Here is a 144179-nt window from a genome sequence, read left to right as displayed (position 1 = left end):
TTGTATGTACAGCGCTGTGTAAATTTACAGCGCTTTATAAATAAAGGATAATAATAATAATAATAATAATAATAATAATAATAATAACAATTTATTTATTTCATTTTTATGCTGCCTTTCTCCCCAAAAGGGGCCCAAGGCAGCTCACAGGAAAACTTCTTAAACTTTGTAAAGGCAATGGGATCAAATTACAGTCACCCTTCCTAACTTGCAGATCTGAGATCCATGTCTTTGAATATGCACGGGGGGGGGGGGGGGGGTTTGACCTCTGCTATTTACAATGGCACATGCACCTGGCACACACGCCCAGGACATGTGCATGGGGGGCACCCCATTCAAGCCTATGGGGCTTGAATAAGTGTGAGCCTCCATTTTTGTGGGGGGTCTGGAATGGATCCCCCACAAAAACGGAGAGCCAACTGTACTCTCCAAGCACTGCCTGCAAGATAAGTAAAGTTGAGAGTGTCAAGGTGATTCAGCAGGTTAAATTGATCTAATGAGAGTGGCTCCTGGAGGAGCAGAGATCTGGACTTGAATCTCCAGTCAGCAAGCTCAGTACTGTAGCAACAGCACTATTCCAGCTTGAATGGTTATTATACATTTTTACCTCACTAAATACTATAAAAGGCACCAGATCCCAACTGACCTTGGAAGCTAAGTCATGTCAAGCCTGGTAAGTAATTAGATGGGAGACTGTTAATGAATACCAGATGTTGTAGGCCTTATTTCATAGGAAGGAACTGGCAAAACCACATATTCCTCACTTAAGAAAACCATATTGTTGCCATAAGTCAACAAACAATTTGGAAGCAAATATGCACATGCACACAAATGGAATGAAATGAGACCCTTTTTAATACAGGGTTTGGCTTACTTAAGTAAACCTTCCAAGTACATCTGCTCATTGTTGTAAGCACATATCAATTTAAACATGACTGTGAACTAACACATGAGTGAAAATCCAATTATTAATCCAAACTAGAGTAAACTGATTAATTCACTGGGAACTTGATAAGTCAACTCTTCCATAAGTACAATAAAATGAACTAATCTACTGTAGTTGGAACTAACTTGGTAACTTGTGTAAATTCCACTGAATCTAATAACTGGATTTAGATCATGTTATCCAAATGCATTTAAAAGCAACCAGGTTTATTCCACCAGTAAGGTTCCCCTGTGGCTGTGTATCCTTTATAAATCAGGTCTCAGAAGAAGGATAATGAACAACTAGTATTTTAGCTACATAATTCTGTATGAAGAAATTCATAAAAGCAAATGTACCTTTTCAGGGTTCACTTTAAAGAGCAATAGTAACCAAAGATTTTCTGCAGACATTTGGAAATCAAATTAAATTAATAGATGCCATTATTATAGCCTTTATCCTTGAATGACATCACCTGTATGCCTAGCAGAATAAGTGCCAGTGATGGCTTCTCTGAATGGGTCATCACTGAAAGAAAAGGCATTGGCTTTTTATATGTCTTCTGGAACAATGTATATTCTTAATTTATGGTACAGTCTTGGAAATACAATAGAAGTCATTCCAGCTTTCATTATATAAAGCAAGATTTTAGGAAATGTCATTTTAGATTCTAGCCCCACTCCCACCCTTCTCTAATATTAAAAAAAAATAGCCCAGCCTCCAATTATTCTTCTGAAAGCAAAATCCATTATTTCCTACAATGAAATGTTTTACACTCAATTACTTGATATGCACAGTTTACCTTAAATTTGAGAAGAACAAAAGCAATTTTAAGTAAATTAGATTTCTTATTCCTTTTTTTCCACATTGCTATTACAAATGTCTTCATTGTGACAAGTGAATGAGCTTGTGCTAGTTGCATGAGTATTTTCATTGAACTGCTTGCAATAAGTATAAAGCCATCTATCAAATGCCAACATTCAGAAAATCATAAATAAATAAACAAATCAGGATTTCAAAGATGAAATAGGATTCAATCAATGCTACTAGAACAAATGTTTGAACCTAGAAAAAAATGAAGGCTTTCTCATACTTTTATATATCTCATTTCAGAGAAATGTCCAGACACTGTAAATCTCAATACTCAGCAAGGGGCTGTACCTCAGTGGTACAGCTCATGCTTTGCAGGCAGAAGAGATTAGAGCCAGTTATTGGTTTCAGCTAAAGTAGAACCATTGGCTTAATGGAATTTACACAAGTATTGATTTCCAACTTCCCATTTATTCAATAGTTCTACATTAGTTCAAACTAACAATTGGGTCTCCAGCCCAGCATTTATCACCTCCACTTAAAAAGACTATGTAGCTGGTAATGAGCTAGATATTTTCTTGATATCCTGAAGAACTTCTGCCAGTAACAGGAAACAATATTGAGCAAAATAAAATCATGTGGACAGTATTGAGCTATATGGACAGATTTGAGTAACTATGCTGGGCTGCACTGTCTTGTTCCTTAGGAAACAAATTCAGCCATTTAGACATTTGGAGGGCTGGGAGATCATGGCTATAGGAAGGAAAACAGCCATGTTTTGCAGTGGCTTGGGGCAATGGTTTGTTTGTTTGTTTTAAAAAAGTAGCTCTGGGGTATTTCTGGAGGCATGTGAGATGCAAAAATGGTTTACCAGCCATAGGCCCGGTACAGACTGCCCCAAAATGGCGGTCTGCAGGCCCCCATTTTAACTCCGGATGGACACTGCAGCCGCTAGATCACGTGACATCCCTCTGGAGTTAAAAGAACTTGGGTTTTCCAGGTTCTTTTACCGGCACCCGGGGTTACATCATGAGTGCGGCAATGGGACATTTGTGATGTAACAGATGCGCTGTGACGTGTGGACGCTATGCGTCCATTATGTGAAAATGGCAGCGGCCATGCGGATGGGATGTTGCCATCAGGCCACCATCATGACACACTAGGTTCCGGATCATGTGGTTGCTGCGCGATCCAGAACCCTAGTATTGCCGCCAACACACCCCTTTTGGCCCATCTGTCTCAGGCCATACTTTCCCTTCATCTCTTACAAGTAGGGTTGCCATCCCCAAGGACCTCCAAACCGGGAAAAATATAGGACAAAGTTTTAAAATGTAGGACCTTTTTAAAAAAAATTTACTTGTCAGGAAATTAAAAAAAAAGTCCTACATTTTAAAACCTTGTGCAAGGCCTCGCTGGGGCCTGGGAGACAGCCTCTCCCAAGCCCCAGGGAGGCCTTGGAGGACTCTGCGATCGTGGAGTCGCCTCCAGGGCCTCGCTGGGGGGGGGAATCCCAGGGGCAGGGCCAAACTGGGGCGGGACCCTGCAGACCCGCCCCAAACCGGGAAAGTCCCACCCCCAGGTGAGATATGGCAAGCCTACTTACAAGCCTTCCCTGAAAACCCCTATCACTTCCTGTGCAAAAGATTTCAAAGAAAGTACTTTCTTGTCCCAATCCTGTTTAGCTTCCAAGTGGAGATCAGGTTATGTTCAAACTGATATGGACATATAATAATGAAAAGTTGCTTTGCAAGGAAATTAATTAACATTGGTTAGCTACTGCCACATTCAAGACAATGGTAGAAGTCGCCTGGCAAGTGCTCCAATGGCTAGAAAGAGTCCTTCTCTAAGAGGCTAATACACAATTTGAAATGGGCAAAAAGTCTTACAAAATGCAATATCAGTTAATATTTGCTAGTTTTATTATATTTGCAAACAATGGTTCTTACTCACAGAATCCACCTGAAAAACAACTGATCTCTTGGAGAAAGAGCATTCTGAGCTGAGTAAACAATGGAAGTGATATTATAATGCAATGCCATTTTTTAATCCTTACCAAGAATTAGAGAGACAAAGCTATGCAGAGCTCTTTCCCCTTTGCATATTTTTCACCCATCTTGTGTGTATCAGAATAGACATAGGTTTTGTTTTTTGTTATACATAGGCTTGCCATATCCCGCCTGTGGGCGGGACTTTCCCGGTTTTGGGCGGGTCCGCACGGCCCCACCCCCGGGATTTCCCCCGCCCCCGGGCTTTGTTGCAAAGTGTGCAACAGCGGTGGCGGGGGAAAGAGAGAGAGGCCTCTGTAGGCCTCTCTCCTTTGGCGGGGGACTTCACTCCCCTCTTTGGCTCCGCTGGAGCCGAGGGAGGGAAAGAAGCCTCGCCTGCCGAGGCCAGACTTCTTTCCCCGCCTGAGCTCCGCCGGCAAAAACGGAGCCCAGGCGGGGAAAAGAAAGCCTCCCTGAGGGGAGGATTCCTTCTCCGCCTGGGCTCCGTCCTTGGTGAGAATGGAGCCCAAGCGGAGAAGGAATCCTCCCCTCAGAGAGGCTCTTTTTCAAATGTAGGACCCAAAAAAAAAAAAGGTCCTACATTTGAAAATTTTGTCCTACATTTGTCCCGGTTTGGAGGTCCGGACTAATGGCAACCCTAGTTATACAGTGTGCCCATGCCATAAGTGGGCACACTAAACATGGCTTTCAGCTTACGCTGAAGCCGTGCGACAAAAAATAGAATAATGAACGTTCTGCGAGCATTATATCAACGTCCTTTGACTCCAGCTGGTGAGTACTGGAAGAAATGCCCATCTCTTGGATTGGAAAAAATTTCTTTATGACCTGCTAGCCTTTCTAATTTGGAAGATGAGTGGTTTATGAAGGAATCACACTGTTACAGACACAAAACGAGTGGACATTAGGCTATAATGATAATTAAAGACTGAGTGCCAGACAACAATTCAATTAAAGCTTTTAATTTTTTAAAGTGACCATCAAAGACAGTAACAAATTCATCTAAACATTGCTAACTAATGCTGGCAGTGGAACAGAAAACCATCACTATTTATGCCCAGGCAGATGCAATCAAATAAATAAATAAATAAATAAATAACAATAATGCAACCAAACTGGCCAATACCTTGGTCTGTCAATCTCTGAAAGGCACAGTGGCATCACGGTTGGTAAGAAAGTTCAAGCAATAAAAACTAAACTGGTATGATTGTTTAAACCACTTTCATTCAGTGTCTGTGTTTTGTTTAGAAAAAACAAAGGGGAGACCCTGAGCGTTTAAATCCTGTTATTTCCTGAAAGTAATAAGATATTCTGGATAGGCTTAAGCATCAGAAAATATGACAAACATGGATGGATTAGATACACTGTCAGTCATACTATCATACAGGTCAAACCCTCCATTGGTTTTTGGTGGTCAACCATCAGTCCTTGACTTCCAGCACAAAAATTCCCAGTGAGAACCTGAGTGAGGTACATGTATTTTCTACCATTTCTGCCTGGTGTGGAATACGTGTCTTGTGAAGAATAGCTTGAATTTGTGGCAAAATAGGTCCCTTTTTCAATTGCTGTAGCATACTTTCCAGCATAACTGCAATTAAATCCAGTATGGTTAATTGGGATCAATGTGGAAGCAGGAGTTCCATGGAATAGAATCTTTTCATTGTTTTTGTGGCCATTCTTTTTATCTAGCTCTTGTTTTTTTTTAACTTGGTAGCATTGCCAGAGCAAAGGATTCTGCACCCTTTCAATCTTTTCTATTTTGTAGTTACGGCAACCTTGCTGGAACTTTCTTTCAACATCCTTATATTCTTGTGTTGTGGGTGTCAGCAAAACCAATGTGATATGACTTCCTTTCATATCTTCCCATTGCTTTGGGAGTGCTACTTTATCTTCTGCTTTTGCAACATGCCAAAGAGAAATTCTTGAACCTTGGGCATATGTATAAATAAATGTTAATAATAATAATAATAATAATGATAACTTATCTATACTTGAAATGGAAGTTGTTTATAAATGCCCCATGCTATATATGATACTATTCACACAGTTTACAATTACACCAGCGGAAGCTTTCTACTTTATTTGATGCAAAGGTAGAGAACTCCAATCTGGAGGGACTACAGCAAGGGAGTTTGTCAAAGGGACCTCCCCTCCAGGGCCAGATCAGACCACCCCACATCCTTGTTATTTACCTTTTAAAATATACAAAATCATCCACACAGTAACCAAATGAATGTCATCACATTTAGCTTTGTACTTGAGAAGCATATTCTTAGAATGTTGCTATCAAATATTGTGCTGTAAGGTCTGCAGTGGAACAAAACAATGTTACTGAAGGCAAATAAATAAGTGGCCTTATATAATAGGTCACAATAAAAAGAGGGAACAAGTTAAATAATAGATTGTGTTAAAACCTATGTATGCTCACTCATATTAACATTACCTGCAGGGATCTCTGAAAGCTGTCTCTTCCAAACACAATAACTGGAGACTAAAATGATTACAGAAAGCAGCAGATCAAAAATCTTACCTACAGGAACTGTCAATCTTCCAGTCAGCATATGTTACCAATATCTGAGATGTTTGTTTACCAATATAATACATCCATGTGTGTTGACAGACTTCCCAGAAAAGCTCAAGGGAGTGTCTAGAAAAGAGGTCAACACAATATTTTGATATTGGTTTTCATTAAATCCTTGTAAAGTTGTTTTGGATGATAACAGAGAGAAAAGGTCTGATTTCCCACTGATCTCTGGTGGGGCCAGAAGCCAAAATCTTTTTCATGCATTATACCAGTGTATTATGTTGGTGCTACAGCCAATGTGACATAGTGGTTTGAGTGCTGGATTATGACTCTGGAGATCAGGGTTCCGTTTCCTGACCTAGGAAATCCATTGGGGGATCTTGGGCTACTCACACTTGCAGCACCAGAAAATCCCCTGATACGTTCACCTTAAGACCACCATCAGTCTAAACAACTTGAAGGCACCCAACAACAACAAATATGTTAGTGCAGCAGATTATGGCAGGTCATGGGTGCATGGCTGAGAAGGGAATAAAGCCAGTGGAGAAATAGGTTTTCCTGAGCCTTCACCTGCTGGTGCTACACAACACTAAAAAGGGTAAAATTGATCATGTAGTGCACCAACCTTATTTATTTATTTGCCTCAGATGCTGCTGCAAATAACCACACATAACAACAAGTTTGGAAGGAAGGCCACAACTTTATTAGCAAGCAATTGGTAAGGGTTGGCACCAAGCATGAGGTCAGGATCTGCGAAATCAAACAACCCCGCGTTTGTCTGATTATCCAAAAACCTGGCACCCACCAGGCGCTTGGGGTGACCTAGGGGCTAAGGAACACAACTTGACCGCAAAACATGCCATGTGTTCACATATTCACTAAGTCCCTAGTCACTGGGAGGTGCTCCCGCTTTATGGCCCCCGCAATGGCCATATGCCTGCCCTATTCGCCCCCGGGTACCTATTGACTCCCAACCAGAGCTCCATAGCCCTGGTACCACACCGTGCAGATCCTGGCCTATGCTGCCGCCCCAAGTTGTGACAAAAAACCCACAAAACAGCGGTGGGTGGGCGGGGGAAGCTGCTCCTGTCTTCCTCCCTTCCTAGCTTGGCTCCGCACCGTGCGAAGCCAAGCGCCGACTGGGGAACGGGGCCTGCAGCACGGCCTTATATAGGCCTAAGCCCCGCCCCCCACAACGTGTGCTGCGGAACTCCTCCAATGGGCTGCCCTGGAGGACCGGAAGCTCTGCACCACAGAGCCCGACTCCCAGAGCGTCGCAGGGCGGAAGGACCACCCCTTCCGCCCCGCGCACCAATAGGGAGCTGGGGCAAGCCCCAGTGCATACTGGGGCTTGTAGTTTTTGCTGCCTCTAGCGGCAAAACGGTCTGCCCGGCTAGCGGGCAACTGTTTTTTATTACACTTATATTTAGCTTTTCCCCCCAAATGGAATCCAACGTGGCTTACAACAGTTAAAAAAACAATAACAGCTAAAACTTTGATCACATAAGTTGAAATAGAATTAGATAACAGTATTATTCAAAGCATGGTTAAAAGCAATTAAAACACTGAAAACATATTTACAATACAATTTCATTTAAGATTAAAGATTTTTAAAATATACCACACCACACTGTATACACACTACAACTCCATAATTAAAATTCAAAGGCCTGCCAAAATAAGAATGTCTTGCCACAATTTTAATGCTCTCTTTCCTTTCTAAGAACATATCATTCAAATGCCCAGAATTAAACATCCAGTACCTCAAGAGAGGGCAAATTGTAGCCCCTAGAATAGGTGTTGTTTGTGGAAACCAACCTGTCCTTTCAAAACCCTGTCAAAAATGAGGTCAACACAGATAATGCCACTTGCTTTGGAACCGAGTTTCATATTGGCCAGCTGCAATGTTTTTCCCCAAAGTACATTCTTGACATTAAGCAGGCCAGTGAGTAAAAATCTGACAACTTCAGAATTCAGTAGTCTCTCCACACACTATGTTGGGAATTGCCTCTGACAGAACGGCAGCCCATGAGCTCACAATCCAACTGCTTGTCCAAGCTCTGCAACTGTGGCATGATTACAGCAACACCAAAAAGAAGGCAATTTTTGATTTCAAATGACATTTTGGGATCACTCCATCCTATGCTAACATTGTAATCAGCAGTCTTATTGTCGCTTCAGCTGGAGTATACATATGTCTCCCCAAGATGCTGTGCCTCTCACGCAGTCCCCTATGATCAAACTTGCAGCAGACAGTGCAATTATATACTGAGAGCAAGAAATGCAATCATATGTTTGAGCCACTGATTAAAAAGTGGGTATTGTTTTTCCAGAAAGGCATCAGCTGCACTGCATCAGAGTGGATATGGCTGCTTGCCTTTGAAAGGGTCTGATTCAGTTAAATGTAGACATCTTTCTGGAATACTAACTAAGGAAATGAAGCAGAACAGATTTATAGCTCATGTTGCCTTACAGCCAACAACAAAGATATGTACAAACTGTAGGGGATAGTAAAATTGAATGAAAACAGAATCAAAGGACATTCACTTTAAGAAAACATTGAAATGGATGTGCTATTAATGTGTTTTGATTTTCCCCCCCTTTCTGTTTCTGATTTTTGGATTGTCGGTAAGCTTTTTCGGTACCTGCACTTTTCTCACAGCATTGCTTACTCAAGACCTTTCACTGAAAATGTCACTCTCTGCCTAGCTATCCTGGAGCTAGTGCCAATGTCTGAGAAAAGGCACCGATTCCTGCCTTTGTCATTTGTGGTATTGCCTGGAACAGGTTGCTTCATCTTACTGCATGACAGGACTTGCCAGCAGTCTAATTCAGGGAGTGTGGCCAGGTTTTCAAAACAGCAATAAGGGACAGTAAATTTTCATGCTGTGCTGTATTGACCATAACAAAGTAACTATTAACAAGTTTATGTTCTATCTAAATACCAAATGAAAAGTTAACCTGGGTTTTTTGGGCTATGTGGCCATGTTCTAGAAGAGTTTATCCCTGATGTTTCACCAGCATCTGTGGCTGGCATCTTCAGAGAATGCTGTCCTGGAAGAGAGTGGGTATGTATATACTGTGTGATCCTGGGTAGGGAGGAGTGATTTCCATGTTAATCCTGGGCATAAAATGCTATTTGAAAACACTGAAATTCTGGACCATGCCAACAACTATCAGGTCAGAATGCACAGGGAAGCCATCGAAATCCACAAACACTTGGATAACTTCAACAGAAAAGAAGAAACCCTTTAAAGTGAACAAAGTTTTGCTACCAGTCCTGCAAAACAGCAAAATCGGGAATCAGCAAATGCAAATGAGAAACCACCCAGGGTCAGGGGCTTCCCCACATATAATAATATTTATTTATTTATATCCCACCTCTCCTTGTATTGGATCTACTAATTAAGCAGATGCTAATACTCTTTGCATATACTCCCACCCTGAGACCTGACATCATCAACAGAACAATACACAAATTAACATGGAAATTACTCCCCCTACCCAGGGTCACACAGTGTGTGTGTGTGTGTGTGTGTGTGTGTGTGTGTGTGTGTGTGTGTATCCCCACTCTCTTCCAGGACAACATTCTCTGAAGATGCCAGCCACAGTTGCTGGCAAAACATCAGGAATAAACTCTTCTACAACATGGCCACATAGCCCCAAAACCCCACAAAAAACAATGTCAATACTTTCACATTTCCAAATAGTGAGTGTTGTAGTAAATTAGCTGGGGTTAATTAAAAATTAATTAGTGATGGAGTGACCTACCGTCTCTAGTCCCAGCTTCTGCCAACCAAGCAGTTTGATAGCATATAGAATGTAAGTAGATATATAGGTACAGCTTTGGTGGGAAGGTAACAGTGTTCTGTGCATCATGTTGGCCATATGAACATGGATTCTCTGACAATGCTGGCTCTCTTGGTTTAGTAAAGGAGATGAGCACCACCTTCTACAGTCGGACACAACTGGACAATCATGTCAAAGGAAAACTTTTTACCTTTATCTTTTTAATTAAATATAATCTAATACTTCAGATTCTATAAATCCAATTTGCATTTTCTTTATGCCCATTGGCAAAGTGACTTTACTTATCTACCAGCATTATACCTGTAGAATATCAGCCAGCTGAAATATTTTGAGTGATAAGGAATTTTTAAAGAAAAAGTCCATATAGAAAAAATGATAGAGCTCCACAATCAACTAACCAGTTTGCCTTCCATTTTATCAGTAAAATTCTTCTCTTTCATTCCAATTTGGATGCCATCATTGGTTGAATCAGAAATTGATGTAGTCAGAAAAGCATCTGGTCATACTGTTCTTGATCATTTTCAGTTTGTATAAATTTGATGATGAAGCCTCAATTGATCTGAATTTGTCCAAATTGCATCAAATTGGGCTCATGAGTCTGGATCCAAATCAGGATGATTTGAAAAATCAGGATGACAGGACAACTCAAAATTAAAAAAACTTATGTGTTAACTACATTCGGTATTTCATGCTTAGACCAAAGGTATCCTAGTTTGAGGCAACAGCAGTGCCTTTTGTGAGCATTTCCAGAACAATATAGCAGAATGTGGTACTATTTTCATTCTTCCAAGCAAACTATTTAAGGTATATTTTCAAACAGATCTGATTGAAATTCTCTGCTGGGGAATATATAACCATGTTCTTGTCATGAAGAAGGAAAAATGCACCAGGCTAGCAAACTCCTGCAGAGAGATAACAATAGGCATGAGAAGGAAGCTGGTTTGACTCCAAACATTTCTGGCTGTGAGATAATATCTGAAATGCTTCCACCTTTCAAGTTTTCAAAGATTCTTTGTAACTAATGGCTAACCTTATATCTTATATTCTAATATAAAAGAATTGCAATAGTGCACATGCACACATGCACACAGTTACTCCATAGTGTAATATTCATATTTGCCATATGACAAAGTTTACAGCCACAGATACTTTGGCACCACTGAATATATTTCCCCCTTTTAATTTCTTCTCTCTCATGGATTCTGATTCCTTCCATTTGCTTTCTCTCCAAATAATCTCAATTTATTTTCTTCATTTTTGTTTTTTTCCCCTCCTACACTAGCCCTCATTAGAGCCTCTTTAGGTTTAGTCTTCTGCCTCCTCCTTCTTCCCCTACTGAGATTCACCCTTTCTCTTTTTCTGTAATCTTGTTTGTTCTCCTATTATCTCAGTGTTCATGGATTTCAGCTCTACATTTCCATTTCTGAAATACCCATTCACTTCCATTATTTTTGTTTTTTTGTTTCACTAACATTTTGTCCTGGATATTCTGCCAATGTCACAAATTTAACTAAAGACAGAGCATATAATTTTTCCATATTGACCTTTATCCTAGCTATATGTCCACATTCATAAATTACATGATGCAGACATTTCTGTTCTCTCCCTCCCTCCCTCCCTCCCTCCCTCCCCCCTCTCTCTCTCTCACACACACACATAATTTGATAGACATATATAACCCATGTTAAGGTTAAGGTGAGAAACAATCTCAATATTTTCATACCAGTTCTGCTGCTGGTATCTTCTTTTCACCCTTGTGGCTTACTTTCCTATTACACCATCCTTTGGTAACTAGTGTTAATTTACAGATATGTGGGACTTTTGAGCAAGAGGCCCCATTCTGTGAGCGTGCCTGCCTCTTCCTTGCCATTGTCACTATTGCCCCATTAACTTGGTCTGTCTTTTCCTTTCCTAAGTATTCTCAGAGACAGAGCATAAGGTCATCTTTTCACTCTTAGAATTACCCACATGCTTGGAAAGAGAGAAGGTTGGAAGCAACTACAAAAGTCACTTCACCTGCATCTTGCTGAGATTGTAATCTAGTGTCTTTGATGGTGTATTACTCAATGATGATAACTTTGAAGGATATTTTTGCATTTGTTCATCAATTACTGTCTCACTGGCTATCTAGTACTATTTCTTGGGTTTGTACTTTTCCTTTTCTTTTTGGTATATAAGTCATAGCTAAGGATGCATCTACACTGTAGAAACAATGCAGTTTGACACCACTTTTTAATTTCCCTGATGGCTTTATCCTACAGAATCATAGGATTTTATTACTATTATTATTATTTGTGAGGCACCGGCACTTTTTGGCAGAGCAAGATAAAGATCTTGTAAAACTACAGATTCCAGGATTCCACAGGATGGGGCCACAGCACTTAAATTGGTGTCAAATTGCGTTATTTCTATAGTGTAGATGCACCTTGAAACAAGTGAAGGAAACTAAAATTAAGATGGCAGTTTTGTGCCCTGCATCCTGAAGATGGAGCACAATACCGCACTGGTGCAGTTCTGTGCCTGTTCAACCCCCAGAAGGCAACCAAGACCATATCTAGAGCACTTCCCATAGTCATTACTGGTTGATACCAGGGACAGAGGGAGACATTCTGCATGTAGAGGATCAACATCTGCACCTGCATCTGCTGGTTTTTCTGGATCTGCTGGAGATCCAGAAAGGGAACAACAGCTTTCTTTTCCTAGCTGCAATTTGACATCTAAGTGCTGTATGGATCCCTCCTACACTCCTGGCTGGAAAATGGCCATGGTGGTGCACTACTAAAACTTGAAAGCTGGGGAGCAGTGGACCTTCTGAATCTCCAGGTCCTCCAGAAGTATTTTACTATTGGGAGAAAGGTAGGTGTGACAAAAGTCCCTTGTGTCCAACTTACCCTCAGCAATCCCTTTAGTCATAGTGAACCATAAATGAATAAAAAAAATGAATAAATAATTTATGCAAGAATGTAATGAATATCTTTCTCTGCAATATCTGAAAAAGGACATCTGCATGCATGAACCCAGGTTGTATCTGTGCATCTCACTAACAAGATTCCTGGTCTTCTATACAGATCCAGGCTGATTACATTTTGTGTTACTATTTTGTACATTTAAGCCATGAAAATGTAAATAATGTGTTCCGGAAACAGATAAAATGAGATCTAAAATAAGCTTTGAGCATTAAGAACATGTGTGTTACTGGCCTAGCGACAGCCAATACTAAGCAGAACTCCTGCATTTCTATCAATGTTGAGATAGGAGCAGATTTGATCACTAATAAACTCTCCCAGAGGATATAATGGCTGATACAGTCAAGGTGACAGGCATCCAAAGACTCCAGATAGATCAATTGTTTCTCCTAACTGAAATGTATATTGTTGTATATGTATGGCGGGTTATAGACCGCCCATTTGGGGCGGTCTGGACCCACCCCTTTCCCCGGAGTATCGGGGCCTCAGCGGCTAGAACGGCAGCCGCTGAGGCCCCAATCCGCCGCTTTTCAGGCTGCGGGGAAGCAGCAAAACGCCGCTTCCCCGCAGCCTGAAAAGGGGTGTCCCTGGGGCTTCAAGCCCCAAGGACACCCTGCAGCGGCGGGGAGAAGAGAAAGGGGCCGCTTGGCCCCTTTCTCTTTTAGTCCGCTGGGCGCAGCCGTCTGAAGGCTGCGCCCAGCGGACTAAACCAGGAAGGAGCTCCGAAACGGAGCTCCTTCCTGCTCCGTGTTCAGGGCGCACTAAGCGCCCTGGTGCAGAGCAAGGACGTCACGTCTGCGCCGCCCCGTCTAGAGGCGGTGCGGCCGTGACGTCCTCACGGCGGCGGCCGTATGGAAGGGCCGCCGCCGTTTAGTGCGTGACGAGCACGCACTAGGGTTAGGGCAGTGCGGAAGCACCGCCCTTTTGTAACCCTAGTGCGTGCTCTTCATGCACTAAAGTGCCGGTCTGTAACTGGCCAATGACTGCATATAATAAATTACCTAAAAGATTACCAAAGGTCCTACTCATATTCTTGTACAAACAACCTGAGGTTGTAAGACTTAAGAATGTTTAGAGTGTTTTTAACTCTGCCTGTCTGGATTTCACCACCATGGTGAGTTGAACACAAAGGTGGCCAGAAGGTGATATTGGGAACCCTAGACCGAATCACGATTGGCTAATAAATGGCAAAGGACCCTCAGCCCCACAGTCTAAAAAGATAGGGCGGTGAATCACTCCTTTTTCAATACAAATTCTATGTAGTTGTAAAAAGGCATTGTCATGGGCTTCCTAAGAGAAACGACAATGGAATACTTTAATGATGGAAAAAAGATTTGCCATTACTGATGCATTAGCAACAAATTTTGACAGAACACACCCTCTGTCCTTGAAAAAAATGGAAGTAAAAGAATAAATGTTAAAATAATTGTAATTTTAGACCTGAATGTAGATAAACAGGTTCTACATTAGAGACTGTTATCTCATTCTTTGAAAGTGATAGATAGCTTTGTAATTTTTCTTTCCAAACTAACTAGCTAAAAGGAGATAATTTCTTTAAAAAGCATTATGCATTGGGATTTTTTTTTAAAAAAGCCACCTCTTATTAAGTCCTGTGCTTTCGACAAAAAGGCTACATTAATTCTCTAATTTGGTAAAATTAAGAGTTAGCTGAGGCAGGCTTTTAAACTGTGCTCATACATTTGTTAGCCTAATGGATAGTTAAATATTTTCCACTATTACGGTATAAAATCTTTGGCATAAACAAAGACTTTTACAGGTATGAAAAGGGACCTTCCACTGAAAGAACTATATGTTTATTCTTGTCAAACATTAAGCAATATTTTTTAAATAGGATTTTTAAGACTGGGACTATATCCATACTGGATGTAGCCCCAGTCTATTTTTTTTTTTAAAAAGAATGATTTTTAATGATGCTTTCTTTGATCCTTGCTCTAGAAAAAAATCAACCCATCCTGTAAACTATTGAAGATGTAGTCAGCTCCCATAAGCCTTTTCCTCCCTGTGCAGGAGTGAAGAAAAAAAATCCCAGCTTGTTTTCTTCAGAAACTACAGCAGTAATATATATATATATATATATGGGAAAAAGTTTGTGCAAAATGGTGTGTGTGTGTAAAAAGAAAATCCACATTTTTTTCAGAAAAAGTCTCCAAAGGCACCCCCCCAAAACAAACAAACAAACAAAAAATAACTCAAAAACCTGGTGGAGGTACAAAACTTTGTCTCTAGGGGGAAGGAACAAAAAGCAATTGTGGTCCTGAAAGCACATTTCTTACTCTTATGCACAGTTTTGCTGACAACTCTTAAGCCACAACTGGGGAAAGTGGAAAAATAGGATTTTGCCTTTTGTCCTCACCTGCAAGTTGCAACATGCCTGCACTCTGTTAGGTGTGCTGGAGACTTATGCACATTTCCCTGAAAACTGATACAAGAACACTTTGCATGGTGATCAGGGCTCCAATATGAATGGAGCGTGCGTGCGCGCGCACACACACACATATAAGCATGCTTTCAGATTTTTAGATGAATGTGCAGAGGGACAATTTTAGTAGTGGCACTGTGTGTGGGTCCATGGTGGCACTTCCCACTTCCTTTCCATGATGTAAATTAAAGTGCTAGTTACAACTAGCATAGCTCCATTGAACCAATGGGATTTACACAAGTGTTGACTTTTCTTTCAGCAGTTGACTCAGTGGATAAAGTCTGGTGGGAGTAGCAATTGATTCTAAGGTTTATCTGTGGAGGACATGACTGAGAAGAACTAATGGAAACTACAAAGACAGCTGCTCCTGCTGAATATTTTAACATTGCCTCCCGTACATCTTTGAAGCTCTCATTAATTACCATCTAGCGTGACCAGCCCAAGTAAATTTTCTTTTGATTCCTCATATCTTTTGATTGTTTCCTGCAAACATTTTGTGTAGTTGCTTTTTAGCATTTAGATCTAAAACCCTCTCATGTTACTGGGTGCCATTTCCTTCTTGTAGATGAATTTCAAAGGCATTAATAGTAACATGAACTAAAATTCCTTGGAGGGAGGCAGAAATGCAATAGATGCATTGTAATGGCTTGTAATATTCATACACAATGGTCAAGGCCCCACTATCATGTGCAAACATTACAAACCAGGAGAAAAGTCTCTGGAAAACAGCTATTTTTTCCCCTCCTATGCAGACCAAGAAAACTCATAATTCTTATTTGTATGTTCACAAATGAGATAACAAATGTATGAGCACAGTTAAAAAGCCTGCCTCAGCTAACTCTTAATTTTTACTGCACTAAAATGATTTGGATCCAGATTTAGTCATACTTAGAATTGGGCTTTTGTACTCGGGTGATTTAGGTTGGTTCTGTATATTGACTTCAGTGTGCCTAAACACATGAGGGATGACCCTTGAGGGTACTGCCAGTCTTCTATGGGAAGTTTTTTTTGAATGAATGAATGAATGAATGAAAGAAAGAAAGAAAGAAAGAAAGAGGAGGGTTTCTGTACATGTTGAACAAATATTTTGATATTATGCATGACACTTTGATAGGATTCCTCCATCAGTACAGTGGACCCTTGTTATATGCTGGGGTTTGGTTCCAAGATCCCCCGTGGATAACAAAATCCGTGGATGCTCAAGTCCCATTAAATATGACATAGCAAAATGGTGTCCCTTATAAATATTGGAAAAATCAAGGTTTGATATTTGAAATTTATACTTTTTTTGAACATTTTCAAACTGTGGATGCTTGAATCCGTGTATAAAAAATCTGTGTATAAGAAAGGCTGACTGTATATGTGATTTTAAAAAAAACACCTTTATTCCTTTCTTTTACAGAAATTAACTTATTGCTCACTGTTGAAAAACAAATAATAGCATTCAAAATTTGACCAAAAGATGACCAAAAAGCTACTGGAAAAAAAAGTTTAATTTATTTTACAGCTTGTACAAATAACAAAGAATTAAACAGCAACTCCTGTACACAAAATAATCTTAAACAGCATCAGACAAGATGATCCAGACAGAATACATCTCAACAGTGCACACAAATGGGAGCTGGGTATGCTCAATACCAGTAGTACTCTTCAGGAAGGCTGCTACAAACTTGCTTCCTCTAGTATATACAATTAAAACAATTGTGCTTTTTTGCCTTTCCAGGACAACAGTGCTATATTGTAAAGGAAAAGGAGGGAAAACAAAACATGAGGAACTGCCCATCCTTCCGCTATCACCTAGAGAGATAATAATTATAAGATTTATTTATATTTCTTGCCTCTCTCCCTGCCAATGTGTGTACCATAGACACAGATGATGACTGGCATCCTGTTAGTGACATACGTATGTGTAAATCCTTTTTTGGATGGGATGGGACACAGAGGGCTATTCACTTGCTCTTCCATTCTATCCAAAATTCTCCCACTGCCCAGCAGCTGCCAAGCCCCAGGGGTCCCTACTGCTGTCACTTATTGCTAAGGAGGGGAGGGAGGCAATTCAGACCATGGAGAAGCAACTGGTCTTAATTCCCAGGGGAAGGAAAAGATGGGGGCACTACATTTGAAAGCACACCTTCATTTCTCTGCTCTGCTCTGTAAGATGAGACGAGCAGTTTCTTCATGGTCCAAATCACCTCCCTCCACCCGTTGCCCTCTCCACCAGTAAGGAAAAGCAGCAGAGGCACCTTCCAGGTGTTGACAGCTGTTGGGTAGTGAGGGGACCCACAGCTGTGCATGTGAAGCTATGCACAGAAGTGATCCAACCTTTTAATTCCAAGATACATAAGTGTCTCTCCCTGCTGAAGTTATGTGTTGCAATCCAATGCCTGGGAAGGTGGAGACCTTCCCAGGTATTGGATTGCAACTCATAACTTCAGTTACAATGGGGTTTGGGGATCATTTTCCATTTCTGTAGCCCCACCCCTTTCACCAAACTCTCACATATGAAGAGACACATGAATGATTAAGAACTCAATAGGTAAGATCCTGAAAGACCCACACAATGAAAAAACCTATATATGCTACTTCCTGTCTGCACAGAGATTGCCTAAGTATTGCAGTTTAAGAACCAAAGAAATCACAAATTTTGTAAGTATGGTGAAGTCCCCAGGCATTGTAACCATATTCTAAGGTCCCCCCAAGGACAGCCTAACTGGAATCCTCAGCTTGGTGAATATTGAATGGGACATTGAAGGTGTAAATGCCCTTAGTTTGCAGTTTGAAAATGAGCCCGAAAATAGTTTCAGGAACAGCACAATTACAGTGGCTGGGATCCAGACCTACTTTATGCTTAGAGCAGATACAACCCCCAAAAAAATCAATGGAGTAAACTGGTCATGATTAATTAAAATCCCATAGATGTCAATTGTGAACTCTAAGCATGACCCAGCCTGGATCCAATCTTTTGTTCTTATTTTTTGTCGAACGAATGTGTGCATGTGGGGGAGGGGAAATGTTGTGAAAAACGAAGATATCCAAAGTTACCCGACTACTTAAATGTAGAGCAGACCTCACAGAAATAAGAGGAGAGAGAATTATCATTAAAGAGAAAAGCAATTATATTATAGATTTATTTTCATTAATCTCAGGAACTCCAGAGTCTCTAAAAATAAAATAATAAAAGCATGAATTATGGAACACTGATTTATAACTTTAAACCCTGACTTTTCCAACTGTTGAGCAATATGGGTTGAACCTGGATATTTGCTAGAGACAATGCTGGGCAATCAATTTGGAAAGCTACTTATGTTATCAACCAGGCAACAATGATAGGGTACAGAATGGAACTATAGTATGGAAAAGAATAACAGTGTGTGTGTGTGTGTGTGTGTATTGATTCTTTAGTGGTGGTTGAGCAGATGTAAAACATTTCACAACATTGATAGGCATATATGTATGCTTGATTCCTTGATTCCACACACTTGACTTTACCATATAGTTGCTATAAACAATTGCCAGAATCCTGTTGTGGCCTTAACATCTTTGGAAGTTGTGTTATGTCTGTGGGAATTAGAATTGAGCAGTTGTGTAACATCCATATGAAGTGGTGGGCTGCTGTTACATTACTACATAGCAGAGCCATCAAAGTACCTGATGCACATCTATGCCCAGTGTGCATCAGTGTGCATTCTGTTGGGACGTAAGGCCCCAACAAGATGCCTGATGTACATCACTGCAAAATGAACACCAGCGGGCAATAAGCATGATGCACATTGCACACTGATATGTTTCACACTGGTACACATCACAGTAATGTGCATCATGCATCAATGTGCATTGCACACTGATCCCAATGAACATTGGGTGTTCTTGTCAATGTCCTATTATGCATCTCAATTAAGAAAAGGGATTTCTTACCACCTCTGCTATGTAGCTAGCTATATATATGTACACCCCCATCAGTCGCGCGGGGCGGAGGGGGTGGTCCTTCCACCCCATGCTGCTCTAGGAGGGCGGAGGATTGCTCTATGGTGGTGACTCCGGTCCTCCAGGGAAGCTCATTGGCTGGGCTGCCTTGAAGGAGGAGCCACCGCTGTCACGTGGTGGCCGGGGCTAGGGTCTATATAAAGACCACGCGGTCTGGCCCCAACGCCATTTGCTGCTCGGCTCTCCCACCCGCCCTCCTTAGAGTTTGTGGTTCAAGTCGCAACTTCGGGGGCAGCAGCATAGGCCATGATCTGGCTGGTGTGGTACCAGGGCTACGGAGCACTGGTTTGGGAGTCATTCAGGACCTGGGGATGATCAGGGCATGCGTTGTGGCCATTGTGGGGGCCACAATGCGGGTGTGTCGCCCAGTGACTAGGAGTTTAGAGAACAAGCGAGCACATGGTTTCATGGCTGCCAGTTGGCGTTCCTTAGCCCCATGGTCATCCTAATGCCTGGCGGTTACCAGGCAAGCTGCTTATCGATCAACCGGGGGGGGGGGGTGTTGTTCGATATTTCCGATCATGACTTTATGCTTTTGGCCAACCCTACCAATTGTTTGCTGTTGCTAATAAAGTTGTGGCCTTTCTTCCAGCTGTAGTTTCATGTGGTTCTTAGCGGCAGCCTCCCAGGCAATGAATCTTATTTAACAAAAAATCACTACAGATTCTGAATGACATTTTTAATGAAATATATAAGAGTTCTGCTATTTAGGAGAAATTGCTGGATTTGAACTTATGTAGCTGGGAGTCTACAACAGCAAGATATTTGACAAACCAGAGGAGACATGGATGCTGCAATTTTGGGCTCTACCTATCATATACAAAGAGAAAACAACTCACTAAGATGGCAGTTTCTATAAAAAGACAGTTGTGACATCTTGATTCATCGATACTGTCATCTTAGATTTTCAGTTAGATCCAAGACTGAAAGACAAGCTCAGCCAGCCTCTATATTAGATTTTAAACAACCACTCCTATCCTTTAAATCTTTCCCATTGTCTTTTAAATGATTCCATTATTCTTAACTAGTTTCTCTCTCCCCCCCCCAGCAGAAATTTTTGTAGTTGTTCACTGCTGTGTTTCCCTGTCCAATGGAGTTACTCCCAGCTAAATCTACATTGAATTGCAGCCAGTTTAAATTACATCAGGAGTGGGACAAGTATGTCCCTCCAGATGTTTTTCAGCTGCAACATCCAGCCTCTCTCCTTAATGGTTTTCCATTCCCTTCTGAGATTAGTTGACGGGAAATGGATTTTTGCAGCCAGAGTATATTGTTTAAAACCTTTTGGGAGGAACACCTCAACCTCCCAGGGGACACTGTCACTAGCTTCAGAATGGCTGCTCTTGAACTTCAAAGAGAGGTTTGAACATGAAACGGTTGAACAAGAAGCCCTCAAGATCCATCAATTTGATCTCCTGTGGCTTGAATAAAGACCCCTCCCACACCAATCTCACATATGTTAATTGGTGGTTCAGTGCAAGGTTGTCAGTTAACTACTGTTTGAGTAACAATGGCTAATAATATATTGATCATCCTCTATATTTCCTGTACTTTGGTTTCCTCTGACTCATTGTATATAATTCTCCTTTCTCCACCCGGTCCATGAAATCTTATGCCACAGTACATTATAGACTAAATAGATGCTCTATTGTTTATGTTAGATGCGACATGAATCTGTGTTATTTTTGCTTCCTTTGGGTAACATCATACTTAGCCATCAGTTCTAAAATCTAACTTTTCCTACTGTACATATGTTGGGAAATTTCCCTGGGATGAATCGTATTGTTAGTCTTGCCTATAGTTTGAATCAATAAAATTTATCTAGGTAACTCAGATACTGAGTTGATATGTTTATTGTAGTTAGAACTAACTATCAGGGATCAAGCCACATTTAAAACAGTATTTTAGCCCTACAGACACGAGGTAATAACATCAGAATTTAATATAAGATCATGGAACATGATAATAAAGGCACTAGTTTGAAGATGTAAATTTTTGACTATTTCATCCTTGCATGCAAGGACAATTAATTGTGGTACTTTTCTCCCTGCTCTGGAAAAAAATGAATATTCCTCCACAGCATTTTCCTCGTTTTTGAATGTCCTCAAATGTGTATTCTGTGCAGAAAAATACATTGGGATTTTGGGCAAAACACCATTTTTTTCTGTACAGGGAACAGGTGTCCCATTCAGAAAGCCCATTTCTGAAAACAAAACAAAACAAAACAAAACTGGGTGGTGGGATAGGGTTGCACAAAGCCCACATGTGTTTTTCCACATAATTCATCTGCAATACTTTGGGCACTGACTACCAGGAGAAAATTATGCAAAATTTTTGCTGCTCTATTATTCTTCCTAATGGAGTTTCCAAATGGTTGGAAAGCAGTTTTTCAATCTGATTATAAATATTCTTGCTACCCTACACTGGTTTCACCTACTTTAAGGTGGCTGTGCATAAATTTGGATGTCTCTCTATTGAGTGTCACTCCATTTTGATTGAATGTTCTAAAATTACCTTGGTCAGAATCCTGTATGGAATAGACATATGAACAAGCATGGTAACTACAGTGCTACACAGTGAATTCTGGTATGACCTTCTGCCCCATCACCCCTTACCTGGAAGTAGCCAGTGTGATTAAAGGGGATCTGTCCCTGTCACTCGGGAAGCAGCTGGCTGCCATTTCCATCCCCTCCTGTGAACAATCGCCAGTATGACAGGCAAAAGCATGGCCCCTGGCACAATTCCTTCTTATGCCAGAGATTACATGCATGGGGCTGTGGATAGGTATATCAGTCAGCTGCTTTCTGAGTAACAGGGGAACAGGCCCCCAATCAATTGCAGTGGCTGTTGCCCGGGAAATAGAGACTGGAGAACTTTAATCTAAGGGCTATGCAGGGATCATGAACATGTAACAGACATGAATGTGGAAGTCTACGTTACATATTTATAATTACAAAAGAGGACTCTGGCCCATGTCTCAAGCAAATAAGTATGTTTGTATAAATATGGTAAAAATCTATATCTGGAAGTCTTCAAACTTTCTTTCTTTCTCTTTCTTTTCTTTGGATCTTTTCTTTTTTTAAAAAAGCCACAACCAGTCCTCTATTCCAGTATATTTAATGATCTACTGACTTTTTATGATGAAATAAGAAGGCTGGTGTATGACCAAAACAAAAAAGTAAAGAGATAATATGGCACTGAGGTGACAAAAGGGGGACATCTAAGGAACCACCAATGGGCCAACTGGTCATTTATTGTTCATGTCCTGCCTATGGACTTCCCAGGGCTGCTGCAGTAAAGAAGATACTGGATTAGATAGACTTTTGCCTAATCTAGCAAGGCTCTTCTTAATTCTCATGAGGGAAGAGTTAACCATATTAATATATAATGAGTGGCTGGACCAAACCAATCTGTGGTTTTTATTTGGTAAGTGCTATGGAGCACCATGGATGTATTTTTGGAAATGGGGAGAGAGAGAGAGAGAGAGAGAGAGAGAGAGAGAGAGAGAGAGAGAAAGGGGTGGTGTGGGACAAATACAATATAGTTGATTCAGACTGAACTAAGATTCTTATTATAAGTTGAGTTAGATGCTGGAGTGGAATTACACTGAGAGGAACTATCCAACTTAGATTAACAACTTGACCAAGCATTGTTTCCTTACTAAAAATAGTCACACTCTGATACAGAAATATAGAACAGGCTTAGAGCTGCTTCAGTCAGCATCAAAACATAGAGACAAGAGAATGTTCTACATGAGAGGAAATAATGCCATTTATCTACTGTCTCATATCCTCCACTTCATGAAGACCTGTTTTGTATTTACTTTTCATTACTACTCTTTCCCCTTCTTTTATTTAGGTAGCAGAAATATGTGAAAACTGAGCAGACACCATATTTTGATTCTTATCCTCCCTTGCAATTCTGAAATCATTTATTAATTGTGCTTTGGCACTTTCCAGATAAGTTTAAGGGTCACACCCATTCTGTTTACTACCCTCTTCAAATGAACTGGCACTTGTCATCATTCTCACAATACATACCCTTCCCAGAGCAAAACTTCAGTCATAGACTTGTTCCACATAATAACAGAAAATGGAAATTTTGGAAAAGAAAAGGTAAATGAACTGAGCAATGCTATTGCCATCAACTACTTATCAGAACATTACAGAACAGGAAAAAAATGACATATTGTCCAGCACTATGAAGAATACAGGTCTTAAAGAGTATCTTGATATTAGGAAAAATTATAGCAACTAAACTAAACAATTTATTCTTTCTTTATTAATGATCTTATCTAGATTATGTCCACATTCCAATTTTTTTTTAAAAAAGAAACACCTGTTTTGTTCTGTTTGAAATATTGAAGGTGAACATAAAAGGAGCAAAGTCAAGTTAAAGAATTTTTGAGTCAAGTAAAATCAAGACACCAAGTCAGCAGAAAACAACATGGACTGAAAACAGTTTCCTCAGCAGCAGAGCAATAAAGTACTAAATATACAGGTTTCCATCATTAAATGGAAAATAAACACACAATAGTTACAAAAAAATCAGCATAATCTTTGGTACCAAATGTAAGGGCACCTGCTTGTTAATGGTAACATCTTCATTTGCCACATGAGCGAAAAACTGTGCCTAAGAAAAGCTTAAAATACCAATCTTCTTGATTAAACTGTAGTGAAGGGGCAAATGATATGGCTCAAATCCAGTTGCCAGTCCCAACCAGAGTCACTCAATGAATCAATGAGATTTACATAAGCATTGATTTGCCACTCATCAATTGATGCAATGGGTCTATTCTAGCTCAGACTAGCAATTCAATTTAGATCTATGTTATTAGCGCCTGTTTGAATTGAATCTTAATCCAAATTACAAGTTACCCCTCATGTTTTTAAATACTTGAACAGCTGACTTTTATTTTGAAGAAAATGTAGCTATAAGGCCCAGAATGATGTTTCCAACCGGGTTTGGAGGACTACATCAACCGCTCATGGAAAATATCTTTCCCAAGTCACAACGTACAACTACTGAAATAAACTGGTGGGAACAGATTCCAGAACAGAACTGGAATCTATTCACAAACTATACTGGAAGACCACAGCTAATTTTTCTTCAAAATAAAGAAAAGGGAGCACTGTAAGATGAACATTTTTTTAAATTAAAAAATATCTGAGATCCTACATCAGGAGATGTATCTGTAGCACATAGCTATGATGCATCTCCTGATGCAACCCCCATCCCATCTTTTCTCTGCTGCCCCTGGTAGTGAGTTTTGATTACGATTGCTGAGGAATTTTGTTAATTAGACATCTCATCCAGCCATACACATTTGTTATAAGTACACATAAACATGCACTACCTTGCTTTAAAGCACATGTTTCATAGTTTCATTATACTCTGTTCATGTTACTCAGTAAGATTAATTAAGCCTAAATGCAAACACCGAAGCTGACAGGGTGATTGTACTATTCCTACTCCTGATAAGGGAGCTCACCCTCTCTAAGAGAAGAAAACTCCCTCCTCTTTCAGGATGTACACACACTAGAGAAATAAAGTGGTTTGATATCAGTTTAACTGTCATGACTCCATCCTGTAAAATCCTGGGGTTTGTAGTTTGCTGAGATATTCAGCCTGGTCTATAAGAGCACTCTGGTGCCTTGTGAAACTACAATTTCTAAGATCCCACAGCACTGAGCGATGGCAATTCAAATGTGTCAAACTGCTTTATTTCTACAGTGTGGATACACCCTGATTCTCAGGGAGCAAGGAGAAAGGAGAGCTAAATGCCTTCCAAATCCACGAGCTTCATCTCATAGCTTCTAGATCTGGTCTTGAGAAGAGAAATGCCGGTGCCAGGAACATCAAGGTCCACTTGGAGCTAAGATGCCAATTTAATGCCTTACAGAACAGGCCCATGGACCATCTCCATTTGAAACTATGCCAGAGTTTCAGGTCAAAGGTTGTGAGGGCACTTTCTTTCCTTATATTTTCTACTTCTGTGTTCTTTCATCTCAATTTGCCACCAATAATTTGTCCCTGAAGTTTGTTTGCTAAGTGATTTATTCTTACTTCAATGTACTTTATCATTTGAACCTACTGTAAAATGAATGGAAATTGAGTGGTTCAGGCAAACCAGATTAATACACACCCTGAGACACATCTGCATTGGTGGAGATCATCAACACCAAAATGGCCATGCAGGGGGCTGCAGCAGAGAAATGGTGGGTTTTGTGGGGAGGGAGTTCATCATGCAGTCAGAACAAATTCTGACCTCTGCAATGGCCAAAAAGTAAGTTGCAATAGTATATGTTGGACTTATGCCTTGGTAACTCACTAACAAGATTCCAGTCATTGTGTTCATTATAACATTCTGATTTGCTCTGACAGAAGCACCAGAAGCAGTCTCTCCCAACTGAACACCCTCTAAACATGTTGGACTACAACTCCCAGCTTTCTGGCCTGCAGGGCTATGACTCAGTGATAATGATGGGAATTGTAGTCCAGCACAGCCAGAGGATGCCAGGTAAGGCAAGGTTGATTTAAAGCATATGGGAGATTCTAAGCCCTGATCTGTTTAGGTTATACTGTTAAAAAACAAACAAACAAACAAACACACACCCCCACACTGCCTCTATTAGATGATGTTTTCCTACACCCCCTTTTATATTTAGCGTGAATATTTACACTTCATCTGTGCCAGCAGTACATATTCCTGGCAGTGGCTATTGCTGGTACAGAGCATTTCCAGGGGCTGCAGAAGAAAAACCTGGCCGTATTTAATGCAGCAGCAGCAAGTCATGGCATGGAGGCAATTTTAGTAGTAATGCATATGCCAAGCTGAACCATAACATTCAATGTAGATCTTAAAATGCATCTGGACTTCTCTTTAAAAAAAAAGATCTTCTAAGACAACGTCTTGATTATCTGAAAGGTTCGCAATGTTCTTTTCAAAATCCCTTAAAAGGTTTTCAGTACTCAACATAGAAAAATGAATGACAATTTTAAAAACAGGAAAAGAGAGGAGGGGAGGTTATAATACAAAGCCAGGCATTCCCCTGACTGAAGGTATTTTGCTGGATCTTTGTGGTGTTCTCTGTTGTTCTGTCAATTCCACCTCGATTTTTCTATGGCCAGAGGCTTGCATTTCCTTAAGGAACAGATCCCAACACCTGGGTTTTTCTTTCTATGTGGCCCGATGTTTCTGGTGGCAAATGAGCAGTAAATTAACTATTTGCTGCTTTAAACAAGCGATGAATGCATCATTGGATCTTGTAAACACTACTGATTTTATACATTCAAGCTTTGTTTTCAGTGAAAGTGGCACTTACTCAAACCATTGCACTCAAGAGATTTAGCACTCACAGATAAAACGTTAGCCAGCAATGGGAACTCTTGTGATGTACTTCCTTGTTCTCCAATGGCTTGTTACAGTGCACTGGGATATATCCACAGCTTGGATCCTCCTGTTTTTCCAAAGAATCTTATCATGAAGCCCATTTCCTTTATTTCTCTTTGTACTCAACTTGTGCTTTATTGCTGAACACATTTTCCCGTGGTCAATTTAAGTGCTCCTCTGTTATGTAACATACTTAAAGTTTTAAACTCTAATGGCATCCTGTGAGGGCTGGCATTAGAAAAGTATCGATATTTTAAGTCATCATAATAATGATATTTGACTGGTTTTCCATTTATATCCTTTGGGAATGGCCAGAATCCATACAGATGAATTTCATCGCAGAACCTTGTGGCAAGTGTGTACATAAGGAGTCCTGTGCTGGGTCGCTTGATGAAAACTTTGTTGGTCAGCCAGTACCTGCAAGATAAGATATAAAACAAAACAAAGAGATGAGCATTTCATAATTTGTGGAATATTTCCCGAATCCACACTGGAAGAAATGTCAGTTTCTCCCAAATGGGATTAACCGGTTGAGAACAAGAGAGTATGCCACTTCTGTTTTGCTACCCCACAGCTCATTGAAAAAGCATGAGACATTGTTTATTTCACTACTTTGCACTCAGTGGAGACAAAAATATAACACAATGGTAAAAAAAATCAGTTGATTTGTTCAGATATTCTTGTTTTTGTTGTTTGAAAAACAAAACTGAATACACAGCAATTGGTTGCAGATTGGGGAAAATATTTATGACTGTTCAGGAAACAATGCCACAGAATTTCTACACTACAGGTCAAATCTTGTGTAGCATTAGCAACAGAAGCTTATCTGGGGGACTAAAATGTGATTTATCTCAAAACATGCCCAGATTTTATCTCAGAGTATATATTTTAAAATGCATTTTGGAATGGTTTTCAAGTTATACTGTAATGTTTAAATGCAAAAAGCTGGTATATAATGAAGCTGCAATCCACACATAAGCCTAGCTTACATCAATCAAGTTGACTTATATTAAAATTCCCAGAAATTAAATCATCAAAATTTAAAAGTGAAGGCACCACCAGCTCAGAGTTAGGAACATACTCTTTGCAGCTCCTTGGTCTGAGTTTGTGCCCATACTCATCCAATCAAAGGGTACTGTTTAATTCATTCATTTATTTGATTATTAATAGTTTATCAAAATATTTGTTTTTTAAAACTATACTATAAATATCTCTTCCATTGTTCCCAAATACAAAAGAGCATGAATATCAACTTGGAATAGCTACATTTTGGACTACAGCTCCCAGAACTGACCAGTCAAAGTAGCAAGTTCAAAAAAGAGTCCCCCTCCAGCGAGGCCATTTTCAGCTGTAGTCCTTTTTAAAATAACAACCAGTACTAATATCACATCACTTCATAGAATCATAGAAGCATAGAGTTGGAAGAGACCACAAGGGCCATCCATTCTAAACCTGTCATGCAGGGACACAAAATCAAAGCACTCCTGACAGATGGTCAACCAGCCTGTGTTTAAAAACCACCAAAGGAGGAGAATCTACCACACTCTGAGGCAGTCTATTCCAAAGTCAAACAGCTATTATTGTCAGGAAGTTCTTCCTAATGTTTAAAAATGCCAGTTTTGAAAAATCAATTTCCTGTCACTGTTTTTAAATTTTTTTATTTTTATTAGGTACATACATTATTGCGAGTCTATACAATAAACCGATAGTGTTCCACAGTCTCAATCCTGTCACTGTTTTGAGAGGGATGAGGAGTAAGTAGTATGATGTTCTGAGGGGGTGTTGATGTTTTTGCAGTCTTTCCATACAGTTTTTAGGTGAAAATCAATAAACAACCTATGAATGTTTGCATTTTTAAAGGCTGTTTTATTTTGGGGGAAGGGGACATTGGCAATGGGACTCTGGGTGCCACACAAGTTGGATCCAAAGGTGACATTTGACTGACAGGCTGCAATTTTTGGGCCTCCTTCTAGAACAGGAATGGATAATTTGGGAGGCTTTGGGAGCCAATGTTTAACTGGAGATCCTGCATGGAACAGGGGGTTGGATGCAATGGTCCATCAGACCTCTTTCAACTCTATGACTCTATGGTTTCCAATCTGGCATCAACCAACTGGCAAGAATGAATTTGAGTCTGGTGTCTCTTTAAAGAAAAGCCTGAACTGGATCTAAAGTAAAGCCTTGGCTGAACGACAGTGTTTGCAGATACCCATTCCTTTCAGACTGCCATTTACCTTATTTGGAAACAGATATGTCTCTCCAAATTTATTTGCTATTTATTTGAGATCACACCTTTTCTTTAATGAATTCAAGGTGGCTTACATGGCCCTTCTCCCCATTTTGAGTTGGATCAGGTGAAAGAGTGGCTGCCCCATTATTATCCAGTGAACTTCTTGACTCTCCCTGATTGTAATTCAGCACCCAAGTTATTGCACCACGTGGCCTCTTTCTAACAAGGCACAATATGTAGCCAGGGAAGGAATTTTTGTAGTTGTTGTGCTACAGCGTGCTTTGAAGTCATTTCCAATTTATGGGGACCCTAAGATGAACCTATCACGAGGTATTCTTGGCAAGATTTGTTCCAGGAGTTGTTTTTGCCTTTCTCTGAGGCTGAGAGAATGTGACTTGCCCAAGGCCACCCAGTTGTTTTTCAAGGCCAAGTAGGGAATTCAAACTATGGTCTCCAGAGTTGTAGTCCACTATGAACCACTATGTTGTACTGGCTCTTGAAGGAATATTACATCAGGAATATAGTCAGGTGAGAAAAGACTTAACTTCCCCATTCAAGGACTAAATTTCTGATCCAAATCCCTGTCTCTTGTTATTATGCCTTGCTCCCATCAGAGATGGGAGACCTTGCTATGGTTTTTTTTATTTTTTTTATTCCCTTCTCTAATTTGGCCCTCTGAGGAGCTTCAACCACAATCCAGTGTTTTAGATGCTGGGACCCAATACTCACAGCCACCCTTTTGCCCATGAAGCTCCCAACCTCTGAAAGCTTCAGTGTATGGAAACACATTTGTGGAACAAACAGCTTCATCAAACAGGATTATCTATTTCACTAATGCCCTGCTACAGCCTTTCACTGCTTTTCAGCAAAATCTCCTTCTGAATATAGCAACAATGCAAATCTCTTTTGCTGTGCTTAGTTTCCGATGTCACTAACCACATGTTGGGCAGGATTTCCCTTCCCCCTCCCAAGTTTGTATTAGTTGTGAGTGGAACTCCTAAAAAGCAAACCTAAAAACGACAGTGACAGAAGAGGGTGGGATGCTTAAAAGAGTATGCAAAACATTTGCTATTTTTAGATGTATTTTCCCTTTCCTTAGGGAAGAACAGAAAGAATCCTGACTGGCAGCAATTCCTTCAGGAGATAATTAAGGGCCACTTTCCGGGTGTATGTTGAATAAATATAAAATGAATATATTCTGCAAACAGATACTGAGCTGAAAGACTTGGTCTCAAAGAACTTTGATTCCTTGGTTTTTCCTTAAGCTTGCTGCTGTTTCATAAATTTCAATCAGAAACTGTTTTGTTGTTGCTGTTAGAAGCAGAAGTATGTAAAACTCATAGAACTGTACATATCTCAGTTCCAGAGTTTATACTTCCCCAAACCAGCTAGTAATGATTTTAGCATCTGTTTATTAGTTTGATTTAAAAGAGATTAATAAAGCTGCAAGAAAAGCAACAATTTGCATTTGCAGCATGAAATGTCTCAGCCTACCAGGAGTGAAGCAAAAGTTTTTTTTTTTCATGGTTCAAAACAACAACAACAACAGCATCCCAAAAAACAAAAACCAGTCCAAATTGTGGCATTTAGTTTTCAGGGAAAGAAGAAGAATAAAGCTGCAGTTCTCCTTCATTATTGTACCCATTTGCTTACAGAAGTGGAGTTGGACATACCATCTGCAGGCTCAGCCAAAGCAATATTAAAACGAATGTTAATAATGGCTACTCCCCTTCCCCCTCCTCCACAGAGAAAGTTTTGACTGAAGAGATTCATCAACCAGAAGAGAGGCTCAGTTTCTGTTTCTATGGGATATCTTCTAGAATCTAGATGCAGTAAGCAGGATTGGCCAAACATACAGCTAGTTGTTTTGGCTAGGCTAATGCCTGGGGCAGACAATTAAAATTGGCTACTCTGATTTTGTTTCCTTGGACCTTTGCCTGGAATTAACATCTGCTGGTATTTTACTTTGGTCTACTGCAAATGCAGATTATCCATGCTTGCATATGCTCAGATAGCCAACCATAGGTTTTTGGTAGGTGCTTGGGAAATGAAAGTCATATCAGTGAGCTCTCCTGGTGTCCTTTGACCCATGCCAGCAATATGGCTATTGCCTGTAGAAAATGTTTCTCCCTTTTTAAACACTTAAAGGAAAGGAATCTCTGGAGTTAAGGCTGTTGTTTCCACAAAGCATCTCCCCATTCATATATTTAAGAAAACCATGCTCAGATGTTAGACCAAACTTCCTTACAGAGTATGGATATATGACTTTTTTATACTACAGTTCCTGAAAATGTGGCCATATTATATCATGGAGAGATATAATACAGTGCGTCCTCGCCTTATGCGGGGGATCCGTTCCGGATCCCTCCGCGTAAGGCGAATTCCGCCTATGCTCGAGCCCCATTGGAAACAATGGGGCTCGTGCGCGGCGGCGTGACAGAGCGGGTGCGCGCGGGATGCAACGGGTGCGCGTGCCCATTCAATTGAATGGGACACGCCGCCCCTTCCGCCCCGTGCACGTGCCGCGGCTTGAGAGCATACGCTCAAGTCTGCGTATGGCGCGGGCGCACTGTAATGAGGTCCCACAGCAATTATCCTGCTTCTGCTAGCACACATGTGGGGATGTAAATCTTTATAAATTTCATTCTCACAGATAAGAATAAATATTTTTACCATTTTCCCTGTCACTGTGAGAAAGTTGTCAAAAAACTGTACAATTTTTGAAGATGATTTGTAGATTGGGACTTACTTTGTGGAAAACTGCATGCTTGGAGGCAGAAAATAGTATTCCTTCAGAGGAAAAAAATCATTTTCTGTGCAGATACATTAATTTCTGTGCACTTCTCTACACAAGGCCATATGCTTTATTGTCTTTTAGCATTTTGCTTCACATCTCTATGACAATAATATAGCCCGAGATGTAAAACAGTTCTTCTGCAACAGATGTTTGGATTCTGACCTCATGTGATGGTCACCACTATCCTGTAATTCAGGGAAAGAGAAAGATGGATGATGTGTGCCCCTCCAGAACTTGTTCCCTCACTATTAGATCTGCTGACTATATACACAATTTTGCAAGGTTCAGGATATTGTAGTAGATCTGCATGCAGAATTACACTACTACACCACTGTGGAATTGCCGAGACTCTCTGTGACCATTCCAGTGCCTGGTGGAGAGGATCACAGAAGCATCTGGCTATGTCCCTGTGGCCAGATATGAAGCAATTCCACCATCTGCTAAGGTCTGCTGGGGTCTCAGAGATCTCAGCAGATGTAATTATTTTGTGACTGGCTATGGAAACATAGCCATATGCTTCTGCAATTCTTCCCCACTCTCCAGAAATGGAATGGCTATAGTGGTTCTATAGTAGGTTGGGGGGGGGGGGGGGACTTGGTCTCTGCAGAAGGAGGATGGGAATACCGACTTCCACAGTGCCCAAAAATAGACAAACATAGGCTTGAGGTTAATTTAAACTGGTGTATGCCACTAATAGGTTGCCAGATCTTGGCTGATGGAAATCCAACATCATTTAGAAAGCCACACAGTTCCCACTCTTGCTAAGATGTATAACAGAAATGGTGAATAGAATAGGCCTCACTGATACACTAGTGGTAGCAATCTGAGCATAGCCAGGAGAACAAGTTGAAGCCTGCAGAGAGGAGTTTAGAAACATTTTTCGGATACATAAGGACTGTTCAATAATAATAATAATAATAATAATAATAATAATAATAATAATAATAATATAAATCTGACTGCCTAGCAGCAAAAGCTGAAAGGACAGGCAGGGACAACTATGTTGAGAAAATTGGTGTTTCCATGCTCTGCAACTGTGTCTTTTCCAAACCACAACACAGATGGATACTTGCTCACAATGTCTACTGGCTGGTTCATATGATCTTCCCTCCACTTGTCTGTGTACTTAATTCACATGTGTATGAATAAATTCAGTCATCTGAGTTGGCCTTTGATGGGGAAATGGACACATAAATAAATCATTTCTGATATTTTGACATTGTGATTGGGGCAAAATGGTTGTGTACTATTTAAATGGAGAGGATCTCAAACTGAATTTCAGTTTCTATAACTAAGGAAACCTTGAAATCCTAGTTAGATTTTACAGTTTTCCAGCATCTCAGAGAGAACCCGAGTGCATCCAAGTACCAAAATGACTCGAGGCATTTAACCTGCAGTTTAGAACTTAAATCCTTTTACAGAGGCTGGATTTGTAATTAATCAGCCAATAACACATTTCAGCCCAGTAAATCCCCGGCTTCCAGTTTCTGCTTAAAACAATTTTAAAACTGACCGACAGGTTTATTTGGCTTCTATGATTTGCTCCTAGATTATATGACTGAACTGGTTAGTGAACAGCATTGCTACTTTGCCAAAAGATCACTCAATGCTGATTACCGGAAGATTGCTTAACCGAAAAAGTAACTGCTTAATTAATAGACTGCAGACAGAAGTTATGTCTCACATGTAAGTCAATTCTGGTAATTCTTGATCATAATGAAAGCCCTTTGCCAACATGGGACTTCATAGAACACACATTCTATAGATTAAATCTTTCTTTCCCAAATAGAGCTGTAAAAAGTATTTGCAGCAGGAAAAGAGGAAGATCATACCATATATAGGTAGAATTATTCAGTCAAAGAAATTATGGCCTTTATTTTGGAAGACCAGTGAAGAGCAACTGATGAATGGAACTCTTGGAGGTGTCTCGTTCATAGGACTGCCATAAATCAAAGTTAATCTACACCAAATAACAACAAGATATTTGCAAAATTTCTCATTATATACCAGCTAGGGTTACACTGACAATCATCATGAGTTTTCTTGACTCCTAAGACAAAGGTCCCTTCATTTTTCATTGGCAATTTCCACAGTTTGTGCAAGAAGTCTCTGTACACATCTCTTCTCTCTTTGCATAAGAGATATACTGGCATTCCATGATATAAATTGGCTGAGATGAATGTTTCAGCCTACCAATGGTTGGGGTCAGCCCTAATTTTGTTAAAGACTGGAGAGACTCAGGGCATTTGAAGACCTATCTTGTCACAGTTTTCTTAAAGATTAAGCAAAATGTGAGAGTACCAGGGATTCCAATGCATAATGCTTATAGTTTCATCATGGAAGAAATGAGAGACATAACTACAGGTATTGAAAAAGAAAACTAAAATGAAAATCTTCCGCAGAAAGCTAGTAGAAAGGAAGAGGCAGCCATCAGAATTTCCTGTCCCTGAATCAACAAGTATTCATCAATCATTATAGGACACACTTGTCATTTTGTCACAATTTGTTAATCTATTTAATGGTTCTCAAGTAGTGCATTATATAATGTAATTGACATCTGTCACTGCACAAGATTCATTTTGTTCAAAACTCATTTTCCCCAGGGAGAAAAATGCACTCACTGTGGTATTTTGTTCCGCAATTCCATTGCCTAAGTGTGTTTGGATTGTGTTAGTTATTCTGCTTTTTTTGATGTTGCCATATTTAATCTTTCAAAATGTTCTGTGTGAGAAAAGTTTTATTTATTTCTGAATGGGTTATCCACAGTGCAATCCTAAGCATGTTTACTCAGAAGTCAGTTCCCGTGGTTGAAGTTTACACTCCATGGGTTCATATTAGAGGACACAGTCCAAACAGCAATGAGACTATTTGCCAACCAGAAATGGCATCCACCATGACCGGTCTTCCCTTCACTAGGTAGTTTTAAAGGTTTAAGTAGTGGGAAGATTAATTCAGTACCCTCAGTGACTATAACCAAGCATATTCTTGCATGTAAAGAGTATTTAAAGCAGGGTTGGTTATAGAGTGTGTGTTAACTCCCTTGTTGAAGCAGCTTCCACTAGCTACATATCCATTTCTAGGCCAAAATGAGAATTCTGGTTAGGATTTATAAAGTCCTATACAACCTATGCCCAGACCATCTAAAAGCTTGTAACACCACATATGCCCCTGTTTGAGTCTTGTGTTCTTTGAGGGAGGTCTTTCTGTCTTTGGTGTTGTATGCCTTCAAATAATTTCTCAAATATGCCGACCCTAAGGTGAACCTAGCATAGTATTTTCTTGGCAAGTTTCTTCAGAGGGGGTTTGCTATTGCCTTCCTCTGAGACTGACAGCATGTGACTTGCCCAAGGTCACCCAATGGATTTACATGTCTGAGCCAGGATTTGAACCCTGGTCCATAGTGTCATAGTCCAACACTCAAACCACTACAGCATGAAACTTTTGCACCTGTGGAGTAATGGAAAAGCAGCACAATTGGGGGGAGGGGGTTACTGACACATTTTCCCTGTCATTGAAAATGGACATACTAACAATGCTTCAAAGAAACAGTAGCAATGATACAGAGATGACATCACGAAGTATTTTCAAAGACATGATTCCTCAACTTTAATTGCAGTTTGAAAGCCTTGTGTGATAATGTCCTAACTGTTGAATGATGAGCCAACACTTAGGGATATCCCGTTGATTCAATGGATATTCTCCAGTCATGACTACCAGCAGAATTCAGGCCAAAGAGCCCTAGGTTTTTTTCCTTGTGAAAATATAGGTACAGACATATCACAGTTAATGAAATAGATGTGTTCAAGGTCATTACTTCTTTAATGGTACCAGAGGCAGAAATAACATGGAAAGAATAGGGGAAATTTCCTATACCACAAAAAGAAGAGCAGTTCACCATGAGTTCAAGCAGATCAGCAGCTTGGAGTGGCTGCTGGCTGCTCTAGCCCCGGTTGCTTCTCATTCAGTGTGGGACCATGGTGACCAGATGCTGCTGTTGCAAGGCTGGCTGCCATCATGGTCCCGAATAGGCCACCAGCAAGAAGTGCTTTGTAAAGTTGAAGGCTTTCATGGCCAGCGTCTATAGTTTTTTGTGGGTTTTTCAGGCTATGTGGCCATGTTCCAGAAAAGTTTCTTCCTGACGTTTTGCCAGCATCTGTGGCTGGCATCTTCAGAGAATGCTTTGCCTGGAAAAAGTTGGGTGTATATATACTGTGTGAGCCTGGGATTGCAGGAATGATTTGCATGTGTATTGTTCTGTGCTGATGGCCGGCCTCAGGCTGGGAGCCTAATGCAAAAGAGGATTAATGTCTGCTAATTGGTGATCATTATCTGCTGGGAAAGCCCCCGACTCTGAGTGGTTTCCCATTTGCATTTGCTGAGTCCTTATTTTGCTATTCCTCAGGACTGGTAGCCAAATTTTGTTCACTTTAAGGGTTTCTTCTTTCCGGTTGAAATTGTCCAGGGGTTTATGGATTTCTATGGCTTCCCTGTGCATCCTGTCATGGTCCAGAACTTCAGTGTTTTCAAACAGTATTTTATGCCCAGGATGGTTTGTGGCATGTTCTGCTACTGCTGATTTTTCTGGTTGGCCCAGTCTGCAGTGCCTCTCGTGTTCCTTGATTCTTGTTTGCACACTGCGTTTGGTGGTCCCTATGTAGACTTGTCCGCAGCTGCATGGTATGCGGTAAACTCCTGCGGCTGTGACAGGGTCTCTCTGGTCCTTGGCTGAGTGAAGCATTTGTTGGATTTTCTTCGTCAGTTTGTAAACCATTTGAAGGTTGTGCTTCCTCACCACTTTACCTATTCTGTCTGTGACACCTTTGATGTATGGTAAAAATACCTTCCCTTTGGGTGGCTGCTTGTCTTCACTTCTCTGGGTTTTCCTGGGCCTGGCAGCCCTTCTGATGTCTGAGCTGGAATAACCATTGGCCTGTAGAGCCCGGTCCAGATGCTTCAGTTCATCTTCCAAGAAGTGGGGTTCACAGATGCGTTTTGCTCAGTCTACCAGTTCTGGACCATGCCAACCACTACCATGTCAGGATGCACAGGGAAGCCATTGAAATCCACAAACACCTGGACAATTTCAACCAGAAAGAAGAAACCCTTAAAGTGAACAAAATTTGGCTACCAGTCCTGAGGAATAGCAAAATAAGGACTCAGCAAATGCAAATGGGAAACCACTCAGAGTCAGGGGCTTTCCCAGCAGTTAATGACCACCAATTAGCAGACATTAATCCTCTTTTGCATTAGGCTCCCAGCCTGAGGCCGGCCATCAGCACAGAACAATACACATGCAAATCACTCCTGCATTCCCAGGCTCACACAGTATATATACACCCAACTTTTTCCAGGCAAAGCATTCTCTGAAGATGCCAGCCACAGATGCTGGCGAAACGTCATGAAGAAACTTTTCTGGAACATGGCCACATAGCACGAAAAATCCACAAAAAACTAAGAAGTGCTTTTTTGTGCTCTTTTTGTGGCTGTTTTTGGGCTGCCTTAAGCAGCCATGTTATGACTTTGGTCTGATCCGGGGGCATGTGTCACCTGAACGCCATGCCCCCGGATCGGCCCAAAGCCAGTGCTTTTGGCCATGTGTTTTGGGCCCACTAGCCTCCAGTTACGACTCACATTTTTTTTTTGGCCAAACTTAAACATAAATGTTTAACATTCTGAGGGCTAGCTCATGAGGCAGGCTTATCTGCTCTCCCCTTTTCTCATTTGCATTTTCATTAAGAGATTCTGGAAGCAGTTTCGTTCTAGGCAACCATACACAGTTACAGTTGGATTGGAGAGACAGAATCCCATTCTTTCCCAGTTCAAGCTTTATTGCATTTTTTTCCTGCAAACATGCTGCTGAAACCTGATACTGGAAGTCACTTTCACCTGGTCTCTTTCACCATCTTCCTAATGCCAATGCTGCTAGAGCCTTTCCATCTAGAGAGATGACAAGAAGAGATGGACCCGGGGGGGGGGGGGGGCTGGTGAGATGAAAAAAGGTTTTGTAAAAAGTTGTTTGTCAGAGGCAAAAATCCAGTGTCTTCCTCCTTTGAGGAGCAAAACACACATGCAACAACAACAACAACTGTCTCACTGCTAATAAATATGTAAACAATTCATCCCTTGCTTCTAATCTTTAAAAGTGCAAGAAACAAACTGGCAGCCATTGTTGCTTTCAGAGTGTTCTGTTCCTTGCTCACATCCTTGTAATGGTAAAGGTCAGATTTCTCACCCTCTCTAACTGCAACAAAGCAATGATCAGGGGTCCCATTTAATGAACCTTCCTTAACTGCTTTTCCTCTGGCCTACACTGGCCATAAACCAGATACAGTCTTGCATATAAATGCCAGCTCAACAGAGGAGCAAAGGAATGAAGGTATGAAAGAAAACAGGCAGGTCTTCTTTGTGATTTATGAAAAAAATATTCAATATAGGAGAATGTGAATGAAAAAGTTTACATCTACCACGAATATATCTTCTACTTGGATATGGGAATCAGGTGAAGCCCTAATTCAACAAGTTATAATCCTATGCATAGTTAGCTGGGAGTAAACCTCATTGAACTCAGTGGAATTTATTTTCCGGTAAATATGCAAAAGGTTTCAGCTGGAAGAAAGGCAGCCAGGACTGTTTATCACCCCTACTTTTATTCATGCGAGTTGATTTATTGTGAGCATAAAGATTGCACCTATCAGGTTCTTAACACCACAGTTAAACTGAATGTGTATGAATTTTGATGTTATGTCTGGGAAGAAGGAAAGGCTCAGCATGTCAAGTAACTTGATATATGTTCTTAAAAAGAAGACCACAACCAGAAAGAAACAATTCTCTCTTGCTTTAAAAAACTGAACATACCTGCTTTATTTCAAATGGATGGCAGTCATGTAGATGGAGTTTATTCTGCACATCCAAAAGATACATATGTGGGTAGCCAACAAAACAACTCAGCATATTCTTGAATGTTAAATTTGACCTATAATTGATGTACACAGATGCCCTGTTTTTAAGTGGCATCTGTGATTAGGTATCAAATTTTAGGTGCAACATTTCAGCACTGACTGTAGTCAAGACTAGGGTAATCTGAAAATTAAATCCTAAAATGTGTTACTAAGGGTCTGAGCAGACAGGTAGCATACGATGGGATGAGTCCCTGGGTTGGCATGGGGACAGGCAGGTGTTCACTTGCCTGTCTCCACATTGACCTGGGAGCCAGGACCACTGCTTACCTTGCCAGTGTGCAGGTACCTCGTTTCTGCATCAGATGGGGTGAATGGGGAGCTCCTCAGATGATATGCATGCTAGCAAGGGAAGGAGCATGTGCGGGATGTTAGCCTGGGTTTGCCACGCTATTTTATCCTGGGGCAAAGGCTCTTTACCTCGGGGTAAGACCAGATCCTCTGGATCTGCATTGGTACCGATGGGATCAGGCTCAATCCTGCCACAGGTTTGGCCTGCATCATCTAAACTAGATGACACCAGGCTGTGGGGAATTCAGGCCATTATTGCCCACATGGACAACCCCCAAATGATTCGCTATCTAATGTAGCTTTTCCCAAACTGTATTCCCTCCAAGTATTCTTGAATCCCATCATCTTCAGCGTGTAAAATCAATGTTGTGCTGATTGAGGATGATGAAAATTAGATTACTTTGTAAAGACATCAGGTTCCAGGGAAGGGGCAGAAAAAACTTAGGAAAAATATTGTTCCCCTCCCCATTTTATATACAGGCAGGCAGGCAAAACAGGCTGGCCTTGGAAGAAATTGTGGAAATAACATGGATTGTGGAATATGTTCTTTTAAAATGATGAAAATGTGTTTATGAAAAAGTATTCACATATTTTCTTCCTCAAAATAATTTCTAAAAATGATGTAGGAGGAGAAAAAATTATGAACTTTACCGCACAGGACCTATGGGACGGCCTCAGGATGGAACAGAAGGGAACGGAACGAGTGGGAGACGGATTTTACCACACACACCAGTCTCTCACTTGTTCCGTTCCCCCTCTCTTCCGTTCTCAAACTGTTCCAGAAGAGGACGATTTTTGAGCACTGTTCTGAACAGTTCTCAAAAATTGTCCCCTCTTTAATGGTTTGAGAACGGAAGAGAGGGGAAACGGAACAAGTGAGGAACTTGTGTGTATGGTAAAATCTGTTTCCCACTTGTTCCGCACTCATTGCTGCTCCTCCCAGTCTGTTCTGAGAACGTACCGAGGAGGAACAGTGAGATAAAGTCCTATGTAAGGCTATGTATAGTATCAGATTGCTGGGTTTAGTTTCTTTTTCTCAGTTCCTTTTGTTAAAAAATGGGAATAAGTATGTTAATCCTGCTTGATAATATGGAAAACTGGTGGAATTTTTCTCCTTTTCTTTTTCAAACTAATGTTGATGGTTTCTTCCCTTTATACTGTTTTTGCCAGCTCCTGAAACTGACCAATGAAGTTCTCATAAAACCTTTTATATGTATTTGTAATAATTGCAATTATAATTGGGGATAATCTCATGATAAAATTTGGGATGTGCAAATGAAAGGGAAAAACTGAGCAAAATTCCCAACACTGTGTTACACTTCTCAATGGGTTTCTGTCGGGAAACCTATTTTTGTATGCAGGCAATAAACAATGGGAAATATGCTTTCCATCCCAAGCCACAGGACTGATGGAGGATTTCGTATACTTTATATTTAGAAACAAACTTGATGCTTGTCTCTTATGCTAATATGGGGATAAAATGCTGTAATTTTAGTGTTTCTACTTCCCCGAATTTTATGATACAGTGCTTAGTTCAAGAAGCACTGAAATAACATTTCTGTGAAGAAAACAAGTTTCCTGTACATAAAATAGCATTTTCTGGGAAAGCAAGTTTATTCCACAGAAAACTGTATTTTCTTCACAGAAAATGGTGGTTTCTGTACAGGAGACTAGGAGGTAAATATTTTTAGCCTCAAGATCATAGTTTGAAGCAAGTTTCTGCATAAAAGCCTACTCTTTTTTTTTTCCTTTTTTTTTTTGAGGGGGAAACAAAATAAATCCCGAACTAAGAATAGCCTGCTAAAGAGTTTTCAGTTATTTTTTTTCAGCAAAGAGAAAACTGTAAAAAAATTCAATTTGCGTATGAGAATGAAATGTATATGATTTATATCCCTAGCCCTAGAAGCAAGTTAACTAAAGAGAGAAGCCAAGGAAAGATATTACATTTTCTGTATTTTCCTTTAAGATCAGTCATCATCGTCGTCATCTGTTCTGAGTCCAAATTATCTTGGTGAGATTTCATATGTAAAATACAAAATGACTGATGGGTACTTGAATTTAATTAGATGGCTGATGTTGAAGTAAAATAGATATTGCTCTCTGCCATTATTGACTAGATTTGTTCTGACTAATCTAGAGCAATGCTTGGCTATAACTCAAGGGCTAGTCTAATACATTAAGATTAGACATGGCATATGAGACAAGGGAGAAACCATGTGCATCATATGTGTGTCAGATCTAAGAAACCTTATGTGTGTTGGAGACAAGAGAAGCATGAAGTGGAGATCCTTCTGTTAGTGTGGGAGATGGACAGAAATTTCAGGTCGATTTTCAGCCTACAAAACCATGGTTTGAAATTCACAACCCACTGAAATCTGATTCTTTTAGCCAAGCATCCTGGTCTTTGGAGGTGGAGTCCAAGTTGCCTGCATCCCACTTTCTAAATATTCTGTTTCAGGCCCTTAGATGGTTAACAATATCCATATTTCTGGTAGAAATCAACATCATTTGTCTACTGTGGGGAGGAGAGTCCAACTGATTGATCATTATTAGCAAAAACTGCCACAGCACTTTTAGTGACATTTACTAAGACAATTTAATGGAATTTACTTCCAAGCAGGCTAGTATGCATAGGATTACATCCTTTCCCCCTCTTTATTTTGGGGGTAGAAATAATTGCGTTCATATAGCTGGCCAGCAGGGGTGAGAAACATGTGGCACTTCGATGTTGTGGAACTGTAATTGCCATCATTCCTCACCGCTGGCTCATGCTGTCTAGGGATGCTGGGAATTGGAGTCCAGAAACATCTGGAGGGCCCAATGACTTCCACCTCTGGTCTGGAAAGAAGCAAGAAAATTTTTCCTTACCTTATAGGGAGAGGAAAGAAGGCATAATCTTTTTAACAGCCACCAAGTCATCCTAAGCATATGAGTTCTTAGAGGTAAATTAGTGTCTGGTTAGCACTTGTATGCATGGTCATCAGGAAAAACCAGAGATCTCTAGGTAAGGTAGGCAAGAATCCTGTCTACAACTCTGGAGTATTACTACCAGTCAGAGTTGACAATACTGGGTGAAGTGGACAACTGATCTGATGTTCACAAATTTCAAATATGTGGCCTTCTTTTTCTTGAATAGAAATATCAGTTAAATATGCTACAAATCTGGTGATAATTTGAACTAAATCTCCTTAATTCAATTGTGGCCTGAAAAGTTTTACCAAGGCAAATGGGACAACATTTTGTTGTAAATCCTGCTTGCTCAGAAATATAAAAAGCCAAGTTAAAAAAAAAAAAGCCTATGGTTGCTCTTGTCTTTTACAATTGGCTGCTACAAGAAGTTTTAGTTATTCAAACTTATGCCAGTGGTTTTAAATCTGGCTGTAACCAGATAACCAAACAATCCATTACACTACACTGCGGTTCAGGTTTGGATGTATAGAAATGTATGGTTGAGCCACAAAAGCCCAGACAGCACTGTAAATCAATGCTTGTTTGTCTCTTGCTATATAATCCCTGATGTAAAGAATGACAAATTGCCAGATTGTAACTTTTCACCCAAAATGTCATCAGTAAATGCTGCAGCTGCAGCCAAACACTAAATTCTGTATTTCTTAACTGTCCTTATTCTTATTTAACATTTTACATGCAAGAGTTGGATTAGATGGCTATTTTATTTACAGTTATATGAGATGAAAATGTGAAATGGGTGATAGTGTATAGGCTGTGTAAAAAACAGTGCAGGTTGATGGCAGTAATGCCAGTGGAGCGATTAATCCTCCTTGGAGTTTAATCTGAATTTTAAAGGAGCTACCAAAGATCCTATGCCCTATCCTATCCCCAAATATTTCCTTTAGAAACTGTAAAGCAGTGGCAGACAACCTGGTGTTTCTCAAGCATTATGGACTCTAAATCCCATTATATCCCTAGCCACCAGGGCCAATGGTCATGGGATATAGGAGCTATAGTCCAAAACACTCAAAGAGTGCTAGTTTGCTTACTCTTTTGTAAATCTTGAATGAACAAATGCCTGGGTTGTACTCAAAGAAACACCTTGGGTGTTCAAGCAGGCCAGAAGATGAGAAAAGGGAAGAGTGATTTGTTCTGCCTCAGTGCTGCAGAGGTCAGTGACTAGGATCACTTCTTCATCAGCGCCTGAGTGTATGGTGCCAGCCACTGCATAAGAAAGCATTCCTCACAGCCTGGAATCATGTACAGTCTTTCTCCTTGCAAATATTCAATACAGTCAGCCCTCCTTATCCACAGATTTTTTATCCACAGATTCAAGCATCCATGGTTTGAAAACATTTAAAAAGTATAAATTCCAAATAGCAAAGCTTGATTTTTTCCATTTTATATAAGGGAAATCATTTTACTATGTTATTGTGTTTAATGGGACTTGAAACATCTACAGATTTTGTTATCCATGGGGGGGGGGGGGCAGAGGCGGGGGTCTGGAACCATACCCCAGCAAATAACAAGGACCCACTGTATATGCACAGACTCTATACACACAAACACCACTCAACAGATGGTCAACAGATGTTGTGTCAGGGTGCAGCTCATCTCTCTCCACAAAGAACATACCTGGTGTTCTTCTGCTTAGAGGGCCCCTGTTCTAAGTAGCATTCTTCACCCCAAAATGTTTGAATTACAGAAGATCTACAGTGGACCTATTAGTAAGCAATTTATAAAATATTCATTTGGCTCAGCTTTTCTCCAGTTGACAATTTTCTCTAAGATCTTCTTTCTCCTCACCTTCCCACTCGGGCCCTCCGTTCTGGTAGTCAAGGGTTCCTGTCTCAGCCCAGGATTTCCTCTGCCCCATCCTGGATTCGCCCCTTTTCACTTGCTGCCCCTCACTCCTGGAACCTTCCTCCCCCACAAGCAAGAGCCATCACTTCTTTAACTAGCTTCAAAATGGAGTTGAAAACGATCCTGTTCAGAGAAGCCTTCCCAGGCATTGCATAATTGTCGCTTACTATCTGATGTTCTTTTGTTGCCTGTTTATCGAACCATTTCCTGTATTGCTATGCATTGTATATGTATTATCCTACTTGAGAGTATGTATTTTCCCTGGATGAAGATTAACCTTCCATTTTGAAGCCAAGCCCTCCCTCCAGTCCATCTGCCTTGGTTCAGGCCTCGGAGGTAGAGAGGAACTGCTGGACCTCTTACCCTTTCCCGCCACCACTCCCTTCTCCTTCTGTGTCATGTCTTTTTAGATTGTAAGCCCGAGGGCAGGAAACCGTCTAACTAAAAAGATTGCATGTACAGCGCTGTGTAAATTTACAGCGCTTCATTAATAAAGGTTAATAATAATAATAATAATAAGATCAAAGATCAACTGAAATGTGTAAGTGACCAGAATGTAAACTTTAGTGCAACTAATACTCTGTGTACATTTATGGTTCTCAAATAAGAACTGTATTCTCCCTTACCCTAACCAGCCCATGCTTTGAGATCTGCTAAGAAGGCCCTTCTCTCTGTCCCATCACTCTCACAGCTACATCTGGTGGGAACACAGGAGACAGCCTTCTTGGTGGCTGCCCCCAGGCTCTGGAACTCTCTTCCCAGAGAATTGAAACTGGTACCCTCTCTATTTGCTTTTTTGTAAAGAAGTAAAGAGTCTCATCTAAACAATGTGCTGGATCTAGCTAATTGTCATACACGTGTGTGTGTGTGTAATGACATGTTTAATCTGTTTTTTTTAAAATTAATCTTGTTTTAACTTTTGTGTCTTGTGAATTTCTAACATTGAGTTTTTAAACTTCTTTTAAACTCGTTTGAGTCACCAACTGGGGAAAAAGCATGATGATGATGATGATGATGATGATGATGATGATGATGATGATGATAGCAGCAAATTCCACAGGGTACAGATACCACTTTTGAAACTTAGGAGACTTTCAAAGGAGATTTGTGACATCGAACAGAGATATTGCACGCTATGAAAAAATCATTAAGCAAAGTAGCTTTTTGGATTCTAGCCTAAATTTATATGCAATCAATTTTTCCAAAGTTATACGTAAATCATAAATTTTTATATTTATTTAAAAAAACTCCTTCTTTTCTGAAATCCTGATTAAAAACAGCATTTCCTGCGCATCATTTGTCATAATCCTCCCGTTGCAGCGAAGACCAAGTACATCTAAATTAAATATATTCATATGATTTCCCAGTTTACCATGGCCATTTTCCTCGTTTTTCAACGTATTACCTCCCCCACTGTTTACTTATATTAGTGGCAGGAATTAATATTGGACTGCAACTTCCAACTGCTCTCATCAGCATACCTCATGGTGCTGAATGCTGGGAGTTGTAGCCCAGGAACATTTGGCCACACAATTCTCACCTCTTACTTATGTATAGGTATGCCTCATTTAAGGAAGCTGATGTATTCCTGGGAATTACTTATTTAACAACAACGACAACAAAATTGGCATGAAAGCTGAAATAACATGGAATGAATAGGAATTGGTTCCTTGTTGTTGTGTACCTTCAGGTTGTTTCCGACTAATGGCAAACCTATCACGGGATTTTCCTGGCAGGATTTGTTCAGAGGAGGTTTGCCATTATCTTGCTCTGAGGCTGAGAGAGTGTGACCTGCTCAAGGTCCCCAGTGGATTTCCATGTCCAAGCTAAGAAGTGAACCCTCGTCTCATAGTCACAGTCCAACACTCAGACCACTACATCACACTTTCTCTCTTACACCTTCTGTGTGTGCCTACCCCACACACAGAAGGAGCATTTCAACCTATTCAGCAACCATTTTATGCAAAATCAAGAATATGCATGTGCAAAAAGAAACAGCTAGGGTAGGTAAGTGTTGCATAAATAAACAAAAACAACCTGAACATTCTAGAAGCCACTTGAAGGTTTCTTCCAAAATGTGTCCATGGATCTTTTTTCTTTCTTTCACCAGCCTCTACTTTTCTTATGATTTTAGTTTTGATGGCCAACCATCAAACTTCCATTGGACGGCATACTTAAAAAAAACAAAAAACATGCTTGGGGGGGCAGTGTGTTAGGCACACCTGTTCTCCCCTTTTTTCTCTGTTTTGTTGTTCATGTATACTCAGTAAGGGATTTTAAAGGAAGGCACACACAGCTACACTTGTAGGATAAGTTGGAGTAGAATCTCTTCTCTTCCAGCTCAAGCTTTGTTTATTGCCCTGTTTACAGCAGACATGCTGCTGCAAACCACTACCAAGCATCTATGTTTCTCAAGCCCCTTTCTGCCAACCTTCTAATACCAATGCTGTTAAGAACTATACAGAGAACGAAGAGGAAGGACTGAGGCAGGTTTTAAAAGCCTTTGTAAAAGGAGCTTCACTGTCAGAGGCTTTATTGACTGAGGTATACCTGAACTACAAACCTTCACAACAGGAGCCCTTGCACCTGCATTTTGCAAAGCATCCATTTGGGTTATCATGTGTCTTCCTTTTGAGAGGGCAAGACTGTCAGATATAAATCTTCATTTATTTCATCCTCACTTGTCAAGAGCTACACATTGCAAACATTTTCTCCCCACTTGGTGAAATTCTAAGAGTTTCTGCACATTTCTCCCCACTTGATTTTTCATAGTTCACATCTTATCTCTCAGATGTGTACACTTGGCTTATCTGACAGCATGTGCACACACTTCCAGGAAAGTGTCTCAGAAATCCCACAACACATTTGTAGCTCACACATCCCAGGCCTTTGGGTCAGGGATGATACATTATCAGTTCTTTCTACAGTCACTGAGTTACTAAGGATTCCTTAGTACTGCACATAAATAGGTGGGAAGAATTCTTAAGTCAACATGTGGGTGTTTGCTGGAGCATTCTCGAGCAGCAAACATAAAATAAGACAAATACTGTAGCTGGTTTATCTAAGGTGAAAAATGCACTATAATAAAGGGAGATAAGAGTCAAAACATTCAATCTTTTAATGACAAGTTCCACTCAGTGAATCAATACTACCTTCTCCTCCTTCCCACTTTGACCTCAGTCAGAGCTAAGTGTTTCTGCTAAATATTTCAGGCACAGCAAGATTCCTGTTTGTAAAGCAGATATTGAATGAAAAGGCCATTAGTATGGCCTTTAAGTTTAATGTCTTTGTTCTCCTGCAGACCAAGGAAGCTTAGTTCCTGCAGTTTTCAAGTGAATGAGAATATGATGGTTTAGAGCAATCCTATGAAGGTTTATTTAGAAGTAAACCCCACAATTTTAATAAAGTTTGTCCACTAATAAACAGATGGTTTGCTAGGAAATAAGTCTCCTCAAAATGAATTAATTTTTTCAGTAATACCTCTTAAAATTACAGTACAAACAAGACAAATATATTGTGCTGAATTCTAAACTGTCATTGGATGACAATGTTTTTATTATTATTTTTAAAACAGATGCCTGTATTATCATCTGAACACTTCATTCTGTTCCTGGAAAATAATGTATTATCAAATCCACGTACAAAAGAATATTAGAATAGTATTAGCTGACAGAAAAGTATTTCAATGTTTAAGATTGCTTCAGATGTCACTTTTTTAAAAAGAATGCATATAAAACTGTCATATTTTATATGAATATGTCATTTCAAAATATTCAGATCAGAGAGTATAACTGTGGTTCCTCACACGTTATTGGGCTGCAGTTCCTTCCAGCAATTCCTTAATCAGCATAGCTCAATGAACTATGCACATCTTTTCTTCATGCCTTAGCACTTTATAGGGCATGCTCTATTCACAAAGAGCACTGACCCATCATTACCTTGCATGGATTGAGAGTGCCCTAAATGAATACAACCAACACTTCTCTGCAGGAAAAGGCCAACAGAGGCAGGCAAGCTTGTCTTCCCTTATTGATCTTCTCAATGAGAAGCTCCTGAAAAACTTCAAAGGATCCTGAGAATTTTCCCTGAACACAGCATGAAAACCACTGTGCTACGTTACATAACTTGTAAACAAGTCCAGAATGCTCAATGTGCAGCATCAAAGCAGCAGTTATAGATGACAAAGCAGATAAAACAATCTGGCCTCTGTCCAATGACCTGTAAGTGAGAACAGAGACACTGTTGCCTATAGGACATTCTCATGAGATGGTTAGCTAGCTTTGGAGAATGACAGTAGAAAAGTTTGGGTCTACTTGTGCACTATTAATAATAATATTATTCAGGTGGGATATGGGATTGGTTTTTTTAACTGTAATTTTTAACTGTACGATGTTTTATTCTTATACTGTTGTAATCCGCTTTGATTCCTCTGCAAAAAAAGCGGAATATATAAAAATTATATTATTATTATTATTATTATTAAAGTGGTCATCAGATTACAACTCTGATATGCTATAATGCAGTACTATGGTTATGCTTATTATGTCCCAAGTAAACATCTAAAATGACTTAAATATTGGGATGCATCTGAGAACAAAAGTACAAATAGGGAGATCAGATGTAGGTGTGTGTTCTTAATCACTAATGCAAAATTATGTCTCAATAGACTTCATATATCTTTCTCAATGGTGCACTGATACCAATTTGTTTCAGCATGGTCATATGCCCCAAACAGAGACATCAGAAGTGGAATAAAAAAATTAAACAATTTACAGATATTATTATCCTAAACTATATTTGGTGGACAACCCCACTGCAGGTAAATGATTCTCCTGCTGTTGTAGGCATAGACCTATCCCTAGTTGTGTCAGTAGGACATAACAACTGACACTTGTTGGCAGCACCTGATTGAACTGGCAACATCAGCCAGACTTTAAGGCCACAGTGAAACATTTAACTGTGAAACAGATGGGCAGGAAAAAGCATCTTGAGGTTGCCTTTTCTGAAGCCGCATTGAGGCCCTGCCAAACCGCACCACCTACTCCCAAGGAGGCTGGAATGTGCATGTCATGATCACATGGCATGGCTTTCAGTTGTGTTGCTGAGTACTTTTTAAAAAAACTCTTCCCCCACCCACACCATCCCTGCACACCTTTGCAGGAGCAAACTGCTGGCGACTATCTCATTGGATGGCCATCCCTGTGAACCTACACACATCCGCATGTGCAGCACTTCACCAGGACAGGGCGTTGGAACAGAGGTGTGCCCATGCAGATGCTGACAAGGTACGATCATGACCCCTCCTTCACCCCATGCCCCTTCTTTGACTGTCTGGTTTGTGTATGTTGTACTGATCTGCTTGAGAGGTGTCATGCTTTCTCTTTGAGGCATGACTATCACCACCGCTTGGGTATGGCAGCTCTGTACCTTTTAAATGCAGTCCTATAATGGGGCATTTACATGCACAATTAGTGTTAGGGTTAGGATTTGTTGTTTTCGTTATCCACCCTCGAGTTCATCTCAACCCATAGCGACCGTGTAGATGAGACATCTCCAAGACTCCATCTGCTCCACTGCTCTGTTCTGGTCCTGCAAATTCATACCCATGACCTCCTTAATAGAGTCCATCCATCTGAATTCCATGTGCAAAATTTTGTACACAAGTTCCAAAATGAAAATTCTTGTCAGTCCAGTATTCTCATTATTGCAGTGACTTGCCCTACGTCACCCAGTAGGTTTCCATGGCCAAACAGGGATTTGATCTCTGATCTTCAGAGCCACAATGCAACACTCAAACTATCATATCACTATGACTCCATTTTAAATACAGTGCTACAACATAATTATTATCCACTGTGTATTTAAGAAAGAAATAAGTTCTCAAGCATTCAGAGGTTCAGCTACTGGCTGAACTATTCAACACTTTCTCAGCTGTTGACAGCAAATCTCATCACACTTGCTAGGAACTCTAAACATAGGGACAGGTAGATTCCTTTGGTTCACATTTTAAAATGAACCAAGTTAACCTGCAACTTCCCAAACTCACATGGGAACCAGAAAATACATATCCTCTACTTAACACACTTCTAAAAAATTGGTGACAGAGTTCTTCAATGAATCCATGCATTATTAGTTCATCCATGCATTAGGAAAAATTAAGTACAAAAATGTACCCATCAGTAAAAGCACATACAACATTGCTTACGAACAGTTTTGTATGTAATACACAAATTTTTATAAGCCAAAACCAGCAAACTGTGACAGTACTACAGACTTGTGTTTCAGTTAGTTTAGGGAGTGGTAATAACTCAGACAGATCTGCTTAGAACCTGTATAGAGAACTTGCAAAAGTGGCCAAATTGGATGGGGAGCAGCTTAAAAATGAACTGTCCCAAGTTCTGACCTGTTATCTTCATTAAGATCCACCACCAGCCATGAGTCATCACTGTATGGACCTGGCTAAAGTGGGTCCTTGGTATCAGTTGTGGTTTGGTTCCAGGACCTCCCATGGATACCAAAATAACTAGATGCTCAAATCCCATTATATACAATGGGGTAGTAAAACAGTGTCCCTTATATAAAATAGCAAAAAGTTTGCTTTTTGGAATTTTTAAAAAATATTTTGAAACAGTGGATGGCTGTATCTGTGGATATAGAGTACTGGCTGTATTTGGAAAATGGTTCACTGGTCCATTCCTTTTGTTTCTTGTCTTTTCACCAGATTATAGTCCATAAGAGTCTTTTCTTTTATGTCACTACTGCTTTGTTTGCTTTGGGGTAGAGAACAGGCATTTGTTATTTAGAAGCACTCTTGAGAGATTTGATCAGGAAAAGTTAAAAAATCAGAGAAGCTGTTGGATTATCCTCTCTTCAGACCTACTGGCATATTAAAATAACTGAGATTTCACGAGTACTTTTTTAAAAGCCATGTTGATGCTTTCTCAATATGACATATACATTGACAGATTTGATACTTTTTGGTTTTGTCTTCTTTCATGAGCATTTAAAAAAGCAGATCTTTGCAATTTTACTCATAAACTCTGCTTTTATGCTCCACATTTTAAAAAGATGATCGCTCTGTTTCAGAAAAAATAAACAGAAAGTTTAGTACCAGATATATATTTTTTTTAGCTTGCAAGATAGTTTAATGCTATTGTTGTTTATGTTGCTTTTCTTCATTTTGAAGGCATGTTTTTGGAGTGTGTATTGTCTTGATTACATTTCTATAGAGATTTGTTATGTGTAAGGATAATATATGGGAGGGAGGGACCAGGACAAACGTCAAACTCTCCAAACAGTTCTGTTAGTCATTACTGTGAGGCAGCTTCTGTATCTTAAAATCTTTGGTGGAAAGGGCATTATCAAACATTATCATCAGCCCGAGACAGACGGGCCGAAAGGGGCATGGTGGCGGCACTAGGGTTAGGGACCGTGCACCAACCACACCTTCCCTAACCCTAGCACAGCATGGCGATGTCCTGATGGCGGCGTCCCGTCCATATGGGCGCCGCCATCTTGATGTATATGAAAACTATTGGTTACCACAGTTCTAAATATATAACATAACACCTGTCAGAAGACAAACCCTGACATTGGAATCACTTGCCTTTACTGCAGGCAGGTGCTTACTAGTCCTGCCATCCTCCCAATCTCCTCCCTGAGCCAAAGGGTTCAACCTGCCTCTTAGAATGGCTGACCTTGTGTAAGCTCCCCATTAAATAGCTGTTCATAGAGGCTTTAATAACGATGAAGGTATCAGATCACAATTGATCTTGGAAGCTAGCTAGTTAATACCTAGAAAGGGGACTGCCAAGAAATATCAGGTGTGGTAGGCTATATTCGAGGATATGGTGGCTTAGTGGTTATGACACCAATTCTGTCGATCATAAGGTTGGAAGGTTGGCAGTTTGAGACCAAGTGCTGCATGATGGGTTGAACTTCCACCACTAGTCCCAGCTTCTGCCAACCTAGCAGCTCAAAAGCATGGAAATGCAAATAGATAAATAGATACCACTTCAGTGGGAAGATAACAGCGTTTGGTGCAGTCATGTTGGCCACATGACTACTGGAGCAGTCCTTGGACAATACTAGCTCTTCAGCTCAGTAATGGAGATAAACACTGCCCCCTACAGTCAGTTATGACTAGACATCCAAGAGAAAATCTTTACCTTTAACCATTAGGCTATATTCAGAGGAAGGCAATGACAAACCATTTATGAGTATTACTCGCCAAAGAAAAGCCTATGTAATTCATGGGGTCACCATAAGTCAACAGGTGACTTGAAGGTACATACACAGAACAACACACATACAATGTTACATAATAAAAGAAGTGCCACACAATGTCAACAAGTCAAATATCAATAAGGTCTAGGCTAAGCTCTTTCTCCTTCCTCAGAACAATATGGAAAATTACTTTCAGATGGCACTTTGAAGTTTTATGCATGATTCAATGCCTTAGCCAGAAGGGTCTTTGTGTCTAAAGGTTGGCTAGTCTTCATTGTCTCCTTACCATCTTAAGCCTTCAGTATTTTCTGTTGTTCTGATGTTCTATTGCATTGATAAATGTATTGTGATGGCTACTCTGAGAATACTAAGGGATCACTTGTAACATACTGAAGAGACTCTGATGGCAGTAGGCATCACTACTTAAATAAATTAAGAGTAGGCCAGAAAAAGGTTTGTAGTAAAATTATTTTGGGGATGCAAGAAGACTATGTGATGATTGTGTGTGTGTGTGAGAGAGAGAGAGAACGCCTCCATCAATTTATTCTAACTTCATGCATACTAATATACTACTTTTCTTTGAGGCTAAGGGTCTTGTGCCTTCTGGGTAATATGAGAGCCAAACTCACTTATCTTTGCTTTGCAGTTCTTATAAAAATAATGAGAGGCAGGTTCTTAACCACTACACCAAAGCATCGTTTCTTATAACAATGGACTCTTCAGTCTGTACCAAAATGCACTGTGCTCTTGCCAGGAATGTAAGCTCATGTTAAAACGAAAACAACAATCTTAGGTAAAACTTAAGTTTTATAAAGAATTTCCACTAACATGTGAAAACTAAAGCAAAACAACTTGGGTTTTAAGGGGGGGGGGGTCTTTGAAGTACTTCAGAATGAGTTGCCTTCTATGTATTTGGGAGGAGGAGCTTATTTTTTAAAAGCATGTCAGCTCCTTTAAGAACATCTGCAGAAGGCAGATATTTTAATCAACCTTCTCCCATATGACTTGTTATGTGTGCCAGAACAGTATGTGTATTTTCTATATTTTTGCAGTACAGCCTGGGGAAAAATGACAACAAATGCTGATACAAGTTGACTGACACTAAACAGGAATGGAGATGGATTGATGAATTTAGATTACAGTTCAAAAACTTATTTTTCAAAGGTCTTAGGAAAATTCTAAACATACATACAGAAAGAAGAAGAGATAAGGAAAGAAAGAGAGAAATGATCTTTTTTTTTTTTTTTTTGCAACACATGTTGGTGAATTTAATGCCAAGTAACAAAACAATTCTCATTTCAAGTCAGTATTTTGATCATTCCCGCCCTCAGCTAATATATCAGTGCTACAGAAAATGTGTATTTATGGTAATTTAAGATTATCGTTCCTCAGCAAAAACTACTTGCCACAGAGACAAAACTGTAACCCCTCTTTCATTTTAATGGTGCTGGACTGCAGTTTTTATTTTGACTCTATCAGTAGTAATCCAGCTTGATCCTCAGAGCCACTGTGCAAGTTAAAATCCCCTCAGAAATGCCTGGGGCTTGAATCATGAAGAAGATACAGGATCACCACCTGACAACCTTGCACACAACTGAAACCAAATCTGTATTTATTCATCAGGATTTGCTCACTGTTATCCCTCCATACTATTTCCTCTCCTTTTCATCTATTTCTGGTGTTTTTCACAGTTCAGATTTAAGGCCAAACTGGACTATTAATTGAATATCTATAAGTAATGTGCACACATTTTTGGTCCTGTAAATAATAGTGAACGGAAAGCCTGATCTTGGCGATTAATTCTGACTTGACTTAGTTGCAGCAAAAATTCTCCTCTCAAAAGCTTCTGATAGCATTTCAGAGTCTAATTAGGACCAGTGAAAATATTAAAAAAAAAAAAGCTATACACTGTTTTAAATCCAGTGTTTTCTAACGCATGAGGCAGTACCCTACAGAACTAGGGGGGTGCAATACTGAAAGGATGAGAGGACATCCTGTGGGCCTCAAGGTACCACTCCTAGTCTGCATCTTCATTTTCTTAAAATAAGTCACTTTTTGTTTGGAAAATGAATGTATTCCAGGGCAAATTACTACATGGGAGACATAAAAGTGTCTCTGAATTTTTTGTCTGTAAAGTTTGATCTCTGGTAGGTATTTCACACATCACTTAATGAGATGGGGGAAAATGCATGTTTGAACTCATTGCTGAGTATGACAAAAGCAAGTGGATCAATTCTCCATACTAATCACTAGTCAAAGTAATTGTTGTCATTGGGCTACACACAGGTGAGATTTGCCATTATTCCCTTTTACCAGTTGAGTTCCAATACATTATGTTAAAAAGTATTTTGGCCTTCATTTTGAAAAGCCACCAGAATGAACTCTAAAAACATCATGAAGGCCTTTAAAGAACTATCACTGGCCCTTTTCAGACATTATGCAATGTTTTTCATTCTTAGCCTGGAATACTGTAAATAACATCTACACACACAATTTTGGCTTAAGTCTGTGTTTGGATCAAGCACCACTCCCTTGAGCAATAGTAAATCCTCCCCCCGCCCCAGCTATCAAGCCTTAGAAGGTGCCACTATGCCTGCTCCTTACCAGTGGAAGAGGAGGGTGTGGGAGAGGAAATTCAGTTGATGTAGGTCCTGTTGGAAAGGGATAGGAGGATGTCCTCTATCTGTGACTACATTCCTATTTTCCTTTCCCCTCTTAGGCAAAAAAGGTGGTCCTTCATCATCTGACTTTTTTCCTTATTCTCTTCTCAATCCACTGTTAAGCAGCAGCAGCCCCTCCAAGGATTTGACAGCTGCAAGGAGATTGGATGGGGTGCAAATGAATAAATAGCCCCTTGTGCCTCATCCCCTCCAAGACTTTTTTGGAGATGAAAACAGATCTACATGAGCACATCAACATTACCTGATTGCTGTAAAGATCTGAAAGACTTGCATCACCTCACCCATTCCTTTGAAAATTAGGGCAAGGGACATGATTTGCATCTTTCTGGAACCACTTGCATTCTGTCCCACTCCCACAGCTGCATTATGCCTGAAGCCATAATACCTCCCACTAAAATATCTGACAAATTGTGTTTATATCAATGAAAGCTCATGCTAAAATAAAAGCCAGTTAGTATTAAAGGTGCTATCACATTTCTTTGTCCCCCCGCCTTCCCTTGCCTTTCCCCTTTTTATGGGCAGTAGTACACATCACCTTCTTAATGTATGATCTCAGTCTAAGCGGCCCAGATGGAGGCTGTGGCAACCAGACACCGCGGCCTCCAGAAAGACGAAAAAGAACCTGCTTCCTAGTGGGTTCTTTTTGTGTTGCCGAAGGGGCACCATCGGTGTGCTTGCGCACCATGATGATACCTTTTGTGTGCAGCACCATTTGGGCACTGCACCTGAGGGGTGTCATAACGGTGTGCCCCGTGTGTACAGGTGCACACCAAGATGGATCCTGGGTGGCGAAGCCAGGGCTAGGAGTGTGTGCCCTAGTTCAGCCCTAGCACACGGTCAGGCCGGCACAAAGTGCCGGCTGTACTGCCTCTAAGTCTTTGTAAAAGTGGCCCCAAGACTGAATATGCAGAACACTGTCTGAAAAGTCCTCTCTGCATGTGATCAGCCTGTTCTCTTAACAAGAGTACTCTAAAATTCTGTGTACCTGTACCAGATTTTTTCAGTGCCAGTACAAAGAAGCATGCAAGTGTCCTCTGCACATGAGATGGTCTTGTGAAGGGTCCTAATTGCCCCTCTTTTAAAGCAGTATTTGATCCTGATAACATTGGGTTTGATTGCCAGGGTGATTTAGATTAAAAGTAGAACTGATGTGGGGAAATTTGTTTTTTGAGGCACTGAAAAGTTGCTGACTGGAACAACACAATAGGTGTGATATAGCTTAAGGCCTGTGGGTTGCTGATAAAGCATATTAAACAGAAACAAACTGCACACTTTCGTTCTACTGCTGCATCTCAACCCACACATATCGCTACTGTGGCAGATTTGAGGTCAGAGCCTGTAAATGGCACAGAATTATGACCCTGAAGCAAATAAAAACACATCAGGGGCCTTTAGGCTTGTTTGAGCTTCCAATCTAAATCACATTGCCAGATGTGAAAGGCTAAAGCTCTTCCATGATTCAGAGTGTCAGTGTTGTAATTCAGCTGCCTTAGAGTGGAGTTAGAGTTGTGAAACTAGCAGTATAAGCACAAGGGCAGTCTCTTTGGAAGCATAAACTGTGTGAGTTACAACTATATTGGGTATGCTTACACAAATAGTACTAGGACCTATTTCAACCTAGGAATTCTTCTGAAAACACTAGGCACTAACCAGTATGTTGTGTGCATGTGATATAGACAGACAGCTTAGAGAAATTACTTCTTTGGATCAGTTCCTAGAACTAGCCATACTAGCCATACTGGTAGGTGGATTTTGGGAGCTGTAGCTCATCCTTTGAGTCTAAATATCTTAAAGGCACCAGATCCTCTCTGAACTTGGAAAATAAGCAGGGTCAGTCCTGGTTAATATTTGGATGAGAGTATTAAGGAATACCAGGTGCTGTATGTTATATTTCAAAGGAAGGAATTGGCAAAATTATTTCTGAGGATTCCTTTCTTAAGAAAATTGTATGAAATTCATGGAATAACTATGGCCTGTTACAGACAGGCCAAAATAAAGCTGCTTCGAGTCACTTTGGAGGTATGGTATTTCAATGATGCATGCGTCCTAAGAGTCCAAAACCCGCACCAAAGCCATGCTCCAGTCCTAAGGACTGGAGTGCAGCTTTGGTGTGGCTTTTGGACTCTTAGGACTCATGCATTATTGAAATATCATACCTCCAAAGTGATTCGAAGCAGCTTTATTTTGGCCTGTCTGTAACAGGCCTATAAGTCTACAGGTGACTTGAAGGCACATACAAGTCCATGCTATGGGCAGGCTTTCAGATTCAGTCAAGTGGCAAGGAATATTTTACACCAGGGATCAATAATCTCAAACTGAAACAATGGGAATTAAGAAGGTCAGCTAGTTGTTTTTCACTGGCATTCTAGTTTTTTAACAGCAAAAGAGTTTAGTCACAGGGGAAATGAGTTATCATGTGAGTTATCACCTGTGTTCTAAAGAAAAACAGCCCTAAGAGGGCTGTTATCAAATACTTTTTTCTGTTGGTCCTAATTTTAGGCTATGAATCAATATCTTTTAGTAATTATAGATGTATATTATTTTTAATACTATGGGCACTATGACAGATAAAATGGGAAGGGCCATTTAGCCCAAAGCCCTGTCTTGCAGGAATATACACCTGCAATACTCCACAAAGAGGGCCATCCAACCTCTTTTAAAAACCTCCAAAGGAGAAGATTTCACCACCCTCCAAAGCAGTCTTGTTTCAATAGTTCTTAATGTCTTGAAGTTCTTCCTAATATTTACACAGAATTTGTTTTTGGGCAGGCGAAGCTGAGAATTGGCATGAAAGCAAAGTGCAACAAAAACGGAAAAATCTGAATTTTCAGTCTCTTTTTTTAAGTTTAAGAGTTTAAGTGCAACCTACATTTTTCCCCTTTCTTATTTTGTACTAGTTTGAAAGACTTTTATGTTTTATTCCCATTCTGAAATTCTCAATTATTACTCATTCTTCCTAATGTGTGCATTTATTTATATGGTTTACTTAACTTATGCATTTTTTGCCATTGGCTAAATCATATTTGTACAGACTTTTTTCAATTGTATTTTTTAGCAATTTAATAAACTACATTCCCAGTTTTGTGCACAATTTAGCTATTGGAAACACCTTTTAAGTCTCGCAAATGTGTAAATGCTAGAGGCAAGGTGCATATTTTCTCACAATAAATCTTGGAATGTGACAAAATCTCACATTTGTCTACACTGTTGAGTTCAATGAACAGTATTTCCATCTGAAGGGGATTTTTTAAAATGAATTTTAAAGGCTTAAAAAACCTCTTTCACCTTTCTATAAGCACATCTACACTGGTCCCCTTTATCTTGAGTATTATGGTCCAGGGTTGCCCTTGGTTGACACAAGTCAAACATGTCCAGATTGGCCATCAAGCAACACTGCATCATTTCCACTGTCACATTCCCCTCAGTGCCAACAGTCAAGCAACTCCTGGTGAGAATCTAGTTCTGTTAAGGTCAGAATGGGTCACCCATGCAATTAACAAAGACAGAGTTGCTCTACCACCTCTTTGTTGATCACATGGCAGAATGCCCCACTCTGACTTCAGCAGACAGTTTCTTGGAAACTTCATTGTAAACTGCAGGTTCTCTTAAACTGGATTAAGAGAAGCAGGGGTTTTGCTGCGAATGTAGCTGTACGTCATCTGGATAGATTACTCAGGGATTGTACAGTGGACCCTTGTTATACTCTGGGGTTTGGTTCCAAGATCCTCCGTGTATAACAAAATCCGTGTATGCTCAAGTCCTATTAAATATAATGACATAGCAAAATGGTGTCCCTTATAAAAAATGAAAAATCAAGGTAAATTTATACTTTTTTGGGACATTTTCAAACCGTGTATGCTTGAATCCGTGTATAAAAAATCCGTGTATAAGAAGGGCTGACTGTATTTCCTTAGTGTGGACAAGCCCTATGTGAGGCTGCTTTTGATGACAGTTGAGAAACTTCATTTAATACAAAACAGGACAGCTGGTTTATTAAATGGGCCTGGCTCATATAAGCATATAGTGTCACTATTTGGCCATCTGCACCAGCTCAAGCTCTTGTTGCACAGTACCATTCCAAGTACTGGTTTTAACCTTTAAATAACTGAACAGACAGGTAAGAGTTATTTGAAAGAGAACACTCTTACATTTATCTCGCCAGATCCTGAGATCATTAACCATGATTTTCATCCAAGTAACCCCCAGTGATGTGAACAGAGTTGTCACAAGGGAGAAGGCCTGCTCAGTAGCGGCAGCCCATTTGTGAAATGCCATCTCCAAAGAAGCTTAACTATTGTGGTGGTTTTGGTGCCAGGTTAAATACTTTGCAGTCACCTAGGCATTTCACAAATCTGTATAGTTCTTTTAGTTCTCTGTGCGTTTCTTCCACTTTTATGAGGTGACTTTATTGTGTAACACAACATTTTCACCCCCATTGCTGAGTTTATCTTGTTCCATTTTATTATAATTTTATATCCTATATTTTTAATGTACTCTGGTTATTGGGGAGTCTAAAAATACAATTAATAAATGAAGAAATATATATCAAGCTGACCTCCTTTCCTTTAATCAATGTAATGCAAAGCATAATTTTAAAAGGCCTATCATATTATATATCCATTACAGATGCTTAGGTTTTAAACAGGCTCAATTAATCAAATATAAAAGCTATTGATTTTACCATTCCACATCCCACTGGTGCCTGGGCACATCTGCCAACCAGAAGAACCACAGTGCATTAAAATAAAAGGCAACCCTTTAAACAAACAAAGGAAGTATCAACTGCTGTAAAAGCAAAGCACTCAAGCATGAGAATCAATAGCATATAGAGCCACCAAGGTGGCATGTGCATAGCCTTATATAAAGCTATATTATTCTGAACCCCAAACTCTATGAAACCGCATGGTAATTTCATGAAGTGTACCCTGTGAATCACATAAACCAACACTTTTTCTCCTGCACTCCACCATATTTGCACACATCAACTCAGATGTAATCACCCACTGTCCTTTCTCAGAACAAGTGCAACTTCGACTTTCTGTGCCATATGGTGAAAAATAGAAAAAAGAACAGCCTTCATGGTGGGATGGGGGAGAACCAGATTGAAGTTCTTTGTACTGCTTCTCTTGTTGTCAATTCTTTGACATGTTGGAAAGCTTTGATATTTTACATGCCAATAAACTGAACAACAGTTTTGAAATTATCTGCCAAGGCAGTAATTGTTTTGGGTTTTTTGGGATGTGTGTGTTCTCTCATGAAGCCAGTTTTCAATTACAGAAATTAATACTAGAAGTCCTTCCATTTTGCCCATTGACCAACTGCATTTACTAAGTACAATACTAATATTTAACCAAAAGTACTGAGGAAGATTGAAATGTTGAAAAAAAGAATGTATGATGAACTGCATAAATAAAAGTTTTCAACTGGTACATGAACCACTCATTTTAAAAAATCTCCTGTCTGGATTACTGTAATGAAATCATAAGTGAAATGACCTTTGAAGTTTTAGCAACTTCATCACAGAGCTACTAGGTTATTAACCAACACTGTTCAATATGGTCATATAATGCCAGTTGGCAACTGTACTAGCTCCATGTTCATTTTTGGGCCCAATTCAATGTGTTACTGATGGTTGTAAAGGCCATAAATAGTTTGGACCCAGGACGCTAGAGCAGAGTTGGGCTAGTTGTAGTCCTCCAATAGTTACTGGATTACAACACCAATGATGTTAGCAGCACAACCCATTGCAAGGGACAATAAAATGGCAATCCAGCATGTGGAGAGCCACAAGTTGTCTACACCTGCTAATGAGGACTGTGTGTTCTCATAAATATTTGTCCCAATGTTAGCTTTCTAGACTCCTATCTGATTGACATAACAAATGAAGCTGAAGGATGGCTGTAGGGGAGGCATTCACAGTTAAGCACCCTATATATGGAACATTCTTCCCAAGGAAGCTTACTAGGCACCCATACTGTTTTTTTTTTGGGGGGGGGGGGCAGAAGAAAAGTTATCTTCAACCAGGTGTTTTTAAATTATTGGCTAAGGCGTAGTCCACACTGGCCAAACGAAGCTTCTAACTGCTTTGAAGGTGGGGTGTTTAGATGATGCACGAGGCAAAAGCAGGTAAAAAGCAAAATGAAGCTGAGCACTGGGGCTAAAAACCAGAGCTAAAAGAACCTGAGATTTCCAAGGCAGAAAACATGCATCATTGCACCAGTATACAGTTGCCCCTTCCTTTACATGGGGGATCCATTCTGGACCCTGCCGCGTAAGGGAAATACCATGTAAACTCAAGCCTCATTAGAAACAATTGGGCTCATTCCTGTGGGGTGCAGGAGAAGCCTTTCTGGTGCGGCTTCCAACGTATGCTGGAAGCCACATATAGCATGCCCGCATATGACACGGGCACACTGTATAAACAGCTCAGTGCCAGTCCAGGACTGCAGAAAAGCAAAACTGCAATTGCCAATAATGCAATGGATATAATGACAATATACAAACCAGGCAGACCAACAGGGGGGCATGGGTGAAAGGGGCATCTATGGGGGGAGTCCATGATTGTGCTTTGCCAATGTATCACTCAGCACACTGATCCACCAATGCACAGTACAGGTGGTGGATCACATGTATAACTGTGTGGCTCATCATACAGGTGGGCATCCAATGGAATGGCATCTGGGGATGAAGAGGTAGGTAACTGGAGATCACAGGGAGTGTGTTTGTGCAATGATGCACATGCATGGTGCAGAGGTGACAAAAATAACTGTGCAAGGTGGTTTCATGCAGCATGGACATGGACAGTCCAAAACAATTATGGGTAGCTGATACAATACAATTTTTTTCAAAATTTCAAAAACAAAAGCTGGTATCCTGTTTGTAAGTTACCATAGCAAAAGTCCAACTAATGATATTGTAACTCATGCTTTGGTTGTTGTGGAGGGAGAAATTCTGGATCAGCTTACTAACAGGATACCAGCCTTTGTTTTTGAAATTTTGAAAAAAAATGTATTGTGTCAGCTATCCTTAATTGTTTTGGTCATAGTATGGCATACATATACAGTCAACCACATCAGTCAATCAAGGCTAAATTAGAGTTGGGGAATTGTTTTCAGCCTGGTGGACAAATTCCAATTTTGGAAGGGTATTAGGAACTACAGAGCACCAACAGGCAGTAGTACGGACTGAGAGTATGTCCCAACCAATGTAGGCAGTACCAAGTGTAAATTTTACCAATGTGTCCCAGGAGACACACTTGTGGGCATGTACAACCTTCTCAGTCTTCAGACAACTGCTCCTCCTCCATACAAAGCCTCCTCAATCTTCAAAACAGAGCTTCTGTTCCATCCACAACTTTTCTATACACAAACAACAGATCTTGTCCAAGTCTGCAAACCAGGTTCAAACGACATTCCTAGACAGACAGGAAATTTCAGCAGCCCAGATTAGGGCCAAGGACTGGTGATTACCTCTCTTGTTTTAGATTAGTATATAAACAGATCTACTGGCTTGAGGAGATTACAATGGTGCAGGAGTCCTCCTCTAGTTTCAGAGAGCAGCTCTGCAGCTCCATGAGATGTTGTGGAGCCCTTATATACACCTGTGAAAAGTTCTGCTATGATTCTGCCACCCTCATTGTACCTGTTGGCTCTGAAATGATGTATTCTAAATGGGATGGGACTTTGGATCTGGATCCAAAACCCTTCTGTTCAGCCCCAGGATTGGGATCTACATCTGTCCACTTCACCACTTTAAGACAAAGGCAAGTATTTTGTGACACAGCTGTGCCTTGTTATTTTACAAAACAAAAAAGAAATTACCCTGGGAATGTAATCATAGCCACAATTTTCCTGACTTTATGCAATGAAACTAGTCACAGCATTTGCTAGGAAGTAGGGGGAGATGATGCTAGTGGCTAGACAAATAAGAACCGGAAATATATTGTCTTATAGAAGAAGAAAAACAGGATACCCTTTATGAGTTGTTTGTAATGTAATGAGCAGGAAGCCTTCAAGGCATCTTCTAAGATTAAAAAACTGAAAACAGGCCCCTCCATTAGAAATAAGCTGTTTAAAGAAATTTTAATGTTTTTCTGGTATTGTTGGGAGTGAGGTAGGAATAAATAACACTTAATATCTTTAAATCCTAAATCTATTTAATATGCCCAAATACCTCTGCTTTCATCTGCAGTGCTTTTCAAAATAGCAACAAGAAGTGACCTCACATCACTTCATAGAATCACTTAATGGCGCTCTGCCAGCGCCCGTGTTTGCTGCACCAGGGAACCACAGTGGACAAACCGCATGATTCCCTGGCACAGCAAAAAGAACCCGCAAAATGCAGGTTCTTTTTGCGGTGCGGTTATGACACCGCAAGGCGCCAATGGTGCATCTGTGGCGTCATAAGCACGCCGCGATGTGCGGACGCTAAGCCATCTGTATAGGGCGCCGCCATTTTGACATGCCCAGTACGTCCTAGGGATGAGGCCTGATGGAACACTGTGTCCTCGGCCAACCCCTAGGATGTACTGGGGGCGTGGCAAAGGCCCATGTAGAACGGGCCAATGTTTAGATAGAATCTCTTTTCCTGTAGATTGAATCCACTGCTCTGTGTCCTAGGAACTGATCACATACAGGGCAAAACATGGTTGAAACGTCATCCAAATGTTCAGGAGGCATCAGGGTTGGATTATGCCTGGCACTTCTAAAGTAAAATTGAGGCTTCTCAATATGGAATCGTCATGGAATCGTTCGCAGGGAAGCCATTTTCTGAAGAACAGGATATCCCGTTATTCAGAAAATGGCTCCTCCTGGCTTCCCTGCGAATGATTCCATAGTGGGAAGCCTCAATTACACTTTAGAAGCACCAGGCATGAACATATCCCTGGCGCTTCCGCAACGTTTGAATGATGTTTCGACCACATTTTGCCCTGTGTGTGATAAGGTCCCTAGTCTCTGAAATAGCAGAAAACAAGATTGTCCCATCCTCATTATGACATCCTTTCAAATTTTTAAACATGGCTATTATGTTACCTCTTAACATTCTCTTCTTCAGGCTAAACATATCCAGCTATCTAAGCCACACTATGGGCATGGTTTCCAGACCTTTTACCATTTTGGTTGCCCTCCTCTGGACACATTCCAGCTTGTCAATATACTTGAACTATGGTGCCTAAAACTGGACACAGTATCCTAGATGTGGTCTGACCAAAGCAGCTGACTGGTACTACATATTAGGAAGAACTTCCTGACAGTAAGACCTGTTCGACAATGAAACACACTGCCTCAGAGTGTGGTCGAGGTTTTTAAACAGAGACTGGATGGCCATCTGTTGAAATGCTTTGATTATGTGTTTCTGCATGATAGGGGGTTGCACTGGATGGCCCTTATGGTCTCTTCCAGCTCTATGATGCCAGCCATCATTTGTAACTGACTGGTGGAAGGAGGATGTTATGGGTCCCAGAAAATAATCCCATTACTGAACAGTGATGGGTGGCTTCAGCAGATCAGTGTTTTTATTCTTCTTAAAAGTAACTTTCTACTTGCTATCATAGGGCATTCACATTTCCTCCCTTTGGCATAAGTATGTCTGGCATTTAGAAGGGAACTAAAAAGATAAAAAGGAAACAACAGAAAATATAGAGGAAAGCAATCACACCTACCCAGGTATTATACCCATAACACCTTGGCTCAGATCCCATATGGACTCTTGTCATGTGCACACATACAGTCTTCTTGTTTACTTTATAAGGGAATATAGCTCTGAGACCATCTGTCTAGACATCTGCGCCACTGCCCACTTCCATGGTTGTCGGGTTGTAGGGAAGCTCTCTCCATATTTGACCTGAAGTATATGATCCCTTGATCATGGCACCTAATATGTCCCTCTGTGAAAAACTATAAAATATTAAGGTATGAAACTACAGATGCAAACAATATGCTGCTTCCATTGAATTTCACTAGGCAACCTACTTTCAAAGAAATAGGATTGCAATGAATTTTAGGTATTTAAATAAACTGCCATTTCATTTTCCTGAAAACTTAACTGCCATCAAATTCAGTACAGTATATGTCTCAAAGGTACATTTGAATCCCGGAAATCAGAATTATGTTACAATTAACCTACATGGCACTGAAATTTTGCTATAAAAAAGTAATTATCTTAATCTCACCTTTCAGTAACTGTTCCAATTGTTCACCATTAATCCTGAATCCTGCAGTGCACTATCATTAGAAACAAAATTCACAAATATGACATTCAGCTGCCCAAAGAAGAGCTCTAATGCACAGGAGAGAGAAAAAAAAACCCTCACCTCGAAAGCTATAAAATACAGGAACCTATAACAAAGCAATAGTTACAAGGAACTACATGAATTTCACCACAGAATAGCATAATGAATAAAAACTATTGATCTTTCTGACACAGAGAGGTTCATAAGTTAAAGCTAAACAAAGAGGTCATTAAGATATACTATTGATATAAAATGCAGCTAATGTATTGGATCAATTTTCTAAATAACATGGCCATATAAAAGTTGAGGTGCAAGTGGATCTCTGATCAGACATAAATTTAACAGAGGACAGAAACTGAATATGCAATATCTTTTTGTAGCTACCAGATTACTGTTTATTAATACTACTAGCCTGTATACAAATATCATGTATTTTTTAAAAAAAATATTCAGAGGTATTTGCACAACAGTGTGGTGATGAAGGTTGAACAGCACAGATTCCTGAAAACTTAACACATTTTATTGCAACTGTAAAAAGGTAATCTATTTTCTTTTCTGACTGAATGACAAAGCAGGGAAGAAAGAAATGAAAACTGCTTATCAACTTCAACTTTTTGAATCCTTTCAGGGTAAAATCAGAGTGACTGTATAACTCTGAAAGTTCATCAGGGAACTAGGAGTGGGGCAATTAGTCCTTCATTTATCTCTTTATTTATATAGAAAGTATATTTTCCTATACTCTTGGGGCTGTACCTGCACTGCAGAAATAATCCACTAACTGCCATGGCTTAATGACACAGAATTCTGGGAATTGTACTTTGTTGTGGCACCAGAGCCCTCTGACAAAAGCGACTAAATGTCTCACAATACTACATTTCCCAGAATTTCATCGCACTGAGCCATGACAGCTCAAGTGGTGTCAATCTGGGTATCTATCCAGACAGTCAATTTCCATCCAACTACTGAGGGTAAAAGAAAACTGTAAGTTATTGTAGAACATACTAACTAAAAAGAGAAATAAATAATGGAAAGATGAAGGACAAGATAACTGGTGGGATGAAGTAAAGAGACATGTGTGCACAAGACCCTTTAAACAGCAGAAAGAAACTAAATTGTAAAGAACAAAGCCAGAGGGTAGAGATCTATAGAAGACAACTGAACAAACACACACATGCAAGAAGGGAGACCAAATCTATATACAACACACTTACAATGGAAGGCAATGGAACATAGCAGAAATGCCCTGTTTGGGTAGAACAGTTTCCCTGAGTTGTTGACTTTGCAAGCAAATTTTCTGAGCAGGTTTGACATCTGGATTGCCAGTTGGAAATCTCAGCTAACCTTCCAACCTGTGCCTGCATGCCAGCTCCTTTATATTTCCAGGAGCCATGACTTTAAACTGTATGTACAGGGGTTCTTTCTTTTCTCATTGCTTTGCTATCAACACTAACATTTTTTTCTTTTGGCTCCACAATGCCAAAATCCTGGATTGTAGCCCTTCTTCCTGACATTAGTTTGTACATACAAATATTATTTCCAGTGAAAGTCTATGCATTTGTTCAAAATGGTTTAGCATAAATACACAAGGAAAGGAAATAGGCTATCCTCCCCCTCCCCATTGTTTTCTTCATTCATTTGTTTAAAGATTAATTCTGTCCAACAATGGAGATCTCTGTTCACATCTCCAGGTTCTACCCTACCTTGAATGCTTGAACAGGGCTTGTGAAAACACTGATGCTACAAAGAATGATGAACAATGTCTTCCATAAATATCTGACCACTTGCTGCCTATCATACCAAGCCTTATGATTCCAGTTAAAAAGATGCTTCACATTAAGGACTAAGAGCAAATTAATTTGTCTAGGTTGAAAAAAAAAGTTTATCGGCACTAACCTACAAAGTAACCATTTGGATACAATTCAACATGGATGCAAATCCATAGTCAACTTCGTATCATATCTTAAAATTCAATCTACAGTCTCTAGACACATATGTAAATTTGAAAAGCTACTGCTACATGCAGTTAATATTAAAAGTCTTACACATAACATTTACAATTTAGTGATAGATTCATTCAATAACAAACAAAATGAGGTTAGGCAAGCCTAGATAAATTATTTGGGCATAGATATACAGGTTGAGTCTCCCTTATTTGGAATTTAAAAACTCAAAAATACTCCAAAAACCAAAACTTTTTTGTGTGTGGCTACTTTCTAGTGTTCAGTGGACATAAACTTTGTTTCATGTACAAAATTATTTAAAATATTGTATAAAATTACCTTCAGGCTATGTGTACATGAAACATACATGCATTTTCTGTTTAGACTTGAATCCTGTCTCCAAGTTATCTCATTAAGTATATACAAATATTCCAAAATCTGGAAAAATCCAAAATCTGAAACACTTCTGGTTCCAAGCACTTCAGATAAGGAAGACTCAGCTTCTATCTAGATGAAATCACCAGAAGATTATGTGGAAATGCCTCCACTGCAAAGGAATCAAATTGCATAGAATCAAAATGATTTATTGTTGGCATTTCACACTTCTTCACCTGAGTCAATTAAACAAAAAGTGTTGACAAATTTATGACAATCTGATAATTATATGCACATATGGTGGGAGTGTCTACATGTGTTTAGTTTTTGCCTCGAACTAGTCATTCTCCAGCTTATTTTTAAGCAATGACAAACATAAACAACGTAATTGTTTTTTGTCTCACTGCAAGAAGGGCAATGGCACAAAACTGGAATTAATATTAGATAATTTGAGAAGGAGACTTTGGACCCTGGAATTAATGGATAAAGGTATCATTTAATGTTAATAAATGAAGATGTACACAAACAGAACCAGGATTATATCACTGTGCTGCATCTGAAGAAGTTAAGTTTATAGCCACAAAAGCTCATGCAAAAACAAAAACAGTCTGAAAAGTGCTGCCACATTTCTTTTTCTTTCTTTTTTCTCTATCATCCTCATTCCTCCTTTTACTGACTGTATGTTTGGTTGCTATTTATAAATCATATTAAGTACAATATCACTATTACATTTCCTCCCAGAATGCATAATACTTTATTTAAGTTGTCTGTAGATATCCTGCATCAGAAGCTAGATGTAATTCTTATAGTAAATTTCAATGATAATTATTGGAGCACCTCATAGAGTGTTCCATTGTGCAATGGAACCCGTAATGCTATGATTAATTTTGCACACCAGGACTCATCATGCTATGACGTCAATTGCACAACAGGACCAAATCCACAACAGTTATGCTGCTGGCTCTGCTTGTGAAAGGAACCCAAAGACATAGCTACATATCTGCTTCCCTTCTGAGAATATGGGTGTTACACATTGTTGCGGTTATATGCTTGTAAGTTGGTTTATAATTATTGAAATCCACTGTGGCATAGCAGTTTGAGTGTGAAGACTATGACTCTGGAGACCAGGGTTCAAATCCCCATCTGGCCAGGAAAACCCACTGGGTGGCCTTGGGCAAGTTATACTCACTCTGTGGCAGAAAAAGGCAACCAAACCTTGCCAAGAAAACCCCATGATAGGTTCACCATAGGGTCTCCATAAGTCAGAAAGAGCCTGAAGCTACACAAGAACAAGAACAACAACAACAACAGCAAAAATACCTAAGAGGATGGTGGCCACTACTAAATTGTCACATTGCATATCTGCTGCCTTCCAAGGAGATGCTTTATTCTTGGGGAATGGAAGGCTAAGAGGGATCAGCAAACTTAATTTGGGAGTCCAAGTGAAGCCTGGGCTGCTGGAGGAGGGCTGGGACTGTCTCACTGATGGGAACAATTTGGGAGGGAAGACAGTTTCAGTCATCCACCTTCTCAAGTAATTGTTCCATGCTTATTATCAATTCAGTATGTTCAAAATAATTGAACTATTTTTGAAAGAAAACAGTAGTAATGCAAAGACTGAAGCAAGTGTAAAATAATCCAGAGGAAATTTTTGCCAGTTCATTCTCTCTCTAAAATAAAAATAAAAATGTTTTCATTGTATACCATTGATACCTTCAACTATATATTCTCTAAAAAGTAGAACAATGAGACCACAAGACCAGTTAGAAGCTTTGCCATTCCTCTGATATAAATAAAAAATGATTCAATAGTGCTTGTGCATGCAGTTTTGAAATAAAGAACTCATATAATAAAATATAACATAAAGTCTGGCTGAAAATCATTTCTTTCTTTTCTCTACAGCAGCTGAGTTCTTCATAAGGTAAAACAGAATGTTTTGGAAAAACACAAAGGGATGCTTAGCTATCAAAGATAAATATTCTCTTTCCTCCAAAACAGTTTAATGGACTCACTTAGGCTGTTAAATATAAAATTGTGCTGTTTATTTGTTCCCTACTCAGATTATATCCATTTGAGTCCAGGTTGCTACTTGAGAAGATGCTGTTAATGATGTGCTTCTGTTGGAGCTTTTTAAAAAAATCTCTTGTAGTCCTTAAAAAAAGAAAGAGAGACTGTGGATGCATTTCTGCGATTAAAAAGCATTATAACAGTCTCTGTTACTCTGCTGACTGAAACATCATTAAAGCCATTTTTAAAGAACCCTCTGCAAATGGGTATTGTATGCAAATGTTCCTGTTTTAAATAAAACACAAGATAGTATGAGGTTTCAGAATGGATCACAGTTTAACTGTTTGCAAATGTGTTTAACTGTTTGCAAATGTTAAAGTAAAGGGAAATTCCAGTATTTTCTAGATAAAATATTTTAATGTAGGTGGATACATCTTGAATTTCAGACCAACACTGTTGCTAAAGAAATACAGTGGAGCCTAGCCTTATGCAGGGGATCCGTTCCAGACCCCCTCCTCCCCGCCAGCATGTTCTAGAACATGGCCACATAGCCCCAAAAACCTACAAAAAACTATGGATGCTGGCCATGAAAGCCTTTGACTTCACATGAGTCAGATTTGCTTTTGATCTGGAACAGAAACGAGGCAGTGGGGTCCCAGAATAGCCAGCTCATTCTTCCTCCTAGCTCATTCTTCCTTTCCATCCTATTAGATAAAGCAACTGTTCTGGGTTGTTGTTTTTTCACAGTGACTGTTCCTGTAACTTAAGGCCAGAGCATTTGTGCCAAAGCTATGTACAAATTGGAAGTGATGGTAGGTGGTCTTAGAGTATACATACATAAGATGCAATCTGCCTCTTCTAGTCTCTCACAAATCAGTCTCATCTCTTTTTCATTGACAACAGAAACTTTGGCGGGTTAGAAACCGCCATTAAAGTACGGACTCAGTCCGTACTAGGGTTAGGAAGGTGCAGTGCTTCCGCACCCCCCTAACCCTAGTATGGACTGAGTCCATACAAAATGGCGGCTCCCCTTCCACAAGGGGGCCGCCATGAGCGACGTCACAACCGCGCCGCCTCTATACGGGGCGGCGCGGACGTGACATCATCGGTCCGTGCCAGGGCGCCTAGGGCGCCCTTTCCGCGGACCAGGAAGGAGCTCCGTTTCGGAGCCCCTTCCTGGTTTGCGGCGGCGCTTTGCTTCGCTGGGCGCAGCCTTCAGATGGCTGCGCCCAGCGAAGCAATGGAGAAAGGGGCCAAGTGGCCCCTTTCTCCTTCTCCCCACCGCCGCGGGGTGTCCTTGGGGCTTGAAGCCCCAGGGACACCCCTTTTCAGGCTGCGGGGAAGCGGCGTTTTGCTGCTTCCCCGCAGCCTGAAAAGCGGCGGATCGGGGCCTCAGCGGCTGCCATTCTGGCAGCTGAGGCCCCGATACACTGGGGAAAGGGGCGGGTGCAGCCCGCCCCAAATGGGCGGTCTATAACCCGCCTATCTTTTCTCAGCTGAAAATGCAGCCACTGGTAACTGGTGTATCTAATGGATAGCATCATTAGGGTCTTTGCACAGCTTCCCCACTTTTCTGTTTTAAAAGACAGGGACTCCATGGGTACATTACATTTCCTTACTCTTTCACTCCTGTTAGCTTGCAGCAATCTTCCCCTTCTTATTTAGATTCTTCTAAATCTGAAGCATCCCTTAATTTACCATAATTTGCTTATTAAACAGTAACGTACAGGCTCCCATTTTCAGGATCTTGCTGTGCTCAATAGCAGCTAAAGCTTGAAACAGCATTGCTTTCTTTGTCAGAACAAGATTACTTCTTCGGTGAATTGCTATGAAGTGCCCTGATCTTCTTCAGTTCACACTGGGTTTGATTCATAATAAAAGAGAATACAACACTGGCCTTGTTCAGGCATTATATTCCAGGCGTAACTCTCAGTCCAGTAAGAAACACACACACACATACACACAACTCACTCTGAGAGAAAAGGTGTAAGAAAGTATCTTGGTTTGATAGCATTTCTTTGGTCATGGTCTCTCTATCCCTGATAGGGCAGTTATGCATACTACTGTACTTTACAGAGGGGAGATCTCTGTTGGAAGGCACTTTAAAGATAAAGAACCATAAAAAGGGAAGACAGGCCTTGATTTCTCCATCAACATCTAGTCCCTGGACAAAAGATCAAATATGCATAATGGATTAACTGGACACAGTCTCCCGTACTATAGGAGGCTGTATCATATTTATACTGAAATGACATTAATCACTTCAAAAGTTCCATCTATTCTATTAAATTAGCATAAAGAATTTTCATACAAATACATGACCTATTTTCTACGGATGTATTTTTTTCTTTGTATGGGAGGTCATCCTAATCTCTGGCCATGGAATTTAACATTCCCATTCTTTCTAGAGATAGCTAAGTGATTGGGGAAATGTCACAACCAAATAAACATAGTCATGATCAATTTCATTTGTTCATGATTCACTGGAAAATACAATGCTTCTTGGCAAAATGGAAGTCAGTAGGTAAAAAGGGAGATCGTACATCAAGTGGATTGGTTCAATCAGAGAAGCCACAGCCATGAGCTTGCAAGATTTCAGGAGGGCAATTGATGATTGGAGCTCTTGGAGGTATCTTATTCATAGGTCATCATAAGATGAAGCAAGCAACAACAACAATAACAACAACAACAACAACAACAACAACAACGGAAACTGGACGTAGTACATAAGAGCCCAAGCACAGACTGGAATACTGGTTCCCTCAAAACATAATTCAACAAGCTTCCACCCTCCTCCTGTGATTATTTCAAATTTAAAGCATCCAAATAGCATGATCGGGGTTCACACCCACACTATTCTCCCATCCATCTCCCGTCAGTAAATTGCAACCAGTGCACTTGTCCCTTCAGTAAAGCATCATGGAGCTGCCATTTGGCAATAACGTAAGATCTTGTTATTGCTAAATGGCTCTATGATACTTTACTGATGGGACAGGTATGCTGGTAAAAAGGTTATGACACAGGAAGGCTGGCAATTATGATTTACTGATGGGAGAAGTATGGGAGAAAAGTGTGGGGTGTGAAGCCCTCGCACTATTTGGATGTTTAATTAGAATTAATCACGAGAGGAGGATAGAAGCCTTCCGGTGTGATAACTTCTACAGTTAAATTCAAATATGCTTTAAAGCTACCATCAACAGACACGGTTTCATCTTCCAAGCCATGAGTGAAGATTGCTACAGTAGTTATTTAGATCAGCTATAAAGATTGCATTTTTATTTAGTGTTTCAATGAATAAGGATACTATAAGAAAAAAAGGTTAGCTTTTTGCTTGTTTTTTTACTACTGTTAAAGAAATCTTCATTCCAAAACAATCAGTTTTCACATAACACCACACATTTTCTTTGAAATTTAACTTTTAAAGAGGATGTATTGTTGTATATACAATCAAAATCCTAGAGTGAAACAAATCCAATATTAGCCCAGTCTCATGAACACCCACTGAAATGAATGGAGCTTACTAGTCACAACAAATTGAAATCCCAGTGAACTCAATGGGTCTATATAAGGCAACACTAACTTTGGATTCAGCCCTATGACAAGGGGAGTATCTATCAAAGTTTCATCTTGCTGGGTCTTTGGATGAATTCATTCCACAAAGCTTTGCCTCTGTTAGGGGAGACATCTGACCTGGCCATACAAAGTTTCCACCTTTTTGTGGGAAGCTCCCACTTAGTCTTGGATTAAGATCCAAGCCGGTGAAAAGAATACTAGGGCTTGTAAAATTTGCTTCTTTTCTGAGCAGATGTTTACCTGGGTAATGAAACTTTCTAATATCACCTATTACAATTATCCACAATCCAAGTGGTATTCAGGACCTCTTTGGCTGTGACTCCCTAGTTCTGGAATGATCTCTCAAGGACTCGATTTGTTTACAGCAATGAATAGAGTTTTTTGTTTGAGACTGTCAATTTCTAATCCTGATGTTAAGCAGAAATATTGTCTGGTGTGTTGAAAGCATTAAATTCTGAAGACACAAACAGCTGCACAATATGCAAAACTCAAGCAGAATTTTTGTCCATCTGTGCAATTGTACAAGGGAAGGGGAAAACCCCTTAGCTGTCTCCCCTTTTCACACAGTTGTTCAAAGTACAGGAGCCCTGAGAGAAAAAGGTGCCAACTCTCTACCTGTAACCTCATTCCCTTTAAAGAAGCAATCAACAAAGCTAGGAAAGTCAATTGCATCTACTCAGAGATGTCAAGTTTCACTGATAAATGTCCAGATGCTAGAGAGCAAAAAAACCTATGTGGTATGACATCCTTTTTCTATGCACAAATAAGATGGTGAAAGTGAAATGTAAAGGACCAAGACAATGTTAAGAAGACACTGCTGTGGAACACTCCAAAATGTTTAAAATTGGATACCTGAATTATACTTCTAATTCTTTAAGGTATTGTGAGAAGATAGCATGATCTGCATGCCCATTGAAAGCTTCCATGAACAACTATTCTCCATTTTTAGATGATTCTTTTTTTCCCCTAGTAAGAGTCTCTAATGTCCACAAGCATGGCTTTGGGACAACACCAATCAATTTTGTACACAAAACACCTCTATAATTGACCGAAATTTGCTCAAATGGAAAAAAAAATGGACAGTAACTCTTGTATTTTCACATTATGGTGGGAAAATAAACAAACAAAAACCTTTCAATATCTTTTGCTCTAGCGCTCAATAATGAAATAAGAGAAATAGGTGAACTGCATTAATCAGATCAGTCGACTCTATAATGGGGTTATAAAGCTGATCTATTTAAGATCAACAAAATTCAAACTTTTAATGGATGAGTAAATATAAAAAATGTAAGTAGTTTAATTTGAAGAAGACATAAATACAAGACTAAATCCAATATCAGTCCTACGTAGAGTAAACCCACTGTAATAAAAGAGGCTTATTACTCACAATCAATGTAAATCACTTTGACTTCAATGGGTTTACTCCATGCAGGACTAACATTGGGTCTACTGTAACTCACTGTCTGTGCATTAAAAGAATATGCTAATGTTATAAAGCATCTTCAGATCATTCAGGAATATCCCACTTAAAAAAACAAGCAAAGCTTGAGATTGTGTATCTTTTGCAAAATTTGCAGATTCTAGAAACTAGTATGCTATAACAACAGTTACTTCAAAAATCGAATAAAGAAAACAGGACATCAATGCAATAAAACAGTAGATAAGGATAATCTCTAGGAAGACTGAATACATCAAAGAAATCAAATGTATATGACAAAGTAACTAGTGTGATTCTCGATGCCAAAACAGAAGAAGTAGGGCAATAGGAGACAGACGTGATTTAACACCTCAAAAAGTAGCAAGGTGCAACACAATCTGAATAGGCACTTTCCCTCTGTCCACATTTTCTAAACATTTTAAAGGATAAAAAAAAAGGTACAAGACGAATGAGGGATAAATAACTCAGAAAAGATAGTGTATAGTATGTTCATACTGCTAAATCAAAATAATCAGGATTTCTGGAAGTTCAGGGAGAGAACACAGGCATCAAAAAGCTTCTGTCAGCACAAAAAGAAGAGTTTTGAAACAACAACAACTGTCTTTGAGGACAGAATTAAAATTTAAATCCAGAGTTAAGCGAAGCATACTTAGTATTAGGTCTAGTTTATACTAGATAGTTTTGCTCTAATTTGGAAAATTTCAAATAATTTCTCATAAAGATTCACATCCTCTCTGTTCACATAGAGAGGAAAGGGTCAGAAAATTAAATCATTCCCAGTTTTTGCCTCTGAATGGTCTAAAAGAGTGGGAAACATTTTCTACCAAACAAGCGTGGCTTTATCAAAAGTATAATCCATTATGACTAGAATGGAATTATCATAAACCTTTTAGAGCTATTCTTTCTGTCAAGTGGAAATTTTAGTTATGAGTTCTATTGTGCCAAGGACAGACCAGTCTTTTCCAGACACTTACCCTCTGACAGCATGAATAAGTCTCAGTGATGGATAGGCAGTTCGCACTTTCAATTTATTCTTAAGGATTAATGCATTAACCCACTCCACATGCTTCTCTCCGCCTTTGACCATGAAAGCAGGGATCCAAAGGACACTGTCATTCAGCATGGATAGTCTATGCACAAATTTTTCTCTGTCACTCTCATTCCGAAAGCCTCCAAATGCTCTTTGTACAACTGATGGGTTCATGGTAATAAAATCTGATTTAGTTCCCACATCGGCAGCAAACTCCACCACAGGAGCTAGATTGCACCTGAAGAGGAAGAGATTAATGGAAAAAATAAAAATAAATATGAAACATTAACTCAGATAAAAAGGTGTGCATGAAATAAAGACTGAAAATGAACTAGCAAGGCTGTTTTAATGTAGGTGAACAAAAATAGCCATGACATCCTCTATGGCTTAGCACTGTGTTGGATATAAGTATTCCGAACAATCTAAAATATATTGGGTGGAATCCAGAAGCATCTTAAATCTAACTGAAATGACCAGCACATCCTACATAAGTGTATACGTACTCTAAAATCAGCTTACATATTCAATGAATGGGCTACTGAAACAAAGCACACTGCTTAGCCACTTCAATGAATGGAACTGATTTCCAAAGAATGATTCATTATGATCAGGTTCTAAGCTAAAAGACAATGTCCTGGTGCACCACTGCACGCACGCACACACAACTGCTATGTGGATAAACATGTAAATATGATGTCATGAGAAAAGTAATCATTCTGTGATTAAAATTTCAAACCTTGGTGCAGCACTGACAGACTGTTTTTTATTTGATCATGGCTAAATATTGTCTAATGATCCATGACGTCTAGATTGCTGCTGCATATTTGGCAGTTCATATTTACTCTGCAATAATAAGAGATTGCCTGGTGGGTCTGCAGTAGCCAGAATTCCTATGCTGTACTTCTATGCATGAGAACTCCTGATAAACATGAAGTGGATGTTTGTCAGGTGAGACGAGTAGTGGCGGCCAGCCATGGTAGAAATGAGAAGTGATGCCAGCAGATAGAGGTATCCCATATGATTTTCTTCACATATTAATTGAATGTGTATACAAAGGGTGTAAACTCACTCCAATTGTTCCCAAGTACCAAGTTTGCTATAAATATCAATGTTTTAATGGCCAAAGTTTGTTTATGTTGCTGTTCAAATCATGTCAATGTCTTTTAAAAGAATGAACTTTAGCCAATACTTGCTTCATCAACCAAAACTAGCTTGAGCAACCAGATAGCCAGCTCTAGAAAATATAGGGTCATACAATCATGTATATGTTTTGATTCTGCATAGAGCTTTGGCAATTTTCATTAGTGTCCATAAAGCTGAAACACAGAACACTTTTATAATGAATTCTATGAAGTCTACCCTCACAAATATACAAATGTCAAATACTCTTTGTGAACATGTCTGCCATGTTACCTCTCCCATGGAAAGTTTCTACAGTCATAGAATACAATCTGTTAATCAAGTATAGTATGGTATTCACAAATAATTTTCAAACCAACTTCTGCCAGATTCACTGTCAACTAGAAATCAATAAAGATCTGTTCATTCATACAAATGATTCTACTCAGATATTAAATTTGCTCGATGTAGCATTACTGTCTAAAGTATGACAAGCACTCAGGACAGGGCTCTTCTAATATTGTCCTCAACATTTTATAACTTATGACCTAGTAGGCACCCATTTCACTTTTTATGTCCTGCTTACTGATAGCTGGCCAAAGTCCATTTTTTATTACACGTATTGGGGCTCTTTGTTTACTTTTGCTTGTACCCTAAAATACAGTGTACAAGCAGTCTTCTGATGCTTTGAGTATTAGATTGTTGCCTTTTAAAAATCTGCATTTCATGTTCTTAAGGATTTTGATGACAGGTCAGCAAATGGCCAAGCCAAATTATAGTGTGAGAATAAAAATATTGTTCCACATTGGCAAACCGTTTCTATTTCTTCTCTAGTACATTTTGATGCCTGGTCTCTGCTTCTCCCATCAGGTTATAATTTTATTTGCAAACAACAATTATGAGAATATGAAACTACTGTAATTTCTGAATTACAGGCACACATACCCACCCACCCCCCCCACCCCAAATTGCTTGGCTGTTCAAAACTGATTCTATTCTGCATCCGTTATAAAATTCCTATGATACACATGGGTAATATTTTCTGAAGATGCTGAGGACCAGCTAAATATAATCAGGAAAGCTATTATTTTCTGTCAGTTTACAAAGATGTAGGCTAATCTTTAAATGTAGATGTAAACCATCTTTAAAACGTTGAAATTCAGCTAGTCTCATAAGTCAACTATTCTCATCACTCCTAGATCTTTTAGTACTTCTCCCAGGAAATCTCTACATAGGTTTCAGAACCTGATAAGGTGTCTTATGAGGGTGCTTTTGTTTCACTCTTTTTTCACATCAGGCAGCTGCTACCCAATGGAGTGCCTGACTGTACAGTACTTCAATCTCAAGTACTAGCAGAGAAATCAATTTTAAAACTGGAGACACCAGATCAGTTCTTAAAAATAAAAATAAGCTGGAAATTGGCCACCAGTTTCAAGAGTTCATTCTCCAGTTCACCCACTCCGAAAATAAAGGCAACTGTTTTACAAGTTTCATTGGTAATAAGAAGGTTTCCAAGAAATGTTAGAGACTTAGCCTTTCTTAAGAGTTCAGAAGCCAGCACAAGGATTTTGGCTGATTTTGTTTTTTCTTGGGAGGAAAAAACAATGCCTTATGTCAAAAAGTCTCCTGAGTTGAGAATAACACTTTTTGGAATTATCATGGCAGGATACTAATATAATGTTCTCCCACAGGATTCTAGGAATTGCTGCTGACAGACCAAATAGCTGTGGAATGCCTGACACAACAGCATGAACAAAATTAAGCTTAAGATCTTTCTTAAGATTAAAAATTTTTCTTAAGATTCAAAGCAAGAACAAATCGAGCTACACAGAGAGCCAGTGTGGTGCAGTGGTTCAAGCATTCATTCTGGAGACCAGGCTTTGAATCCCTGCTCAGCCATGGAAACCCACTAGGTGATCTTGGGCAAGTTACACTCTTTCAGTCTCAGAGGGAGGAACAAACCTTGCCAAGCCAACGTAATGTTAACTTCAGGGTCACCATAAGTCAGAAATGACTTGAAAGCACACAGCGACGACGACAACAAACTACAGTCGGCCCTCCATTTTCACAGGGGATCCATTCTGGAGCTCCCTGTAAAAATGGAGACTCACAGATATTCAAGTTCCTTAGACTTGAAAGGAGCGTGTGCCCACGAGTGCATATGGGTGTGCGCTGTGGGGGCGCTGCCATTGAAAATAATGGAGGTTGCCCCTCCATGAATATTCAAGACTGAGGATCTCACATCTGTGAGAAAGGAGGGGGGCAACTGTAGTTTCTGCAGAAAACTAAAATGTGTTGCCTAAGGTTTTTGTTGTTGATTTTTTTAAAATGTTACATTGTATACTCCTTATTGCATTTTCAAGAAAACAAGCTACTACACACAGTTTCTAAATATGGCATGTACTTTATTAAATCTCACTGTCTGAAAATTTATCAGAAATTCAGTCATCCCTATCCAGTTTTCAACAACTTGGGATGACAATCAAAATGATCTGAATAGAATTAAATGTATTTAAGTAGGAAGATATATCTAACTCCATCTTGAAACTTATTCACTGAGAACAAGACTTACATACTGAGGTAAGCTTGACTATGGACTGTAATCCTATATACAATTATCCAGGAATAACTGCCAAGGAACTCAGGCTGCACCTGCACTGCAGAAATAATGCAGTTTGACTCCACTTTAATTGTGATGGCTCAATCCTATGGAATCCTGGGATTTGTAGTTTGCTCTGGCACCAAATTATTCTATAGCCTTGCACCATGGCAGTTAAAGAGGTGTTAAACTACATTATTTCTGCAGTGCAGATGCAGCCCAAGCCAAATGCATGCACAATAATCCGCAAAAGTCACTTTCTTCTTAGGAACAAACTAGATATAACTTTTTCCATGTCATTAGCTTTTACATGACTTTTTAAATACATTTAGTAGGCACAAGATAAAGGTAAGCCAATTTAGGACTATGGAATAGGGGACTTTAGTCACTTTCCCCCTGCTATGGCTGTGACCAAAAATCCTCCCTTCAAACACAGATGGTTGGAACTTAAATGGCAAAAGTTGAGGTTAAGAATTCATGAGTGAGATTACGAATTAAAGGCCACCTACACATCATCATCAGAATCATTTATTTTATTAATTTATGTCCTGCCTTTTTCCCAATGATGGTACTCAGGATGGCTGGCACCTTATGTTCCAGATCTAGCTCTCCCCTGCCCCAGATCTTTTTTTAACCACATAACTAATTTAACAACAACAACTTTTATGAAGTCTGGTTGCTGACGACATATGTACATAAGGACCTATCTTCACTACTTGTTTTCTTGTCTTGTGAATAATGGGTGTATTATAGGATCATAGAGCTGAAAGTTACTACAATAGTCATCTAATCTAACCACCAGCCAGTGTTTTAGTCTAGCACTTGTGTCACCATACACCAGTTTTAACTGATCCTACAGCCAGGCACTCTCCTTTTGTTAGAACACTTTCACATTCATCCCAACAAGCTCACAGATGGGCAGACTATGACAACATGATAAACCAGTACAGTCTGCCCTCCCCATACGCTGGAGATCCGTTCTGGACCCCCCCCCCCCCCGCGTATGGGGAAAAGAGCATATGATCAAGCCCCATAGGAAATAATGGGGCACGTGCTCATGGCAGTGCACGGGGCATGCAGCGTGAGTATGCGCTGCATTATTTCTGCCTGGGCTTGCCTTCTGCATGAGCTCAAAGCTGCGGAAGGCAAGCCCGCCTATAAGGAGGATCGATTGTAACAGTATATATCTAACACCCAGGAAACTCAGCCATGATTTTTTTACAAAATCCCCCACATGTATTTCTGGAAACAGTTTTGTGTTGTTTTGTGTGAAAAACACACCATTACAGAAAAATAGGGCTTCCTGAAAACATGTGGATTTTTTTTTGTAGGTAGGAGTAATGTATTTGAATAAAAATCCTAATTTTGCACAAAAAAACCAACAAGTTTTACTGGATGTTGTTTATATATGAAAAAACTGACTTTTTACGTACACAAAAACATGACTGTCATGCAAAACTATTTTCACATCAAATAACTATGATTTCCATGCAGAAAATTAGGGTATTTTTGTGCAAAATAGTTTCCCCAAATACTTAACAATATATGAATACCACATGAAAACTGCACAGAAATGTTTGTTTTCTCCTACAGTAGGGATAAAAACTATGTGAATTAATTATCCTCACAAACCAGGACAAAATAGTAAAAAAAACCCACCCATCTTTAATCTGTTTACTACGTAGGTAGGGAACAATGAAACCATAAACCACACCTGCACGATGAAGAATAGCATAAGTATCAGAACTAGGAATTAGCAAAAATTTTGTTTCACCTTTTTAATAAGAAAAATTCTAGGGTTTTTTTTTTTTTTGGGGGGGGGGGGGAGATCAAACATTTAAAATGTCCAAATTTCACACATTTCTTTCTGAATCTGATGGACAGGACTTGAAAAATTTTTTAAACAATGTGGGAGAAATCAAAGCTGACAGATTTATCCATCCTGGCAGATGGCTATAACTGCTTACTTCTGCCTGTAAATCCTAGTGTGTTTGGCCATGTCTCTATGCTGTCTTTAATAGCTGCAGGAGAGGCATGTATATACAACATGATATCCTTCACACTCTATCAAATGGATTTCCCAAGTGCAGGTGGGTGAGAATTTATTCTGGACTGCTTTTGATAAGAATTTGCCAAGATTAGAAAATGTTATTCATAAATACGGTATGATGAAGACAATTTTGGATTTTAAAAATGCAATGTGTTATAAATTGAAACTGACAGATTCATGCATCCTCAGTCAGAATTTCACAGGTGAACTCCAAAATAAAAGTTATTATTTTGCCCCTTTAAGTCATTTCGACTTAAGGCGAATCTATCACAGGGTTTTCTGGGGCACAGAGTGTTTGATTTGCCCAAGGTCACTCAGTGGTTTTTCACGGCTGAGCAGGGAATCAAAAATTAATCTCCAGAGCTGGAGTCCAACACTCAAAATAGGTATTAATTTCAAATAAAAATAAGTAACAATTAATGGCTAAATCTTGTTGATAGTACTGATGAGACTAGACACATTATTAATTCAATAGTATTACCTATGTGCTGATTCACCATTCAACAACTGATCAAACAGGTGTACTGTTTGGGACTAACAACAGGGTGCTAGACAATAATAAGTAATACTAAAGTTATTATCTTTATGAGATTATTTTAATGCAGTGCCTCTCTGAGAAAATAAATGGAGGATGGATGTTTGTTTTGATTATTGTCTACTGGAAGCTTTTCTTTAAACCCTCACCAGCGTATGCTATCATCCAACAAATGCTCTCTCTCTCTCGCAACATGGTCCATTGTTCTTAATGAACTGATATTAGCACATATCTGAAATCATCGTCACACTCCATACTGTGTACTGACTCCAGAAAACAGGTGTGCGGCTATAAATATGCATAACAACAACAGTTATCAGAGATTCATCACATCGCATGGAAGACTGTAGAACAACTGATTCCATCTATACAGAAAGTCACATTAATATCTTTATGGAAGGATCTGAAGTACAATTAGTGAGTGACCTGGAAACAATGACAGCAAACAATTTTGCAATTTAAGCCATGGTATTTCAGAATGGAGCCTGTGTGATTTAGCAGTTTAAGAATGTTGGAGCAGGTGTCCAGGAGACCACGGTTCAAATCCTCTGTTCAGCCATGGAAACCCTCTGGGTGACTTCAGTAACTCCACCTCTTTCATCCTCAAAAGGTCACAATGGAAAGCTTCCTCTGAATAAATCTTGCTAGGAACAGAATTGCTATAAATTGGAGTCAACATGAAGATAACTAACAACAACAAAGTTCAAAATGGGAACTTTCTGCAGATTTTAACAGCATAATTCCTGAAACTATTACCTAGGTATAGTTCATGAGGTGATAAATCAATCTGGGTCTATCAGGCTGTACGGGGGTGGGAGTGGGGGTATAGATGAAATATTCCTCCATGAAATGAAATGAAGGTTACGTGTGAACTATTCTCCTTGACATTTAAGGTACAATCATATGCTCCAAATGTGCTAGTTAGGGAGAAGACTATAACTCAACCACTATGAAGCATGGGGATCTGACATAAGCCCTATTAAGGTGTTGGAAAAAGAACTGTGTGGTAGATATCCTGGCTACTCTCCTTTTCTATATAGCATCCCTGTGCCTGGTCTTACTGCCCTCCTTGTACTGGATGCCAAAGATTTGCAGCAGAAGATGGCAGTACCCACTTAGACTCCCCCTTTACAGCTTACAAACTACAAGGGTTCTGAATTACATGGAAGCCAACATGCCTCCACTGACATGCAATATAGAGGGCAGGTGATCCAGGCAGGGGATGTGACAGCTAAACTGCCTGGTGTTTTTATTGCCAGGCCAGAAAACTGGGGAACAGCACAAATAACTTGTTGTTTCCAAACTCATGTTATGTCTCAATGTATAATCATGGCATATTTATTTATTTATTTAGAGTATGTATACTCCACTCTTCAGCCAAAAGGCTATCAGAGCCACATTACAATCTCTTCTATACCACAGGTAGGAATTGCCCATCCAAATGTTGTTGGAATATAACTTCTAGCACCTCAAGCCATCATAGTTAAAGGCAAAGAATGCTTGGAGCTGTAGTCTAGCAACATCTGGAGGGCTGCATATTTTCCATCTTTGTGCTACACACCAATGGGAAGGGGAGAAGGCTTGTATAGCTTTAACAACACAAAATGGATTATACGTGGCTAACAAGAGCTGCCTATTGTTCCTCTGCCTGAAAAAGAAAAGGAACAAAACTTCTTCAACTTTCAGCTGCTGATGTATTATATGCTGACAAAGAGGAAACTGGAAGTTCTGTTGTGTTCTGAGTAGGAAGTACTGTACAACTTTTTTTTAATCTACAAAGTAATACTTGCATGTGAATTCAGCAGCCAGAACAAAACCACATCCTTTTTCACTGCCAAAAATGAAGAACTGAATTCTTCACCATTGCAGAAGTAATAACATTATTGCAGAAGTAACAACTCTGGAACAAAGAGGTCCAAACTATCATTCTACAGCACTAAGAGCTCTGTGAGTTTTACAAGTCCTGTTGACATCTAAGTTACAATCTTCCTATGGCATTTTATTTTTGTTGGCAGATTTAAGAATGAAAAGAGTTAGGATACAAATGGAAATGTAACATTTTCATGCATCTGTCAACAAGGAATAAATGCAGGAAACTGCATGTTCTAAATTTGAAACAGGAAGTTCAAAATGTAGTCATTTTGAGATACCAAAAAAACTGCTCTGAAAAAGAAAAGTAAAGGATAGATCTGAGTGCTCTTTTTAGTCATCCCTACCTGTTTTTTGTTTGCTTGTTTGTTTGCTTGCTTGTTTGTTTGGTATAACTAACATTGCACTTGAAAATCCATACATATCCAAGCAGGTGATATGTAAGCTAAGGACACAATGCTGCTCATCTGTGCAGAAATACATTTGGGTTAACATGGGGAAGTGATTTTTTACTCTTTTTAACAGTCTTACTTATGGCCCCTTGAGACAGAGTTGCTTTGCTAATATAGCAGCAGCAGCATGTTAGAATTAATTGGCCAAAAAAAGAAAAAAGAAAGAAAAGGAAAAGGAAAAAGGAAAAATTAAGAAAGAACTCACATTCTCAGTTCCTAGTTGCATGAATGATGTTTAAACATAGCTCTCAGACTGCTTCCTTTGGAGAAGGTGCACATCGAGCCAGGAGTTGGTAAGGTCATGAAAAAATAAGCAAAAAGGAATATATGTAAATTTCAGGGGGAAAGAGAAAGCAGGGTAGGTAGTTTCACCCATGTATAAAAAGCTCACCATCAACCTTTCTAGCCTCCTGGGAGTGAAAGCCTCACCTATTCTGGCCTCCAGGCAAGATTAAAAACCTGCCCGGGGCAGTAAGAATTGTTCCACTATGTGAAGAGCAAATTGAACCAGGTCAAAGGAAAGTTTCAGATGGCTGTAATTCATCTCAAAACTCTGTCAAACAGTTGTACTGTCAGGGCAAGTATTTGGGGGCAGATGGCAACGGCTTCCCTGAGGCATAAGCAGGAGGGTTCCAAAATGCAGCAGAGCTGACTTGCCACATAGAGAATTAAGTGAGGAAATACACAGGGCTATCCAAACACTGACAGCAGGAAGAATAAGACTAATATATCCGGAATCTATATTGCTAACTACACTGCTCTTTTCAGATAGTTTAATGCAGCTTTCCCAAGCTTGGCTGAATATGATGAGAGCTATAATCTCACACATCTGGATGGTAGCAGGTTGGGGAAAGCTGGTCAACTGTGGAAAATGTCAGTCCACAAGATTCCATTCCAAACATATGATCATACATTTGTTGCCTTCTATTGTGAATGACTTCTTTTCAATTTTTGTATATAAAGAGCCTTCAGAGACGTGAATGACCTTTTCCATGGCAGATTCAAAAGGTTAGTTTTCCATTTGAATAACAGGAAGCCAAAATAACACTGTGAAAAATAATGGCATTCATCCTTCCAGATCTTTACCAATGCCATTGCTTCTAAATTTCCTGTACTGAATTCTGAAGTAGAATGTGGAGTATGTATACTTTTTTTCCAAGTCAAGGACTCCTGGAAGGTTTTCTGTCTGGTGTCAATGTGCAAACAAGTTCTCACATGCAAGTTCCAGGCAAGCATTCTCTGAAAATGCCAGCCACAGATGCTGGTGAAACGTCAGGAAGAAACTCTTCTAGGACATGGCCACATAGCCCGAAAAAACCACAAAAAACTATGGATGCCGGCCATGAAAGCCTTCAACGTCACACATGCAAGTTAGTTTTTCTATCTGATGCACCATGAAGAGTTTATACAAATAATGGCCTAATATTCCCAAATAGAATTGACCCACTGAATCAATAGGATTTACCAAAGTGCTGGCTCACTATTTAACAATTAATTTGGTGGTTCTTCACTAATTGATAATACCAACAGGATTCAGGCCAGTATCTCCATGAGACATCCAGACTGAGAAACAAATGATATGTGGAACATGGAAAATAGAAACACACAAAAGAGTAAAGGAAATTTGGTTAGAGCTTTTGGATTTGACTGGCAATTTGAGCTGTAGTAGAGCTCTAGGAAACCCCAGATATCATTCATAGTAGGGATGAGAGAGGGATTTTTTTCCCATCTTAGTCAAATTATTAGTTATATTTTTAATTAAAAATGTTCTTCATATTTATGATGGAAACAACATGAGTTTAAAGAAAAAATAAAAGTGGGAGAAACCTCAAATTGACAGCTTTTCCATCCAGGCCCAGTATTTTGAGTGCTCAACTTTTATAAGTCTCAATGTATTCAACCACATTAGTGCTGAATTAAGATTGCCAGCACTTTTTTTTTTAAAAAAAAGGTATTTATTTATCAAACCTAATTTCAAGTGTATTAAGCATGGCTTTCTTCATGCTGGGAACTGCTTACACCCATTGAATTAGGCTGATATAAATGAGAGAAAAATTCATTTCAATTAAGCAATCAATGGAGGAGATGGGCAGGGGAAAAGTGGCAGGGGAACAGCTGAGAAATTGGTCAGGAAAGCAACTAAATTTTGTCATCCCTGCCTGAATCAGGACTGTATGTTTTCTGTTGCCAATTTGAAAGAGACTGAAGAATAAAACAGAGGTATTTTGGCTTGCTGGGGAAGATGAAGCTTTTAAAATACAGTGGGCCCATGGTATCTGCTGGGGTTTGATTCCAGGACCATTGATGCCAAAATCCACTGATGCTCAACTCCTGTTATATTAAATGGTATAGCAAAATTATGTCACCTATATAAAATGGCAAAATCATAGAGTTGGAAGAGACCGCAAGGGCCATCCAGTCCAACCCCCTGCCATGCAGGAAATCCAGATCAAAGCATCCCTGACAGATGGCCATCCAGCCTCCGTTTGAAGACCTCCAAGGAGGGAGACTCCACTACACTCCTAGGAAGTGTGTTCCACTGTCGAACAGCCCTTACTGTCAGGAAATTCCTCCTAATGTTGAGGTGGAATCTCTTTTCCTGCAGCTTACATCCATTGCTCTGGGTCCTAGTCTCTGGAGCAGCAGAAAACAAGCTTGCTCCCTCCTCAATATGACATCCCTTCAAATATTTAAACAGGGCTATCATATCACCTCTTAACCTTCTTTTCTCCAGGCTAAACATACCCAGCTCCCTAAGGCGTTCCTCATAGGGCATGGTTTCTAGACCTTTCACCATTTTAGTCACCCTCCTTTGGACACGCTCCAGTTTCTCAATGTCCTTTTTTAATTGTGGCACCCAGAACTGGACACAATATTCCAGGTGGGGCCTGACCAGAACAGAATATAGTGGCACTATTACTTCCCTTGATCTAGACACTATACTTCTATTGATGCAGCCTAAAATCGCATTGGCCTTGTTAGCTGCCGCATCGCACTGTTGACTCATGTTCAACTTGTGGTCTACTTGGACTCCTAGATCCCTTTCACATGTTGTCTCCTTAAGCCAGGTGTCCTCCATCCTATATCTGTGCATTTCATTTTTTCGTCCTAAGTGCAGTACCTTACATTTCTCCCTGTTGAAGTTCATTCTGTTAGCTGTGGCCCAGCTTTCTAGTCTATTCAGGTCATTTTGAATTTTGATCCTGTCCTCTGGAGTATTAGCTATTCCTCCTAATTTGGTGTCATTCCCCCAATTTTTTCCTCCATTTTGAAATGTATATTTTCTTGAGTATTTTCAAACTATGGATGCTTACTGTATATACTCAGCTATAAGTTGACGTCATATATACGGGGCCAAAATTGTTGTTTTTCATATGACCTATGGATAAGTTGAGGGCCAGACTTAAGGAGGCAGCCCAGCTGGGAACAGGCTCAGGGATGGTATACCCACTTCTTCTCAGCTGAGCTGAGGCAAGCCAACTGGAGACAACCCAACTGGAAAGAGGCTATGGGGGTGATTGATCACCTACCCAGCCTCTTCCCAGCTGGGTTGACTCCTTGGGAGGCAGCCTGACTGGCAATGGGCTGGGGGGATGACTGTACTGGCCCATGTGTAAGCCAACCCAGGTTTTTTTGGGGGGGTGTCAATTTTTTGACCTAAATTTTTCAACTATACAAGAGTATATACGGTAAATCTGTGGATAAAGAATCCATGGATATGGAGGTCCTTTCACACTACCGAAATATAATGCTAGGAAGGTCCCATGGAATCATAGCACTATATTGCCCAGGTAATTATAGCATTATATTGCACTGGACTCTCTTTGCTGCAATGCTGTGGCCTGCAGAAATCAGGATGGCATTCTTACCTCCTGCACTGTAGGACCTGATCCAGATGTAGAGAGCCTGTAAGCCTCCAATGCTCACTGCCCTGCCTTCTCCACATCTGCTCTCCCTCCCTCTCCTCTGGTCCATTCCCCTGAGAAAGCCATGTGGCTCCTTCCCCCAGAAGGCAGCGGGGAAGCTTTGGGAAGGACATGGGGGAGGTGGAGGAAAGTGTGTGTGTGTGTGTGTGAGGCGGGGGATGCTGTGTGTACATGAGAGGAGCACTGCAGTGACAGAATGGGACTCTGGAAGGGGGGTGGATCTCATTTCTTTAGGTTTGCCCATTAAACAGGCAAAATTGAAAGGAAAGTTCTCATGAACTTTTGCACTGCAAATCATATGCAGCAGTGGCAAAAGAGGCCACTAATGGATTTTTCTTGTGGGTAAAAAAGATTTGCTCTTTCTACAATCTTCTATGGTTCTACCACATGATGGTGATGATGCCATGCAGGAGGGGGGAAATCGAACATGCAGTTATCACATTATTCTGCTGCTTTGATGGCCGTGTGCAATAAATGCCATGGTTCCATTTAATGGAATCCTCAGACTGGCAGTGGGAAACCCACTGGGTAACTTTGTGAAAGTCACACTCTCTCAGTGTTAAGAGTTCAGTGTTCAGAGAAAGGCAAAAGAAAATTGTGCCATGAAAAAAAACCATGATAGGTTCCACCTTAGAGTCTTAGAGTGGAAACAACTTGAAGGGACACAACAACAAAGATGTATATTAATTAATTAATTAATATTATAAACAAAAACAGAAAGTACAGTGGAACTTATAAAATTCCTTTCTTCTAGCTTCATGTGTGACATATTTTATAATAATAAATAATAAAAATTTTATTTGTATACCGCCCTTCCAACGATCAGGGCGGTGAACAACATGTTAATAACACAGTACAATTACATCATAAAACACAATAGAAATACAACACAGCATATTAAAATCAAATTAAAACCCTGTCAGCCAGCTACCACTGCCGTCGAAGGGGGAAGACTAGTTGGAGCTTACTTCGGGGAATGCTGATCGAAATAAGAAGGTTTTTAACTCCCTTCTAAACTGAGCCAGGGAGGTAGCCGAGCGGAGCTCTATGGGCAGCGTATTCCAGAGGGCCGGGGCGACGATGGAATACGACCTCCTCATAGTGGAGGCTAATCTGGCCCCTGGGGCCCTCAGTAGTTGCTGCCCAGAAGTTCTGAGGGTGCGGGGCGGAATGTATGGAGAGAGGGGGTCCTTCAGGTATCCTGGGCCCAAGCCATATAGGGCTTTATAGCTTATCACCAACACCTTGTACTGTGCCCGGAAGCGGATGGGCAGCCAATGCAACTCTTTTAGTATAGGTGTAATAGGACTGGCCCTGGAGGTACCAGTAACCAGTCTGGCTGCCATATTCTGTACCATCTGTAGCTTCCGGGTGTGGTATAAGGGTTGCCCCATGTAGAGTGCATTGCAGAAATCCAATCGAGAGGTTACCAGAGCATGTACCACCGTTTCAAGGTCTCTCTGGGCCAGGTATGGGCGCAGCTGGCGAATAAGCCGAAGCTGATAACATGTGCTCTTGACCGTCGCATTCACCTGAGCTGTAAGGTGAAGCGACGAGTCAAGAAGCACCCCCAGACTGCGCACGGAGTCCTTCACAGGAAGCGTGATCCCGTTCAGGACAGGTGGAACCACCGCCATTCCTGGACCAGGGGAACCTATCACAAGTACCTCCGTTTTCTCTGGATTCAGACTGAGTCGGTTTTCCCTCATCCAGCCCATTACTGACTCCAGACAGGCCACGAGAGGAGAGACGCCATCCTCAGTCACTGCATCAGTCGGAGACATAGAGAAGACTATTTGGGTGTCATCAGCGTACTGATAACCCCGCGCCCCATGTCTCCGGATGATCTCTCCCAGTGGTTTCATGTAAATGTTGAAAAGCATGGGAGACAGAATGGCTCCTTGAGGGACCCCAGTTGTGAGGGCCCTCTTATCGGAGCACACATCTCCCAGCTGCACCATCTGGAATCTCCCAGAGAGGTAGGACCGGAACCACTGGAGCGCAGTGCCCCCGATTCCCACCTCTACCAGGCGCTCCAGAAGGATACCATGGTCTATGGTATCGAAAGCCGCTGAGATGTCCAAGAGCACCAACAGGGACACGCTTCCCCTGTCGATGCCCAGACGGAGATCATCGAACAAGGCGACCATGGCCGTCTCAACCCCGTAACCCGCCCGAAAGCCAGTTTGAAATGGGTCCAGATAATCCGTTTCATCCAAGATCGATCGAGGCTGGATTGCAACAGCCCTCTCGATCACCTTCCCCAGGAATGGCAGCAGCGAAACTGGCCGATAATTATTATGTATCAGGGGGTCAAGGGAGGGCTTTTTTAACAAAGGTTTTACAATGGCCAATTTCAAATTGGTTGGAAATTGCCCTTCCCTCAAGGATGTATTAATAATCCGACGTAACAATGAAGTTACTGTCAGTCCCCCCTGCGCCGCCAGCCATGAGGGACAGGGATCGAGAAAGCAAGTTGTCTTCCGAACGCTTCCAAGGATCTTGTCCACATCATCGGTACTGACCATATATTTATTTCCTTAATTTTTTTATTTTAAAAAATACCAAATTCAGTTGTGCAGCCATACCCATTTTCACATCCTCCTGGATCTATTCCCACCATTAAGCCAGAAGAGCAATAGAAAGTCAATAGCTTATTTGGGCCTAGATGAGCAAGAATACTTTACTCAGAATTGCCACTTCTCATTTTATATCAAGTTTCTGAAAGTCTCTGGCTTTTGATGAGGACTTTAAAATTTCTAGCTTTTCTCTTGTATTTAATCAAGAAGGCTGAGTAAGGTTTTGACCCATCTGATCTACTGAATACTAAATATTTGAGCTTAACTATCCAGTCATTTCTAAATGCCTATTGCAAAGCATAGAAAGGACTGACTTAAGTGGGACCATGTCATTTTTAGAAGAAAAGAGACATTCAATTTCATATCTTTTGTATTTCAGACTGCTTCCAAAAAAAAAAATTAACTAGAAACAAGACAGCTTGAGGGTATTTTTTGTACTACATGAGTGCTATATTTAACTTGTCTAGACGAAAAAGAAAAAAGAAAAATTGAAAATGCAGTTTATTTAATAGCATATATTAAATGCATACATTGGTAATTTGAAACTGCTATATGCTTGGATATCTAATGCTATTCATTATCATTGCTCTGGTAATTTATTGCTGGATTGACTGGAATTATACTATTAATATTTCACATGACAACTTTAGCTAATCTGACTGTGGGATGAAGTAGACAGGCATGAAGGAGTGGCCTCTGACCACTCCACCCACGATCATGGCAACCGGAAAGCTGCTCTGAAAGTGGGCCGCCGCTACAGTCTCAAACAGGCCACCAGAAAAGATCAGACTTTTGATACTCCTTTTGCCAGTAGTTTCAGGCAGCCTTAGAGCAGCCTTGGAGCAGCTTCCAGCCTTGTTGGGGACAGTCTTGGAGCAGCTTCCAGCCTTGTTGGGGGCATGCGTCATCTGCAAACGATGCTCTTGAAGCAGCTGGAAGCTACTCCTTTTGGATAGTCTGTTTTAGGCCTTTGACACTGAGAAGAGACACCACAATTGCATTTGCACAATTGATTTCCAAAGATAACTTCTTGAAATGACTCCTGTCTGCATCTCACATCATAAATTCATTCCACAGGATGAACAAGTACATGGAATCCTAGAATCTGGCCGGTCAGTGATAAAAGAGGAACATCTCTTGGGACATTCCATGACCAAACAGAGTAACATGAAAGTAAAGCCTAAGTTATGAGACCAGACAGTAGAGAAACAGGTGGTGGTTCTAACAAAAGGAACCATCTTCAAAAGATTTATACTGATATAAACCTAAGAATCTCTTATGCTTGTGAGCCAACCAGAGAAAAGTCAATGGATTAACAAAACATGTGTCATAGTAATTTCATCTTTTAATTCCAGTACTAGACAGTTATATAGATATGTATATATGGAAAATGTTTACTTTTTATTATCTTACTGCATTTGTTTTAACCTTTTGGTCTCAGTTCAAGGTGTTCATTTTGACCTACGAAGCCCTAAACAGATTGAGGCTAGGATTTCAGAAACACTACCTTTTCTCGTATGAGCACGTCCAGAATTTGAGATAATCAGAGATCCAGCTGTGTACCATGTCAACCTAAGAGGCTACGCTAGTAGGTATATCAGAAAAAGCTTTCTTTACAGCAGCACCACAGTTGTGGAATTCCCTCCTAAGACAAATTTGGCAGTCTCCATCCTTTTAACCTTAGAACAGGTGACAGCCAAAACTGCACTATTCCACTTTGGAGTGTTTATTTATTTTTATTTTTTATTTTATTTTTTAAAAAATGGGTTTAACTTCTTTTTAAAGAACATTTTTAATAATGTTATCATGTAGCACTTTGGGAGCCCTGCTGAACTGAAAGTTGTTTAACAAACATTTCTTTAAAAAAAAATAGAGGTCAAAACATTTATAGAATTTAATTGTGTTACTCCTAACACAATTAGACAGTGAAAACTGCAGCATCAAAATGTCATTTTTACTAGACAGAAAAATTAATGACACATGCTTTTTTGGGGGGTAGAGGAGACGAGATTCATTCTTCTGATTTGAAAAGTTCTGTAACTTTCTTCCATTAAGTAAAGAAATGTCAAACATTAGCACTGAATATTAGTAACAATAGCATTCATGGGGAGGAAGCAATTGAGCCAAACTGTGGCCTGTTACAGACTGCCAAAATAAAGCTGCTTCGGGTCTCTTTGGAGGTATGCTATTTAAATGATGCATGGGTTCTAAGAGTCTGGAGGTTGCGCCAAAGCCACACTCCATTCCTAAGCACTGGAGTGCAGCTTTGGTGCAGCTTCCGGATTCATAAGACCCATGCATCATTTAAACAGCATACCTCCAAAGAGACCCGAAGCAGCTTTATTTTGGCAGTCTGTAACAGGCCTTTGTATAGATAAATGGTATGTATTTTTACAGTAACACTGACCCAAAATAGTATGTAAAACATTTCAATAAAATGCTTGTTTCACACATAAACAATACAGTAGGTCCTCCATATATGCGGACTTGCCATCTGCGGATTTAAGCATCCGCGGACGGCAAGCCCGTGCGGGGGGGGGGGGGCGGCAAAGGAGGAGAAAGGAAGAGACAAGAGGAGGAAGGAAGAATCTGTGGAGGAGGAGGAGGAAGGAGCGGGAAGAAGAGGCTGAAGGAGGCAGGAAGAGGAAAGAAGAGGCGGGAGGAGGAGAAGGAGAGAAGAGGGCAAAGAAGGCAGGAAGAGGCGGGAGGAGTTGGGAGCAGTGACATCCCTGGGGTCCTTCCAAAGGCACTCCCTGGGGCCATGTGGGTGCTGCTCCAGGCCTTGGGAGGTTCTCCAGGCAGGCGGCAAGTGGCCATTTCCATGGCCTATGTGACGCTTCCCTTGCCCCCGCAGCCATTTCCCCACACTGGGGTGGGTGGGACCTCCAGGTGGGACTTCTGAGGATGGGGAAATGGCTGTGCAGGCAGGGGAAGAACCACATAGGCTGTGGAAACGGTCACTTGCCACATGCCCAGAGACCCTCCCAAGGCCTGGAGTGACACACACGTGGCCCCAAGAACTCCAGGAATGTCACTGCTCCCACCTCCTCCCACCTCTTCCTGCCTCCTTCGCCCTCTTCTTTCCTCCTCTTCCTCCTCTGCGACTTCTTCTTTCCTGCTCCTCCCACCTCTTCTTTCCTCTTCCTGCCTCCTTTGCCCTCTTCTTCCCCCCCTCCTCCTCCTCCCACCTGGGCGGGAGGAGGAGCAGGAGGAAGGAGCAGGAGGAAGTGGCAGCGGCGAATGTCATTTGTCGCCAGCCACCTACCAACTCAGGTAAAAGCAGGGAGGGAGGGAGGATGCCTGTGCAATGGGACTTGAGCATCTGCGGATTGTGGTATCCACAGGGGGGGGGGGGGCTGGAACAGATCTCCACAGATACCGAGGGCCCACTGTACTTTGTTCTTTTTGAAAAGCGGTATTACTGTTTGCATTTGGGATTGCAATTGGAGTTGGGATGATGACCTATTATGTGACCACTACCACCAAAGCTATCTGTTCTCTCACCCAAGTCAAGTCACATGTAACTGACAGAATATGAATGAACATGCCATTGAAAGCAATGCTGCGTAGATGTGTGACATGCAGATAGATATCAGAATGTGAATGCTTTTCAGCCACATAGGAGTTTTTTCAGGAGAAAGCAGATACAGATACACATTCAAACGTACGTCCCCACCCACATTATGCATCCACTACTCATTTGCCTTTCCAAAAAACTACAGCAGAATCAGTATAAAAGTTTTACCACCTAATACTGCTGGTTAATGAAACCTCCACTGCAGAACAGCAACAAGGCAATACATTTTTGTAGTGTCAGACTACATGTATGGATTGCCTTGTTTCTCCTTTTTCTCATTTACAAAACAGTCAATGAAATGGTTTCCTATTTGTCCTCAAGTGATGTCCACACATCTAAATCACAAAATCATAGAACTTCAGTGTCAGAAAGAAGCTCAAGGCTAAACTATTCTAGCCCTCTGCTTATGCAGGAATCCATTGCGACAGCACGGGTGGCTATTCAAACTCTGTTTAAAAAACTTCTAAAGTAGTCTGTCTGTTCAACTGTTGAACAGCTCTCACCATCAGGCTCTTTCTCATGTTTAGTTGGTATCTGCTTTCTTGTTGTTTGAATCTTTTTGTTCAGATTCTACCCTCTGGAGCTGAAGAAACCAGCTGGCTCCATCTCTTATTGACAGCCTCTGTGAAGGCTATCAAATCATCTCTCAGTATTCAGTTCACTAGGCTAAGCATTCCCAGATCTCTCAACCATGCTTCCATACTATTTAACAGTATGGTCACCCTCCTTTGGACATAGTCTAGCTTGTTGATATCCTTCTTTAACTGTGTTACTGTGATACAGTACTCCAGGTGAGTTCTAACTAAAGCAGAATTACTTCTCAGGATCTGGACCATATACCTCTGTTGATGCATTTACTTTTTGTTTTGTGCTTTTTTTTTTTTTTTTTTTTTTTTTGGTCTATTAATTAATTCATGTTTATTTGTGGTCTGCTAAGACTCCTAGTTTATTATCAAACATATTGCTGTCAAGCCATGTATCAACCATTCTGTATTTATGCAACTGATTTTTTCCCCCTGTCAAAATGTAAAATCTTATACCTGTCAAAATATATTTTGTTAGTTTGAGGCCAGTTTTCCAACCTGCAGAGATCATCTTAAAATCTGATTCTGTCGTCTGTGTTATTAGTTACCCCACCCAGTTTGATGCCATCTGCAAAGTTGGGGGGCATCCTGTCTTTCATTCATTTATGTAACAACATTGAACAACACTGGGTCCAGGTCTGAAACTTGTGACATGATGAGAAGTCACTGATGATTACTTTTTGGATTTACTCCATCAACCAGTTACAGTGTCACCTAACAACCCAGAATGTCTACCCAATATTTTACAAGATTCTTTACAAAAATATCACAGAGGAATCTTATTGAAAATAGTACTGAAATTAAAATATAGTACATCTACAGCATTTTCCTAATCTCACAACCTTTTATCTCACTCCAAAAAGAAAAGAAAAAACAAAAATCCATGCTGGTTCTTTGTAATCACATCGTGTTTTTTCTAGGTGCTCACAGACCAATGGTTTAATTATCTGATTTGGATCCTGCTCTAGATATCAACATTGGAAAAGTTAATGAGAAATGGCTACTCCCCAAACGATTCAGGGATGCTGGAGGCAAGGGGCGATTCCCTAACATTTAGGAAGTGTGTCAGACTTTCACAAATACACACTTCCCTTGACTTTTTTCTGGCATTTTACTAGCACTTACCCCAAGGTAAGTGCTGGTGTGGAAATCTTCAGTGATCTAAGGTTACCCAGTGAGTCTCACAGCTCCTTGGTGATTAGAATCTGGGACCCTAATCACTACAGCGCACAGATTCTCTAAATCTTACAGGGATTTCATACTGAATAACCTATTGAACATCTTGAGGACTGTTAGTTTTGTCCCACTGATTTCAGTAGTAGAACTGAGAAAATCACATTGAAATAAATGAAATGCTGTAGATCTTTAGCAGGATTACATCCATTCTATTATTTAATGTGCACAAGCTTAGTGGGCATAAACAATACCCCACTACAATTATGGGTAAGACTGTTTATTTTTAATGGTTCTGGATAGCACCCAATATCCTGTATTTTCAACTTGAACTTGTTTTGTATTCAGACAATGACAGCCTATTAAACAGTGCCCACAACTACTTTTAATTTCTTTCTGACCTTTGACAATGCATAATGTTTTGTTTTTGGACAAGCAAACTAATTATTAAAACTAAAATACATTTGCACATGCAGTCAGAATACATTTTCAGTACGGCATGCAAGGCTTTAGATGTGTGACTTCCAATTTCTGTAATGGGAGCTATCTAGTTAATCCCCAATGCATTTCTTGTAAACTTTACCCCATATAGTGCATATATAATAAGTAAAGGTGGTAATTTTCTGCTATGACTACAGGCGAGAAGCAGAAAATGAAAACATTCTCATTTTCTGGAGGCAACTCACTACTGGAAGAGTGATTGTGCCTGCATAAAGAGCAAACGCAGATCCTACAAACTAATATTACAAATCTCTTGGCATTTTCCAACTGTGAAATTTCTCATCCTCAATATATAGATAGCCCTGTTCTTTCCATATTGAAATATATTTAACTTGGGGCACCATACAGTGAAGGATATCACTCAGCAATTCCAAGCCTCCATTCTAAGTTAAAGCATTTGTGTTCATTATTGCTGAAATACCAGACAACTTGCCAAGCAAAAGTTGAATACTCACCTTATAACAAACTCATGGTTGTCAATCTCTTTTCCACATCCACTATCCAAGAGGATGCCAGAATTGCCTACAACAGCACAGGTCTTAAAGCGACGATTCTTCATTGGTGAAACTTCAGGAAGGAGGCTGTGTAAATCCTGGGAAATGTTTAGTGTACGACGTCTGTCTAACACATAGTGAATTACATCTCCTGGCTTGAAGCTGCTTTTGACCACTGAGATGTCTCTTTCTGCATCCAAGAATCGAAGAATGTTCTTCCTGTATTTCAAAAAAGAAAAAAAATTAGAGTACCTCTCTGAGAACATGCAGGTTCATGCCTAAGGCTGTCTAGTCCAGCTTTTTGTTCCCACAGTGACCAACTAGATGACTACAAGAAGCCCACAAGAAAAGCAGCATATGCATGCAAGAATTATTCCATTCATATTCACCAGCAACTAGAATTGAGAGGCATTATCGCCTTTGTAAAATGCATAAGACCAGCCTGCTGTTAAGAAGTGTAGCTGCAGGGATGGCAGGGATACTAACCTCCCATTAGGAATTCTATCCACCTGGAGATTTTCCTTTATTCCTTAAATTTCTAGCATTGTAGAGAATGAGACACTGAAAATCATTCACATCTTGTTGTGTTCACATTTCCTTGGTATCTTTGCTTGCCCCTTTTTTTTGGGGGGGGGGGGATGTCTAAAGTATATTTTAAAATGCTCAACTGAAACTTAATGTTGCTGCAATGCTAGAAATATGAGTACTGAAGGAAAATGTATTAGGGGACAGAATTTTTACTGGGGGCCAATACTCTCATTCCCTCCACCCCCAGTTAACTACATAGTTGCTGTTGCTGCCCCCAAAACAAAACCATAAACTGACACGGCATGGAATAGACTTCAGGGACTACAGGGGTTGAGTCTCCCATATCTGAAATGGGACCTTTGAGTTTGGTTGAGCTTTTTGGATTCTGGAATATTTGTATATACAAAATGAGATATCTTGGGGATAGGACCAGAACATAAAATTAATTTATGTTTCATATATATATACCTTATATCCATAGCCTGTAGCTAATGTTATACTCAATATTTTTAATAATGTTCATGAAGCAAAGTCTGTGTACACTGAAGCATCAGAAACCAAATAAGTGTATAATTACAGCGCTTTAGAAATAAAGTTTAATAATAATAATAATAAGTCAATATAGGCTGAAATAGATGGGCCTGATAAAGTGCACTGAGCAGTGCTGCCAATTTCTGGGATTTTTCCTGGAAATTGGGAATTTCAAAGTTTTTCCATGTTATTTCCAGGATTGGTAAATTTCTGGGAAGATTCTGAGAAATTCAGCTTTCAGGTAAATTCAACCTTCCCACCCTAAAAACCCAAGCCAAAAATACCTCCCATCCTGGAAGTCCCTCCCCTTTAGCCTTCCCATAGTGCTTTGCACCCCCTGACCCAGAAGTCCCGCCCCCATTCTTGGAAATTTGGGGGGATTTCGGGAAGCCAATCAGGGAATTTCCTTTGAGGATGATTGGCAAACTGTCACTGAGGCCACCCCAGTGCGATTCAAGCTGGGGGCGCAGCAACCACACACACCCAGCCCCGATCCAGGCTGCCACCATGGTTTTAAATCAGGCTGGCAAAAGGAGCAGTATTTTATTGTTTTGTAAAATATTCTTTATAAAAGATGTGGCCTAGGTGCAGTTTCCAGCCGTACTTGGGGGGGGGGGGGGTCATCTAAATACTATGCCAAGAATGTGTCTGGAAACAAAACAAAAAACAAACAGCTTCATTTATATACCACTACATACTGAACTAACAGTGTCTACAATTGTAAGCTAATTTGCCCCCAACAATCTGGGTACTCACTTTTAGCGACCTTGGAAGGATGCAAGCCTGAGTCAAGCTTGAGCCCTTTTGCTGGTATTGAACTCACAACCTTACGGTTTTGAGTGAGTGGCTGCAGTACAGGCATTTAACCACTGTGCTACCAGGGCTCCAGTTTATTTGGCCCATCAGTTTCACGCCTACCTCATCCACTAATGTGGGCAATTTTGGATTTCAGATATCTGGATAAAGGATACTGAACCTGTAATATTAAACCATGGCTTGATTCTGATTTCAAAGGCAAGCACAGTCCTTATAGTCTCATTAGGCATTATACATCTACCTCTTTGAACACACGGTGATGGGACTGAAAAAAAGTGTCTCGCTGAGCATATTAAAACTTGGGCAGGGTCATATGGAGACTTATGATTGGGCAGGTAGAGAAGGACTCTCCCTCCAGTCCATCTGCCATGGTCCAGGCCTCGGAGGGAGTGAAGATCTGCTGGACTTTTCCCCTTCCTCACTGCCATTCCCTTCTCCTTTTGTGACTTGTCTCTTTAGATTGTAAGCCTGAGGGCAGGGAAATGTCTAACAATTGGTAAGCTGCTCTGATAGCCTTTTGGCTGAAAAGCGGGGTATAAGTAAATAAATATTATTAAATATTATTATTATATAAGACACCATATATAATATGTGGCAGTTAGTGTCGTGTAGTGGTTTGAGCACTGGACTAGAACTCTGGGAGACCAGCGTTTGAACCCGCTTGTTCATGGAAATCCATTGGGTGATCTTGGACTCGTCATACTTTCTCAGTTTAAAGGAAGGAAATGGCAAGCCCTCTCTGAAGAAATCTGACCAAGAAAAACTCTTAATAATGTTACCATACGTCAGGAATGACTTAAGGCAAGCCTCAATGACATATATGATACATAATGGGTCAGTTCAAACCAGGACAAAATCACCATGTGTGTGAGACAGAAGAGGGAGACATTAGCTTGAGACTCCTTTATTGTTCATTAAAAAGGCATTCATCTTAAACCACTCTTTAATATGGAGTGTTCATGCATCTGATCAGACAGACTTTGGTGTCCTAAAAGTCCTTGAGGTACAATAGCACTATTCCTGAGATACGATTCGTTTTTTCAAAAAACGTGAAAATTGTATGATGACACTGCATTTATAAATTTACAGTTTGAATGGTATATCTTAATTTTAACATTATGAAGTTCAGTTTCTACTGATCTATTTTTATAGACTTTTTTGAAAGTTCAATACAGTGATCAATACTTTTAGAGCACAAATCAGGTTCAGTCATATCTTTGTAGTAATAAATGTCACCTATGGAGTCCTGGTTCAAAAACAAAATCTTTACTCTGTTCCTTATCACACAAGATACAATAAAGATTCCATAAAGAAAATCAGTACCAGTATTTCCAAACAGGCTTGGTATATGAAAAATGTTAAATTATAGTTCCCATCTTAATTGTGTCAAGCTAGAAATGAGCAATTCTGTCAACTTTTGGTCCATAATAACATGTTTTTATCTATAATTCTGTTTCATTTCTGCACTAATTTTAAAGAGTCCTTTCAAAACACATATTTAAATGCAACTTATTATGGATTTAAGCCTGCATTTCTCACACACTATATATTTTATAGTGCAATCCTCGGTTTCTCTGAGTTCAGTATGGTACTTACTCCTAGGTAAGTGAGTATAGGATTGCAATCTAAGGCCAGCATCCTGCTAGTGACATTAATGGACTGAGGATTTTGGTACTCTCCAGGATAGCAGGACTCAGTGTAATAAAAGCCCACTAGTACCACCATTCCATTGCTGGAGGAGAGCAGAGGGGATAAGACTGATCACATCATCCACAGAGACCCCTATATGACCCAAGGATATCTGAGTCTGATTTCAGGCATGTAGCCAGCTGATACTCTTAACTCCCTACCTACCTGTCCTCACTCCATTAGTGATAGAATGGCTGTGGAGAGGCTATCCCAATGCAACAGTGAGTCATATGAGTGATGACAAGGTGACAGGCTTGTCTTATGCTACACTTGACCACACATGATTTTGGCCTAGATATATATTCTCTCTTAAATATATGTGCAAACGTGCATTTTAGTAATGTTTAAAAATGACAGGAACTGTATTCAGAGAAAGGCAAAGTCCAGTGAATTGCTATAATTTGATTCATATAATTCAGTACTGACCTGGGATGTCCATGAGAGGAGGGCAATGGATCACATTGGAAGAAAACATATATTCTCAAAATCACATCCTTACCATACTGCTCATGCACTTAAAAACAAACAAACAAACAAATCTTACTCCAAGAACATAATGCCAGCCAGAGAGACATTTGTACCACTGAATAATAACAACATTAAAGAAGTTCTGATGAGGATAAGGAGTTTGCAGATAAACTGAAAGAATTATTTTCGCTACTGAGGAAGCGGAAATATTACATGGAGGAAATAGCCATGCTTGAACTAATATTTCTAGAAAGACAGAAAGAGAAGCAAAAGATCCCATTGATAAATTACAAAGAAATGAATCATAGGATCCAGGTGCATTCACCAAGCTTCTAAGATTCAGAGCAAGATCAACAAGTATTTAGAAGGAATTGATCTGGTGGTTATTGAGAGGCTCCTGATTTGCAGTCATGGATTAAGAGAAGTCCCATTATTATTATTATTATTATTATTATTATTAACCTTTATGAAGCGCTGTAAATTTACACAGCGCTGTACATGCAATCTTTTTAGTTAGACGGATCCCTGCCCTCGGGCTTACAATCTAAAAAGACATGACACAGAAGGAGAAGGGAGTGGTGGCGGGAAAGGGTAAGAGGTCCAGCAGTTCCTCTCTACCTCCGAGGCCTGGACCAAGGCAGATGGACTGGAGGGAGGGCTTGGCTTCATAATGGATGGTTAATCATTTTCCAGGGAAAATGCATACTCTCATGGTTTTTGATCCCCTTATGGATCAAAAACTACTTAAAAAATCAGGAAGCATGAAATGGGAAGAAATGATTACCATAGATGCTTGACTTTAAGTCGAGAAATTTATGCCCCCAAATGAGTCATGGGTCAACTTATATATGGGACAATAAGTTAATACTGTTTATAAAGTTCCTTTAAAAAGTGCCCACTCTTCCTTCATAGTCAGGGATCTTTAAACAGCTTCCCGTTTGATTCTCTGTGGGCACTCTCCTCTGTGTGTGTATATGTCTTATCCCCCAGCCTTCCTTTGTAGCTGCTGAGACAAGGTGGATGGGGAGAGAGAAAGGGGGGGAGAGAGTTAGCGTCCCTGTTTGTGTTCCCACATACTCCTCCCTCTCCCTCTGTTATCCCTCCACCTTCTTTCATAGCCAGAGCTAAGAAACAGCTGGTGAGGCAACGGATTGAGAGAGAGAGAGAATGCTGAGGCTTATACCCTGTTTTACAAGCCATGAGCCTTGGAAATCCCTGTGGTAAAGGGAAGAGAGAGAAAGAAACAAAGGTTTGCACCCCATTTTGCAAGCCATGAGCCTTGGAAATACTGGTGGTAAAGAGAGAGCGAGAGAGAGAGAGAGAGAGAGAGAGAGATTTGTACTCCATTTTGCAAGCTGTGAGCCTTGGAAATGCTGGTGGTAAAGGGGGGGGAGGAGAGCGAGAGAGAGAGAGAGAGAGAGAGAGGAGGTTTGTTTCCCCATTTTCCATGCCAAGACTGTGATCCTTGGGAGAGGTCCAGAGAGGGAGAAGAAAGGACGAAAGTGGTTCTTTGTTTCCCCCTTTAGATCTTTTGTAACATCCCTCAGTATTTGACCGTCGACTTATCCAAAAATCATCTCAAAATCCATGATTTGGCCCCAGAAAGTGCCCTCAACTTATACATGAGGTCGATTTATACATGAGTATACACAGTAGTTCTTGCAATGGAGGGTGTGAGCAGAGAATCCTGTAGAGGTCTGCATTGGGACTTGTGCTTTTTAACTTGTACATAAACAATCTAGAGTAGGGGTGAATAGTGAGGTGACCAGGTTTGTTGATGATGCTAAATTATGGTGGTGAGAACAAAACCATGTACAAAGAACTGGATAAGAAGAAGCACAAGATTCTGGACAGAATCTTCACATAGCAGATAATTAAACTGTGGAATTGCTTGCCACAAGATAATAGTTATTGCTGCCAATATGGATGGCTTTAAAAGAAGTCTGAATAAATTCATGAAGAGCAGGGCCAACAATGGCTATCATTCAGGATCACTTTATATTACCTCTATTATCAGAGGCAGTATAGAATCATAGAGTTGGAAGAGACCACAAGGGCCTTCCAGTCCAACCTTCTGACATACAGGGAGACTCCATCAAAACACTTCCGACAGATGGCCATCCAGCCTCTGTTTAAAAACCTGCAAAGAAGGAAACTCCACTACACTCCAAGGCAGCATATTCCACTGTCATATAGCTCTTACTATCAGGAAGTATGTTAAGGTGGAATCTCTTTTTCAGTAGTTTGAATCCATTGCTCTGGGTACCCTTCCTTGGAGCTGCAGAAAAAAAAGCTTGCTCCATCTTCAACATTACAGTCTTTCAAATATTTAAACATAGCTATTGTGTCACCTCTTAACCTTCTCTTCCCCAGGCTAAACATACCCAGCTCACTGAGCCACTGCTCACAGGGCATGATTTTCAGACCTTTTACTATTTTAGACATTACCCTCTGGACACACCCCAGCTTATCAATGTGCTCCTGTATATCAGTTGCTGGATTTCCTGAGATAGAAGCAGCAGTTGCAGTCATGTGCTTCTGGTAATCTTACAAACAGATTATCTGCTGTGTGAACAGATCATTAGACTTGATTGTCCTTAGACCTGGCTCTTGTTATACACTTATGTTCTTAAATAAAGAGAATCAAAGCATATGTATCTAAACAGATAATCTCTTCCTCTTCTAGGCTGTATTATAATAATTAGCACAACACTTGGAAGGCAGCCTCTTCATTGCCTTAGCTCAACTTCAAAAAACACTAAGCTGAGTCTGTCCAAGATCCAGATTGGCCAACAGCCCTTAAAGAATAACCCATCTCCTGAAGTGTTCTTTGAAAAACAGAAGGTTATCTGATGAAAGGTGGGCCAATGGCCACTTGTCTTAGAAAGAAGCTGGCTGTCACAAATTTAAACCAGTTTTGTTTCTAGCTTGGTGGCAGTAGGTGGATACCATGTCTCTGGGTGATGAATTTGCTCCAGGTTTTATTTTGAAATGGGCTATCCAAGATGCTGAATGTATTATTATATGCACCATCAGGCTTGGCCTAAAATAATAAGAAGAGCCCTCCCTCTTTGCCATCTGTCATCCTCAGAGGGAGAGACAGGCTGGCCAGCTCCATCAGGCCTGACCTAAAATAAGAAGAAGAGCCCTCCCACCAGTCCATCTGCCATGGTCCAGGCCTTGGAGGGAGAGAAGAAGCACTGGACGTATTCCCCTTCCCACTGCTATTCCTTTTGTGTCATGCCTTTTTTCGATTGCAAGCCTAAGGGCAGCAAAATGACTAATTAATTATCTGGAAGACGCTCTGAGAGCCTTTCTGGCTGAAGATGGGGGTATAAATACAGTAAATAAATAAATAAAATTGTGGAAGTGAAGTTCAGAACCTTGAATAGCTCCTATAAAATTAAAATTGAAACCAGGAGCAGGTTTTCATCATCCCACTGACATGGCAATCGTTAGCTTTTATTGCTGTAGCCTATCATTCATTTTTAGGGACAGTTCAATAAAAAGCCATCAGTATTCAAATTGCTGGTTATGTCCTTTACAGTTTTATACAGCTTGGGTCCAAACTACCAAAAGACCAGGTTGTGTAGTTCCTTATCATGTGAGCTTCTGTTGGCCCACTCTCTGCTCTCTTTCCATGGGCAGGGAAGGATCTTTTCATTTAGGTAGGTCTTTGGCTCTTAATTCATGTGAGAGAAGAGGCTTTAAAGTTACCTGTGGTGTTCTTTTATCTTTTCAATCATGTTTCAAGTGTGTTTTAAATTGTTTTAACCATGTTTTAACTGAATTGCTATTTAATGTTGTTGTTTTTAACTTTGGTACTGATAGGTTCTGTTTTTAGAAGTACTTAATTTGCATTTGTTGTAAGCCACCTTGGGTCATGCATCAGGAGAAAAGCAGGATATAAATTAAGTAAAATTTAAAAATAAAATCAAATTAATATGTTTCAGAATAAGCTCATTAAAACTATTATAACCTTTCATTTGCTTTCACAGTTGACTTTTCAAAGATCTGTACATTTTAAGAATTCTAGGACAGAAAATATCACATGGTGTGGTTTAAACAGGGAATTAATTTAATATATAGTAACCTTTATAGAAGCCACAGTTGTCAGTGGCTACCAATCAGATATCTACATCCTAATTACAGGGTCGGGAGCATCATGTATCTAACAATTGTTAAGGAACATCAGCAGAACAGGGGTATTGCTTTCAAAATCAAGTTGCTTCTAAAGCCTAATTCTGGGATTCCCAAAGTTATCCATTATGGAAGCAGGAAACTGGACGATATATGGATAGAAAAAAATTAAAAAGGGTTTAAAACATATTTAAGTGTCAAGAAATGTTAACAACACGAATCCTTCACTGTTGAACACCTTTGCAGTTTGAAACTTGTTATATGCAAAATACGCACATGTTTCTTTGACTCAAAAAACAGCATTATTTTCCAGGGAACACCATTTTCTGCACAGGAATATTATTTTCTGTATAGAAAATGCTCTAGTTGGGGATGGATTCTGCATAAAATTTACACATGGTGATTTTGTGCACTAAACATAATTTTCTGTACAGTAAAGGTTTTCTGTGCAAAAAATAAAATTTCTCTATAAAAGTATCATTTGCTGCATAGAAAAGGCTGTTATATGTACAGAAAACAACCACGTGCATATTTCACTCAGAATAATAAGTCTCCCACTAGAGCACTATTATTTTCTCTGTCGAAAATGCTGTTCACTACACAGGAAATGTGTTTTCTGCATGACTATGCATAACTTTTAGACAGAATAGGTCCTGAAACTTGAAACAGTATTTGAAAACTGTGTAATTTTCAAAAACCTTTTCTCGGCAGAAAGAAAATTGCTAAACATAGGGGCGAAACAGATGGGCATCCAGGAGCGCCAGAGGTTGCTCACAGCCTGATCACTGTGAACACGTGCCGTGGCCCCAATGGCACCTCCTGTTGTGGTCCCAAATGGATCACAGCAAGCAGTAGAAAAAAGCCACTTGTTTAAGGGCTGGTTTTGGGCCGCCTTAGGATTTACCAAAATGCACATGTTTTCACATTCAAGAATGAAAGAACTTGGTTTTTAAAATTCAAAGGAGGGAAAAAGCAAAACTGACATATATTTTATTTCTGCACACACACAGGAATATCACATATAGCAGCTGGTCATCAATACTCAGTGTTTCAAATTATAATCATGTATCTCACTCTTGTAATTGGTTTTGAAATAGTGGCTATGTTGAACTCAGCTGCTTTTAAATCCCAAGAAAAATGTGAGATATGAGAGAAAACAGTCTGCAAATATAGATATCACTAAAATGGGAGGGGAGATGTGTTTCACTTTGTTCCAGGATTTTCATGTGGATTTCAAGCACTAAAGAAAATCTGAAGACTGAGCACATGAATCTCAAGTCCTGAGCCACAGTGAGAAATATTAACACCCTAGAGCTCCAGGTAAATGATAATATAGCAAGGCAAAGGTCTTCTTTCTCTATTTTATTTTCACACACACAAACATAAAAATAATTTGTTATCTGTTATGTCATCTTGTACACAAATGAGTTTAAAAGCCTTTCGGGTGCAATATTCCTAAACTGGTAAATTGTAAGAATATTGAAAAAAATGCATTCAAGAGAAGAATAAGCAACTGATCTAATGGTACTAAATCCTGAGGGGAGACAATCTATGAAATAGCAATAAACTGATGAAAGAACTCCTGACTTACAGCAGCAAAACCTGCCTTATACAGAGTGAGTCCATATGGCTCATCTAGCTCAACACTGTCTACATGAGTAGACCATTATTTCCTTCCCGTCTAGCTCAGTTTGCCTGTATCTTTCTTCCTGGGGGCAGCATTATCAGGGCATACATCTTCCCTTGGGCAGCATTATCTCTATGTAAGGGTAAACATCATATATTGGTGGTGGGGAAGCCAATGGCGGATAGGGCTCAAGCCAAAAGTAGACAAGGCCACATCTTTTCCTCTCTTTCTGATATCCCTTTCTGTCTCATTTTGACATGCCTTCCCCCCACCTGTGTCTTCCTGTTCTCTTATCTTCCTCTTCATTTTCACCCAGCAGTAAGTTACAGGAAGAACAATTAACACTTACTTAAAGTCTCAGTTGATACTTTGCAAAGGGATTTAAAGTCAAACTAAGAGCTACATATGAACCCATGGCCACCAGTTGCCCACCACTAGTAAATAATGACTAGCAACTATTCTCCAGAAATTCATACAAGAGTCTTTCCCCTGATGCCTAGTTGGAGATACTAGGGACTAGGCATGGGACTTTCCATAAACAAGACATATTTTCCAGCTCAGAATCATAGAATCACGGGATCACAGAGTTGCCATGCAGGAACTCACAATCAAAGCACCCCAGACAGATGGCTATGCTGCCTTTGTTTAAAAACTAAACTAAAAAAAAAAAACAAAAACAAAAAACCCTCTACCACACTCCAAGAGAGTGTGTTCCACTGTCAAACAGCTCTTACTGACAGGAGGTTCCTCCTAATGTTTAGCTGGAATCTCTTTTCCTGTAGCTTGAGTCCATTGTTTTGGGTTCCATTCTCTGGAGCAGCAGAAAACAAGCTTACTCCAGTATGACACCCCTTCCCTTAATCTAGACACTATAATTCTATTGATGCAGCCTAGAATCACATTCTAGCTGCTGCATTACACTGTTGACTCATGTTGAACTTGTGGTCTACCTGGACTCTTAGATCCCTTTCACATGCAGTCTTGTTAAGTCAGGTGTCTCCCATCCTATATCTATTCATTTCATTTTTTTCTGCCTAAGTGCAGTACCTGTCATTTCTCCTTGCTGAGGTTCATTTTGTTAGTTCTGATCCACCTTTCTAATCTATTCAAGTCATTTTGAATTTTGATCCTCTCCTCTGAGGTATTTTTAATTTGGTGTCATCTGCAAATTTGATAAGCATGCCCCTAATTCTGTCATCCAAGTCATTGATAAATTAGCTTCCAGGCTCAATACAAAGTGTTGGTTATTACCTATAACGCCTTATATAGCTTGGGCCCGAGTTACTTGAGGGAACGCCTCTCTCTACACAATCCGCCTCACACCCTCAGAACTTTGGGGAAGTACATATTGGAGTACCCTAAGGTGAGACTTGAATCAACTCACCACACAGCGGTTGCTCCAAATTACTGGAATAAACTTCCGGAAGAGATTCGCCTTAGTTCCACCTTGGATGTGCTCAAAAAATCTTTGAAAACACATCTCTTCTGTTTAGCATACCCTCCTGACTCTTCTTGAGAAAACTACCTCCTCACAGAAGTTACTTCAAGATACTGGATCACGATTAGATATGATGTTTTTATGATGTTTTGAAGATGCTATTTTACTTTGTACTGTATTTTACCTTGTATTGTAATGAATATTTGATGTTGTGAACTGCTTTGATTACTTTGGAAAGGTGGTATATAAATAAAGTTTTTATTTTATTTTATTTTATTATAAAGATGTTGAATAGCACTGGGTCCAGGACAGACCTCTGTAGCATCCCACTGGTTACTTCTCTCCAGGATGAAAAGGAGCCATTGTTGAGCACCCTTTGGATTCAGCCAGTCAACTCATTACAAATCAATCTAACAGTTGCATTGTCTAGCCCACATTTTAGGCTGCTAGCTCCACCTCCAGTGACTCACAGAAGCTCCTCCCCTTCAGCAACATACACACTCTCCCAAGTTTAATTTTTTAAAAAAACCTCACCTGGTCAAATGACCACCTGAAAACAGCTTTCCCGCTTCTCCCTGTGCAGGGAGCTTAGGTATAACTGTTTCCGCAGGCTTTGTTGAATAAGCAAACATGGGTTTCTCCCCCCTACATTTTGATTCTAAAAATTCTGTAAGGTTCGGGAAGGAGTATGCTTGACCTAAAATAACACTATGGGATTCATTTCCCAATGATGATTCAAACCCACATCGTCAGTCTTAGTCCAACACTCTGCGGTAACTACTACCCCATAGATGCTTATAATAATAATAGCAAGCTGCCTTATATATTGAATCAGAACATTCATACTTCTATCCCAATACTGTCTGCATTGACTGGCAACAGCTTTGCTGATCTGCTCTTTTAACCTATATTTTAACTACAGTCAGCCTTCCATTTTTGTGGGGGATCCATTCCAGACCCGACCCCCCCCCCTCATGAAAACAGAAACTCACAGATATTTGAGCCCCATAGGCTTGAATGGGGGAGTATGCCTGCAAGTGGCTGCGGGCAAGCGCATCGGGCACACGCCCCATTTTAGCCCCCTCCATCTGCTCCTTATGAGTAAGTGAGGGTCACGGATCAGAAGTCCATGCAAACAGAGGGGCAACTGTATTGATCTTTTATCTTCTAACCTCTGATTCTAACTCTGGGCCAAAACAGACAGCTGTATAAGGGTGGCCTGATGCCACCCCTTTGAATGCTGGATTGGGCTGTGGCAACCACACGCTGCAGCCCTTATCTGGCATTTTTCCAGTGCAAAAGAAATGGCAAAATGCTACTCCTTTCTGTGCTGGAAAAAGGGTGGCTTTTCCACTGCAGCACTGGCTTTTCGATACTACTGCAGCATGCAGTGTATAAATGCTGCACAGTCGGAGCACCACAACACTGCCTGCTATCTGGTTGGGCAAGTGCCAGGGTGTGCGCCACACCGCCACCAAGCCAGTGTATTGTGTCGGTCTGTTTTGCCACTTTGTTTTATTGTGAGGACTAATTTTTATTTTTAATTCTGGATTTTATCACTGGTAGGCAACTTCAGAAGTTTTTACAGAAAAGTAGGTTACAGATTTAAGAACTAACCAAACATATCTCAAGAATTCTCCAAACAACTCTTTAATCTGATCTGGAGAAGCCAGAGATCAAACCTAGAACCTTTCTTATGCAGAGCATATGCTCTGCTAACAAAACTACAGCCTCTCTGTCATCTCTACCAATGTCATGTGTTTCTCCTGTAGTCATATGAAGCTGTAACCATTCTGAACATGCCGCTGATTCATATCTATTAAGGGCACAGAAATCTTAGCTTTGTGGGTTTCTGAAGGGGGAAATGTGGCACATTGATATTGCAGTAGAATGTCACTGCAAAATCAAGATTTTATAGAAAAATCTATCTCCCTGTTCACCCAGCTATGAAATGAGCATGGTCCTTTTTGCTTTGCCAGTAGAGTATTAGTGGAAACAATTCTGATTAAGAAACTCTGTGACAGAATGGGAGGGAGTTTCATAAACTCAGGAACAATTAGTTTCCTTTGCTTTCAAGGAAAAATGTCTATAAAGGTGGAACCAAGCAAAGTTGTTACCCCCACAGTGAAACACTAAACTTCTAATACAGAAGTTAGAGGTAGACATCAGACTTCCATTGTCTGCCATAATAAGCACTGGAGTGCTGCAAGTGATTAAATATTTGTTCTCAAATAATTATTGAAAATGGAGGGATCTTAAATTATCAGATCGACACAAGCACTGTGGAGCAGGGGATTAATTTTGCTCAGAAATAAAAAAATACCTATTCCAGGGGCTATTACAAAAGCAACAGAAGTTGTCTGGATGATGGTCTTGAGTTATTGTAGCTGAGTGTCTAGTTTATGGTGAATGCCAAAGCAAAGATGCTGCATTGATAATATCACATGGAGGAAATACATCCAAGTTTTCCTTCTTTTTGTTATCCAAACTCAACCAATATGCAACCTTTAGCAATTGGAGTTAATGATTTTAGTTAAGTGAATGATGTGCAACCAAATGTGATCGACTAGGTTTTGTGGATGCTATGTAGACCAGTAGTTAAGTACAGACCTCTAACACTGTCAAGAAGACAAACGGCCCCTACAACTGCTTTACGAACTAGGCTTTTAGCAGAGCTCCCATATTCTGTAGTTGCAGTTAATTTACTGCGAGGAATGAAAATGGAAGATTTATGTTTAGGTTCTCCCAGGAGTTATTGATTACCAAAAGACAAATGGCCACTATTATAACTAACTCCACATTATTTTATTTATCCTATGAGGCATCTTTGTAAACAAAGCCTTCCCTTTTTAAAAACCTCATTGATCATTTTTCTAACAAGTGAAATCACTTTCTCAGAACACAGTAAATCACAAACAAGCAAAGCCTTTCTTTTATTTGAACCCAGCGCTTGCAGTCTGGGTTTCTAGTCTAAACTAAGTCTTAGTGTGGATATTTTTCTACATTGCATACATACTAAGGTCTCTTAATAGTTAAATGAAGGCATTCTGCTCTATGAGATTGCTGCATGCAACTACTTGTCATAGAGTGTAACCATTTGCCACACATGGCAATGACCACTGGCTTCATCACATAACAGAGATTTCAGAACTTCTACAATGAACCTGATCAGACCCATGCTTATGGAGCTTCTTCTCCCCTTAATGCCAATCAGTGATCAAATATAAGAAACTACAATTTGAGTCTCTCTTATCTGAAATGGTTGGGACCAGAGGTGTTTTGGGGTTTTTTTGTTTTTGTTTTTGTTTTTTTTTGGATTTTGGAATATCTGTATTTGCATACATGTACCTAATGAGACATCTTGCCAATGGGACCCAAGTCCATACACAAAAGTCATTTATATTTCATCTATACCTTATATATATAGCTGGAAGATAATTTCATACAATATTTTAATACTTTTGTGCATGAAACAAAGTTTGTGTCCATTGAACCATTAGAAAACAAAGTTGTCACTATCTAAGCAACCCATGAAAAATGTTTTGGTTTTTGAAATATTTTGTAATTTGGAATTTCCAATAAGGGAGAATCAGGCTGTATTTAAAACTCAAGAATCCATCAGGGCTAGCCTGGAAGAAGGAAGAGCCCTCCCTCCAATCCATCTGCCTTGGTCCAGGCCTTAGAGGGAGAGAAGAACCACTGGACCTCATCCCCTTTCCCTCCACCATTCTCTTCTCCTTTTGTTTCGTGTCTTTTAGATTGTAAGCCTGAGGGCAGGGAACTGTCTGATTAAAAATAATAATTGTAAGCCGCCCTGAGAGCCATTAGGGCTGAAGGGCGGGGTATAAATACCTAAATAAATAAATAAAAGAAGATTTTGCAGTGAAATGACCTGGAAAGTTTTACATCAAACACAGGAAACTTCAGAAGATCTTGTATTTTAGGCTTCAAGACTTTCGTCCATACAAGGCCCCTGAACAAGTAAATCATTTAAATAAATCAAAAAAATAACTGGAAGTCCACTTCTTATTTTTATTTTGTGAAGCAGTTCTCTTTGGACTGAGGTAGTGGCCCAGAAATAATTTCTTTGCAGAACCACTGATCCTGGAAGCTCCTGAGGGGGGGAATACTTTAGAGGCTGAAAGCAATAAGGAAAAAAGGGGGTGGGCCACAAAAAAGGCTCACACGCTGCAGTTTGCCCACCTCTGCCTTACATGGAATAGTTTACAGATTCGTAAAACTTTGCATAGAACAGAAGCACTGGTTTCCAAGACTTTGAACGAAACAACAGTTCTTCACTGTGGGTTGGAAAGTTTTGCATGTCTAAAGCTGTTGCCATTGGCCAACTAAGGGGCTGTACACATAGGGTTGCCATAAGTCAGGACCTCCAAACCGGGACAAATGTAGGACAACATTTTCAAATGTAGGACACACTTTTTAAAAATGGAGGACATGCGAAAAAATTTGATGCTTTTTAAAAATATGTTAATATAAATGCATGTTTCTTAGGCATGATCAAAATGGAGGACATTTTGGCATTATTCCTAGACAGATGGCAGAAATGTACTTCCCTTTCTGCCCAAACCACCCCCCTCCATTCCAAAACACACACGACACACATTTGGGCATTGAACATGGCTTTATTTAACATTGCCTCTTGCATATTTCAGAGGCTTATGAACAAAGAGTGAGCACATGCCTCAGAAGCTGTCTAATATCAATATCACCATCTTCATCATCATGACTATCACTGTTAAAAGTGATGAAGGCCTTGAGTTCTGGTCCCCACAGCACACTCCAGCTCCCAGAATTCCACAGCCTTGAGATATAAAAGAGTCAGGGCTTGGGTTCTGGTCCCCACAGCACACTCCAGCTCCCAGAATTCCACAGCCTTGTGTCAGAAAAGAGTTAAAGCATTGCCAGCCAAACTGGGTTATTTCTCCAGTGTGGATGCAGCCTGATGGTGCCACTCCCGTCCCTTCCTCCCTCCTGGGCTCCCTTTTGCCTGGTGCCTCCCTCTCAGCCCCCCCCCCCACATGGCCCCCGTGAGTCCTGGCTTCCCTCTTGTTGGGGAATGGAGGCCTGGCCAAGGAGGGAGTTGGGCACACAACAACAACAACAGCACTAGCAGCAGCAGAGGCGGAAGGGGGGAGGAGGAGAAAAAATAAAGGAAGGAGAAAGAAGGAAAGGAGGAGAAAGAAGAAGAATAGGGAAAAAGATAAAAAGAGGAGGAGGGGGGAAGAGGAAGAGGAGAAGAAAAAGGAGGAGGAGGAGAAAGAACAAGAGAAAGAGGGGGGAAAACAAAGAGGAGGAGGAGGAAAAGAAAGAATAAGAGAAAGGGGGGCGAAAAAAGAAGAGGAAGTACCTTGTTGGTAAAGCCCTCTCCATGCTGCTCAGCCTTGGGCCCGCGCGGGGAGGAAGAGAAGCTCCTCCTCTGGAGGCTGGCTGGCCAATGGGAGAGAGGAGCTGGAACAGCCCCGCCCCCTGATAGCTTTCACAGGCTCCTGCAGCAGGGGCGGGCTGTCCAGCTATTGGCCAGCCAAACTGAAGAGAAGGAGCCCCTGCTCAGCCCTGCGCGCACCCACACAAGAGCGCGCAGGGCAGCCCAGGGCGCAAAATGGAAGCGCCGGAGGGCTGCAAAGGCCGCAGCAGGAGCGGCTGCAAGAGTGGCCACGTCGGTGGCAGACTGGCAGTCGGCAGCAATAGCTGCAGAGCGGCTGCAGCTGCTGCTGCTGAGGCAGGGACAAACTCAACCCAGGGCAAACCCGGGGGAGGGGCAAAAACGTGACGGGACCGTGCCAGGGGGCCAAAAAACGGGAAAGTCCCGCCCTCAGGCGGGATATGGCATCCCTATGTACACAGAGCCCTGAAGGGGTGGCCTCCAACTGTCCTGTTTATAGCCAGATCGGGGCTGTGGTAACTGCACACCACGGCCCTGATCTGGCCTTTCCAGAGCATGAAAGGGAGCTGCAAAAAGTGGCTCCTTTTTGTACCCTGGAAAGGGTGCAATAGCAGCCTTCAGCGCTGCATCATGCAGACACAGTGTTGGAGGAGCACTGCAGCTTGCAGCGTCACACCACCATGGGGGTGGAGCCGGGGCATGCATCATGTAGACACTACATCCCGAATTCGCCCCGAAGCCGACCCAAACTGTTGGTGTGCACAGGGCCTTAGTAAACTTTACACCTGTCCATACCAACTTGGTTTTGAGCCAGCCCACTGCGAGACTGCAGCCTCCTGTTTCTCCTCTCAAATTGGAATTTACTCCTAAGGCTGAAAAAGCCTCCACCATCCTTACATAGCAGACATGAGTTTGCCAATAAAAACAAAACATATATTATAAACATTAGGATTGTAACACTTAGTCTTTTCTGGAGAGAGATAACAGTACTTCATGCAATGGTTGCTATGTAATCTAATGGGGCTGCCCTTGAAGATAACTAGAAGCTGTAGCTGGTATAAAATGCAGCTGACCAGAAGATCTTATATAAAATATATAGCACCAGTTTTAAAGGAATTGCATCATCACAAAGTGTCAACCCAAAGACTGATATCAGCTCCCTCTCGTTCCCTCAAGCCATCATATGATGTAGCAGAGGCAAGAGAACCTTCCTACTGCACAACAGCACTATTGGAATATGATTCCAGTTTAATTACTGAGGTCCCATCCTTTCAAATCCTAGGATCTACTGTTCAGAAAAGAACATTTAAAATTCTAAGCCGGAGAGCTATGGTGACTCATCCAATTCCAAGCCCTAGGATTCCACAGGATGTTGTCTCAGCAGTTAAAGTGGAATCAGAGTGCTATAACTGTGTAGTATATGAAAGGTCCCCAGGTCAAGTCATGACAGGAGCAGGGTACTCTGAAAGTTACAAATGAGCTGCAACACAAAGTTAGATGTCATCCAATCCAATGACCTCTGGTGAGTTATCACTTGTCAAGTCCAAGATGCTGTGGCAGCTGCAACAACATGAGGCAACATTTCTTCAGTCACAACTACTGCTGATCAGGAAGCCTGGCCTGCTTGCTTCCTGACACACCATCTGTTCAAAATGTCTATGAGAGGAATGTTTGATATTATAATGCTCTTAAAGCTATTTTGCATTCATCATAGCCTTGCAGTGGCAAAACCCAACATTTACAAGAAGAATCCATTACGTATAATGAATAGATCAGTATTAAATTTTTTGTTCTTTTTTTAATGCAATTTTCCCTTCTTGTTGTTGCTGTTACACCACTAACATAGAGGAAACTTTACAATTTCAGCTCAGGAAATACCTGGTTCTCTCTTCATAGCAGGTGCTTTTCTGAAATGATGAAGAGCGAACACTAGTTAGAATAAATAGTACTGGGCTAGAAGGACCAATGACATAAATATATGAGAAGAATCACACTAGATGAGATCAAATGCCTATCTAATCAAATATTTCATTCATACAGTGGCAAATCAGTTGCCTGTAGGATGCCTGCAAGCAGGACATAAATACAAATGTACCCTCATTATGGCTCAGTACAGTGGGCCCTTCCCTTATGCGGGGGATCTGTTCTGGAGCCCTCCGCGCATCAGAAAAAGTTGCCTCCACATATGCTGGATCCCCTTGAGAAATAATGGGCCTCATGCCTGCAGCATGGCGCAGCACACGCGCCACAGGCACACACCCCGTTGCTTCTTCCAGGGCGTGCCAGGGTTTTTTCCAGTGCAGCTTTCAGCATATGCTGAAAAAATGAGTTTCTAACATTAAGAAGGATGGGAGCGAGGCAGATTGCTCCTATGTTTATGCTGTCCTTATTGCACAATCCTCGGAAAGAATATCACACACGTTGCACTTATCTTGTCATTATTCTGTCAATGAAGTAGAAGTGTCCCGTCAGTTTTCAATTAACAGAAACTTCTATTAAAAAATGATGGGTCAATTCCACTTCATTAAGAGGTTAATGACAGGATAAGTGTGATGTCATCTGATAATCTTTGCACGATTATGCGATAAAGACACATAAAGATCGGATACTGACAGAATAATTGTGAGGTCGTCTGATAATCTTTGTGCGATCATGCAATAAGGACAGGAACAATCCGCTGTGCTCCCATTCTTTCCCCTGTGCGATAATCGCCACAGAGAGAGAAAGATTGGGAGAGAGAGAGAGAGAACTATAATTTGTTTAAGAATGTTGGTCACTGGACAGCATTGGGTATTTTAGGCATTATTCTGAATGCTGAATGTTTGTGATGGTGGACAGGAAGTCCAGAATGCAACATTATATAAATTGCTACACTCTCAGTTCCTTACATGGGAAAATGCAACAAATCTGTACTTTATCTGCAATGAATAAGGAGACTACTGGTGTTGGTACTGTATTTATTGTGACTTATTTGTTGAATAAATATATTATTCAGTCTCCTTTCAACTAAGGCCTGTTACAGACAGCCAAAATAAAGCTGCTTCGAGTCACAGTGGAGGTATGGTGTTTCAATGATGCATGCGTCCTAAGAGTCCAGAAGCCTCACCAAAGCCACGCTCCAGTCCTTAGGGCTGAAGCGTGGCTTTGGTGCGACTTCTGGACTCTTAGGACGCATGCATCATTGAAACACCATACCTCCACTGTGATTCGAAGCAGCTTTATTTTGGCTGTCTGTAACAGGCCTAAGTCTTTCCAAAGTGAACTGGCATTATAAAATGTAAAAAGGTAAAACTCAACATCAAGAAATTATATAAAGTGCATGATGTTGCAATAATTTTATCACTTCACGTACAGCAGTAACCACAAGTGTATCACAATAAACTGGAAAAATACTAATGGCTTCCAAGTTAGACAGAGTGGGACTTTAAGCCAGATGTGAGCTGAAACACTTTTTGTTATAAAAACCAACCTGTTTAATTCTTTCTTTCTCAGAGAAGTAAATGGAAAATCCCTGTACCACAGCAGTTTAGTTTTATAGCCATTGTGGTCTTTTAGACTTGTGCAACCGAAGGCAAAATACTCAGAAAGCCAAATCCTTGAAAAAGAGGAACTCAGTATCTTTTATTTTTAAAAGGCCCTGAATGTTTTCTTAGCCAAATATGCATGAGCTATTATTCTGTTCAAAAGAATTACTTTCAGGTATATTATTATTCAGGTCATCAGAATGAGAGCTGGATGTTTGCTCTTAAAGTGATGAAGCACTGTGATTATATATAAGCTAAGATATCCAAGAGCACCCCAGGCTAAAGGTCTCCTGCAGGTTTCTTTTATCATCACTCTGTGCATGTTAATTTGCCAACACTGTTAATGACTTCTTCTGTGTTTTTGTTTTAAACAGAGGACATTAAAATGTTGTGACCAATACAGTTGAATTTACTGTCATCACACATATGACATTCTGTACTGAAAATTCAACTTAATAAAGGGTTAGGATTACTTTTCATTAAAGAATAGTAAAATCAAAAATATATTCTTGACATGGACATCCTTACAACATTATAAAACTGAAACTTGCGAAACTTGCAAAGTAGGATGACACAGGTTTTGATAAGAAAGATTACTGACCCATGAATTTATTTTCTTTTGGGCTTTCTATACATTGTTTAAAAGAAGACTGAAGCAACTCACAAAATACAGCATATTATGTTCCACATACTGAACTTCCTTGTAGTTATTGTGAACAGCACCAAGACTGGCACAAAACAATTTGCTGACTGAAGCAAAGAACAAAATGTTGCCACCATCTCTGCCACATACAGAAACCCACTGAACTAACAGTTAGACCTCCTTATTTCAGCACTGGCAGGAGAGCATCCTCCACCAAACCTGATAGCAACAGTTTAGTTTAGACAGAGGGTTCATTATAGGATGTGTGGTATACACAGTTCTGTCTTCCAAGAGGGAAGAGTTAAGAATTTAGCAGGAATGATTGAAGCACTGTCATAGCTGTTCTGTAGTGTCTGCCACCTGAGGCAGGTGTCTCCTGTTTTTTCATGGCAGCAACTGCCACAGACACAACTAACTCTTAGTATGGAACATCTACACACAAATACTCTTCCTGTCTCTGGAATTATATAGTCAGGAACAAGACTTTGTGTATAATGGTGAAAATATAGCAACCAGTCTGCCAGACTGTAGTAGTTCACAACATTCAGTCTAACAATTAGAAAAAAAAATTGTTTCTCGGGCCTATTTTATATGGGCACATAGGCAACTGACCAATATCCATCCAGGGCAAGTTCTAGGGCAGATGTGGGAAACCATTTGCACCCAAAGTGTCATTCTCCTTTGGGTAAGGTCTTGATGAACCCATGCCAACAGTGGGTGAAGCTACAGGTACAGGGTGGAGGCAAAACAAAGTGGGAAAGCACAGCTGTAAATCTTACAAACCTAACCCTAATACAACAGCTTTTAGGCATTAAACGATGTTTCCAGTCTGCAAACCAGAGTGCCTGTTCCATGCAGAATCTTTGCACTTTGCAAATTAAAGGCATTATTCCATTCAGAACCTTTCTTAATCAATACAACTGAGCTTCTCTTCAAGCAAAAACTTAACGCTTTGAAAACCAGAGATCATTCAATGGACAATTCTCACAGATTTTAAACAGCCTATTTTATCCAATCAGTGATAACAGCAGAAAATGTTTAGTGGAGCAAGGAAGAAGTTGGCAAGGGTAAAATCAAGCTTGGGGACTTGAGGATTTATTGTCCTAGGGAATAATCAAGGCTGGAAACATCATTCTGTGCTTTCAAATTCACTTCAGAATCATAGCAAACATCCCATTCATAACCTTCCCTTTAGCCTGAAAACTGCACAACCTAAGAGTGCATCTTCACAGTGATTTTGGATCTGGACCTTTGCACTGCATATTAAATGCATCTGTGACTTCATCTTATGATTCTCCTTTGCCTGACTTCATGGCAATGAATAAGAGGAAGGCCATACAGCCAGACCGGGTTATGCAGTTAGTGTGGCAAAGATCACATGTTCAGTGTTGAGAAAAGAAAGTACACACTCTGTCGATTTCATAAGAAGTCAGAACTGCCTTGCAAGACGAAATCAAAGCTCCATTCAGACCAGCCTTCCTTCTCCAGCTCCTGCAAAGCTCACAATCCTCCTACAAAACTCACAAGGTAGAATTGCAACTGATAACCATTCCATGGTATCCCCAGAATTTGATGATCAGATTTCATTGGAATTCAAAACTGCAATTAAAATCAGTCCTGCAAACTTAAAACATTATTCTTTTAAAAAATAAGGAAGAACAATAATTTTGCCATCATAGGAGCCTGATGTTCATATCAGATAGGTGCAAAAACATATCAGATAGATGCTGTGACCACAGCCCTGTCACTCTCTTCCCCCTAATGCTCTGGCTTGATGAAGAAGTCTGTGAAATCCAAAGCTATGGTAATGCATTTTACATCTTTTGGTTGGCCCAACAAAGGTATCATCACAGGATGTGTTTTGGATTTTGTTGTTTCTTATTCTTTAAAGTAATCATTTAAGTGTATAATTTGGTGTCATTAGCTTTGAAATACTGTCTACATGAAAGAACCTTTCTGAATTGGAATGTCCTCTTTTATATTCCATCATAGTTGTATCCAAGGAGCTTGATACCCCTTTCAGCCTGTGATGTAGGTTGGAATGGGAAACAGTAACTTCTTACTCAGTCCTAACATGTGTCTCGTATACTAATGGTTGAACTAGAACATCCCATGCTGGCCAGGGCATCTGGGAGTTACGGTCCAACAAAATTTGGGGGTCCAAGGCTGGGGCTCATTCTCCTACACTAGAAAATCATAAGCTGACTTCTGTAAATCAAGACAGATTTGTTAGTTCTTCCCTCACCTCCTAAAAATATTACAATACCTCAACATATAAATGAGAAATGTGTGTTACTTTAGGCACTCACCTTATTTCTAGCACCAAGGAAGAATTGATTTTCCATCTTTCTACAGAATGCTGGAACACTGATGAGCCACTCTTTTGGTTTATTTTATCGGAACTATTGACCATTGACCTACTCAAACTTGAGTCACCATCTCTGAAACACAATACAAAGAAAAAGAGTATGCATTAAAATTAGGATTTTGTTATCCAGAAGTATTTTCTAACCTACATCACCAACACAGGTGTATTTAATTTATTTATATCCATGGCTGATTCCATAAGCCAAGATGGCACAGTGATTTAAATGTTGGACTAGGACTCTGGGAGACCAGGATTCAAATTCCCATCTAGCCACAGAGACGCAAAAGGTGACCTTGGGGAAGTCACATTCACAGCTTTAGTAGAACGCAATGATAAACCTCATTGAAATAAATCTTGCTTAAAATTTTTTTTTTATAAGTCATTAAGTCAGAGTTGACCTGAAAACAAATAAACATAACAAGAAATGGCTGACTATAGGTTTGAATGACTTCTGGTGGTCTCCCTTCAATTCCAAAGATGGTCATAATTTCCTCACATTTTTTCAAGGTAATAAGATAATTAAAATGGAAGCCCATGGGTCCAGGTGGACAGCATAAGGAATTCACTGGAAGGTTTTGCCAAGGCACTGTGGTTTCAGTAGCTGTATTAACATGATTGGTATTGCTACCATACCTACAGTGCACTCTTCCAACCCCCAACCCCCCATGTAAGGCAAATTCCACGTATGATCAAGCCTGATTGATTTGAATGGGGCTTGTATCTGCACCATGGGCCCCATTCACCATATTGGGGCTTGCCGTCCATGTGACCTCAAGTCCACATAAGGCGAACTCACGTACACTGTAGGCACTGTACCTATATCAATGGTTATCAATATGGTCAGTGATTTAGTCAAAAAGGGTTCCCTCTTTTCCCTCTTTTTCTTTCAAAGGAAGAGAAGAAATTCTTCTGCAGAACCTAATTTGTAGATGCCAGTGTGCAAGAATTCAAAGTACTCCAAGCTAATGCAGAACTCTTTAGAAAAAAAAAAGCTCTGTGCTCTTACCATGAAAAGTTGGTTTGTGAAAAGACAGCACATAATCTTTTTTATTGGTACAATAAACCTTTGCTCATGAGTACAAGTTAGGTTCACCAGCGATGGTGCCTAAAACATATATCATCCCTTCCACATTATGGCAGGAATCTCATATTCAAGTTTCCTGGGAGTAAGCCTCACTGAATTCAGGGGCATTTGTTTTTCAATAGGCACATATAGGGTTTCATTATAAACTGATTTTCCATTAATGGATGCATAAGGTATGAACTTCCAAATACTTCCATTCTAGCATTTTTGTCTTCTAGCAATGTGGAGTCATTCCACATTGTCTGCACACACACTGTGTAAATCAAAATATGTATTCAATTTCTGAATAGGTGACATATGTTCCACTTCAAATCTATGTAATCATTATAAAAACAAAACAATAAGCTGAAGGAACTTTGAGGGATTATTTCAGTGCACCCATCAGCTGTTCATACACATTTTTTACACAAACCTTTGCAACCAAAATGTAGATTGAATGTAGGCAGACACACACCAAAACCTGAAATCACATTAGTCTGAGGAAATTGAAAAATACCAGTTTGGGAATATTCATTCTAACACTTCTCTGAAATAGTACTAAGGCACTGCTTTGGCAATGTATGGTCCCACGCTCTCTCTTCTGCACAGCTTCCATAACTCTGCCTTCCTATCCTACCAAGCATGACTCTTGGTGCCTTTATTTTTTACTGCCATTTAGCAATTATGGCAATGCAATGAAATAAAAAATGGAAAAAAGAAAGGGAAAGAAATAGAAAAGGAAAGGAAAGGAAAACAGCCTACTTGGAAATATCAAGGAGGAGGATGGAGAGGAAGAAAGTCATGCCCACTCACATTACATGACAGCCTGCCTATCAGAATTGCAGTGAAAGGCAGGCACCTATCATACAAAAGGTGCTAATGGAAAAGCCATTGGCTATCAAGGAAAAGATGCACTCCACTAATGGAACACAAAGCAGTAGCAGGATGAACATGACATTGTATGGTAAGTACCAGCCAAAGATGCTTTTTATACATGAAATTCTGCTTTGCATCCACAAGATTGTCATGGACCAAAATTGACTCGAGGGCAGTTAACAACAAAAGCCTCATGTGATAAACACAAATATGTAGTCTTGAGAGACCAGGAAGTTTATAAACCAGCCCCCCTATGTTTGCCCCAAGGCAACTCTCTATTGAAGAAACCTCACCTCATAATTCACATTACGGTGCAACCACCTTGAGAACCTTTTTGCTGAAAAAGGTGGTATAAAAATTTAAAAAAATTACAAGCAGAGGATGACATGAAGACACAGAACATATCACAAGAAGAGGAGTTAACTGCAGAGACCAAGAGCAATTGGGAAGAGACAATCCAACTTCCTTCTCCTTATTTTGGGAAGCAGAATACCAGCGTATCAGTATCCACTGGCTAGAGAAATAAGTTCTACCAGCTCTGCTGATGGAAGAGCTCTATGAAGACTCTTCCATCAACTGCCACCACTGGCAGCCATTCCAGAGGACTGCAGTGCAGGGAAATGATGGAGGAAGCCAGGGCATGCCATATGCAGTGAACACTGTACTTGCTCTCTCATCACCTTTCCTCTTGGATCATTTACCTGTATTACGATACTGTAAGACTGAAGCAGGGACTGTCTTTCTAAAACTGATTATACATAAGCTGCTACAAAACCCTTTTTGCCTGAAGAGTGATATAAAAAATATTTTATATATATTTAAAAATGAATGAATAAAGAGTGGATGCAAGGAGCTTGCTTCTCTGTTACAGAAAGAAACTCAGGTCAACTTTCCTATTCTCCACAAAAACAGCACACTCAGTGATTCCCAAACTTTGGTCTTCCAGGTGTTTTGGACTTCAGCTTCCAGAAGCCCCAGGTAGCTTGGCCAACAGTCAGGAATTCTTGGAACTGAAGTCCAAAACATCTGGAGGACCAAAATTTGGGAACAACTTGCTCTAACCTCTGTCTCTTGGGGAGGCCAAGGGCCATTGGGAGGTTCTAACCCACCTTCCAGGAACAGTGTTTGGAAATGTGGCCACACTGGCTGGAGTCATTTTGGGAGACATAGTCCAAACAACTTTTCGATGTTCTGCATAGGAAGAATATTAGGGTCTAGGGAAAATAAACATGGTCTCGTCCATTGGACAGCAAAGAAGCAACTCCATAAAGCTTGCTTTGTCCATCCCCAAAGGTCAGCTCCATTTGCCAGTTGCCTTAGGACTATAGGAACAAAGGATAAGACACACTGGCTCCAGCCATCAGTCAAAAGAACAAGGCACCATTATTAAACTGAAAATGTGACCACAGGAGGATTTCTCTGGTATGAACTAGATCTAAAATTTAACACTACTTTGGTCTGGCCTTGAAGATATAGGCTGCTGCCACACAGAATTAATGCAGTTTGGCATCACTTTAACTGCCATGTCTTCATCCTATGGGATCTTGGGATTTGTGGTTTCTTGTGGCACCAGAGCTCTCTGACAGAGAAAGCTAAATATCTCACAAAACTACAAATCCCAGAATTCCATCACATTGAGCCATGGCAGTTAAAGCAGGGTCAAACTGCATTAATTCTGCAGTGCAGGTGCAGCCTTAATCTCCCTCTTCTGCCTTTTCCAACAAATCCCCTTCCCTTATGTCTCTTTCCTTTTTAGTTTGTAAGGCTGATGGTAGGACCTGTCTTCTTTTCTCTCTGTCTTTTAAATTAAAATGAACAGCTTTATTAAACAGACCTTGTGTGAAAAATAAGATTTAAAAAATAAGTTGTGAACAAAGTAAAAAGGCTACATGAAGCCACATTTTTAATAAATACTGTATCCCTTATCATTTATTCTGATTTTAATACATAATGCAGTTCTATTCAATACAGAAACACAAATGTTTGCTAAGAGATTGTATCTTTTGACTAGTTTCCTCTCATTGGCTTTCAGCGAAGAAGCTCTGTCCAGAGTACCATTTAATATCATAGAATCACATAGTCATAGCGCTAGACGAGACCTCAAGGGCAATATGCAATATGAAATAATGGCTGGATGTTTGTAATAATAATAATAATAATAATAATAATAATAATAATAGTATATATTTATAACCCACCTCTCCCTGTGTTGGATCAAGGTAGGTAACAGCATATAAGTAAGAATTGGTGAAAGCTCTCGCCTTTTTTGTGTATGCAAAGGGATCTAGCAGCACCTTTGAGACTAACTGAAAGATAGAAGTTGGTAGCATGAGCTATTATACACTTGAAGTTAATTCTTCAAATGCATGCCTGTTACTTTGGTTAGTAGCATCCTCCACAAGTATCCTTACCTAATCACTGCTAAATATCACAATTTAGTAAGAAGAAAATAAGAAGATTTCTGCCAGGTCAGACAAAAAGCTTGTCTAGTCCAACATTTTGTTTCCTATAGTAGTTGAACAAATGCCTATGAAAAGTCCCTAAGCCAGATATAGGACGATAACTCCCTCCACTTGTTATTCCCTAGCAAATGGTGTTCATCAAGCAAGCTGCCACAGATTCTTACAATATATTCACCATGACTACATGCCACTAATAGCCCTAACCTCCGAAGATTTGTCTAAATCCCCTTTCAAAAGTTAGATTGACCTGGTCATTTTGTTTCATTTCAGTTTATTAATATGGCCTAGATAGAATATCATCTCCTCACCGTTTGATTCAGTCTTTCACATTCCCTTCCTATCTGTCCTACATTCTTCCAGAGTGAAGACAGATGCCAGAAATTCATCTCACTTTTCATCAATCCCCATATCAATGAACAAATTAATGCCCATGATCCAAATGAAAATGAAAACAAAAATACTGATTCATTCTCTATGGAGATTATCGCATAGGCTTCACTGTCAGGATAGACTCGGGACGTAACTTTCTTAAGGCCGATCTTATCACATTTTCCCATTCTTGAAAAGTTGCAAGAGAAGCCAGGGTTGCTTACAGGCTGCATACTGCTCAACAATGGGTGAATGTGATAAGATCCACCTTAAGAATGCTACATCCCAGGTCTATCCCACCAGTGAAGCTAATCTCCTATGCTGAACAATGGTTTGGAACTAGTGGTTTTCAAACACTAGCTCTCTACCTTATGTGATAAATTGAAATACAGGGAAATACATATTTGTAGCCGTATGTATGTATGTCTGTTTACCTGCAAATCTAGATATGCCTACAGCCTTACTTTATAAGACACACAGTTAATAGTGGAACCAATTTCTAAGTGTGTCTAGAATGGGCCCTTGGCATCTGCAAGGGTTTGGTTCCAGGACCCCTCGTGGATATCAAAATTGGTGGATGTTCAAGTCTCATAGTAAAATGCTGTTCCTTATACAACGCTTTCCCTTATATAAAATGGTAAAATTACAATTTGCTTTTTGGGAGGGGAGAAGTACACACACACACACACACACACACACACACACACCATGGATGATTAAATGTAGGAATCTTTATTCACTTGTTTATCTGTCTTTTTTAAAAAAAAATCACTAGAAAAAGAGGCAATATTGATCTCCATGCTTTCTAACCAACACAGTTCATAGTTCAATGTTTAAAATTGTTTTTGAGCAAATACATTTGTTAGACCTAAAGCACACTGTTTGGGTTAACTCTTCCACCCTAAAAGATTCTGCATGCCCCTACTGGAGAAAAACATATATATGTCAGGGCTGGAAAGATATTTACTATCTATCAAGCAATCAGCAGATAACATGTAGATCTTACCATTTTATCTCTTCATGAATGTGCATTTTATACATGCCAACTTAAAACAGATTTTTGGCCATATGGTCAGCTTATATTAATGGGTATGGCTAGCTTATGGTTATCCTAAGAATCTTACATATTCCCTCTGCACTTTTCCTTCCCTGCCTTTCACTTTTTGTATCTATAAAAAAAAATCAGCGCCAAATTTAAAAATCTGAAAAGACCTCCTATCTTTATCAACTACATAAGTACAACATTTCTCTTTGCTGACCAATCCAGTCATTTCTAGGATCAAGAGACTCTCTCCTCTACCAGGTTCGATTACTGTCCAGTTCAGAGGTCAGTAACTGCATCCCTCCAGATTATTTCTGGACTATAGCTGCCCTCACCCCTCACTTGCTTGGGCTTCAAACAAAAAAAAGTAAATTAAAAGCAGCAGGAAGTTCACAGTTGCCTTTCCCTAATTTAGTCCATTATTATACACTTTAACAAGAAACAGCTTTCCAGACTATCAGTCAGGGATTGTCCTCATCTTGTACAATCTAATCTTTTCCCTAAATCAAGAACCTTCCACATCCAAAAAACAAAACAAAAAAACAGCCACACAAAATAAATTAGCATCAACACAGTGACTGCAAGGCTCTAAACAATAAATGGAATTCCATTTGACCCATGTAAAAATCTAATTCAACATATTGATTAATATGTGCAAAGGCTTTCAGTATGTTCCAAAGCATCTTGTCACCCTGGACTGTGACTACTCATAGGATCAATAATCATACATAAGTATTTGCTGGATTTGCACTACATACAATATGCAGTATTGATCTACAGTGAAGACTGCCACCTATTGAAATAAACTGAACCAGTTTTACTTCATACATAATCATTTTTATAGGTTGTAAGAAGAGTCAAATTAGGAGCCACAAGTTCTATGCCATAATGAAAGACTGTGCAATCTTTATTGGATATTACTTATATAAATCCAGGGGGAAAGATCAACACTAGCATTCATTACACCATTTTTCCACCTTCTAATTCAATGCACAATGAATTGTTTTTTTAAAAACAACAACACCCAGCCATTATTGCTCCCTGCTCTCACCCAGTGTTTCTGCCACAACATCATAGTTAAGACTTCAAAAGAAAAACAAAGAAAATGCATCATACTACAGACAAAAATTTGTAGTAGTATTGCAGGTATCCCAAGAAAACCAAGTTAGGGAGACCAAGAAGTGCATGAAAGTTCAGCAAATTTTATTAGCCAGCTGGCTTCAGAGGAATATTTTCCAAAGGTCTGAAGCCCTGATCAACAGGCGACATATCCTTTTATAGGGATTCAAACAACTTCCAAGCTATACATTTATTGGAACATAGAATTAAACATAGGAACTCTTCACTGATTCATTGGTTACAAAAAATATACATTTTGATGCTCCACGTGGGTATCACCATCAATTCTCTTATCAGGACTGTTTTTGCTCACTGTCCCAGCATGGCATTCCAGCATTCCTTATTTTGGGCAAATGCAGACATCTAGGCACCACCTGGGGCAATAAACAGGCCTTGGACGACATGAAGAGGATGTCTGTTTGACCTGTTCTGTTATCTATTACAAAAGCAGTCTTTCCCCCTAATTTCATCCTCATCCAGCTCCAGGCATTCTAGCTATTAAACATACTTGCTATTTTCCTATTTTATTAATTTTGGTCATTTTTTTCCTTCCTGTCCTCTTCAGTAGAAATAATTATTGCTTATACTGGACTAAGTGTAATTCCATTAGGAATGTTCAGGAAGTGGCATGGGGAGCAGGAGTTAAGATTTTCACAATGTTTTTTCATCCTTAAAGTGCAATGCTTGAAATACAGCAGACCTGAGAATTCTATAAGGAAGGAGATATATACTGTGGTATACAAAGGCAACCTGAAATCCTTTGGAGGAATTGTAAATCCCAGATGTTCAGCATTACGATACTCCTCCCAAGCCAAAGTCACCAAGATGTTCTTGATGATCCATTTGGCATCTTATTCCTGGTGTACTTATTTTCATCTCAGTTGTCATTGAAAAGGACTTTCCAGTCCAGGGCAATCATGAAACTATACCCAGAATCTCAATGTATTTTGATGCATGTCTTAAACCATGCAAATAAATGAGGCTTCAGGTGCTTAACCTCATCTAGGTTGTGCCACTGGTCTTTACTTGCAACATTATATATAATTTTTATGGCCCCAGTGATTTTTTTAATGCAAACCATTTCTTGCTTTATATATTGTTTATTTTTAGTCCTCACTGACAGCAGATCCCTAGCTTAAAACGTTTTCACAGTTTTAAACTGTGAAGCAATACATTATGAAAGGGCAAGGCAGGCTTAGCTTTGAACTCACAGACAGATTCAGTAAGACAGTTCATCTGGAAAGTCATCATCGGTCTTATCAACTGTCTGTACACCATGAAGCTCTTGCTACCAACAGCAAAGAGGTGTGTGTATGTTGGTTGTTGTTTTTTACTTGGGTAAACATAATGGCAATATCTACAGAAGAAGAAGATCCAGGTTATTTTTGTGGATGTTGGGCAAAAAAATAACTCCGGGGGTGCCTCACTGTTCCACTATGCCGAAAACCCCTGATTTTCAATCTGATTCCTTGGAAGTTAAGTCTCACTGAGTCCAGTGGAGCCTACTTCCACTAAAAAAATGTTTCTTATATGTCAAAAACGATAACAAGGAGGAATACTGGACTGATGAGAATCTTTGCAGTTCAGGTCTTATTCTGTGCAAAATTCACAGCTGTGTGCAAAATTCTTAAAAATTCAATAAGAAGTAGCATTTTCTGTACAGAAAATAAAATTATTCTGAAAAATTGCTGTTATTTTCTGCATAGAAAATGCTCCTTCATGAGAATAAAAGTGATAATTTTGCACAGAATAAGTACTAAACTCCAAATAGTCATAAGCACGAAGAAAATTGTTAAAACTAGTAATTATTTTATTTAGGAACAAAATACAATGTGCCTGCATCATATGCAGACATGCCAGAAGACATAATGGCGTGTGCACCGCACACCATGTGCACGAGCCCCATTTTTTTAAATGGGGCTCAAGCATATGTGGTATTTCCCTTACATGGAGGAGTCCGGAGGAGATCCCCCATGTAAGCAAAAGACCCACTGTAAGTTAATAATTACAGTATATCCTTGGTGGACACACAAATGCAACTGATGACAAGCTACAACACTGAAAGAAATACAACAGCCTTACATACCTTCTGAGAGTGATTGCTACAATCTAGAAAATAATAGATGTTAACTTATTATCCACAAAACCTTTAAAATAACAAGGTAACCCAGCAAGGTATAGGTAGGTAATTGTGGCCTTCCAGATGTTTGTGGCAATCCAGATGTTTTTGATGGTCCAACCAGCATGACAAATGAAGTGGGATGATGGGAATTGAAATTCAAAAATATTTGAAGGGTCACAATTACCAATCCTTGCTGTAGACCAGTAATGGCCAACTTGTGTCATTGTAGTTAACTAGTGCAAACTATAATCCATTATCCATCCATTAACACTCAATACTGACTGTAATAGATGATGAGAATTGTAGTTCATCAACCGCTGGAAGGCTGCAAGTTGATTATTCTTTCTGTAGCCAAAAATAGCCCAAGCACACTGGTACTTGGCCTGCAAAAGTTTATTGCAATGAATGTTTGGCGGGGTACAGACTGCCAAAAAGAGGCGCCTCCTCGGTGCCTCTCTCTGCTGCACAGCTGCACCGCAGCATATAAATTGTGCAGCACAGCTGCGCAGCAAAGGATCTCCCCAAAGCGGCTCCTGTTTGTGGCACCTCAAAGTGCCAAAGACGGCACGGTTACGTCGCAGCTGCGCAGCGCCGTTTAGAGGCAGCGCAGCTGTGCCGTATCGTTGTGTGCGGCGCATGCATGACATGCTAGGGTTGCGGGGCATGTGCACGTGCTGCTCCGAGGTAACTCTAGCACATCGTGGACACGCCGCAAAGGGCTCATCTGGACAGGGCCTTTGTTTTCTTTCAGCAGTTCAAAATGACCATTTCCTGCCCACAGTTCAAAATGAGTCATATCATAACTTTATTCCTAATGTTTTGTATTTCCTTTCAGTACACCACAGTGCAATGTACAAAGGCAGGTTTATAGTTGAACATCTCAAAAACATAAATGATTTACATAGCTTTAAAGTAGATAATGGAGATACTGAAATAGTTCAAAACTTTCCATACCTAGGGCTCAATATTAGGAATGAAAAGAGGAAGACTGCATTACAGGTTGATAGACTTCATAAAGGAAGCCAAGGCCCTGATCTGCAAGACCTGAGCAGGGCTGCTGATGAAAAGAGTGACTTAGAGGTCTCTCATTCATAGGGTCACCATAAGTTGAAGTTGACTTGACAGCAGTTAACAACAACTGCAACACATGTGAATTTATGTTCAGCAGACTCTGCTTTTGTTCAGCTTATGAACTGCAATAAAAGCTCAAGCAGCAACTGTACCCTTATACCCAGTAGCACTAAAAAAAAAACCATCTCAAAAGTCAACTAATTAGCAGGCAGCAATTATTCCAAGCAGAGGGTGCTTAATGATATCAAAGCATTTTTCAAATGTTTTTTAAAAAAACTTTGCTTTATCTTATGGTTTTCCCTCTCATAACCTACTGGTAATCCATAATTTTACAATCAAAAATATTAAATGTGCAGTTTCAGAATTAACTAATGTGCAGCAAGTGTAAAATAGGGATTCTCTGGAGGAGAAATGGGAAACCTATGACTCTCCAGGTGCTGATGAAGTTCCAGCATCTACCACCATAGGACAGGCTGGAAATGCCTGATGGGCACTGGAGTATAATCATTTCTAGAGTACCACAGCTTCCGCATTTCTCATCTAGACAAACACATTATTGGAACCTGCTATCCTTTTGCTGTGTTGACACTACTGAAGTTCTCGGAGAATCCAATCCTTTTTTAAAAATGGAAAATATCCAAGTGAAGTGCTCAAGAGTGGCTTATAAGTAAGAAGTTCTACTGTATGAGGACAGTAAAGAAATAACCAAAAAAAGTATTCTTTGTTCTCATCTTGTTAAATTTTTTTTAATTTATATTCAACTTTTCTTCTAGAACCGGAATCCTGGTGGTTTACAACAAAATTAAAACAGGTACAAATAAAAATAGACAAAAAGGTTAAAATAGTAAAATCACAATTAGTATTAAGACACTATTGGGTTAAAATCAACTTGAGAGCATTCAGCTAAAAGCCACATTCTCAATAGCTAGTAAATTTCCAAAAAACTGCCTGAATAAAAAGGTGCCTACTGATGGAAGGACAAAAAGGGAAGGCACCAATTTAGCTTCCCTTGGCAAAGAGTTACACATCTTGGGAGTAAACACTGAGAAGGTCATCCACTGAGGACAAATAACCTAAAGACCCCTTCTGGGGCTTAAACAGATGGAAGCACTGAGTGAATTAAACCTCAAGTTTATTAAACAGATGGAGCCAGCATGGTGTAGTGGTTTGAGTACTGGACTACAACTCAGGGTTTGATTTCTAGTTCAGCCATGAAACTCACTGGGTGACCTTGGGCAAGTCACTCTCTCAGCCTCACGGGAAATCTAATGCAAAACCTCCTAGGAACAAATCTGGCCAGGTAAATCCTATGATAGGTTCACTTTAGGGTCACCATATGTCTTAAAAGGCACACAACAAATCTGCAGCCCACACTATCAACCTATATAACACTGATAGGTTAGGTCCCTTCTCTGAGCACACATAATGCCTGGTATCCTGTTCAGTGCTTACAAGATCATAATCCAGATTTACAATATCATAACTCTTGGGATTCACATTAATGGTCATTATTCATCAAACATGACACCAAAAAACTACCTTTTCAATCTGGTAACATCCCAGCTAAACTGCTTCTGAGGTATGGCAGATTAGGGAGCATTGGAGTGCTTTCTTGGTTTCAGAATGCAATGAGACATGCAGTTGCAACAGAACTGAGGGGTCTCTATAGCTTCCTATTCACACCATGTATTTTAGTGCACAGCTGACACTTCCAAATGTCCCAGTTTGCAGTGCCTCAGAAACTCTTTGCTCATTTTGCTGCTTGGCTGAAAAGGTGCATTGTGGGGGGCTTTGTCAGATATAGCAACAGTGAAGACTGTCAATGTTTTCAGTTTGTTTTTTAGTTACACCAAAACTGAATCAGATATAGCAGGAAGTACTAGGCCTACTGTATCAGCAAAAATGGGTATGAAACTCATGTAGCTGTTTCCTCCCTTTCAAGAGTAATTTCTTGGTTGAAACCTCCAATGCTCTAGGCTAGGCACTGTTGTGTTGAGCCACACTTGAGCCATGAAAGTTAAGGGCTAACCATCCTCTTCCACCATGGAGAAGCTCATGGGACATTCTTCATTGGGGCCTGTGCAGATGTGGTTAGACTGCAACACCCATAATCACTTAGTGTTACCGCATTACAAAAGTAAGCCAAGAAGGAGCAGCAGTGAAGCAACTTTCTGTTTACCTCTCCGCATGCCCATGAAACACTTCCATTGTCTTTCTGATAGAGATGGTCGTAAAAGTGCTTTTTGCTATGCTGGGAAAAGCCACTTGGAAAAAGGCACACTTTTATGACTGTCTCCCTCTGGAATGAGAATGGAAGTGCTTTGAGAGCATGCAAAAAAGCAAGGAGAGTGTCACTTTTCTGCTGCTCTGTCTTGGTTTACTGGATTAAGGGGTTTGGTTGTCCTTGCTAGGGCTGATAAAAACTAGTAGGCCCAAAACCCAGCGACATAGAGGGAGGTCATGGTGTCACAGTTGACCACCACTGCCCTCAAGAGACAGGAAAAAGAAAGGGCTATCCAAAAAGCAAAACCAAACCTTAGAATATTTTTCTATAGGTAGGTAACAAGTAGACAGGGAACGTACACTCTTGCTTTGTTGTGAGTGAAGACAGACACACATTGCCTCATGTGTCTGCAACTCCACTTGAAGTTTCAATCAGCTTTTGCAATGCCTTGTCCAGCAGTAAACTAACATCACTGGAATCATTAATTAATATATTAACAAACAAGGCTTCTTTCTGCTTATCCAGTCACTAAAGGAAATGACAACCCACCCCATTCTCTTGCAAACTTGAATTCAAAGGATGTGGTGAGGGGAAGCAGCTCACCACTTTCAACTCAGATGGCACAGGGGGACTTTGAAACATCTCCAGTGTAGAACGGCTTTGGGGAAATTCAAATTCACTTTGCACAGTTCAGCATTTAAACTATACATTCAGCAGATCAAATCAATACAGGAAAGGATGCACCACTCAGCCTTCAACAAAGAGCCCCCAGAAAGAGGATCGGGGAGCTTTTAATTTCAAAAACGAATGAGAAGCAAGACAGACAGGATGGAGGAAGAATGTGCCAGGCATCCAGAGACTTAGCAATGGGTTAAGATTCAGACCAATGTGTAGTGGTTTGAGTGTTGGACTACAACACAGGAGACCAGGGTTCGAATCCCAGCTAGGTCAAGCAAAAACCCACTGGGTGACCTTGGGTCACACCCTCTCAGAGGATGGCAATGGCAAACCCCCTCTGAAGAAACTTGCCAAGGAAACCTTGTGATAGGGTCACCTTAGGATGGCCATAAATCTGAAAGGCCTTGAAGGCAGCCGACAACAACAAAGGAGTGATCAGACATCCTTCCTTTCCAGGACCTGTCCTCCATTTCAGCCAGGAGGCATTTGAAAACATCCTTCATTTGAAGCAGAACTATTCATGAATTTGATATCTATTTGACAACCAGGGGCGTTTCTATGGAGCCGGTGGTGTTTGAGTTAGGCTTTCAACTTTTGTAGATTGTTACATAATTTTATGTGGTTACTATAGATTGTTTTGATCATTTCGAATGTTACCGAGATTTTTTTTTAATGTTTTATCTCTGAGCTGCCTTGGGTCCCTCATGGGGGAAAAGGTGGCATACAAAATAAATAAATAAACAAATAATTTACAATTATTTGGCTGCATCCCAGTTTTTTGGAGGGGGGAATGTCCTCCATTTTGAGGATGCCTTTGTGGCAATGGGGCCATCTAACCTGGCTAAAATCAAGGGAAAGCCCATGAATGGGAGGAAAGAAAGCCCTCTGTCGCTTTGGAACAAAGCAGCTCAGGTTTTGTTGCGCCTCTGTGATGGCAAAGATGGCAAAGCGTGACCACTTGCTTTTTTTCTTTTCCTGTTTGTGCAAGCCTTGCAAAACCGCCAACAAAACAACAGAACACAACGCAGACCCAGCAGGAAACAGGGAGGGGGAGAGAGTTCATGCCTGCCTAGATGCCCCCACTACCAGCCTTCCCCGCTGGCACTACCAGGGATGGGCATCTAGCCTGGCATTGCCCCAGCCAGGTAAAAGAAGCCAGGCCTTGAAAAGGAATGGGATGGGTGCCTCCATTGAGCCCCTGATTGTGTGTATATGTATGTGCCGCTTGGGCTGTGTCCACACTGCTGCAATCATCCGGTTTGAGACTGCTTCAACTGCCGTGGTTCCAGGTGATGGACTTCAGGGCCATATCTCCACAGGACCTTTGGAAAGTTCATGTAAACCCAACCTCTCCAACATGTTTGGGCCATAGCTGAACAGAAGGGAAGGGATCACAAAGCCCCAAGGGAGAAGCAGCAGGAGGTTGGGGTTTTATGACTGCTGCTGGAAGAGAAAGAAAGGGGCTCTTTTGTAAGGAGAGAGAAAGGTTTCTTTACAGGAGCTAAGTCTTCCTATCATATATCCCCTATATAGTTTTGCAGATGCACACATACATACACTATATATATCTTTGTTATATAGAACTATATGTTTATACATGTATATCTTATATACCTATCCATAACTATATATATCTTAGTTATATATACCTATATGTGTGTGTGTGTGTATATATATATATATATATATATATGTATATAGTTGTCTTATATAGCTATCTATAACTATAAAACTCTCTCTATATATACATATATATATATATATACACACATACATATGTGTGTGTGTGTGTGTGTGTGTATATATATATCACGTCAAGGCAGTTCCCTGTGTGACCTAGGCAACCCCATGAATCTCACAGGGTTGTTTGTTTCCTGAAGCAAGCGATGCTCCAGAGAGGAGTTTTGCCAAGTCCCTTCCTCTGGAACACAGCTGCAGCCCCTGGAATTCCTCGGCGGCCTCCCACCCAAGTCCTAACCAGGGCCGGCCCTGCTTAGCCCCCGACCAGACGGGGCCCGGCGCCTTTAGGGCCCGGAGGCCAATAAGCGGCCAAGGCAGGAGCTCCGGGAGGGAGTCCCCAGGGAAACTCCAAGGAAGCGGCTTCAGTCTTGGCCAGCGCAGGGGAAGCGGTGTCAAACCGGGTTGATTCTCCAGTGCGGACGCAGCCCTGGAAGAGACTTGGAAGCAGGAAGCGGCGAAGCCCGGGTCCCGATGCTCAACTTCTTGCAGGGACAGTGCCACTCCCCCGAAGCAGCCCCGGTTCCGAGGGAGAGCCAGCCTCTCGCTCAGAAGCCCCGCCGCGAAGCCTCCTCCGAGCAGCAGACCAGCAGGGCTCCGCGAAGAAGGCCAGGCCCCCACTTCGCCCCCCCTCCTCTGTTGCTTGGCCAACCTGAAGCCCTTCTCCTCCCCCGGAAAGCAGGGCAGAGCAAGAGCCCCCTCGGGAGGAGTCCCAAGGCCGCCTTGAGCCCCTCGGGGGAGGAAGGCGGACTCCACATCCTTGAGGCAGAGAGAGAGAGAGAGAGAGAGAGAGAACGCAGGCTAAAGACAAATAGAAATAGAAAGGGAGGGAGGGAGAAAAGAAATAGATAGGAATGAAAGAAAGAAAAAGGAAGGAAGGAAGGAAAGAAAGAAAAAGAAGGGAATGAAGGAAGGAAATAGAAAGAAAGAAATAGAGGAAGGAAATGGAAGCAAGGAAGGAAAAAAGGATGAAAGGGAAGGAAAGAAAGAAAAGGAACGAAAGAAAGAAAGAAATGGAAGGAAAGAAAAAAACGGAAGGAAGGAAGGAAGGACTAGAAGCCAGGGAGGTAGTAGGGAAAAGCGGAAAGACCAGGACCGGCCCCGCTGCTGCTGGGGTTCGTCCCTCCACACCTTCCCTCCTCCTCCCCCCTCCCTCCCTCCCTCCCTCTTCTCTCTCGGGGCGTCGGGTGTCAGGGGCGGGGAGGGCGGGGGTCTCCTTTACCCGGGGCTCTGCTGCTGCTGGTGCTGCCTTTGCTGCTGCTGCTCCTCGGTCCTGGCGATCTCTTTTGTCTTGTAAAAAATCAGGAGGATGCTGATGGTGCAGATAGTCCACCTTTTCCGGACCGAACGCATCTCTCCAACCCAAGGCAGGGAAACAGCCAGGAATCAAAAGCAAAACCAGGGGAAGAGATGCGGAGACCGCCAGCCACCAATCTCTCTCTCGCTCTGTGTAGGAAATAGTAACTCAAAAGACCCCCTTCTGCTTCCTTTGTTTGGCAAGAAAGAGGGGCTTTATTCTAATTCTTCTTCCAGCAGAGAAGGAGGAGAAAAGAGGGGGGGCTCAAAAGGGGCTCAGCTGCTGGAGGGCAAAGGAGGGCAGGGGAAGGGCTGGGGCTGCTGCTGCTGCTGCTGCTGCTGCTGAGGGCGCTTCCTCCCGCGGGCCAAGGCTCGCCTCCGCGGCTCCTCTCCCATCGCTGCCTCCTCCGCGGCTGCCTTCTTCCCTTCTTTAGGTAAGAGGCGAGGCAGGAGCCGGAGGGGCGTGGCCTGCCCTAGCCCCGCCCCTCCGCTTGGCGGGGAAAGGACGAGCCAACACTGGCCAATCAGGGGACAGGGGGCGGGGACAGCGGGGGGCTCCACTTTTGAAAAAGCCAGAGGAAGGAGGAAGAGAGCGGAGCCTGGGACAACCCCCCATTGGGCATGGGCAACACGTGTCCTCCTTTTCCCCCGGACCAGTCCTCCATTGTCCTCCTTTCCCGGGACCTGTCCTCCACTTCAGCCTTCTGCCCAGGAGAAGCTTCAAAGTGTCCACTTTCAGGGGGACCCAGTGTCCTCCTTTCCCAGGGCCTGTCCTCCATTTCAACCTTCTGTTCAGGAGGAACTCCAAAATGTCCTCTTTCAGGGGCACCCTACATCCTCATTTTCCGGGACCTATCCTAACATTTCAGATAGGAAATGGAGGACAAGTCCTGGAAAAGGAGGATGCCGGGTCCCCCTGGAAGTGGCCACCTGGGAACTCCTCCTGGACAGAAGGATGAAATGGAAGACAGAGGGACCCAACATCATTCTTTTCCAGGACCTGTCCTCCATTTCTGGCTTCTATCCAGGAGGAATTCCAAGATGCCCACTCTCAGGGGGACCCAGCGTCCTCCTTTTCCAGAACCTGTCTTCCATTTCAGCCTTCTGTTTGGATCATGGGTTTCTATTTCTATGAGTGTTTTTAGCTTTTGTTTGGTCGTGGCCTGCATTTTTCTGGAATGTCCTACATTTTGTGGTGCCTCCTTCTCCTTGGAAGAGAGGACATCTGGTCCCCCTGCAGGAGGTCAGTCTCCAGGGCGTCACTAGGGCTGGCTCCCTCTAGTGAGGGAAGTCATGGTGTCACCCTCCCTGCCACTGACATCCTCTCCTACCACAACATGTTCTTGGTTCTTGTGTGTCTTCAATCTTTTCCAACTTATGGCACTCCTATCGTGGGGTTTCCTTGGCAAGATTTGTTCTGAGGGCCTTTACCATGGCCTTCCTCTGAGGCTCTGTGATGGTTTCAAGTGGATGTCACCATTAAACCAGAAGTAGATCTGCAATTGTTATTCTTTGTTATTGTGTGCCTTCAAGTTATATCTGACTTATGGCGACTTTAAGGCAAACCTGTCATGGAGTTTGCCAGTTTCTCCAGAGGGGGTTTGCCACTACCATCCTCTGAGGCTGAGAGCATGTGACTTGGCTAAGATCATCCAGTGGGTTCTCATGGCTGAGACAGGATTTGAACCCTGCTCTCCAGAGTCATAGTCCAACGCTCAAACCACTAGGCCAGGCTGGTTTGTCTTAGTTACGTGGTAATTAATGGTCTGGCAAAATTTGGTCACCAAAGTCCTATGAAGGCAGCACTAAGAAACGTTAAGGCATGAATTGCGGTTGAGCCATCACAGGAATAATAAAGATTGGTTTTGTGGGTTTTAGGGGGGCCATGTTCTAGAAGAGTGTGTTCCTGACATTTCACCAGCATCTGTGGCTGGCATCTTCAGAGAAAGATCTGCATATCTAACATATGCACATCTACTTAGAGTGAGCCACAGCGGACACATGAACGGCACTTCTAAGTAAGAGTCTTCATATTTAAGGATGCTGTGATAATGATGAAGGACGTAATATACCCTCCCACTGTGAGTACCTGCAAGAAACCAAAAGTAATACTAGCCTTCTTGCCAGAGTTGACCGTCCTCCAATTAAAAAGACTTCTGGAGCCTCTGCATCCCAGCAGCCCTAGTCAACCTAACCAGTGATGGGGAATAAATGATGATAATAATAATAATATTTTTATTTGTATCCTGCCTCTCTATCAAAGATAATCGAGGTGGCTTACATATTAAAACTCCATACAAAATCCCGGAACCCCCTTCCCTCCCTTAAACAATGAAATATTAAAATAATACACAATGGCCTGTTACAGACTACCAAAATAAAGCTGCTTCGGGTCTCTTTGGAGGTATGCTATTTAAATGATGCATGTGTCCTAATAGTCCGGAGGTTGCACCAAAGCCACACTCCATTCCTAAGCACTGGAGTGCAGCTTTGGTGCAGTTTCCGGATTCTTAGAATGCATGCATCATTTATATAGCATACCTCCAAAGAGACCCGAAGCAGCTTTATTTTGGCAGTCTGTAACAGGCCAATATTAAAATAATCTACAATAGAGTGCTGGGAATGCTGGGAGCTGCAGACCAACAACATCTGGAGGTCCACTTGAAGCCTACTCCTCCTGTATAGGATTCTCCAAGCTATAATGGATGCTAGTGTGAGTCCACTAGAAACCAAGTGTTTTCTTTTTTCAACTGAGTTTTCTGCAATCGGGGCAAAATGTCTCTGCATCTTTTGCCTGTGCACAGTTAAGCAATCACCCACATATGCACTCATATCAAAGGCACAAAAAGACAGATTTTTTACATTTTAATTGATTGTTTTTTCTCACTAAGACATAAACAGTCCATCCAAAACATTATTATATATTGGCTTTTTAATAATAGCCCATGCAACAAGGCAGTAAAGTTTTCATACTTCTTTGGCATTTATGAACATGTACAAAAATTACTCAGGGAAAATGATCTCCTCATGGCAAGGAGCCTGTGGGTGTACACTTTCTCATTTAGCCTGCGAGGGCAAATGAGGTCACAATCTACATTCCTAGTCCCAAAATGCTTCCTCGCTCCAGCAGAAGAACTGTAAAACAGGAACCTGAAAATGGATGTCTATCATACATGATTTGTGCTAACCATCTGACTTTTTGCCATGATATCGGCATTATCATTGCCAACTGTTTTGTTAATGTCCTGTGCTAATGATATAATTGTCATTGTCAGAACTGTTCTGTATCTGATTCCACTCTGATTTCATGGTCAAGAATCTAGCCATATGCTCTAGTACTGCTGTTCCTCGTCTTTCTAGTCTTTCTCCTTCTATCCTGCCTTTCCCCCAGCTTGGTACTCAAGGTGAGCAGCTTTTACAAAAAGTAAAGGGAATATAACTAAAATTAGTATCATAAATGGGTTTAAAATGTAATAAGCCATTAACACAATTAAAACCCATCAGAAACATAACCATGAAAAAGAAACCAACCAATAGACAATGCAACACATTATGTTAGGCCCTTTCTCCTTGGACTGTCTAATAAAATATATAGCAACATTTTGGAATGACAGAGTTTTTCGGTTGTTGTTGTTTTGCTTATGTATATTGTGCCTTTACCCACTCTGGGGCAGAAGGTGGCTTGCAAAAGTTAATACGGAATACAGCTAAATGTAAATATTGTATAAAAGATAAAATATAACTAGAATATCAAATAGAATTAACAAGAATTAAAAGTATGTCCATTATAAAGAAAAACAATGAATAAAATCAATAAGCACATTATTAAAGGTCTTTTCACCATGAGAAAGCAATCCTCAAACACCTGTTGAAATACAAAATTCTTCACCTGACTATGGAAGGATGGGGTCTGTTACAAATCAAACGTCTCTAGGAAGGGAGTTCCAGAGCCAGAGAGCAGTCACTGAAATGTCCCTCTCCTGTTTTCTAATGTTCATATATCTGAACCCTTTACATTATACTCACTCATCCGAGGAGTTGGGCTTTAGTCCATGAAAGTGCCAGCTGTAATAAATCTATTAGCTTTTAATATACCATTTGAATATACGTTCTAATGTTATAGAATGCATCTACACTGTCAAAATAATGCAGTTTGGCACCAGTTTAATTGCCATAGCTCCATCCAACAGAACCCTAGGATTTGTAGTATTGTGAGGCACCAGCACCCTTTAGCAGAAAAGGCTAAAGACCTTGTAAAATGGATGGAGCTACTGCACTTAAAGTGATGTCAAATTGCATTATTTATATAGTGCAGATGCACCCTAAGAGAGGACACAGTTCTAATGTTGGCAAGATTCATTTGTTAGGAAGTTTGCACTCTGCAAAGTTGTTGGTGAACATGAGACTGTGATGCTCACCTTATGCTGGGTTAGTGATGAACAATTACAGGGAGCATATAACTCCTGTATTGAAAGAGCTTCACTGGCTACCAGTTCGTTTCCGAGCACAGTTCAAAGTGCTGGTTATGACTTATAAAGCCCTACACGGCTTAGGTCCAGACTATTTGAAACACCGTATCTCCCCATATAAACCACCTAGAGCCCTAAGATCCTCAGGAGAAGGCTTTCTCTTGGTCCCATCACCATCCCAGGCTTCCCTGGTGAGGACCCGAGAGCGAGCCTTCTCAGTGGCTGCTCCTACCCTGTGGAACTCCCTTCCACGGGAGACTAGGCTGGCCCCCTCACTGCTGGCCTTTCGTAGGCAGGCAAAGACATTTTTGTTTAAACAGGCCTTTTGGGATCTGGCAGGCTTGGTTTTATTTGGAGATGAGAGGGTTGGTCTTGGATTGTTTAATTTTAACTCTGTATGTTTTAAATTTTTATATTTGTAATTTTTATATTTTTATGATTTTAATTGTACAGTTTTAACTGTTATGTTTTATCTATGTTAGCCGCCTTGGGTCCCATTTTGGGAGAAAGGCAGGATAAAAATAAATAAATAAATATGTACTTATGTGGTACAATTATTTGTCCCCTGGCTCCAGGCTTCCTCTTCCATTGTCTCTCTTAAACATGGAATTGGGTGGGGATTCCAATATGGGGACATTCTGGGGGAAAGAGACAGATTCCAGCAGCAGGCATGATAGGTCTAGAGAATGGAATAGAATCACAGAACTGTTACTTTTTCACAGATATTCACTAGTCACAGTTTGGAACTGTGACTGGCTTGAAGGCCAAACTGTGATTTTCAGTGACTGTGATTCATTCTGTTACTGAGCTCCAAACTGTGATTTTCACAGAATTGCTACTTTTTCTGTGACTGTGATTCATTCTGCTACTGAACTCCAAACTGTGATTTTCACAGAACTGCTACCTTTTCAGTGACTGTGGCTGCATCCACACTGCAGAAATAATCCAGTTTGGCACCACTTTAAATGCCATGGCTCAGTGCTATGGAATTCTGGAAACTGTAGTTTTGTGAGTGAGACATTTAGTCTTCCCTGTCAACAAGCTCTGGTGCCACAACAAACTACAAATCCCAGGAATCCATAGGATGGAGCCATGGCACTGAAAGTGATTGAAACTGGATTATTTCTGCAGTGTGGATGCAGCCACACATTCTGCTCTTGAGCTCCAAACTGTGAACTGCTACTTTTTCTGTGACTGTGATTCATTCTGCTACTGAGCCTCCAAACTGTGAACTGCTACTTTTTCTGTGACTGTGATTCATTCTGCTACTGAGCCTCCAAACTGTGAACTGCTACTTTTTCTGTGACTGTGATTCATTCTGCTACTGAGCCTCCAAACTGTGAACTGCTACTTTTTCTGTGACTGTGATTCAGTTACTGTAGTGTACAGAAATCACAGAAAATCACAGAAAATCACAGAAATCACAGAAAATCAGTTTTGAATCACAGATATTTTAAAATCACAGTAACAGTTTTCACTGATATCTGTAAATTACAGTTATTCCATTCTCTAGATAGGTCTAAATGAAAAGTAGTCACAGCCAGATGTCTGGTCAGGAGCAAGTCACAATATAACAGCTCCTCCTCTTGCTGTGACTTCAGAGGGAAAGAAGAGGCAAGCATAGATCAATCAGGTCTAAGCCCAGCAACTGATGAAAGGTCCTACCTTCATCCCAACTGCCACTGCTGTTGCCTAAGAGGGAGAAAACAGCAGCCAGTATCTGTTAGACTTAATCCTTTCCCCCACTGCCTTTTCCTTGTATCTTTTCAGACTGTAAACAAGCCTGAGGACAAATTAATGATTGTAAACTACTCATGGAAGGTGCCATGTACATTGATGGTGCTATATAAATAAATCATCATCATAATCATCACCACCATCACTATCATCATCCTTTGGTTGAAAAGCATCACTCAGTTGTACACAATAGCTTCCCAAGCTTGAAATTAGAGTTTAGTTGCCGGCTTTAGTCAACTCTAAATACAGGTTTTCTTCAGTGCTTCTCCAAGAGTACATGACAGTCCAGAATGCTGGTAGGGTTGTGGTTGGAACTTCTATATTGTGTTCACAAGGGGTGAATGGTACAGGCAACCAACTAATCACAATTCAAGGTCTTTTTAGAAATATTTACCTAGCATATTTCAGGAGCAAACGTTGGGGATCTTAATTGGACAGGGTTAAAAATTATTGCTGGCTTCTTTAACTATATGTAGAGTAAGTTGTAGGATCCATCATGGTGTAGTGGTTTGAATGTTGGTCTATGACTCTGGAGACCAGGGTTTAAATCCCAGTTTGGGCATGTAAACCCACTGCATGACTTTTGGCAAGTCACATTCTCTCAGCCTCAGAGGATGGCAATAGCAACCCCCTTTCTGAAGAAACCTGCCAAGAAAACCCCATGATAGGCTCACCATAGGGTTGCCATATGTTGGAAGTGACTTGAAGGCATACAACAACAACAAAGAGTAAGGTGTGCAAAAGACATGGTACTAATACGTTCTTTCTCAACTAGAACTGCTACAGCTGTGTTGGGATAGCTAATTGGATGCAGGCTTTGTAGATATAGCAGGACAGTTTTAGTCTCACTGTTCGGAACTGATCTTCAGGTTAATTCTCAAGTTGATAATGCTAAGTAAACTTTGGGAATGGAGAAAGTTAAGTCAGGACTCTTGCAGCCTTACTATGAGCAAAGGAGGGGGGCACTGTGCTGGGCATTTAATTACTTGTGATTATCCATGTTCTGTCCCAAATATTTCTGTACTGCTTATGCTTCAAAGGAAAGCAGCATAATCACTGTTGACATAGCAGATACATCATATCATGCATCTGATGAAATCCACCAAAATATATGCCAAATCAAATTTGTTCCTCTTTAATGTACTACGGCCCAAGTGCCGCGTTATGGGGTAAGCTCCCATCTCTAGTCCCAGCTTCTGCCAATCTAGCAGTTTGAAAGCATGCAAATGCAATTAGATAAATAGGTATTACTTCACTGGCAAGTTTAAAGCTCTACATGGCTTGGGTCCGAGTTACTTTCGGGAACGCATCTCCCTATACAATCTGCCTCGCACTCTTAGAAAAAATGGGAAGAAACTGTTAGAGATACCAGCATTTAAATATGTATCTACTTCCCAAAAAGCATTTAGTATAGCTGCCCCCACACTATGGAATGGACTCTCAGAGGAGGTCTGCCTTGCTACATCCCTGGAAACTTTCAGGAAGGCAGTTAAGACAGAGCTTTTTCGACGTGCATACCCACCTGACCTATGAATTACAGACTGTTTCTGTATGGAACGAGAGCATCTGACCCCATGATTGTTGATTTTATGTTTTTAACTGTGGTTTTAACTTGCGTGATAATAATATTGTAATGTTTTAATTCTATTTCTTAAACTCTGTTGTGATCCAACCTCGATCCAATTGGGAGAGGTGGGAAGATATAAATAAACTCTATTATTATTATTATTATTAAACAGCATTCTGTGCAGTCATGCTGGCCACATGATCACAGAGTAATTTATGACAATGCTAGCTCTTCAGCTTAGTAACGGACACAAGCACCACCCCCTATGTTTGGACAT

At 40.5% G+C, this 144179-nt stretch overlaps 1 protein-coding gene across 1 annotated transcript; it reads right to left on the bottom strand.

Annotated features, from left to right (window-relative positions):
- Positions 1-23606: 23606 nt before the first annotated feature.
- Positions 23607-136447, bottom strand: LOC149323815 (CMP-N-acetylneuraminate-poly-alpha-2,8-sialyltransferase). Its single transcript, XM_089492757.1, has 5 exons — positions 136056-136447; positions 120012-120143; positions 96859-97116; positions 75384-75677; positions 23607-27269 (listed from the first exon to the last, which is right to left on the bottom strand). The coding sequence occupies exons 1-5, from the start codon at positions 136184-136186 to the stop codon at positions 26987-26989; spliced, it is 1098 nt and encodes a 365-aa protein (XP_089348883.1). The 5' UTR covers positions 136187-136447; the 3' UTR covers positions 23607-26986.
- Positions 136448-144179: the final 7732 nt, after the last annotated feature.

Source organism: Sceloporus occidentalis, unplaced genomic scaffold (assembly GCF_023333645.1).
Source record: "Sceloporus occidentalis isolate IW3139 unplaced genomic scaffold, rSceOcc1.0.p SCAF_1, whole genome shotgun sequence".
Classification (NCBI taxonomy): Eukaryota; Metazoa; Chordata; class Lepidosauria; order Squamata; family Phrynosomatidae; genus Sceloporus; species Sceloporus occidentalis.
Note: the sequence above shows the minus strand (reverse complement) of the source record. Positions and strands in the feature narration are given on the sequence as shown.

Bases quoted from the DNA above. Each gene is read 5' to 3' on its own strand.
- LOC149323815 (XM_089492757.1), bottom strand. From the start codon at position 136,186: ATGCGTTCGGTCCGGAAAAGGTGGACTATCTGCACCATCAGCATCCTC. The intron at 120,144-136,055 runs GTAAAGGAGACC...ATTGTGTTTCAG, and splicing joins CAGCAGCAGCAGAGCCCCGG to AGATGGTGACTCAAGTTTGA. The intron at 27,270-75,383 runs GTAAGTGTCTGG...CTTATCTTGCAG, and splicing joins CTTATTCATGCTGTCAGAGG to GTACTGGCTGACCAACAAAG.